The sequence below is a fragment of the Equus przewalskii genome, chromosome 17 (assembly GCF_037783145.1).
Source record: "Equus przewalskii isolate Varuska chromosome 17, EquPr2, whole genome shotgun sequence".
NCBI lineage: Eukaryota > Metazoa > Chordata > Mammalia > Perissodactyla > Equidae > Equus > Equus przewalskii.
In genome coordinates, this window is record NC_091847.1 from 4,127,693 (window position 1) to 4,271,092 (window position 143,400).

Here is a 143,400-nt window from a genome sequence, read left to right on the forward strand (position 1 = left end):
GATCCTCTTTAACTCCTCCTCTTAGGGGAGATATCCTAAAATCTCCTCTTAGGAAGACAATTCCTGCCAGAGGCCACAGGGGAAAGCTTGTTGGATCTGGTTAGTTTGATCTAGTGCAATAAGGCAAGAAAATGAAATAAATGGCATCTAGATTGGAAAGGAAGAAGTAAAACTACTTTATTTGAAGATAACATCATCCATCTTTAGAAAATCCTGTAGAAACTGTGAGGGAACACTAGAATAATGATAAATGAGTTTAGCAAGTTTTCAGGAGACAAGCTCAATATACAAAAATTGTCTTTTTACATACTGGCAATGAACAATCAGAAGTTGAAATAAAAATATCTTTGAATAACAAAAAACTAAATACTCTGACATAAATTTGACCAAAAAACCCTGCTAGACCTGTATCCTGAAACTAGAAGACATTGCTAAGGGAAATTAAAGAAAATCTAAATAAATGGAGTGATAAATGTTGTGCATGGGTTAGAAGACAATAATACTATGTTGATTCTCTTCAAACCGGTCTATAGATTCAATAAATCTCTATCAAAATTCCAGCAGCTTAGTCATCCATTTCTTCATTTACTTGTTTTGTATTATTTTGTAGAAATTAACATACTATTGTCTGGGGCTCATGGGGGTTAAATTACTAAAGTAGAGAGTGACAGAGCTAGGATTTATAACAGCAGACAAGCAGAGTCAAGGAATTTGAGAACCAGAAGGGACCTTTTCAAGGAGCTAATTTAACTTCCACAGAGTAGAAATGAGAAAAGCAAGGTCAGGAGAGAGGAAGCAGCTTCCCAGGGGCTTGCTGCAAGTTAATTTGCTGACCTCCAGACCCCAGATGAGTGGTCTTTCCAGATCAGAGCAGAAGCTGGTCAGGCTGCCCTGGCCACTGAATAACCATCCTTCCGGTGCTGGTCTTGTATAAAAAAGATTTACTCCTCAAAACAGATGTCCCTCATTATTTTTCCGTAGGTGGGGAATTGAGACAATATCAGAAAATGATATTCCTCTTTTCCCTCTCCAAACTCAAAGTGTGACTGTGCTAGATGGGTTGTCACTCAAGCTGAGTTGGCAGCATTAAGCTGTTGTATGGAACCGTGTTAAAATACTTGATTTTGAAAGAGGAAATGGTGTCTTAAGGCTGTGCAAATCCCAAGGCCATACGCAAAAATGCAAAGTCGGGCAATTTGTGAAAAATTGTGGCAGCATCAAATGAGCAGGCACCAACTGGGTGGTAAATCACAGATCTTTTAAAGTTCCTGGAGACCCTCTCAGCAGGAGATCCATCTGGCCTTTTGTGGTGAGAGAGACGGTGGCCAGGCCATCTCTCTGAGTTGCTCACCTGCCGCCAAGGACATGGGTCCTGAAAGCTTGGAAGAGGGAATTTTTTCAAATGAAACTTTTAATTTTAAGATAATTGTAGACCAACATGTAGCTTAAGAAATAATGCGGAGAGACCCCATGTGCCCTTTACCCTGTTTATTCCAAGGTACCATCTTGGAAAACCATAGTACGGTGTGATAACCAGGACACTGACATTGATACACTCCACAGGGCTTATTTGGATTTCCCCACTTTACTTGTACCTATGTGTGTGTGTATGTATGAGTGTAAGTGTGTGTACACGAGCATTTAGTTCTATACAATGTTATCTCATGTGTAGGTTCATGTGGCCACCACCACGTAAACCAGGTTCCATCAGCACAAGAATCTCTCACGTTGTCCTTTAAAAAAATTGTTATTGAGCTGAAATTCACATAAAATAAAATTAACCATTTTTAAGTGGACAATTCAGTGGCATTTAATACATTCATGGTGTTGTGAAACTACCATCTCTATATTCTCCCCAAACAATTTCACCCCTCCAAAGTAAAATTGTTTGCTCATTAAGCAGTTTCTCCTAAATTACGCCTCCTCCTTAGAATCTGCTAAGTATCAATATGCCTTTTCTCTCTACGGGTTTATCTACTCTGTCTATTTTATATAAATGGAATCACACAACATGTGACCTTTTGTGTCTGGCTTGTTTCACTTACAGTAATGTTTTCAACATTCGTCAACGTTGTAGCATGTATAGATACTCCATTCATTTTTATCATTGAATAGTATTTCATAGTATGTGTGGACCACTATTTACCCATTCATCTGTTGATGACATTTGGGCTGTATCCATCTTTCAGCCATGTGAATAGTACTGCTATGAACATGCTTATATATGCACTGCTTTGAGTATCTGTTTTCAATTCTTTGAGGTATTTGCTTAAGAATGGAATTGTGGGCTCATATGGTAAGTTAATGTTTAACTTTTTCAGAAAAGGAAAAACCCATTTGCAACAATGGCTAAACCATTTTATCTTCCGCCAGCAATGTATGAGGGTTCCGATTTTTCCCAATCCTTGGCAATATTTTGGGAGACTGTTTGCATTACTGAGACAATCTCCTTACCTGTGACAGGTTGTATTAGTCTGCTAGGGCGCTGTAACAAAATACTACAAATTGGGAGGCTAAAACAACAGAAATTTATTTTCTCAGTGCTCTGGAGGCTGGAAGTCTAAGATCAAGATGGTGGCAGGGTTGGCTCCTCCTGAGGCCTCTCTCGTCAGCTGCAGACGCCGCCTCACTATGTCCTCACACGGCTTTTTCTCTGTGAGTATGATTCCTGGTTTCTCTTCTGCTTCTTGTAAGGACACCAGTTGAACTGGTTTAGGCCCCACTATTACGAGCTCATTTAACCTTAATTACCCCTTTAAAGGCCCTGTCTCCACATACAGTCGCATTGGTGGTTAGGGCTTCAACATACGAATTTTGGAGGGGGTACCATTCCGTCCATAATACTGCACCCTCTAGAGCCCCAAAACTCATGTCCTTCTCACTTGCAAAATAGGTTCACTGCCAGCCCAACAGCCCCCAAAGCCATAACCCATTCTAGCATGGACTCTAAGTCCATACTCTCATCTAAATCTCATCTAAATCAGGTTGAGTGAGACGGGAGGCAGGATTCATCAAGAGGCAAGGTTCCTCTCCAGCTGTGAACCTGTGACAGCGTGTAAGTCATGTGCTTCCAAAATATAAAGGCAGGCTAGGCACAGGATAGCTATTCTCACTCCTAAAGAGAGGAATCGGAAGGAAGAAAGGGGTGATGGATCCCAAACAAGTCCAAAACCTGGCAAGGCAAATACCATTAGATTGTGAGACTTAAGAAGAATCCTCTTGGATTTGATGCTCTGCCTTCCAGGCCCCCCGGGGTGGCAGTGTTGCCCTCTCAGTCCTGGGTAGAGGCCCAACCCCTCGACTCTGGGTGATGGCACTGCCCCTGCAAATCTGGGCAGCAGCCCCTCCCCTGAGGCACTGGGTGGCTATGATCTGGCCTCCTGAAAATGGGAGGAGATAGACTTGCCCCCCAGGCCTGTGGTGGCAGTGGCAGCCATGCCAATCTCTGAATCACCTTTGGGGTCACTGTTCCCTTTACTTGAAAGATAACATATGTTTTCAGCCAAATAGCCCTGTTGTCTCGTCCTGCAGAATCCCAGAAGTGCAAAAGTTTTCCTTCCTTTTGTCCCGTCTGTCCCCTTTAGTACAAACTGGCAGTGTCTCTGCTGGTGTAATCCCATTTCCATTGCTGATTTCTGCTGAGGTGACTGCTTAAATCCAGGAACCACACCCATGATCTCCTTATCGAGTGATTTTCCAGCCACATCCTTGGTGTTTTCCCCAGAATATGCTTTCTCCTTTTTTGCAATATGGATAGGCTGAGAGTATTTCAAATCTTCGAATTCTGGTTCCTTTTTGCTTAATGGTTCCTTTAATTTCTCTCTCTCCTCTTGCATTTTACTATAGACAGTAGGAAGAAACCAGGGTGTACCTTCCACACTTAGCTTAGAAAGCTCCTTGCCAAATATCCAAGTTGGTTACTTTTAACTTCTACTTTCCTCATAACACTAGAACACAATTCAGCCAAGTTTTTCAGCACTTTATAAGAAGGACTGCCTTTCCTCAAGTTTACAAAAACATGTCCCTCATTTCCATCTGAGATCTTTCCAGAAGCATCTTTAATGTCTGTATTCCTACCAAGAGTCTCTTCAAGGAAATCTAGACTTTTTTTAAACATGAACCTCAAAATTCTACCCATCACCCAGTTACAAAGTCACTTCCATATTTTCAGGTATTTGTCACTGCAGCACCCCACTCTTGGCACTGGAATCCATATTAATCTACCAGGGCCGCCATAACAGAATACAGAATGGGAAGCTTAATCAACAGAAACTAATTTTTCCAACAGTTCTGCAAGCTGAAAGTCCATGATCAAAGTGGTAGCAGTTTTGGTTTCTCCTGAGGCCTCTCTCCTTGGCCAGCAGACAGTGGCCTTCTTGGTACATCCTCACATGGCCTTTATGTGTGTGCTCATCCCTACGTGTCCTCTTCTTACAAGAACACCAATCATGTCGGATCAGGGCCCCACCCTTACAAGCTCATTTAACCGTAATTACTTCTTTAAAGCCTCATCTCCAAATTTAGAAATGTTGATGGTTAGGGCTTCAACACATGAATTTGGGGGGACATGATTCAGTCCATAACATAGATCTATTTAGATTTTCTATTTCTTGTTGAGTAACTTTTGGTAATTTGTGTATTTCAAGGAATTTGTCCATTTTCGTTCAAGTTATCTAACTTGGTGTGTAATTGTTTGTAGTATTTTCTTATAATTCTTTTAATTTTCAAAAGGTTGGAAATAATGTCCCTGCTTTCATTTCTGATTTTAGCTATTTGTGTCTTCTCTCTTTTTTATCTGTATGACTGTCAGGTTTAGTTCATTTATAGTCCTGTTCAGTAGCTATTTCTTTATTGATCTTCTGTCTAGATGCCATATCTATTGTCAAAAGTGGAGTACAAAGTGTTCAACTATTATTCTAAAACTGTCTATTTCTCTCTTCAGTTCTGTTAATGTTCACTTCATGTATTTTTGGGCTCTGTTGTTGGTGTGAATGTGTTTATAATTGTTGTATTTTCTTGATGAAGTATCCCTTTTATCAGTATATAATGACCTGCTTTGTCTCTTGTAACAGTATTTGACATAAAGTCTATTACTCTATTAATATAACTACCCCAGCTCTCTTTGGGTTACTATTTGCACAGAATGGATTTTTTATTCTTTCACTTGTAATGTATTTCGTCTTTGGATCTAAAGTGTGTCTCTTGTAGACAGTATGTAGTTAGATCATGTTTTTTAAAATCCATTCTGCCAATACCTGCCTTTTTATTGAAGAGTTTGATCTGTTTATATTTTAGGTAATTACTGATAGGAAAGGACTTACTTCTGCCCTTTTGCTATTGGTTTTCTGTGGGTTATAGACATTTCTTGTCCCTTATTTCCCCCCTTACTGACTTCTTTTGTGTTAAATTGATTTTTTTTTTTGTAGTGTGCTTTTTGATTTCCTTCTCATTTCCTTTTGTGTAATTTTTTAGATATTTTCTTAGTGGTCACTAGGGGAATTACAGGTAACAACATAAACTTATAACAATTTACTACAATTTTTTGTTCTTATTTATGACAATGTAACTTGAATTGATATCAACTTGGCTTTAATAGCATACAAGAATTTTGCTCCTATACAGCTTCATCCTCCCTTTATGTGGTTGTTGTTGTGAATCATATCTTTATACATAGTGTATCCATAAAATGAATTTGTAATTATATTTTACACAAAAAATTTTAAGACGTCTTTTAAATCACGTAGGAAATAAAAAGTGGATTTACAAAACCCCAAATACAGTAACATTGGCATTTGTGTTTATCTGTATAGTTACCTTTATTGGAGATCTTTATTACTTTGTACAGCTTTCAGTTACTGTCTAGTGCCCTTTTGATTCAACCTGAAGAACTCCTTTTATTATTTCTTGCAGGGTAGGTCTACTGGTAATTAAATTCCTCAGATTTTGTTTATCTGGGAATGTCTCAATTTCTCCTTCATCTTTTGAAGGATAGCTGTGCTGGATATAGAATTCTTGGTTGATTGTATTCTCTTTCAGCACTTTAAATTGTCATCCAGCTGTGTCTGGCCTCCATGGTTTCTGATGAGAAATTGGCTGTAAATCGTATTGAAGATCTCTTGTACGTGTTGAGTCACTGCTCTCTTGCTGGTCCTTGGATTCTCCCTTTGTCTATGTCTTTCAACAGTTCGAGTAGAATACATTTCATTGTGGAACTCTGAGTTTATCAGACTTGGAATTTGTTGAGCTTCTTGGATATGTATATTCATGTTTTTCATCAAATTTGAAAAGTTTTCATCTATCATTTCTTCAAATACTTTTTATGCTCTTTTCTCTCTCTTCCCTGTCTAGGTCTCCCATAAACACGTGTTGTTCTGCTTGATTGTGCCCCACAGGTCCCTCAGGCTTTGTTAACTTTTCTTTACTCTTTTTTGTCTCTGCTCCTCAAATTAGATAATACGAATTGTCGTATCTTCAAGTTTTCTGATTTTTCTTCTGCTTGCTCAAATCTGCTATTAATCTACTATAATCAAACCTGCTATTATCCCCTGTAGTGAATTTTTCATTTCAGTTAGTGTACTTTTCATCTCCAGAACTTTCATATGGTTCTTACTTATAATTCCTATCTTCAGTGACATCCTGGTTTCCTTTAGTTCTTTGTCCATTTTTCCTTTAGCTATTTGAGCATATTTAAGACATTTGATTTAAAGTATTTGTGTAGTAAACCCAACATCAGGGTTTTCTCAGGGATGGTGTCTATTAATTTATTTCAGTTCCATGAATGAACCACATGATCCTATTTCTTACGATTTTTTTTGTTGAAAATTAAATATTTGAATATTACACTCTGGTAACTTTGAAAATCATATTCTCCCCTTCTCTAAGGTTTGCTGTTTTGGATAATTGAAGACCATTTGTCCATTTGTTCAGTGACCTTATCAATTCCTTTTTTTTTTTTTTTGCAAAGAGTATATTCCTTGTTAAGTGTGGTCACTGAGGACTCTGTCCCTTTAGCTTATGTTCAGCTAGGGTTTTGAAAGCTGTTTCCTCAGATGCCAGGAGTTAAAAAAATTTAAAATGCAAACAACCCACTCCAAGAAAACCAAAACCAAAACAAACAAAAAGCCATATTAACAACAACAATAAGAACTACCTCTCCCATCTTTTCAGATTGGCTCTGTGGTGTGGCACTCCTTTATCACTTAGCCAGGCTATTTACTACCCTCCCTGAGCCTTCACTTCCTGCTTGGACTTTTGTTAGTCCTTCAGGTATCCTCCAGACCCACCAGAACAAACACAACATAAAGTCTACTCTGCTCTTTCTGAACCAGGGACCTGGGTCCCACACTGGGAATGAGGGTTGCTGTCTTTAAGACCACCACCAAGTTGGGGAGGGAGTGGGACATGGGCAAGTAAAAATGCCACAAAGTTTTCCTATCTTTTTTATTTTTGAGGAAGATTAGTCCTGAGCTAACATCTGCTGCGAATCCTCCTCTTTTTGCTGAGGAAGACTGGCCCTGAGCTAACATCCATGCCCATCTTCCTCTATTTTATATGTGGGATGCCTGCCACAGCATGGCTTGACAAGTGGTGCATAGGTCCACACCTGGGATCTGAATTGGCGAACCCTGGGCCACCCAAGAGGAACATGCTGCACCACCAGGCTTGCCCCTTCCCATGATTTTTAAGTTGCCTCTTTATTGATTCAGTGTTTGCTTGGCTATTCAGATTTCCTTAGTTTTTACCCAGTGTTCTTCTGGTGTTCCAGGATCACACCCAGGATTGCACATTACATCTAGACATCTGCCTCTTTAGCCTCCTCTTGTCTATTACAGTTTCTCTGCCTTCACTCGTTTTAGAGTCTCTTGATAATTTTGAGGCAAACTGTTTATGTACTTTGTGGAATGTCTCTCAATTTGGATTTGTCTGATGTTTTTCTCACGTTTAGACTATGGGTTAACCTAGTAGTTTAGGTTGTGGTTTTCCTGGAGGAAAGGCATAGAGGTAAAGTGCAATGTTCACACGACGTATCAAGGATGCATAACTATCACTGTGGCTTACCACTGTTGATGTTAGTATTCATCTGCATCGGATCTGAGGTAGTGTTTCTCATTTTTCCACTGTAAAAACTATTCTTCCCCGCCCCTCTCCTCCTTTATATTATGTTCCTTTTGGAAAGAAGTCCCTATGAACAGCCTACACTAAAGGATTGGAGAATTATGCCCCACCTCCTTGAGAGCTGAGTATCCACCTAAGTGATCTGCAAATCTTCATGGGAGATATCTCTTTCCTCCACCATTGACTTATTAATATATTCAATCATTTATCTATGTTAATATGGATGTTTACTTTATACTTTGGGTTATAATCTGATATGACTTAATTTTGTTGTTTAAACTGTTTTAGCTTTGTCTATTGGGAGCTCTTTCAGTTGGCTCTCGTGACCTTTTGACGACCATCATTATTGTGGGTTTTTTAAGCACATCCTCACTTTCTGGCACTACAGGACATTCTAGGCACTACAGAATGTTCCTGTTCTGACCCTAGAATCAGCCATTTATCTAAGGAGACTCGGTTCCTCTTATTGGAGAATAGTATTAGACACCATGATGTGGGCACTGGATGTGATCATTGCTACTCGGATATCCTTGCTTCTAGGCCTTCTCAGCTAACAGAGCAAGGAATACATGTGTGTATACTAACTCATGTATGTGCACACCTGGCATATTTCTATGTGTAATCCGTCTGTGTCTATCTAAGCTAAATGTGAGCCTGCACTGATTCTCCAGCTCTAATTCATTACCATATGGATCATTCCATTCTCCTTTCCTTGCATCTTTTACCTTCTACCCCGACAGGGAGAAACCTTGCTCCCACCATCTTTCGTCCTTTTACGTAATTGTTTGATTCCAGTGTGTGTATAGCAATGCCAGAATCGTTAACCAGTACCCCTGTGGTAAAAAAACAAACTCGATCAGCTAGAGTTTCTCTACAGTTTCTTTTGCCTTTAGCCTTACAGACTCCACTCATTTCCAAAGTCACTTAGATCAGTACCTTTTATCCCCTGCTCATTCAATGAGATTGTTTTCTACATTTGCAATATAGTTAGGTTCTTTTGTTGCAGTTTGTATTAGATCCTGGGATCCCCCAACCTCCTTAAATGATTATTTACAAATATTTGCATACGTTAAGATTCGCTTTTTGTGCTTGGGTTTTGACAAATGCGTGATATTATGTATCCACCATTTCAGTGTCATACAGAATATTTTACCACCCTGAAAAGTCATTTGTGCTTCACTAGTCCACTCTGTCTCCTCCCTAAACCCCGGCAACTACTAATCTTTTTGCTATCACTATAGTTTTGCCTTTCTCACAATGTCACACAATTGAAATCATATAGTGTGTAGCTTTTTCAGACTGGCTTCTTTCACTTATCAATAGTATTTAAAATTCATCTGTGTCTTTCATGGCTTGACAGCTCATTCCTTTTCATCACTGAGTAGTATTCCATTGTATAGATGTGCCACAGTTCGTTTATCCATTCACCTATTAACGATCGTCCAGGTTCCTTCCAGTTTTTGGTCATTATAAATAAAGCTGCTATAAATGTTCACCTGCAGGCTTTTATGTCATAATAAGTTTTCTGTTCAATTGGTAAATACCTAGGTGTGCAAGTTCTGTATCGTGTGGTAAGACTATGTTTATCTTTCCAAGAAACTGCCATACTGTCTTCCAAAGTGGCTCTACTATTCCTGGTTTCTGCCAGCAATGAAGGAGAATTGTCAGTTTTTTAGATTTTAGCCATTCTAACAGGTGTGAAGTGGTATCTTATTGTTGTTTTAATTCACAATTCTGTAATGATAAAATGATATCATATGCTTATTTTCCATCCATGTATCTTTGGTGAAATGTCTGTTCAGACATTTTGTGTATTTTTTGATTGGGTTTTTTGTTTCAATTGGGTTGAGTTTTAAGCATTCTTTGTATATTTTGGATACAAGTCTTTTATCTACTACGTGTTCTGCAAGTATTTTCTCCCAGACTGTGACTCGTCTTTTGATTCTCTTAACAGTGTCTTTCACTGAGTGGAAGGTTTTTATTTTGATAGAGTTCAAATCGTCACTTTTTTGTTTCACGTATCGTGCTGTTGGTGGTGTATCTGAAAACTCCTCACCAAACCCAAGGTCACCAAGATTTGAGGGCAGAGTTTTGCCATAAGAAAAATTAAATTTTTGATCTTTATTTTATTTGATTTACAAGCAGTGTTTGACAAGGTAGATTACTTCTTCTGGATATATTTTCTATACTTGATTTCCAGAACACCACACTTTTTTTTTCTCCTGCATCATTAACCACTCTCTCTCAGTCTCCCTTAATGATTTCTCCTTAGTTCTTTGATCACATAGTGTAGCAGTGCTCCAGGGCTCCGTTCTATGACCGTTTCACTTTTCTATATACAGTCCCACTCCTGGTGACTCTATCCAGTCCTCTGTATTTAAACACCACTGATGTAATATTAACTCATGAACGATTAGATCCTTCTAGGACCTCTTCTCTTTTTTTTTTTTTAAAGATTTTTTAATTTTTTTCCTTTTTCTCCCCAAAGCCCCCCGGTACACAGTTGTATATTCTTCGTTGTGGGTCCTTCCAGTTGTGGCATGCGGGACGCTGCCTCAGCGTGGTTTGATGAGCAGTGCCATGTCCGCGCCCAGGATTCGAACTGACGAAACACTGGGCCGCCTGCAGTGGAGCGCGCAAACTTAACCACTCGGCCTCGGGGCCAGCCCCAAGGACCTCTTCTCTTAATTACAGACTTATGGTCAAATTTCCACAGTGATTGCTGGGAATTAAGTGAACCTTGATACAAATTCTTCATTTCCACCCCCAAGCCTGCACCTCCTGGCGTCTTCTCATTTCAGTTATGGGCAATTGCCAAGGGGTCAGCAATTTCCTGGGTGGTGGAAATTAAAGGTGGTAGCCATTTAATGGAAACAGTCTTGGGGCTGGTATGTAGGGGAAGGAAGAAATGCCTCCTGTGGTTGCTTCGATTATTAACCATATGGCTGCCATTATTCCCTTTCCTTTCTACATGCTCTGGAGGGATTTCCTCTTATACCGACTCCTGTCTTAGACGTGTGACTTACTTTGACCAATACAATGTGGAAAAGGTGATGTTGTATAACTTCTGAGCGTAAGCCTCAAGAGGCCTCACATCTTCTGTTCTCATTCTCTTGGAATATTTCCCTTGGAGCGCCATGTGACAAAGCCTGGTCTGGTTCATGGAGGATGACACATGGAGCAGAGATGAGCCTGCCCAGTGAGAGCCCCTAAATCAACCACCTGCCGGACATGCGATTCAAGGCATCTTTGACCATCCAGCCCCAGCTGAGTCACTTACAACTGCAGTCATATATGTGACTCCAGGCAAGACAAACAGAAGAACTTCTCAGCTGAGCTAGGACCACATGGCCGACCTATAGAATTGTGAGCAAATAAAATAGCTTTTGTATAAGGCACTAAGTCTTGGGGTGTTTTGTTATGCAGCAAAAGATAAATGAAATATGGGGAATCGGAGAAAAGCTCCTTATCCTTCGCATCCCACAGGGCACAGGATAGGTTTTGGGAACCTTGGAGGATGGGTTCCCTCGGATATGCCCCCTTGGCCTGCTATGTGAGCTGAGCTGTATTTTTGCTCAAAGGAAAATTCATTTCATTATCTTGTTGTTTTCCCTTCTGATTTAGTCAAGTCTACAGAGTTCCTGCCTATACCAACTGGGTCCAACTTCCTAAATACCAGCTTGTGAAATTTCTGGGGCCAGTGTGTCAAAGAGAGTCCCCTGGGGTCAGTGTGGGAGGGTCACTGGGACCAGAGGGAGAGAATCCAGCACAGGTGAGACTGTCTGGAGGCCATTCATTCAGCTTCTTTCCTCAGAGAGTCAACCCATTAATGTCCTAAGACCTTTTCCAATGATGATGTCCTCTTCCTTCCTAGATTCCTTCGTAGCTCCCATATTCCCCTTCTAGGTGTTGGAATGATTCCTCTACTCATCTTTTATTCATTCATCAAACAGCTATTGAATTCCTCTCGAGAGTCAGTCCCTGTGGGCCAAGCATTACAGAGATAAAAGACTTAACTTCAGCCCCAAGGAGCAGACAAGGAGTAAGGTGACATTAATGTTGTCTAATAAGCAGAGTAGGAAGATGAGGGGAGTATATTGGAGACATCGAAAAGGAGTAGCTAACGAAGCCAGGGAGCAGGTAGTCAGGAAACATTCCTAAAGGCGATGGCACCTGGCGAGTCCAGAAAGAAAAGGGAAAAAGAGGGGCAGCTCCCCATCCACAGGGAGGTCCCGGGCTGGTGGGGGAAGACATAGAGTGCAAACAGGGGACAACAGGGGGAGACTGGGGTCCTGATTGCAGCCCATGGCCCAGGTCCTCTGCAGCAGACTCTGCCCACGCTCCTGCAGAGGACTGGTCTGTCGACTCACTGCCGGCACTGTCCCACTGTGGGACCATGCACAGCACATCTGGGTATGCATCCATGCTCCCGCGGACGAACATTCGGCTGTTCCAACTTGGATATTCTACAAATAGTGCTGGGATGAACACGTTTGACTACACTACGGTGCATGTATATACACATTTCTGCTGGGAATACACCTGGGAGTGGACTATGTATGTTCGGCTTTAGTAGATACTGCCGAACAGTCTTCCCAAACAAGGTTTCATGTATTTATTTTTCCTATGGTGAATCAATCCAATTTCCTCAGGTGAACCATACCTTAACTGGAATTGTGGCCAGGGCCTCGATCCTCCACTGGTCTTGGTGAAGCTTTTTACCAGCTCCAAAATCAGCCCTGCAGGCGGCGCAGGCCACATGATGTATGGGAAGGGACGTGAAAGGGCTTTGGAGGCAGAAAAGCCCGGAATTGAATCCTGCCTCTGTCACCGCCTGGCCATGGGGCCCTGAACAAGTCACATAACTGCCCCGAGGCTGCATCCTGGTGATGAGGTTGGGGTAAATGTTGCCCGACCTTATCATGCTGTTGGGGGAGCTAAATGAAGTTAGGTAAACAAAGGTCCCGCAGGGTGCCTGGCACAGGGCGAGTGTGCAGTAAATGGCCTCTGTTAATCGTGTTGTAATGCTTTTTGCAGGTAGCAACAGAGGAGGTGAGGGGGGCTTCAGGTTACAATCACAGACTTGCAGCCATCACAGCTGCTGCCAAAAGGCCATGTGCCAAACCACGGCATTGAGTTTGCAAAGGCCCGAAGTTCTCCTTTAACGCCCAGTCCTTCCTATTTTACACCGAGTCCTGAGGAGCTTCTATTTCTTTTCTCCCCAGTTCACGGCAGATTCGTAGAAGGCATGGTGATGATGGCGGTGATCATTGTGGTTTGCCACCCACTGACATTCAGATGATAGTGGGCAAAAAGGAAAAGGGCAAAAAGAAAAGAAAAGAAAAGAGAGCAGCCGCATCTATGCCTCTGCTCCCGTGAACACGCTGGAGCCGGCATGTGAGGAAGCTGCTGCAGCCCTTGGCCTCAGCACGTCCCCAGGCTGCCCAGTGCCCATCTTGGTGGCTCTCCTGTGTTTTTGCCTGTCGGACTCCATGGCATGCCCCACCTGCATCGCCCTGAATATCCTGTGTCTGTACCGAGCTCTGTGCTCACATTCCTTCCGCTCAACACTTGAAGCCCACTCTCCACAAGGAAGACCCTCCTGGCGCATCCCCGTCCAGGCTTCCCCGGGTCCCCAGGCAGGGCCAGGTCAGCAGACAGACTGCCGGCAAAGGAACTGGTCAGTCTAAGTCCCTTCAGGGGAGGGAGGGTGCCCTCTACCGCAGAAACACAGGAGCAGCACAGCACACGGTGCAACCCAGAAAGACACCCTCAGTCATAGCGAGGCACGCAGTGTGTCCAGGAGGCTAGAAGGCAGGCAGTGTGGAAATACTTCCACTGATAAAAGGAAAAGAGAAAAGAAGTTTTGAATCATAAAGAAATAATTTTGTATCATTTGGCTTCTACCCAGCCGTACTTGACCTCCCAGAAGGTAACCCGGATCAGACTCTGAGTGTGTGTGTGCGCACCCGCGTGTGTGAGATAGCTGATGACCGGGGGTCCTGGGGGAGAGGGGAGAGCCAGGAACGTGGGTGAGCCTCCCAGGCGGCCCAGCTCCCACTCTTAGGAAGCCCCGGGCCCTTGCTGCCTGCAGCCTCCCGGGCACAGTCGTGTTGCTCCACCGCTGTGACTGCTGTTTGCACGTGTACCTGCGCCAGCCCATCTCCACGGCTGAGACACCCACACCTGGAGCTGGCACACACACATGAGGGGGTGCTCGGGTGGCAGGTGGGCTCCCAGACTTTGTGATTTTTGAGAGGCCAGTGAAAAATGGATAGATTGAAAGGATTTCCAACTCTTAATTTTGCCAAGTAAGGACATTTAAAATAATCGACTATTACTAACTACAGCTAATCATTTTTCCCAAGAAAGGGCGTTTGGACACTGAGACAAAGAAGACAATATCTTAGAATAAAGGACAATCTTTTATGCTGCTTAAATAGACCAAGTTTCTGATATTTCCTTTCTGTTTTCTCATTTCTCTAAGGACTAGAGGAAAGCTCACATGGTCTGGGACAGCTAAGAGGATTTCAGGCTATCCCGGGACTCAGACCTCCCGGCCTCAGAGAAGTTACCTGTCCTTGGGCACAGTGCTTAACGCCAGGGAATGTACTAGTCAGGATCCTCCAGAGAAACACAACTAACGGGGTGCGTGTGTGTGTGTGCGCGCGCGTGTGCGTGTGTGTGTGTGTGTGCGCGCGTGCGTGCGTGTGTGTGCGCGCATGTGCATGTGTGTGTGTGTGCGTGCGCGTGTGCGTGTGCGTGCGCGTGTGCACGTGTGCGTGTGTGTGCGTGCGCGCGTGTGCGTGTGTGCGTGTGTGTGCGCGTGTGCGTGTGCGTGCGCGTGCGCGTGTGTGTGTGCGTGCGCGCGTGTGCGTGTGTGTGTGTGTGCGCGCGCGTGTGCGTGTGTGTGTACATGTATTCCAAAGGCAGCTGCTGCAGAATTCTTTCTCGCTCAGAGGACCTCAGTCTTGGCTCTGTTAAGGCTTTAACCGATTAGATGAGGCTCGCCCACCATATGAAGGGCAATCTGCTCTACTCAAAGTCCACCAGTTTAAATGCTAATCACGACCAAAAACACCTTCATGGAAACACCTATAATGATGTTTGACCAAATATCAGGCAACATGGCCCAGCCAAGCTGACACATGGCATTAACCATTATACTAAGCTCAGTTTTATTGACAAAAAATGAAAATAATAATCCTTTCCACATAGATTGGTTAAAAGGACTTCATAACATAGCACATAAAGGCTGCCTGGCCTCGGAGGCCCGGCTGCACGTACTCTCCCTCCTCCAGACTCCCTGAACCCCTGTAGACGGTGATGGACTCTAGGCCCCTGAGGGTGGGGCTGTGTGGTCTTCCTGGTGAGCCATCCCAGCAGCCTGGCCCAGGGCCTCAGCCAGGTCTGTGCCATGACCTTACCGTGCATGTCTTGGGCTGCACGATCAGCCTGTCTTCCCCTCCTGACGCCCTGCTCCTCTCTGCAGCCAGTGCCCAGCACAGAGCCCGGCACGCAGTGAGTGCGAAGTGCCTGAAGAACCGGTGAAAGAGGGGCTTGCAGGGGGAAGCTGAGGACTCCATCCACTGCTTCCCAGCAGCCCGACTCTCCCCTTACGCGGCCTCTCCCCTCCTCCTGCCCTCCCAGCTGACAGGCAGGCCTCGGCTCTGTGTGCTGAGCAATCGCACCCACCTCCCCCAGGCCCCTCCCCTGGGCCCCAGGGCAGCCTCTGTCACTTAAGACACCAGGTGTTTGTCGCTGCTGACCTGTGCAGCCACCTCAGCCTCAGGAGTCCCATGCAGGCCCACACAGCTGCTCAAGGCTGTCTGTCCACACTGCGTGCTCCCACCTCCTTGGGGCCTTATGGAGGCCCCAGCGGCTGAGTCATCTTGGGGGATCCTCCCCCTGCTCCCAGAACCTCCAGGCACCTCACCATGATCCCAGACAACTGCTGTGTGGTGGCCAATAATTGGTTTCCTGCTTTACCAGGACACCTTTTTCCAACTGGCTTCTCTCACTGGCATGTAGACCTTCTGACATCCTCAGCAACTGTCCACACCCGCTGCCCCTGCCCCACACCTCCTCACGGGGAAGCCAGAAAGCAGATGCCATCCCTCCCCTCCATCTCTCTCTCGGAACCCTGAATGTCGGTGAGTGCTCCCTGTCCTCTCCTCGTCCCTCTTTCTCAGAAGAAGCAGCCTCTTGTTCAAGGCAATTCCCACCCCCCCATCCCACCTGAGCCCTTGCAGTCTGGCTGAGCACGAAATGATGAAAAAGAGAATGTCTGTGGAGTTGGACAGAGCGAGTTCTCGGAACTTTGGGCGAATGGCTTCACCTCTTTGAACCCCTGAGTCCTCGTCTTCAACTCCTGTCACTCAGTGAAGCCACTGCTGGGAATACATGAGCTACGGGACATGGAAGTGCCTGGCACAGGGCTTGGCTCAGAGAAGACGCACAAGGAAGGTGGTTCCCAGCACTAGTCATGCCTCCCCAGTGCTCAGCACCCCATCCTGCCTCCACCCGTGTGAAAATGGACCTTGGTGCCTGGTCCAAGGGCATCTGCCCAAACACACACACACACACACACACAGACACACACACACACAGCGTGGGACCAGCCACCCTTCCTCCTCCTGCAAGCAGTGCAGGGCTGGGGTGGGAGGGCGGCCGTGCGGAGAGCAGTGACTTGTCTTTCTCTGGGTGGTGGGGTTGGGGGAAGGCAGAGGCCTCAGGGCAGGGGTGAGGGGTGGGGACCAGGGTTTCCGTGGCCTGAGAGCAGCCTGGGGTTGGCTGTGGGGCCCAGGATTCTAGACAGGGCCTGCCTGAAGCTGGCCTGGCTCCCCCACCAACACCCCTTCTGCCCACTACTGCCACCGCCCCCCCTTCTGGCTCTTCTCTGGCCCGCTGGCATGCTGCCCCTCAGGGTGAGAGTGCCCTTTGCTCCTCGCCCTGGGCAGAGGCCGCTCCTCCCACACACCTGCAGAAGCCTCCCAGGTTCCCACCCTCACACAACCCTTCACTGCGCTGGCCCGATGTCACCCTGTGACCTTCCCATCCTGTTCCTCCCAAACCAGCTCTGTGACTCCTCCCTCCCAAAACGGCCCCCTCCACGCCAGGCTCCACCCAACTGCTGAGATGCACAGTGATGGCTCCCCTGGCGGCCACCCCACTCAGACCCCACTGGGCAGCAGCAGCTGGCCACCGCTGGGCCTGGGACTGCACAGAGGACCACCGTGCTCCCACCTGCCCTGACCGCCCCTGCCATGTGCTTTTATTGAACTATGAAGACCACATTATGAAATGACAACTGGCAGAGAGAAAGCCTTGAACAGGGGGCAAAAAAGAGACTAGCCTGCAATGTAGCGACCACCTGATTTTGGTTATTTATTCAGTGGTGGGAAGAGCGTGTAATTAAGCATTCACTGGACCTCAGTGGCTCATCATTCGAGCTTCTGCTCCAAGTGGAGAGATAGCTGCAGGCTTTGGGTACGTGAACGGCACCTGCTGGGAGGGCCTAGGACACAGAGGGGAGGGGAGCCGGGACAATGGGGGACAACGGCCACCAGGCCTTCAGAGCCAACAACCCGAGTCTACCCCATTTCCACAGATGGGAAAATGGGGCCCAGAAGTGGGCAGAGAGGGGCGCCCAGGCCCCATGTCTCTGCCGTTGGGGAACCCCGCCCCATCTCTGTAGCTCGTGCAGAAGAAGTGCAGAGCATGTCACATACACCTGCCGTGATGTGTCTGCAAGCCCATGGCAGGATGACCTTGTGTCCTGGGCCCCCAGTACTGGGCCTGCCACATGCTTATAGCTGTCTTTAGGTTGACAAGACCATACTGAGATGGCTGATTCACTTGTGCATCTCCATTTCGAGGCTGGCAGCTCTTTGAGGCAAGGACTGAGTCATACTCACCCCATGGCACAGGCCTGGCACCCAATCAACTGCTCCTATTACGTCCCCACAGCTCTTCTGGGGAAAGAAAGATTGAACCCCGTGAGCCATGGGGCAGTCAACCGGCAGGTGGGAGCTGTGCTTGGGGAGGCTGGAGCAGCCGCAGTTCCCCCGGATTAAGGAGCAGACTGAGCTGCAGCTTTTCTGGCCAAGCATTTGCTGATGGTTTGCCTGTCATTCCACGTGGCAGTTCCTGTGGCTGCCTCTGGGGGTGGCTTGCAGCCCCCTGACACCTGCTAGGCTGGGATGGAGTGCTCATGGTTTAAGCCCTGGACCCCAGCATGCCACTGCCAGTGTGAGGCTCATTTGAGAACTCAGTCATGCCTTCTTCCAAATCCGGCGGCTGATGATGTCTGTGCTTTATGTGTTTTATGACATTATCTCCAGTAACCCTCTGCTGCCCTCCCTCTTGCAGAGAAGTGATCTGCCCAAAGGCAAGAGGGATTGTCAGGGCTGGACCCCAGAAACCACCCCTCAAGCCTGCTCTGGGTTCAGCCGGATACACCTTGCTCAGCCTTTCTTCTCTAGTCCAGCCACCGGGAAGGGGTGCTGAGCTGGAGTGGGTGTGCCACCTGCCCTGGCATGGCTCAGTCCTGCCATCTCTTCCCACCCGCCCAGGCCTGAGCCTGCACGTTGGGCTCCTGGGCACCCCCAGGGCGGCTGCCAAGCCTCGCTGGTTTTCCTGCTCTGGCCGTGAGCCCATCTTTATGGTGCTAGCGGGCTACAGGCAGTGGTTCTCCAGATGGAGCTGCCTCAGTTACCCAGTGGTTCTGATTCAGAAGCTCTGGGGAGGGTCACTATGCTGTGTCTTTCTAGCAAGTTCTCAGGTGCTGCTGCTGGCGGCGGGGAGAGTGGTGGAGGGGGCAGTGGGAGAATTATCAGGGTGGGGAGAAGCAGGACCTCGCTGGGTGGGTTTTGGCCCTGCTGCTCTCTAGCTATGTGACCTTGGGAGCCAGAAGCTCTCTGGGCTCACTCTCCTCCTTTCTAATGTGGGGATGTCCACACCTGTCTCACGTCATCGTTTCTAGAGGGACAGAGAATGCAGTGGTGACGGGGACTCCTCTTTGGTCCCAGGCAGGTGTGCCCTCTGTGTCCAGGTCCTCAGGTCCCCAAGGCACCCCATCCCCAGGGCAGGCGTGGATGTCTCAGCCCTCCTCACACAGCCATGCCCTCTCCAGGAAAAGGGCGAAGAAAGGAGAACTGAGGATAAGGGAGCCCTTCTACCCACAGCCTGACTTTCCTTGTGATAAAGTTGGTCACCAAACCTAAACCGGGCCAAGCACGTCAACGGTGGCTAAGGAGCCACCCCACCCGATGGGGCGGCGCTTTCTGTTATGTTCACCCACTGACCCTCACACCCTGGGACGGCTGTATACTTGTCTCCCCAGTTGCCTGGGTGCAGCGTGGAAGCCAAGGGCTCATGACAGTTCACGTGGAGCCAGGACAGGCGGGCAGACAGCCTTGTTCGGGGCTTGTTGGGGGGGCAGGGGGCACATGCCCTGTATTGCCTCCATCTGGGGCCCCTGGCTGTGCTCATGGCGCCGTCCCCTCACCCTCCTCCCCAGCTGGTCCTCCCGGAGGACATGGCCCTCTCCTCTGCCCCTGCTCACCCCTTTCCTGTGACCTCAGACATCCTGCTTGTCCCAGTGCCTCTGAACTGACGCTTCCCCCCAGGGAGCTCAGTTTTAAATTCCATTCAACCAGAGTTCCCTGGGATCCTCACTTGGTGGCATCTCCAGACTCCTTTCACTTTTCTTCTACAAAGGCCTCCCAGGAGAGGTCAGCCTGGCCTTCTTCAGGACCCAGCCTTTTCTGGAACCCTTAATGGAGGGCCCATAGGCACAGCATGAGGCAGTTCACAGGAACTCCTAGATTATAACTTCTCCTCCTCACTGAGTCTGAAACAGGGACAACAGCTAACGAGACGCTGTGCTTGTCTTCCTACAGCTAAATCTGTTATTTTACAATTAAAGAAACCCAGGCACAGAGATGCTGAAGAACTTGCACAAGGTCACACAGCTAGTCAGAGGCAGCGCTAAGAATCTGGCTTGGAAGAGCAGAGTCTTAACCAGCATCTGTCTACCTCGTGCGTGCTCATTCCTGCTGACCTGCCCGTAAGTCTCCCCTTTTTCCTGTGAGAAGGCTTGTCCTCCTCTGCTCTGGCCCCAGCCTCCTCCCCAGCCCCTCTGCCCTCTGCTCTCTGCTCCATGCTCGGTTTGTGTGTGCGTCTGCCTCCCTGGCTGGCTGAGGGTGGAGGGTGAGGACGCAGGCCTGATTGTGAAGACACTGCCACAGTCCCAGGGGCACCTGAGCAACAGTCTCCTTACTTCTTCAGGAGCCCTCGAATCCCATGTCAGCTGCCGCCCCTCCCCTGGCTTCCTGTCGACTCCTGTGGCTCTCACGGAAGGAAACCCTTTACTGGAGAAATTCCCTTTGGACTCTTGGCAGAGAAAAGACCCTCCGCCCTAATGAAACAGGGAAGGAGCGCCAGCAGCTGGGGCAAATGGTTCTTCTTAGCCATCAGCTCAGTGGGGCCTGTTTAGAATAACGCACTGGTTTTCAATAACACACTGCATTTTCCAGAGAAGGACCCCCTCCAAAAGGCAGTGCACTCTGGGCTTCTGGAACCCGTCTGCACCGCATTCACTGAGGGCCCCGCAGGTGTGGTCTGACCCAACCCAAGCCGGGTGCTCCCCCAGGCTGATCCTGGAGTGGAAACCTCTGCTCTTTCGGAGAAGAGAAGGTCAGGTGCGCAGAGCAGGTGGGAAGGGGCAGGCCAGGCTGGAGGAGCTGAGGAGAGCCAGGGCTGCTCAGCACTGGGCTCACTGAGTCCTGACAGCTCCCCATTCTGGAAGTGAGGGCAATGCGCCTCAGAGAGGTCTGGCAGCTTTTCTCAGGTGGCCCAGCCAGGGAGGGGCAGAGTCTTTCTGACCCCAGGGCAGGTGCCCAGGCCTCACACACAGGCTGTCTCCAGGTGGGCGGTCTAGTTTCTCTCCCTGGACAGTCTCCCTTTTCATCCCACTAGGATTGCAGACCCAAACGCCTCGGCCGGATGTGAATTCAAAGAATGAAGAGAGGGGCGAAGACAGAGGGTGTTTCCTTTGGAAAAGGCAGAAAACCCCGCTCGGAGTCAGCTGCCAAGAGCTGTGAGTTCTGATGGGACACTGGCCAAGATTTCCCCTCCATGGTCCCAGGACCTAGGAGATGCTCGGCGACTTTCGGTGAAAAAAGGATGAAGGAATGAATGAACTACCATCTCCATTTCTGCCACTTCTTCCTGCTCCTCAGCCTCACGACTGCTTTGGGAGCTGCTGAGGAAAGAAGCAACACCACCAGACACACAGCATGCTCCTGGCTGGACGTGGAGGATCTGGTGTTTCAGCAACAGAAGAGGAGGTACTGGGGGAGTGGGAAAGCTCGGTGGAGAGAAGCCCGGACGCTGGATCACACCAGACTCCGCTGCTCCCACAGCTCTCCTCCCGGGTCCCTAGAACGTGGGCTCCGGGAAAGAAGAGACTGCCGTTCACTGTTGCAGCCACCTGGCATTTTTTTTTAAAAAACAAATGTTTTTCAAATGACCAGGGCTTCCTGCAGGCACTATGTGGGAGAGTCAGGTCTGGGGACCAGGTGGCCTGGCCACAGGGCTCTCCTGAGAAGGGCTGGCAGAGGGCTGAGCTGCAGTCAGAGAGGCTGCCTGGAGCCCCGAAGCGCAGGGACAGACAGGACAGAATGGCGGGCATCAGGCTGGGCAGGTTGGTGCTGGGGAGGACAGACGGAATGGAGCCCGGTGTGAGGCAGGGCCCTCCTGCTGCCTCCCCCGGCTCCCTCCTGTCCCCACCCTGGCCGAATGTACCCAATGCTTGGAACCCCCTCCTCTTTCTCCTGAGCTCTTGGATTTATGGTGGAACAAGATCCCCCCATTAGAGGCAGGGAAGCCTCAGAGGTCAGCCAGTTCAGCGTCTCCAGTCCAGCTCCATTTTAGAGACACCCGCCCCCATGCCCTCCCAAATTCCTCAGCTTTACTTATTTACTGGGTTGTTTTCACGTTATAGTATGCAAACTTTTAAACGCTTGCAAAAGTAGAGAAAGTGCGATGATTCCCCACAAGCCCATCGACGATCTTTTCATGATTCTGGAACTTGCCGAGCTTGTTTCATCTACCTCCTTTCGCTTTTTTCCTGGGTCGTCGTCAGGCAGACTGGGGCATTACATCACTTCATTTGTCAACATGTGACTATGCACCTCTCACTAGTGAGGACATTTTCTTTTTAAACATAACGACTGTACCCTCGCCTCCATGTGCCCGGGGAAGCTGGACTCCGAAGCAGCCCCTGCCGGTTCCCCCCTCTCCACACGTAGGAGCCGCCTCCTCAGGAGCCCGGAGTCTGTTTCCCATCCCTTGAATCTCCACTGGCCTCGCGACTTGCGGTGTAGAATGAGGTGGAAGCGACACCACACAACTTCCAAACCCAGGCTTTAACAGGCCTTGTAGCTCCTGCTTTTTCTTTCCTGGGACCCGGCTGCCATGTGGGGAACCTTGGGCTAGAGCATGAATGCTGAGACCCCAGGGAAAGAGAGCCCCAGACAGTCCAGGGGCCTCAGCCACCCCCGCAGAAGCACCAGGCTTGTGAATGAAGTCTTCCAGAATGTTCCAGCCCATCTGGGCTCTCAGCTGAATGGAGCCACACAAATGACACCAGCCAAATATTTAGCAGCAGATCCACTCAGTAGAGCCAAGCTCAGACTGCAGAGCAAATGGTCATTTTGCCTGAAGGTCCACCATTCAGGCACGTGGCCCCAGCCCCTGGATGCATTCGTTCACAGCAGCTCATTTCTCAGTAAAGGATGGACTCCAAGCGGTGGGGAGTGAGGGGTGTGTAGGGAGCTCTTCAGCCAGGCAGGGCAGACAGTGTGGATGTGCCTCCCAGAGCCCCCAGGAGGCCTGACATGGCGGGTTGCAGAGTGGGTACAGGGTCCTCATGGCCTCACCCACCAGGGACCTTGGGCAGATCACTTAACCTTTGGGGGCAGTTGCTCATCTCCAAGGCTGCGGTGACACGCCTTGAGTCCTGGGCGGCGATGAAGATGAGATGAGAACGTACGTACGGTGGTTCCTACCCAGAGAGTGACCTTTCCAGCTGTGAAATTCCGGGGCTGCGGCCAAGAGCCCAATGCACCAGCTAAGATGAGGCTTGCACATCCTGTACTTTATGCCTTTTGAAATTAAAACAAAACTTATCTTCATCTCCTCCTCTAGCTTTTTATTGGTGCATTTCTTTTATTGAAAGGCTCTCTCTGTTCCCCGACTACTTTCATAAACTGACCTTTCCCCCGATCAGGCTGCTCAGCAGTGGCTTCCTCCCCCATCCCAGAGGCCCTCATCACAGCCGCTAAGCCTGGAGGGGCTGTGTGGTGGACGTCGCCCAGCCCCGCACCGCAGGAACCCCTCCTTGGAAGGAGGGACGGAGGGAGGAGAAGGGGCCGGAGGGGGGAGGGGGGAGTGTACACTGAGTGGGCCCCAGTCAGGAGCGGGGGTAGTCCCCACTCCCCACTCCCTGCCAGCCGGAGCTGGAGCTAGGGGCAGTTTTCTGAGCACAAGGCAGTCTCCACGTGGTGTTTACACCAAAGGCGCAGACCTGGGGTGGGGGGCGGGGGGCGATAGAAAGCCCCTCTAGTTGTGTCTCCCGTTGCCCTTTATTCCTGCGCAGACAAGATCGGCCTTCCCTGCCGAGCTCATTCCCCTTCTGGTCACTTATAGGCAATAGAAAATCCTATGGTCACTCCAGTCACAAAGTCTCTAACCTGTAATTAAAAAGCGTCTAGTCCAACACAGGACACGAGGCTTCACAATGAGAGCTAAGCCCTCCTCTGACTCCCGGCGGGCGCTCCCCGTGCTCTCTTTAAAGAGTTTCCTCATATCCCCCTTTCCTTCCAACTGTTCCCAACAAGTGGGTGAGGGGCTCCACCACCCAGTCATGGTTCTCAGAGATCTCCTCTGACAAGCTGCCGAGTGGCATCCGTCTCACCATCGCTTGGATGCTGTTTTCTATGTCTTGGCAGCTCAGACAAACTGGCCAGATAACCTCCTGCGCGCGCACACTGTTTCTGAGCACGCGCGCATGGCTGCACACTGCATTGGGGCTCCATGAGAGGATGATACCCCACCGTCTCCAGCTGGACGGGCTGCGGCAGCCTAAGGGCACACTGGGGACAGGAGTCTCAGGACTTCTCAGCCATGCGGTGAGAAGACAGAGCCATCCAAAGGGAGAGAGCAAAGTGGGAAGAGAGGAAACCAAGGAGGAAGTGAGAGGCTAACAGTGCTGCACAGGAAGTGAGAAAAGAGAGACAAACAAGAGGTGGGAGAGGAGGAAGGGAGGGCCGGCAGGGAGGAGCCGACTGAGAACAGCGAGAGGCCGCGCCCCCGCACTGCAGCCCCGCCCCTCCTTCACTGCAGCCCCGCCCCTCCTTCACTGCAGCCCCGCCCCTCCTTCACTGCAGCCCCGCCCCTCTCTCACTGCAGCCCAGCCCCTCCTCCACTTACTGCAGCCCTGCCCCTCCTCCACTTACTGCATCCCTGCCCCTCCCCTGCTCCTGTCCAGGCCGGCGGGTCCTGCTGCAGGGAGCCCTTTTTTCCTCCCTGGGTGACATGGTTTTTGTTCCCTCTTTGCTCTGGCTCTGATCACTGAGGCTACTGCATCCACAGAACCTTGGTCTTCAGAGCCAGGAGAAGTTGTAAACGTAAACAGACCCATCCCAGGGCTGTGCCCAGGGAGTTGCTTTGCTCTTGCCCGGTCAGTCAGTCCAGGAGTGGAGCCTGAACTCTGGGGAGGCCAGCTATGGGCACGGCTCTGCTCACCAGTCAGGGCCCTGGAGGGAGATGGGCAGCAGGCATTCCACACTCAGAGGCCTGGTGTGGATGGTGTCCCCTGAGGTCAGCGGCAAACACTTGCATGACAAGGTGCATCTCTGTTTTATATAGGACAGGCCTTCCATTCACAGGGTGAGCCTCCACTCTTTGGAAGCCTTGCAGGGGATTGTACAGTGGCAGATTTCCTGGCTGCTGCGCCTAGACAGTCATATCCAGGAGGAGAGTGGCCGGGAGTGGGGTTATCAGACACAACACAGGACCCTCAGTGACATTAGGATTTCAGATGCACACAAATAAGTTTTCATTTTAAAATATGTTCGAAATATTACACAGGACATACTTATATGAAAATTTTTGCTGTTTGTCTGAAATTCAAATTTAATTGAGCATCATATATTTTTATTTGCTAGGTCTGGCACTCTTATTCTGTGGAGTCCAGGAGGCAAGTGGTCCAGGGGGAAAGAGACTTAGGAGGTAAAGGTCTAAGAAATGTCCCAGCCTGAAAAGAGCTTGAACAGCCTAGGCCTCCCAATGCACCTCCACATCCAGGTCTGCATTGGTTTCTCCCCAGTGCATCCTTGACACAAGTACTTGGGGAGTACTTACATCAGTACTTACATCAGTGAACTCCAGCTGATGGATGAGAGGTCTGAACCACAGTGGGGCCTAGCAAGTGAATGAGGACAGAGAGCATCCACGCTCCTCCAGTGGGAGGTGGCAGTCTTTCTGCCCTTCTCTTTGGGATTTCAGGTCCTGGTGGGGACCAGAGTCTGCTCCAGGCTGGGTCTGCTCAGGCTGAGCTATGGTGGAGCTCAGAGTCAGGTGTGGCCCCAGGATTATTGTAATTAACACATCAGAGCGTGTAGCCCAGGGCTGGCCCACGACGAGCCCTCACTGTCAACATTGTTATTACCCTGCCTGGAGGTGCCCCCCTGTTTCTCTGAACAGGTAACTGGAAAACCAGAGTGAAAGCTGGTGATCAGCGCTGACAAGGGACCCTGCGCCCCTGCCCTGATCACGCCTCTCCCTTGTGTCCAGTCTTCAGCCTGGGTTGCCCTTTCCGGGACATGGTGACACCTAGAGGCGTCTGTCGAAGACTCGTGGGTGAGGATGGAGTTGCGGGAGCTTGCTGCTGGCTCTTCGGTCAGGACTTTCACTGCCTTGGCTGCTCTTTCCCTACCGGAGCTCCGCGGAGCTGTGGCTCCTCACGTTCAGTGGCGGGGCAGGCGCTGCCCCAGCCCTGAGCTGGGGGCGGAGTCCTTCCTGACCCTCAGAGCCCACGGGAGCTGCCTTTGCTTCCTCACCAGGCTTCCTCTGAGCAACCAGGCGATTGACTGCCCCTTGACCTCAAAGAAGAGAAAATGCAACACTCATTTTCACTAAGGTGTGAAGGTCTTGACGTGTTAATGCCTGGTTGGAAATGTCTCAAATTTCTGGAAGGGTTAGGAGACCAGTCTATTGGAGCCGCAGTGTGGGCTGGCTTGCCTTCCTTCCTTCTTCCTTCTTTCCTCCTTCCTCTCTCCTTCCCTCCATCCCTTCCTCTCTGCCTTCCTAGTTTTCTTCTCAAACCCATATAACATGCCAAGTCTACAGCAGCCCCTGTGTTGCTCTCTGGGGATTTAAAACTGAATAAAAAATACGTCCCTGTCCTTCAGGTGTGGGAGACAGACAGCCATCTGAATAAAGCCTCTGAACGACATCACAGAAAGCCCATAGCAAGAGCCGACCCTCAGTCTTCCGTGGCACACAGGAGGGAGTGAGGGGGTAAAGCTTGGGAGGGCAGGAGTGGGTGTGGGTGTCGGAGGATGAGCAGGCATTGGGTGCACGGGCCTGGAGAAGGGTGATTCCTGGCAGGAGACACAGCCACGTGAAGGCAGACTGATGGAGTGCGGCCCCGGGGCTCCTGTCTGTGGTGTCAGGCGTTTTATGGTTGACCTGGAAAACCACTGATCCTTCACTGCTCCTCTCAAGGCTGCCTTGTCCTGAGGTTCTGGTGCTTTCCCTGGAGGCCCTGGGGAGGCCCTGGGGTGCTGTGCCCACGGGAGGCCCTGGTGGAGCAAAGCTGCAGCTCCCCAGAGCCTTGACCATGTTCTGTTGGCGTCTGAGTTCCCAGTCTGCCCAGGACGCATTTCAACACGTTGTGGGGTGCTTTGTGGGGCCAGATCATGAGGGGCTTGATTAAGGAGCTCGAGTTTGGGCTTTTCCTTTTGGAAATAGTGGGCTGTCGAAGGAAGTTGAGTGGGAAAGGGGTGGGTCGGATTTTATTTCACAGTGTTCTCTTTCTTGAGGGGCACATTACCACCTGCAGCTTGGGGCCCGGATCCGGTTCTTACCTCCTGCCTGATCTAACTCTTCTGGGTCCCAAGCCATTGTGACAGGCAAGAGGGGGACAAGTGGGGGCCTGGCCTCACCCTCAGGGAGGGAGAAGCAGAGGAGAAGGCCATTCTACTGGTTCCCTTGAGCAGGGATCAGGGAACAAGGGCCAGGAGGATGGATCTGAAGACAAGCATCAAACGAACATCATTCAGGCTGCTTTGGGCTGAAAGCAAAGAAGCCCCGCCTAAAAGTGGCGCTAAGAAGAAGGACATGCATGCACCATGTGCCACGGCAGAAGCACAGTGAGCTGATCCCAGAGTCCACTGGCTCCAGAGGTCCTCGGGGACCCAGGTGCTTCCCACCCTTGCCCTCAGCCACCGCCTCCCGGCCGTGATGTCCCACAGGTGGATGAGGGGAGCCCACCACTGCTCCGGGCCACAGGAAAGAGCACTCCTTCTCAGCCACTCCTTAGGAGTAGGGAACCCTCCTTCCCCTGGAGTCTCCTGCAGAAGTCCCTTCACGTGTCGGTGGCCAAGACTGGCTCCCACGCCCAGGACTCTGTGCCATTTTCTGCCTCTGGAGCAAAGTGGGCTTTGCCTGCCAAGACCAGGGTGAGGGGCAGCTGGACAGGCCCACACACCATGCAACCCCCTCAGGGTTCATTTCTGTCATCTCCCTGTTGGGGTTCACAATGGAATTCTTACAACAACTGGAGAACATGTTTTTATAGAAATGGGGATGCTGGGGGGTCGGCATCCTGCTTCATGGCCAGGCTTGGGAGTCCCAAGGAGCACTGGGCCACTGAGTCCACTGAGGCAAAGGCAGGCTGATCCCGTGGGAGGAAGACAGGCATCTGGGGGTGCTCTCCTGGGACCCTGGGGCAATCAGGGGCTTGATTAGTCCCCAGGTGACGTTCCGAGCGGCAGTGCTGAGCCACAGGAAGAACTAATAGCCACCCAATTGTGAGAGCCACTATGTGCCAGGCCGTGTGGGGGTTCTTTGCACACATTGCCCCTCATCCCGACTTGCCATGTGGGTTTTACACCTGATTTGCTGAGAAGGGCCAGAGGTTTCGATCCATCCCGTGCTGGCCAACAGCTTCTCCCGTTTCTCTCTCTAGCCCCCACGCTCAGTCTCCTTGTGTGACTCTGAATTGGCACAAGGGCCTGAGTTCTCAGGAGGGAGGTGCGTAGTCCAGGCTCTCCCTGGTCTGGCAGCTCAGCCTGGGCCACACGAGGAGTGTCGTTTGTGGTCTTCTCATGTTTGTGATCTCACGTCGTTGGTACGCCCTGCGAGCTTTTGGGTGGTCTTCAGCAGATGGCCCAGCTCTCGTGGAAAATTGCTCCTTATGGGGTCACTGTGAGGAAGGATGGAAGGCAAGACTGTGGAGCACCCCAGGGTCTCCATGGTCACTCTGCCCAGTGCTGCCTGGTGCTGCTGAGAACCCCAGAGACCACCAGCGTCCTGCAGATCCGCCCTGGTTGCCTCCTGTCCAATCTCTGGAGCCGTGGCCTTGTCTGCTGGTCACGTTTGTTGTCCTCTGCCTGCCTTGGCCACTGCCCTGACCCTCCCCTCCTTCTCCTCCCTGAGCATGGAGCAAGGGCCCTCCTTTGTGTCCCCAAAGCATAACCATGACTGGGCACTTATGAGGCTTCTTGCAGCTCCCGGGGAGAGGCTGCGGCTCTGTAGGAAAGCGGGCTCAGCTGGGGTGGGGGCAGCGCGGCGGGCAGGCCTCGAGGGGCTGGTGCTGCACAGTCTGTTATGGGTCTGAGAGTCAAGGGCGATGACCACCAGGACAGTCCCTGGGACATTCTCCACCTGTGTGTTTCCTTTTTAGGTTTTCTCTGTTCCTTGAGGGCAGTGCTTATTTATTTATTTTATTTTTGAATAAATGATTGCAGACTCTCCTGCTCCCCCTGAGAACAGCTGAAACGTGGTCACTCACTCTTGTCTCCCTTCCCAAGCCTCTTCTCTCTTCATAAAGAGGTTGAGATTGGGGGTGACTTCATTTGATTTGATTTGATTTGACCTGCTCAATACTTACTGACTGAATCTAGCCAGCTCAGATAGCCTCTTGCAGCCCCTGCTTCACCACGTTCACCCCCACCTGTTGCTCAGCAGGTGGCCCCATTATATATCTGGGCATTTTCTGCTCTTAGGGTACTTGGGGTGACATTCTCAGGCCTGAGATTCTGCAGCCAGCTTATCAATGGCCTCTGCCTGCCTTTCCGGCCGGCTGTTGCCAGTGTTAGCTGAGCTATTTATATTTTGTTGGTGAGTTGCCTTGGAACAATGCACAGTAAGCAGTTTAATCCCTTGGCTGACTTCTCTAGACTCTGCGTGGCAGAAGGGAGCTGGAGGGGAGGTGGGGTTGAGGGAGCCCAGGCGTTGGCACCTGCGTCTGTAATGCTGCTGATTTGCCCGCACCTCACTCTCCGGAAAGTAGGTTTCCTACCTCTAAATTCTGTGTGTTCCTTGATTGACTTGATTTGGGTCCCCTGGACCAATCAACTGTAGCCACAGAGTGAGTCTCCGTGAACACGATGGCTCCTCGGTAAATCTCAGAGAAGGGTGGGAGAGGGCATGTTTCTGAAGAAGGGCTGGGTGTGGGGCAGGCTCTGGGACATTTCTGATAGGGAGAGACGGAGGAACTCACCTGTGTCATCTAAATGTTTGCGTTCACCCCAAATTCACGTGTTGAAGCCGTAACTCCCAGTGTGATGGTGTTGGAGATCGTGCCTTTGGGAGGTAAGCAGGGCTAGACGAGGTTGCAGGGGAAGAAGGATTTTCCCTCTTTCCTCCTTGGTTCAGTAGCTGAGTCTATAAAATCATCTTACACCAGGCAAATTAATAAGAGAAAGGTATACAAATGTATTAATTTTTAATATTATGTGCACAGGAGCATCTCAGGAAAACAAGTGAATGCTCAAAAGCAGCAGTGCGATTCGAGAGCTCGTGTGCCATCTCCGTGGGAAGGGGCGGGGGACGGACGCCACTGAGAGGAGGGTGGCGGATTTTCAGGAAAGGTGACTGGGCCCTGAAAAGGACAGACGGGAAGTGTCTTAGTTTGTGACAAAGTTGGTCTGGTGTGGTGGTGACCTCTAGTGCCCTCTCCTGTGACGAGGTTGATGAAACTCCCAGGGAGGGCATCTGAGGCCACCGAGTTCCTTTTGGAGGAGGGTCTGGCTTTAGATAGACAAAGGAATTCAGAGAAAGCCTCTCCCTGCATTTGCTGTTTTTCAAGTGCCTTTGGCTCGATTATTTTAATCGATACACCAAAGTGGCATGTGTGAGGGTGACAAACCCTGAACACGCTGTTGAGGTCACGAGAGTGAGGCCCGCTTGATGGGATGAGAGCCCTTCTAAGAGACCAGAGAGCTTGGCTCTCACTGGCCCTTTGTCCCTCCACTGTGTGAAGATGCAGGCCAGGCAGCGGGCGCTCTGCAGAACCTGACCGTGCCAGCTCCCTGGTCTCGGAAGGCCCCTCTCCAGAGCTGTGAGGAATAAACGCTGTTTAAGCCCCCAGTCTGCGATATTGTGTTCCAGCGGCCCAGGCTGCCTCACACAGCGCCGCGGGCCAGCCGGATTTGTTAGGAGAACCAGTCCCGTCGTTGCCTTGAGCTTGAACTGATTGCTGAGGACAGTGTCCCCCAGTGCCACTTACCAGCTCTGTCACCCTGGGCAGGCGTTTTTTGTTTGTTTTATGATTTACTCCCTGAGTCTCAGAGCTTTAATTTCTCCTGTGAGGCTGATTATGTTTATCTCCTGATGCTGTTGTGAGAATGAAATGAGATAATGCTTATCAAGCGTAGTCCTCAGCACATTAAATAATAGCTTGCTCTTGTTCCTGTCATTGTCACTGCTGCCATGGCTTTTGTTGACGTGTCCTCTGCGCTCCTCCTGCCCTGGGAGTGGCGGGGAGAGCTGGGGTTGGGTTCCCTAACCGGCAGCACCGACTGCTGTAACACACTGCTTTCGCTTGCTTTGCTTCATTCGTTGACTCAGTGCAGCCTTGCAGCAAACGTGGTATTGGTCCTCATGCTAATGGTCTCCCGGTGTTTTGGGAAGATGGACAGCGGGGGCTTCCAGGTAGGCAGGACGTGGTGGAGCCATATTTGACAGTGATGGGTGCTTTGGTTGACCCATCTCAGGAGGAGTCTTGCCCACGCACTGCTAGAGCAAAGCACAGGCTTCTTTCCATTCAGCCTCGGTGGGCTCGGGCCTATATTAACATCAGGCGGGAAGAGACCGTGTTTCCCCATCACGCTTCAGGACTGCAGCCCCTGACCCGAGCCTGAGTCCTGGTGACATGCCCCCAGCCTGCTGATGTCCCAGGGCCCTCCACCTGCCTTGAGAAGGCGAAGGCTGAAGGAGAGGGTGAGTGCCTGGAGCCGAGCTCCCACGGTGTCCGGGGAAGCACTCTGGATGGGGTGACCATTTGGCTTGTGCCTTGAAGAATGAGCAGGGTCGTGGTGGGGAGTCTGAGGAAAGGCCTGACATGAAGAACAACTTGGAGCAAAATGTGGACAGAGGCACAGACAAACAGGGAATAAACCAGAGGAAACCAAGGCCCCATGTCTCTGGGACTCTTAATCTTGTGATCGTACCAGTTTAATATCAAGCGCTTGTTTCTCAGCCCCAAACCATCCTGTCTATACTTCAGCTTGTGATGCTGAGGTCAGGACTCTGCAAACCGTCTGCGTTGCCAGCTGCTCCTTGTTAGGATCCACCAATCAGGGGCGCTGTGGGGCGACTGCGGGGCTGCAGGGGACAGAAGAGGCTCGCTCCTTGTTTCCTGTGGCCTCCCTGTCCCTGGGAGCGTCCCCCAGCAGTGCCTCTTTGCCACAGCAATGACAGTCCCCTCCCGTGGCAGCAGCCACATCCTGTTTGTGGTTTTCCACCGGTTGCAGAACCATCCTTGTCATCCGCTCGGACTCACCAGCACCCCAGAGCCGTGCCTCTCCTGTGGTCTCAGAGACACCACACCAATGACGGCGAGTAACAAGTCCAAATAAAGGGAAAGATAGATGGAATCTGTGTATTCTTTATTTTCTCAAAGGTCCAATTTTTCTCATGCAAGTGCAATGCTAGCTCTGTCGTAAACTAGGTTTCCTGTGCGGGTCTGTTTCTTGATTCTCTGTTCATCTCCATATGCCTTTTTCTCCCCTCCTGCCCCACTATCTCATTCCCTACTTACCTGAGATCTGTACGAACCCTTAGGATGGGACGGGGCAAGTCTCCTCACCTGGTTTTCTTCTTCAGGTCTCTCTTGGCCATTCCTACTCTTTGCTCTTCCAAGCAAATATTAGAAACAGCACATCCGGTTGCACAACCATAGATACAACACAACAAAACTAACGGGAGTCTCAACCACTACTGTGTTTTGATTGGAATGCAGTGAAGACGGAAATAACTGAGAGTCTTGGATGTCTTTTAATTGAATTGCTAATTTTGTCCATAGAGGTCATCTACGTCTTCTGTAAGATTTTTTTTGTGGACTTCATATTCTTGAGACAATCTTAAACGATACTTATAAAAGCAACATTTTTTTTAAACATCTATTGTTAGTATATAGAAATTCAGTTTAAAAAAACTAATCTTGTATCCAGTAATCTTATAAACTCTCTTATTAATACAATAATTCATCTGTAAATTCTCTGGGTTTTCTATAAGGACAGTTATGTTATTTGCAAATAATGATTGTTTTGGTTCTTCTTGACCAGTGACATTTTTTTTCCTTGCCTTACTAGGCCAGCTGGGACCTCCCATGTGATGTTCAAGGTAAGTGATGAGAGTGGGTCCTTTACCTATTCCTAGTCTTAAGGAAACACTTTCCACTTGTCACTCATATAAGATGTTTTCGTTATAAGGTTGAGCAAATTTCCTTCTATTTCTAGCTTGCTAAGGATTTTTATAATGAATATATGCTACATTTTATCAAATGCTTTTTCTGAATCTGATAAAGAAGCCTACGACATTTTTCCTTTGTTAATCATGACTTTCATTTATTGATTTTTTTTAAGTGTTAAATCAACTGCGCGTTACTAGAATAAACTCAGTGTGGTCATGATATCTAAGCTTTCATATCTATTGCTGGATTCAGTTTGCTAGTATATTTTTAAGGATTTCTTACATCTATATTCATGAAACACAGAGTGTCTGTAATTTTATTTCCTTACACTGTCGTGGTTGGGTTCTGGTATCGTTTATGCCCACCTCATAAGTGAGCTAGTGCCTTTTCTCTGAAAGAGTCTGAGTGAAACAGAATCGTGTATCTCGTGGATGTTTGGTATAGCTCTCTGAGGAATCCCGTGGACCTCGTGGTCTCTCTGTGGGACAGTCTTAACTCTTGATGAGCTTTCTTTAATGATTATAGGACCACTCAGAATTTCTGTTTTTCACTTTTCCTCAGTATATTGGTAAGTTATATTTTTTATGAATTTGTACATTTCATCTAAGTTTTCAACTTTATTGTTATAATGTTCCTCATAATATCCTTGTATTGCTTTTTTAATATCTGCAAGAAAGTTATGTTTTCTGTTTTACTCCTATTTATTTATGGCTTCTCTCATGTCTTTCTTGATTACTTCTGCCTCAGGTTTTAAAATTGGTCTTTTCAAATAACCAGTCTTTGGCGTTATTTTTCTCTCGATTGTATGAGCTTATTTTTCACTCATGTTTGCCTTCGTCTTTAGTACACTCTTCTTCCCATTTTCTTTAGGTGTGTTCTGTTCTTCGCAAGTCAGATGCTTAGGTCATTACGTACAGTCTCTCTTGTTCCTAATATTAATATTTAAGGCTATAAAATTGCATCTACATATAAAATTAGCATCCGATTACATTTTGATATGCAATCTTTTACTATCTTCCAGTTTTGAGTGTTTTCTAATATCCATTATGATTTCTTTTTTGACTCGGGTGTTATTCAGAAGTATGTTGTTGAATTTACATACGTATAGTAATTATCTTTGTTATTGATTTCTAACTTAATTACATTGTGGTCAGAGAATGTACTTTGTAAGATACCTGGATACCAATCCTTTAAAAGTAAATATTTTTGTAAATATCCCACGTGTACTTTTTTTAGTGACTATTCCATGTGCACTTGAACAGAATGTGCATTTTTCAACGTTGAATGCCATGAATATTAACTGGTTATCTATCTATCTACCTATCTATCTATCTATCCATCTAATCTCTGTCATATCAAGATTGATTTATTTTTCAAATCTTTCATGTCTCTGGTTTTTTGGGTATTTTTTTTTTTGCTTATTTAATTTAGCTTTTCCCCAAACAGTTGTGTCAATAACTCCTAAAATAATTCTGGATTGGTTTATTTCTCCTTGCAGCTCTGTCAGTTTTTGCTTTATGTATTTCGAGACCATATTTTTAGATGCATCTAAGTTTATAGGTGTTATCCCAGCTTTTGGGGGAATCAATATTTGCAGGATTTCTTTTTTTTTTTACTGTTTTAGTTTTATTCTTTCTGTGTCAATATGTTTTAGTTTTGTTTCTTATAAATAGCCTCTGTTTTACTTTTCTATTTTGACAATCTCTTATTTTAAATGGAGTGTAATAAATTTACATTTATTATATTTCTGATGTAATTGGATTGATTTCCAATAACCTACTTTATACTTTTTGTCTGTCTGACCTTTTCTATGTTTATTTTTCTTGGTTTATTTTGAATTGATTGAATATTTTTTCTCACTCCATTTTTGCCTCTAGTTTAGAATTTATACTTTTTTCTGTTATTTTATTTAATATGTATATTTAACTTATCAAAGCCAAAATTTAATTAATATTGTTGTCATTTTCCCAAACAAGACCCAAGAATATTTTAATTTTAACTACCCTTTCTAAATATGGTGTGGACATCCAATATTTTAGTTGTTTCACTTTTCTAAGCTCATGAGACATTATTATTATTGTTTTATAAAGTTAGCTTTTGTTTAGATTTCCTTATATATTTACCACATTTTTGTTTATTATTTTATCTTGCATCTTATACTTTCCATCTGAGATTCTTTCCTCTTTTTGAATTATTTTAGAATTTCCTTTGGTGAGAGTTTATTTGTCTGAAAATGTCTTTCTTTTTTCTTGTTCTTAAAAGATAGTTTTGATAAGTATACAATTCCAGGTTGAAGTTTTCTCTACTTTCTCTTTGCAAGTATTATTTCATTTTTTATGGTTTCCTTTTTAGTTTTGAGAAGTTATCTGTCAAAATAATTGTTGATATTTTTAAATTCAATCTATATTTTCTCTCTCATTACCTCTAATATATACTCATTGTGTTCACTGTTTCGCAATTTTACTACAATGGGCCTAGTGTGAGCTCTTTGCTTTCATCTTGGGAATCTATGAGATTTCTGTATTCTGAAGATTGGTGTCTTCTGTTAATTCTGGGAAATTCCCAGCTAGCTGTTGCCTCTTTCCATTTCTCTCTTCTTCTAGAAATCTGACTAGATGTATGTTAGATTTCCTTACTCAATCCTCTGTATACCTTTCAGCACCTGACTTCTTTTTTTTCCATCTGTCACTTCCCGGGTGATTTTCACTCACACATTCAGATAATCCATTGCCCGCTGACTTCCTTTGCTGCTGTTGAGAAGTCAACTGTTAGCCTGGCGGTTATTCCTTTGGAGACAATGTCTCTTTTCCCCACTCTTCTGTGGTTTCAATAGGGTGTGTCAAGGTGTGAACTTAATTTTGCTCATCCGTCTTCGTGCTCAGGAGGTGAGTTTTCTCTAAAATTCCTGATCTCTGAACTCTGGGTCTCCCTTCTCAGGCCTTTACTTCCTGGTCCCCAGCCAGAGCTGTTTCTGAGCCAGCAAGCCAGAGCCTCTCTGCATCTCTATTCCTTTTCTGACTCCACAGAAATGTCTTTCTCGCTTTTGAGGCTGCCTTCTCTGTTTTCTGCTTTATCTCTTATTACCAGATGTTTAGAATAGAGGTGATGCATCTAAGGAGGGCATTTACTCGTTCCGTCTTGACTGGAGCCATTACCTCTAAAAGCATATAAAAATGATGTTAATAATAAATTAAATGACCTTTCTGTGCTGCATGATCTTGGGCCTAGATTTTCTTTGTCACCTAATCTGAGAAGGGGACTGAGGCTCACGTGCTGTGGGCATTTTTGTGTTGGTGGGTGCTAACGTATAGTAGGTGAGGGTTAAGGAGTTACCCAGGGAGACAAGGAGAGACACCCAGGGAAGGTGTTCGCATGCTGTTAACTTCTTTTCTAGAGAGAATGTATTTTTCCCAGTTAGAGATTTAAAAAGTGGTGAGACTTTCCATCACTTTGGCCTGTGGAGGGGGAAGATTCTGTCTAGTCCATCTCTCATGACACTAAAAGTAATGTTTGTAAGTCATAAATCTGATTGGGCCACCCCCTGCTCAGAGTCTTCCACAGGGGCCCATTGATTACAGACCAAATGCACACTTCCTCGCTTGACTCTCAAGGCTGCTCGTGAGCATTCTCCTAGGACCCTGGGTATGCCACATCCACCTCTGCCCGTCACCCACCTCTGTCTGAAATTCCCCTTTGTTAATGCAAATAATTGATAACTCAGTAATTTCTACTTATCTTTCCAGACTGACAAGCAGAGTTCTTCCTCTAAGAAGCTTTGCTCGGCCAACCCTTCTCTTCCCTTCCATCCTTTCCCTTTTCCTTTGTTTCTCTTCCCCATCCCATTCTCTTCTGGGTCATGTGTGGAAACATCCTGTCATCCCCTCTGTCCCTTTACTTAGCAAGCTGTGTTGCATTTCGGGGTTCCTCTCTATCAGTGTCTCCGTCTCTGTGGCCTCCTTGAGAGCTGACCTTCATGCCTGCAGACCCAGTGTGCACACAGGAGCAGGCAACGGGACGTTCTCTCCACGTGCTCTGGGGCTTGGAGTGAGGGCGCATTCTCCTGCCCTGGTGTAAGGTGGTGTTCTGCCCCCTCAGGGCCCCACAAAGTTCTGCTCTACCATGGCCATGAAAAAGCTCCCTGACTCGGCTCCTGGACAACAACATCCCTCGGGTTTCCTGTTATCCTGAGAATTGAGTGTCTGCATCCAGGTAGGATCTTTCTGGAAGGCAGTCTCTTCCCTCTTCCATTACCCCATCCCATGCAGACATCCCTGCTGAAGCGGGGAAATCCTAAAGAACGGATAACTTGCTGGGTATCTCTGAGAATGTGTTTGCCTGGCCTCTGGGAGTTTGCTTGGGAAAGCATTATATCAGTTGGAATAAATACCAGCTCTCAGCAGACAGGGATGCTGGCTTGGCTGGTCAGGGCTGCAGATGCACACCCTCACCTCATGCTGGACAGGATGGCCATCTGGGCACCCTTAGAGCAGTTCTGCAGGCCCACCAACTGCAGGCTTCTAGAAATGCAGCGTAGCTCTTCTGAATCAGCAGTTTCCAAAAAATCGTGTAATGATTAAGTACACAGGATGAAACCTACATTCAAATCCTGCCTCAGCCACGTCGTGCTACACAATCTGGATGAGCTTCCTAATGTCTTTGTGTCTCAATTTCCTCATCTGTGAAATGGAGAGAAAAGAACAACACCCACCTCAAAGGATTGTTGTGAGGATTAAACGGGTTAATAGAGCGTACTGAGTACATGATAGGTGCTCAGTAAACTTAGAAATGTTAGTCATGGCTCACCTCCACTGCGTGGTGTTGCATCAGACAAGCCCTCACTCCGTCTCCCTTCAGTCTCCCGTCTGTTCAGTAGAGAGCTGGCCTGTAGAACCCCCACTGTGCCTTCCAGCAGCTGCGCCTCCTGGTGGTCTCCCATCTCACCAGCCCCACACCCAGTCAGCTTCCCAATATGGATGACATGTCTACCGAGCAGTGTGGCCGGGCCTGGGTCTCGAGCACTTTCCGTGTGCCTTTGTAGTTTGGGCAACACTCCTGTACTGTTTCTCTGTTTGGTTCCAGAGACCACCCCTCCTGGGTAGACAGCCCTCACGAGGGGAATTTGCAGAGGGGTTCACAGCCCCAGGGCTCAGCGGGGAGGATGGGCTATAGAATACTCTGCATTTACAACAGTGCCAATTCTTGGGTGAGGTGCATTTAATTTATACTGCTTTTTCTCTGATTGTATATTTTTGGCAGAATATTTGGAAAAGTACTTGATAGGAGGAAAATATCAGAAAACAATGACCCGTGGCTATTACTGTCACTGAAGAACCTCTGCTTAGGAGCTGAGGCCCTCTGGATTAAGGATTATGCAGAGAGGGAGAGGCCTGGTCTGCAGACTCTCAGGGGACTTGGGGGCCTTGCAGTGCCACCTATGGACACTTTGACAGGAGGTGGAGGGCAGGGTGAGGGAGCCCATGAAGGCACCTCATCCTGAGGGCAAGGAGGGCGGAGGCTACACTGAAGCTCCAAAGGGCCGGAGTCTCAGAAAAGCTTCCTTGATTCCGGTGGAAACGCCTCTCGATGGTCTTAGCAGCCTGAGTAGTTACATTAGTACCGGGGTGGGCTTCCCGAGCTTTTCTGAGCCTTTTTAACTTGCCTGAGTTTGCAACTGGTATATTGTGTATTTTAATGTTTTTCACTTAACATTATATCTCAAGCATTTCCCTAACCTGTTAAAAATTCCCCATAACATCATTTGATTGCTGCAGAATATCTAATTGCGAGTCTGCATCCTAATTCTCTTAACATTCACTTAATGATAAACACTTAAACAGTTCCACGTTCTCCTTACCGTAAATAGAGCTATTATGGACCTTTTCTTAAACTCAAGTCTTGGTGTGTATTTCAGGATATTTTCTCAGTATAGACTTCCAGAGGTGGAATTTCTGGATCAAAGAAAGTGGACATTTACAAGATTCTCAGCACACTGCCAAGTGCACTGCCCTCGAAGGTATGCTCATGTCCGCCCTCCCCGGCGGGTGCCCCGGGGCCCCTGGTGGCCTCAGTAAGACTCTGTTAGACGGGCTCTGCAGTCATTAGCAGGCTCAAGCGTGAGGTACGCATGCATTTTATTTTTGTGTTTCTTTGAGTAGTAATGCCGGGGCACATTTTTTCCTCTTGGAGTCACCTTTCAATGGCAGGTGATTAATAGTGGGTGGAATGAGCGAGTCAGAGAACTTCTTCCACCTCCCTGGGGGGCAGCTGCTGGTGGCTGCCAAGAATTCCAGCTCAGCTCGGCTGTTCAAACACTCCAGCCTTGTTTTCTTTTTGAAACTCAAAAATATCTGTGAGTGGGTGAGAAAACCCTTCATATAAACAAGGAAAAATAATATCTTTCTGGCGGTACATTTCAAGAGGGCATTGAAAGGAGTGGAAGAAGACCTGTGGCAGAAGGCTCCTTGTCCCTCCTGGGCAGCTCCGTGTCTCATGGCCTTGGCCCGTTCTGCAGTTTCATAAGGAAGGGAGGGCGGGCTTTTCCTCCCTTTTTATTGATGAGGAAGTCCAGGCTCAAAGAGGACAGCCTCCTGCCCTTGCCCCACGTCCTCTCCCAGGAAGCAACTGTCTCCTTCAGCTAGCGACAGCAACTGCAAGAAGCCAGCAACAGGTTCACTTCAAAGGTCAGGCCACAGCTGGGTCTGGCAGAGGCCGCCTGGAGTGGGGTGTGGGGAGGATGGTGCCGCTCAGCCTGGCAGAGTGGGAGAGCGTTATAATCGACTGGCGATGCCTGCCAGGCACACAGGCGGTGGGAGGGCGTCCACAGGCGCCCAGTGGTGAGCAGGTGCCAGCATCGCCCGGGTGCAGGTATCTACAACAAATGTGAGCCTGCCCCCTCCGGAGTCTCCAAGACCCCATGTCTTCTCCTAGGGAAATTAGAAGGTTGGACATCAGCACCCATATTGGTTTCTGTGGCCTTGTGTGGAGTTGGTTGTTTTGCCTCCTTTCTGTATCATAGTCCTATGTGGGCCAGGGTGGAGTTCCGACCTGAGAGGGGTGTCAGAGCTGAGCCTTTGTAAATCAATGAATTAAGAAACATCTACCTTTTCCGGCCTCCTGCCTCCATCCTGCCCTCCGCAAACATGCCCAGCTGTCCCACCCCAAGACTCCGGTGCCCTGAGTCCTCTGCACAGAGAAGAGGGTTGTGCAGAGCCTCGCTCTTCCCTCTGCTTCCCCCGTGCCTGGAAGGATGTGTGTGGCCGAGGGCTTTGCAATACTTCATCCTAAAGAATAAAATTTGAATTGTGGAATTTCTGGTTTACTTGAGGTTGAAAATTTAGGTGGAATGCCTTCCCTGGGCGTCTCAAATGCCCTGTCGGCAGGCTGTAAGAGGCAGCCCTTCTCAACCCGTTTGTGTTTCCCCTCTTGGATTCTAGCCAGGTATCTTTTGTCCCAGAGGAGCAGAAAATGTGTCCACAGGATGCTGAAGACCTTGCTTCAGAGGTCAGAAGACCTTGTGCAGAGTTCAGTGACAAAGGCAGATGGGCAGTCTTCATCCATGAACCCAACAGATCTATTCTGCACTTCTGTTGCAGCGGCTATGGTCTTCTGCACACACGGCCTCCCGTAACCAAGGCAGAGTCAGGTGGATTCACAGTTGTGTCAAAAGTGGGCTTTGCTTCTGTCCTAAGGGATCTGTTATAGGGTGCTTTTTTCTATTCAGGCCTCAGCAATTTCTAGACCATCTTTCTTCCAGAGTACACCTCTCACTCATCTTCAATGTTAACTGCTAACATGTTTTGCAAACCTGACCATATCTGTGCCCTGTTCACTCCTGTAAGTCCTTCCAAGGTCTCTCTCCCACTCACAAGGCAACATCCAGGCCCTAAAGAATGGCAGCCAGACCCCCCATTACCTGGTTCTTTGTGGTCTCTGGATCCAGCCTCATCCTGTTCACTTCTGCACAGGACTCACGTTCCAGGTATAACAGCACACCGGAAGTTTCTACACACACCTCTGTTTCTCTGCATTTCTCACCCCTTCATCCGGCTCACTCCTTCAGAACCAGGCTCAGAATTCCTCCTCCAAGGATCCTTCCCTGACCTCACTCAGGCCTTAAGATCTCCTTCCACTGTGGACTTTCACAGCCTGAGCAGATTGAACACGTTTTCTATTGTGGTGAGTGTCCTCCAGGGCAGTGGCTGGGCCTGGCTCGCCTCTAAATCTCTGGCACTGTGCCTGCAGTGTAGCATAAACCCAGAGAACATGTGTGGAAAGAATGATGGAATGCACGAAGGTGCATCACTGCCCGGATGCTGAGGTCCGGATGCTCACCATCATCCTGTCCTGACGTCTCCACTTGTCACCCATAGAGGACAATGTCTAATGGACAACAGCTGTGAATTCAATGCTCCTTTGCTGGAGGAAGGCACGGCCTGCCCCTGGGGGGTCCACAGAGTGCTCATGTTGAGAGCGCTTAATGTAGAACTGCTTGCTAAGTACTTTTTGACTTGGAGAGAAAAAGAATAATAATTTTAGCTATCTGAAAACTAAGAGGTGGCCAGAGTGTTTGGTTTGAAGTTAAAGACCAGGAGGACTGCTTATCTTAAGCATCTTTAAAGATCTTTAATGTTGGCCGGAAGAGATTTTTGGATCACAGGAGGACCTTAGAAATAGAGGCTGGCGAATTCTGTGCAGCCTCAGTGCCAGGGCTCCGGGGGTCTGAATTCATCCACAGAATGCGACATTCCCGCAGTGTGTGCCCTGATTTGTTATGTGATAGCAAACCAATAAAAACACCCAAGCCTGCAGCCCTCTCTCTCACGCAAAGGGATGGAGAAAAGCTTTCTGCTTGAAACTCCCTCATAGGTCTCAAGAAGTGGAAGATGCTTTCCGGCTTGCTGGTGAGAAGGCAGGGTGCTTTAAAGGGCTCTGAGCCCAGTTACTTCGCGTGTTGCCAGGGGTACACGCATGTGCACGTTTATTCAACAAGTGTCTCCTGAGCGCTCGCGGGCCAGACGCTCTGCTCTCCATGGGCTTCTCACACTTCTCATATCTTGCGAGTGAGGCACGACCTGCCCTTTGCTCTGGACTACCTTTTCAGGGATGTTTGTGTAGCAAGCAGCCTTGGAAGATGGAGGAAGGGCCTCCCCCGGAGCAGAGGGCAGGCCTGCTCGCTCCCCATTGAGAGTCTCTGCTTCGCTAGCTCAGGGCTCCTCTTCTGGAACTCAACCTGCCATGTGGGCAAGCATCCGTCTGGGACTGTCCACACTGCCATGTGGGACTGGGGGACAAGGAGAACTGATGCAACGTGCTAATGCTCATGCCCTTGTTGTGCTGAGGGTAACAAAGCTCTCCGTCTTGGACCCAGGAGCCTCGCGGCTTCTGTCAGCAGCCACGAAGTGTTACAGGCAAGCAGGTCACGTTGCGCAGCCTTCACAGTTCCTCACACGCTTATATCCTTACTGAATTTTATATTCAAAACACCCTAAAATGCAAATATTTTTATCTTCATTTTGTTGATTAGAACTGAAGCAGAGAAGTTAAGTAACTCTTCCCACGTCACAGAGCTCGTTAGTGCCAGAGGGGAGATTTTTGTTCCGCCCCCCACCCGTCTCACTCCAGAACCACACTCTTTCCATGATATGTTGACGTGTTAAAGTGCAAACACCGCAGTGCCTGTAGTTCTGTTCATGGGCTGGGCCCATTCAAATCCTGTGGGCCCTAAATCATTGCATTGCTGTGATGATAAAAGTGCTCAGGCAGAGAACGGAAAACGATTGAGCAACGTCTCTCCCCAAGGACACACACAGGACAAAACCACTGGGAGTCCCTCCCATGGAAGGCCGTTCTCTCTCATATTTACAGAGCGGTTGGCTCGGAGCCCTGACCTACTGCCCTTTCTCCTGGTGGACAGAGGGAAGGTGTCTTCCACCAGGCAGGAGGGGTCGGGTCAGGGGACATCCAGACTCGACAACTGGGCCGCTGGAGCAGTGGGCGTGCATGAGGCGTGTCTCCAGCCCTTGGGCAGGGTCCAAACCTGGATAAGCCTTTAGAAGCCCCCTTGTACATTTCCACAGTGCATTTGATCTTGTGTCCTGTTGAATTTGATCATTCCCATGTCCTTATGACAAAGACCGACCTGTTCCTTCAGCGGTTCCCTATTGCCCATGGGGCGAAGTCCTATTTCTTAGCCTGGGCCCAAGGCCCTCCGTGGTCCAGCCTCAGTTTACGGTGCCCCAACCCAAACCGCCCTCTCCTCTGCAGTCTTTTCCAACTCCGCTTGTTCCCCAGGTGGAACCTGCCCCTCCAGTTCTCCTTGGTGTTCACATTTATCTGGATCACTTCCCTCACGGCATCCGGAACACCTTAGGGCTGCCTACATTTGCATGTTTATCTTCTCCACCGAGCCATGAACCCCTTGAAGCGGGGCCTGTTATATTCAGGCGTCATCCCCACACTTACAGAGGCACCTAATGCATGTTCGTGGATTGCAGTTGTGGACTCAGACACACAAACACAATGTGCATTGATCGATTTGTCTCTGAGTCTGAAATTTCATCATTAAATACTCTTATTTTGGGGTTGAAAACTTTTTAAAAGCACGAATCATTCAAGAAGGATTAGTCTGGATGTTTTGCTGTGCTGTAATCTAGCTGACCATTTCCTCTCTGATGAGAGTGACCTGGGTGGAGAGATTCTTGGGGCTTAAGGTGTGGATGAGGTGTGGTTACCCTGAAAACCATCTTCATCTTGCTAATCATTCCGCCAAGGGCCCAGAGCCCAGGACTCCACCTTGTCACCAACTCTCACCACCCAGAGCTGACCAGGCCAGCCCACACCAGGAATGGGGTTGTTGGCCCAGGACGCCAGGTCACCGCTGGCCAGGGCCACGAGATGGCGGAGATCCCAGCACTGAGCCAGCCCTGGGAGCATTCCAGCATCCCTGAGTCCTGGTGGGCCTGCTCAGCTCCCACAAGGAGCTCCTGCTGATTCACCTCACTCCAGCCTGATGGTCAGACACACTTGCGTTCAAATGCCCCCCTGGCCGTTAGGAGCTGTGTGGCCTCCAGCAAGCCCTTCGATCTTCCTGAGTCTCAGTTTCTACGGGTCTAAAGGGAGAATGAGGCCATCCACCTGCCAGGGTTATTGAGAGGCTGGAAGGCAGAACCGCGTGCAGAGAAGCTGGGATTTCCCAGAGTGCTCTTCTCCCTCCTCTTCCAGCCCCCCTTCCTCCACCTTCCACTCTCTTCCTCTCCTCTCCACCTCCCAAGACTTGGTGTGTGCGTGTTTGCCCATCAGCATTTGTTGCAGGTATGCTGCATAATGCCTTTCTACATTGGTGGGGAGGGACCAAAGTGGCTCCCTGGCCTGAGGGAACAGCGTTTATTTGCACGCCAGTGTGTACTGGATGCATGTGTGCGCACACACATGCACATCATCTCACTGAGTTGCTCTACTTGGTGTGGTGCTCTTGCCTCTGCAGTTAGCCTGTGACAGCTCCCTCCTGAGTGGCATCTGGACTAGGCCACCGTGGATGACCCAGCTCCGCAGCTTCCATGTCACCACTGCATCTGGTTCTGGCTGGGCTGGGGACCCAGTGTGCTGGGGAGCGGGCTGTGCTTCCATACAGTTTTCCAGGACACTGGGTAGGCAAGGAGGGTGAGGACAAGGGGAGGGTGAGGGAGGGGCGGGGAGGGGCCAGGGAGTCCAGCTCCAGGGGCCAGTCTCAGAGAGCACAGTCCGGGCAGATGGCTCCCCTGGGCCAGCAGAGGGAGGGAGGCAGGAGTGACCAGCATTCCTCTTCCCCACACAGGCTCCAGCCCTCAGGGAGGCTCGGGGGCTCTGGCTCAGCCTCTCCCTGGAGTCTTTGGTAAGCAAGGCATGTCTGCTGTGAGTTCTGGGTGCCTTCTCTGTGCCCACTGGGCCATGATCTGTGCTGACAATCTTTGTCGACAAGGCCATATGCCCGCACAGTCTCAAAAACCTGAAGTGATATCACAACAGGAAGGGATTTTAGAAGTCGTTTAGTTTAGTGTTTCCCAAAAGTGTGCCCAGAAACCCTTGGCCCACAAGTTTGTAACAGGTATTCTAGGAAGAAATGGGATCTCTGGCTAAATCCATTTGGGAAATGCTGCATTACTTTCCCCACCCCCCACGCCCAGGAGTCAGCACACGCTGGAACATAAAGATGCTGGGAAGCCTTGCACTGGTTTAACTTTGCTTAGTATATAACTTTCCAATTTATCTGTACATGGAGCACTTCTTTTGTTTGGGCTGTTTACTGGCATTTTGCCAAGCTGGTGCTCCATGGATCAGAGTTTGGAACATGTGGATGGGGCCAGAACCTTTATTCGAGAAATGAGGAAGTGCAGGGCCAGTGAGCTTGGTCACCCAGGGAGAGGTCTCGCCTTTGGACCAAGTTTCTACCGTCACCACCTTCTTTTGTTCTCTCTGCTTCTCTCTCCCATGACAGCCCTATAACTTGCAGCTCCTGTGGTTGGTGGCCATTCCGGACTGACTCAGATTCCGTTATCTCCCTAGGGAGAGCGATGCGGGACTTCTTCGCTGATGCCCAGGTGTAGATGATGCAGCCTCAAGAAACCGGAGCCCTAGGGAGCTCCCGGCAGCCGGGCTGCAGTCTTTAATCTCTGGGCTGCTGATCTCTGACTGATTGCTGAACTGCTGAGAGTCTCAGAAAGAATCTTGAAAGGTGAAGGTTAGGACGTTCATTTTACATTACGGTGATTCCTCGGGAAGCGTTTGGAAGTGGTGTGGTGAGGTAATGTCAGTAACCAGTACATACATCCTATGTATCCAGCACCAGTTACTGGACATATTTGTTCCTGCCATCAACCCTGAGAGTCAGACCATAGTGTCCTGTCCACTTGAGGGATGAGGAACACAGTGGCCAGAGAGGTCATGCAAGTTGCCCAAGGTCCCAGGTCCAGGAACGGAGGAGCCAGGGCCCAAACCTAGGGAGTGGGCTCTGCAGCCTGCGCTCCAGCTACTGTTATTCCAGGAAGGATGGTTCACGCGTATTTTTCTAACAGGTCCATTTTTCCTAATACCGTGCATTAGAGAATCAATGCTTTGGCCAGTGCCCTGGCGGCTGGGGCAACCTATTTCTAGAGGAATGTTCCATCCTTACATTTGTTTCCAGAAGCTGGTGCCTGTGTGAGGAAGAGGAATGCTGGTCACTGGTCCCTCCCTCCCTCCCTCAGTGTGCCCAGGAGCACTCTGTACCGTGCTCCCTGAGAACTAGCTAGTGGAGCCAGAAGTGGGGCGTGCAGCCCCATGCACACAGGCGCACACAGACACGCCTAGGCAGAGGGCACGCCCGGGTGGTTCACCTTTCCCCAGACATTACAGTAATGCTGCTTCACTCTGAATGCCCACATACGTCTCCAATTTATTTCCAATCGTTTAGAGCTGGATCGATGGGAGGCAGAGGTGCCTTTGAGCTCCAGCACCTGCTGCTCCCCCAAATGTCAAGCCCTGACATTTGACGCCATTTCCCCCGTGAGCGTCCTGATGACTCACGGCCTCGCTTCCCAGTCCCAGGCCCACCCACCTGGCTCACACCCAGCGAGGACTTTCATACCACTCAGATGGCAAACTATGCTGCCCAGGAGGACCCAGACTTTCTCTGGCAAGGCAAATGCCAGCCTCCTGGGTGGCCGCTGCATCCCTGGGTCCCTGGGAGAGGCCTCTCCTGGCTCAATTCCTCCTCCTCCTTTTGTCCCTCCTTCCTGGGTCGGCACATTGTGTTCCCAGGCCAGGCGCAAATCTCGGGAGGAGGTGGGTGCTGTCGCGGCCTGCCTGGGGGTGCAGGTGGCGGGGTGGGGTGGCGGGGTGCATTTTCTCCCGTGGAGGTGGAGGAGGCACTGGGGGAGGTGAGGTCTGGTGCCCCTCAGATAAAGTACTCCTTTCTGCTGCTGTCACCGGCATCCTGGAGGGACGGGTCGTCCTGCAGGGCCATGTCTGCGCTCTCAGCAAACTCTGTGCCCTTGGCCTCGTTGGTGTGGTACGTGCCCCTTTGCCGGTACACGTAGCGTAGCATGATGACAAGGAGGCAGATGAGGACGACCACCACAGTGGTGATCACACCTGCAGGAGGGAAGAAGCACATGGCTCTGTCTGGGGCAGGCATCTGGGACCTGGGGCAGGGCGTCCCGACCCACAGGGGTTGTGCTGTGTGTAGTGTGCACACAGGCCACTACACCCAATGTCAACCTCAGACAGGCTGCCCGTTCTGGCCCCTCTTCCCCTGCTGGTGTGCGCTTTCATCTGTGCCCATCTAACCTTGCCCCTCCCTCCTGTCCTCTCTCCCTCCTGCCCTTCACTCAGCACCCTGCAGACTGAGGCTGGAACAGCATCCCAGAACCGTCCTTGCTCAGAGGCACTCACAGTCTGGGGAGAACAGAACTACGTGCATAATTTGCGTAATGCAACTATGTGGATTTGCCTAAAACTGAGGGTTTCACAGGACTCAGAACTTCCAGTTTTAAAACCAGGACAATCTCAACTGAGGAGTTTCCTGGGGCAGGGGACTCAAACTGGCCCAGCTGGCTGCCCTAAGCGGGCCACAGAGCGGGAAACGACAGGGGCCACCAGCGGGCCTGGGGATGGATTGGCTGCAGTGTGGTTTCACTGCTCACCCCTCCCCTGCTCCGCTGAGCTCCTGGGTGCGGGGATCTGTGATGAGCCTGGCAGGGGAACAGGGCTTGACCCAGCAAAGGACTGAAGAGGGAGGGGATCCTGGAGGCCGCCGTGCAGAGGCAGGGTGTGGGGAGCGGCCAGGCCTTCCTTTCTGTTTGGACTCAGGAGGGTCAGGGGGTGAGGCTTGAGGGCCGGGCAGGGCAGCAGGGCCGGGTGGCGCAGTGCTGTGTGCTGGTGGGCTGGGGGGGAAGACTGGTGAGTTTTCGAAGGGGTTTGAGCGTGGCAGCCTCGTAGGGGTTTTGAGTTCAGGTCTTTGCTTTGAAGCCACAGAACAAGCCCTCTGTCTTGACTTGGGAGGGTTTATTTTATTTGGGGGCCTTGGGGAGTGGCTGTTGGAGAACATGGGGAGGCTAAAACTGTTCCCGAGTCCCACCTTTGAGGAACAATGTCCTAAACTTCCTACTGCCTTCAGGGGCCCTTGTGTCTGCACGATGTTAACACTATTGTCTGAGAAAAAGAAGGGTCAGTGGTCCAGCGAGGCGCAGAGCGCGGGTTTGGTGGCCTGGAACGGGAGTCTGGGATCGCCTGCTTTTATTGATTGACGTCTGAGTGCAGCCGTTCCTGGGGCTCTGAGTGAGTTAGTGAGAAGTGTGAGCCCCAGAAGGAGACAGCAAGCTACCCCTCCTAAACGTGGTGGATCCTGAAACACAGTTTGGGGTCACAGCTGTGTCCAGCAGGGTTCGGTACAGGTCTGAAGCAAGGCCAGGGCAGGGTCAGACTCCCTTCAGGGTGGAGGGACGGGTGTGAGACCCAGGGCAGGGAATAGTGCGGGACGAGTGAGACAGAGGAGAAGTCCAGGGAGCCCTGGCTGTCCTCCCACCAGCCACCCACACCTCCCTTGCCAGAGCTGCTCTCTCTCCAGCCCCCAATCCCTGTGGACCTTGGGACCCAAGGGGGCCCTGACACGGGGACCTCTCTTGCGTCACCCTCGCCCCCTGGGACACCACGTTGGACATTTTCTTACAGGGTCAGACTATCCAATCTACACTTGGAACCACCTTCAAGGAGGGAAAGCACTGGCCACAACCACCCCTGCCCCCGTCCTCGGGTGGGTTCTCCCTGGACGTCTTCTCTGACCCTCCTGGCCGCTTGACAGGCCCCAGAACAGCTCACCTGAAATGATGGCGATGTCTGTCTGGCTCTGTGTCAAGGAAATCCAGGGGGAGTTGGGCTCTGTGGACAGAATAGAAGAGCTCGAGGTGAGACAGGAAGGCTCCCCACACCTGGGTGCCTCTCAGCGGAGCCGCAGCCTCTGCCCCATGGGAGCGGCTCTGTGAACCGGCCCACGGTGGACAGGAAGCAGCGCAGGGCAGCAACGGGCCTCTGGCTGAGGGTGCGCAGAGCTGGGCCCAGGAGAGCCCCGCATGAACCACCAAGGGTGTCAGACCCCATTCGGGCATCTCTGGGAGCGTGCAGGCGGCATGAGGGCTGGGCTCCCCACGGTATCCCCGGCTGAGAGCTGTGCCTGCACCTGCAGATGCCCAGGAGAGCCCAGTGCTGGGCAGGATGGGAGGCACTTTCCCTGTGTTTAGGGCCAGCATCACCTGCCTCCCAGGCATCAGCTTTTCTCATGATAATGGTTAAAACAGACCATTAGTGCAGTGTCTGCACATGCCGGGTGTTGGTTAAGTTGCCTTCCATCTGTCGTGCCACGTGGTCTTCACAGTAATCCCATGAGGTGCAGGATATTATCAGCCCATTTCACAGGGAGGACACTGAGGCTCAGAGCGATGTGTCCGCGGTCAGCAGCTCGTCCGCTGGTGGCCGGGACTCAGCCTGCGCTCTCGCCCCAGGCCTGCATGGCCTCTTTTCTCTCTGGAAGAAGCCCCTCCCAGCAGGGCTCCTGTCAGGAGGTTCCTGCCTGAGATCCCTCTCCAGGCTTCTGCGTGGACTCTCCTATGTGAAGACCCTGCCCGTGGTGCTATCTGGGTCACTGAGTGCTTTTCCGAAGCTCAGTGGTCTGGCTGGAGCGCCAGGACCTCAGGCAGAGCAGGAACCTGCACATGGCCTCGAGCTGCTACACAGAAGGTCTCTGTCTCCTTCGGGAGAGGAGTGAGAGGAAGGACTCATTAGACCACGGAAGTATCGGTGTTAACATGGAAATCCCATGTTCCCATTACAACGGCGATGCATATTAGAACAGAGAGGCTGCTTCATAATAGTCATTTCCGCTCAGATAACCACTTTAATTATAGCGCGATGAGGTCATTCTCCCCAGTGCAGCTGCCAGATGCAACTTTCTGATAGGAAATCGGCTGCTGGTGGGACAGAGGTGGGAGCGAAGCAGAGGCTCCAGGCTGGAGGCCTGGAGGAGCAGGGAGGCCAGGGCTCCGGGGCCAGCACTGAGCCCGGAGGTGGGGGAGACCATGACACAAGGCCTCGAGTTGGCACAGAAACAGAGCAGGCACACAGGAGGAGTTGGGGTGGGCGACGGGGGGACAGGCAGGACAGCTCAGCCTTCAAATGGCTTCACAGCACCGAGACCTCAGGAGGGGGGCGGGGGGGTTCAAGTGGATGGCCGACCCTGAGACCCGGGGGCACAAGTGCAGCCTGTGTTTCTAGCACACAGTAGGTCCTCATTAAATATTTCTGAATGCATGAGTGCAGGAATAAATGCGTGCATGCACAGATGGATGGATTCAGACCCTGGCAGGCGTTCCAGAGCTGCCTCAGTCAGTGAGCACGTCACATTCAGTAAGGACCAGGAGCGCCTGACTTCGTCGGTGAGGATGGTCACAGAAGTTCAATACCCAGAACTGCCCTGAGGAATGTGCCAGGTGGCGACAGCATTTCTTATGCCAGTTTGTCCAGCGCAGCCAGGGTTAGAAGGGACTGCGACTTCCTCTTCCTTTAAAAACCGTTAGCGATTGCTGGCCAGGCACAGGCATTGCTCTCTGCATCTGGCAGGCTTTAACTCATTTAGTCCCCCTGACAGTCCCATTGGGCAGCAGTCAGTATTACTCCCCTTTGACAGATCTGGAAGCCGAGTCCCAGAAAAGATTTCCTGTTTCCCCCGGGTCACACGGCTAACACCAGAGGCAGGCGTGAGCTGACCGCAGCGTGGAGTCAGCGCTCTTGGCCCTGCAAGGCTGGGTGAGCACCGGATGAGGTATTTGGCTTGAATCGCTTGGGGTGAATTTCTTGGGTTGTGTTTAGAGACCCTGTACCCAAATCTGTCCATTAGAGTGCGAGAAGCATGCGCACAGGCCAGGTGGGCTGGGGCAGGTGGGCCCCGGACCTTGGAGGAAGCACTGTGGAGGCTCCCAGGCCCCGTGCTCTTTGCGCACACGCCGCCCCGCCGGGGTGGGGTGGGGGTGGGGACAGGAACGCCTGCTCTCCCCCAACGCCCCTCCTGGTGTGAGGGGCTGAATTTGCTCAGGGTGCACAACGTGACTGACTGCAGAGTAGTGCAGCTTCAGCGTGGCCATAACCGCCACACAGGTCAGAGCTGGCCCAGAGGAGGGGGCTCGGACCCTCTGGGAAGGTGGGGATGGTGTAAGGTGGTGGCTCTCAAAGGGCGCTCCCTGGACGAGCAGCATTTCCTGGCGGCTGTTAGAAATGCAGATTCTCGGGACCCCCCTCAGACCTGCTGTATGGGAAACACTGAGCCGGGGGCCAGCCGCCTGTGGTGGCGGGCCTCTGGGTGGCTCTGATGTACGGGTGGGGTTGAGAACTGCTGGTGGAAGAGATGGCCTCCCAGAGGGCGCTGTTTCAGGATTGGCCCTCGAAGAATGAATGGAGTTCGCTGCACAGATGGCAGAGAGCTCGGCACCCCACCAGTGCCCACTCTCCCTGGTTCTCGGCTTTCTCCCTGAATGTCTGCTTGCCACCCAGGGCACCGAGGCGCCTGAAGCCTGGATTTTGATCTCTTGCCTCTAGAGGTGGTGGGGTGAGAGCCCTCATCGGCCGCATGACCTTGTGCTGTGTCCATTCAGCCAGCAGCAATGATACGGGATATTCGGGAAAGGCTGGCTGGAGTGAGCTCAGATCCTGCCTGGGCTGTTGATGGTTTAGCTGCGACTGGATTAGGAACCTGGAATGGAGGTCCACCCGTTGCTGGGGTTGAAGGGTAGGCATGTGGCTGGGATTAGGATCATTCTGAGCTCAGGAACTGGCGGAGAGGGCCTATGGGCAGCCTTAGGGATGCGTTTATGGCAGAGCAAGGCGTGGGTCAGAGATCAGAAACAAAGTGTCCGGCCCCGAGACGGGATGGGTGTGAGAGGCCCCAGCCCTTCTGTGGAGACCCAGAGCGCCCCCCATCTTTCCCTCCCAGCTCTCCTTAAGGTTGCAGCCCCCGCCCGAGAGGAGGCTCTGCAATCCCAGCACTGTGTTCGCCAGCTCACGGCTCCACACTGGCCAGCCTGTGGGCCTGGCACCTGGCACAGCTGCTGGACGTTTGAAAGGCTCGTCCCTTCTGGGGAACCGAGACTCCAACTGCACCCTGCACTGTCCACACCATTGTGGTGACAGCTTTTGGTTTAAATCCTGGCTTGACCAATTTAACAGAAGTGTATTCAGCAAAATGTTAACTTTGATTGGCTTTAGTTTCTGCATATGTAAAACAAAGAGAACCATACCCAGCTGTGGACGGGATTAGAAATGATATGCACACGAGATAAATATTATATATATATTACGTAGACAACAACTCCATGGTACGTGGCTCAGAATAGGTATTTACTCAGTTGGAGCCACTATTTTGATTCTGATTCTTATTAACACTCTCATTCGCACATAATTCAACGCCAGCCCCCTAAGTGACAAGCTGACAGGTGTGAGGAGTCCATGCAGAGGATGGACGCTGGCCGTGGAGTTATCCTGGCCTGGTGTTATCCTGGCGGACACTGACACAAGCCCTTGTGCTGAGTCTGTGTGTTCCCAGCATTACTGCAGGGACCCGGGGAGCTTCCCAGAAATGAAGAGTGACTCTCTGACTTCAGGGGGCTTACGGTTTCCCTGGGAGGCATGACTGTGACTGAAGACTGATTTAGGGCAGTGTTTGTCAAACAGCAAGTCCCTGCCCACTAGTGGGTCCAAACAGAGAGAGGGAGACAGATGGAGGGAGAGAGGGAGAGGGGAGGAGGGTGGGAGGAAGGAGAGAGAGATGGGGAGAGAGAGAAGAAAGAAAGAGAGAGAGACAAAGAGAGAGAGAGGAGACAGAGCCGAGAGCTCCGGAAGCATCCGGCGTTGCCTGTAGTCCGGGTTGTGGAGCTCTGATTCCATCTGCGCACACACCACAAGCACACGCATCTGAGTCACAACGTAAGGGGCGGTTCTTAGCAAGGCTCACTCACCACGATCTTTGGAAACCATGATTTAGACAACAACACTACAAGAGGGGATAAACCAAATCCTTAGTCCCATAGTGTCAGGTTCAAGGGGCATCCAACTACGACATCAAGAAAGGGTCAGGCAGGGGCCAGCTCTGTGGCCGAGTGGTTAAGTTCACGAGCTCCACTGCAGCGCCACAGGGTTTGGATCCTGGGCGTGGACATGGCACTGCTCGTCAGACCACGTTGAGGCGGCGTCCCACATCTCACAACTAGAAGGACCTGTAACTAAGTTATACAAATCTGTGTACAGGGGGGTTTGGGGAGATAAAGCAGAAAAAAAAAAAAAAAGATTGGCAACAGTTGTAAAAAAAAAAAAAAGAAAGAAAGAGTCAGGCAGATAGAGAGCAAAACACAGCTTTGTGCCCAGGAAAGCTGATGTGGGTGATGGCGGTAAAGTTGTGGACAGCTCTGGGCTTCTGAAGCCCTTCCCCCTACATGTGGCCATCCAGCTGCAGGTCTCACCTCAAGGCCAAGGCCGGGGCTATGTGGCCAAGTGTGGGGACAACAGATGCTTCCTGTGACCTTATGGATCTGGAGAGGGAGAGGAAAGGGAAGGGTGGTCCTGCTCCCAAACTCATGTTCAGGGAAGTGACGCCTCCTGGGGTGGCCGGGGGCAGGGGGGTGCAGGAGGCAGGCCAACCGCTCACAGAGACCTCTGGAAATTTCAGGTGTGGAAGAATGCTCCCCAGCGATGGAAGTGATGCCATGTGTCCTGGGGGTTCACTTGTCCTTATGAGGCAGAGGAGGTGGGGGCTGCCCCTGTGCAGTTACCAGGCATGGGCACTGGCTGAAGCTGCTGCAGGGCTCCCTCGTTTAATCCTACAGCAGCCTGCCAGAGGGAAGGGTTTCCTTTCTTTAAGTTACTGATAATGAAATGCTTGCCCAAAGAGCACAAGTAACTAACTTGTCTGAATCTCACGGCCACAAAAGGGCACAGCCTGTGCTCTGACCTGGGACGCCCCGGCCCCAACCTGTGTGCGTTCCCACAGCCGCGCCTGGGAACAGCTTTTCTCCTGCGCAATCTGCAATTTGGCTGCCGCCAAATCTCTGCTGAGTCTCCAGGTCCGCAGAGTGGCCAGCTGCCTGTTCTGCGGTCAAAGGCGGCAGTCCCTGGGAGGCCGCAGGGCACACCGGTGCTGCCCTTCTCCATGTGGGTGACATTCTCGGCTCCAGCTGGCAGCTTGGGCACAGCTAACAAGACAGGACTTTAGCGGCAGCTGGATCCTTGGGGGAGGGGAGGCGCTGGCGGTGTTTCTCAGATGTTGATGGAGAGCAGTGGTCAGGCGGGGGCCCTTCAGATGCAAGCTGACCTTCCTCTGTCGCCACCAAGAACCCCCGTCTCTGTGTTTTCAGATGAAGCTGTGCTAGGAAGTTCTCTTCTCTCCTGCAAGCTTTGTCTTCACATCCCCTGGTCCATCTCTAATGGTTTCTCCTTCTGCCTCAGGGACCGCGGGGGAAGCGCCTCACTTCCTGTTTCCCATGATCCACCTGGTCCAGCAAAAGGGGAGAATTCAGGCACAGAGAGAGTTAGTTCCTTCGAGTTGAGAGTGACGATGCTTCAGACTAGGAGGCCTAGGTGTTCTACGAAGAGGAAGATGCTTTTAGCCTTGAAATCACGAAGGGAAACGCAGGTTTGTCATGGATTCCTTGGAGGTCCCACCATGACACCCGAGCTCATGACCGCAATGGGGGGGGCGGCCACATCGATTGTCTGATGAGTTGCCAAGCTCTGGGCTCCTTATTGGGAGTGTTCTATTTCAAGGACCCTACAGATCTAGTTAGAAAAGTCACTCTACCACGTGCGCTCAGGCAGCGATGGCTTTGCGTGAGTCTGACGGGTTCAGGAGCAGGACAGCTAACAAGGGAGGGACAGGAACATTTGTGGTCACAGAAAGTTCTCCTTGGCTCGCACTGCGTCTCCTTCCTGCTCTAGATTCTGGCCTCAAAGTGCTTGCGCAAGTGAAGTAGAAATCAGTTGACAATTATTAACCGTCTTCTTTTTGGTAGGAAAATGGTCATATACAAAGAAAGAACTTTCTTTGATGGTTTGTTGTTATTGCTCCCTGAAAGGATGAAGCATTCAAGCACTGGTTTCAGAAGATAAGTGCCCCAAAGAAATAATCGAATAGCTTATTATCCACTTGTCCATCTCTCTTGCAAGCCAGCCAGTGTTGACTAGGCAGTTAGCATTTACCCAGCCCCAGGTGTAGAGTGATGTGGAGAGGATGGGGTCTGTCCCCAGGAAGCTTGTGACTTGGTTAGGGAGATGCAACCTATTTATGTGAAAATTAGACTGCCAACACTCTGTGTGATAAAGTGTCACCATGAACACACAATGCTGTGCCCAGGGGTGCTGGAGAGGGGACTCAACCATTGGACTCAGGCCCAGGTCTCCAGGATTCCACGACAGTCAGGAAGCTCAGGGTTTTGTTTGTTTATCCTGTCCTTCAGCAAACTTTTTCTAGCATCTTTTGTTTGTTTATCCTGTCCTTCAGCAAACATCTTCTAGCATCTTCTACGTTCTAGCAACGTGCTCCCTAGTCAAGGCAAGGTCCCTGCCTTCCAGGAGCTTGCTGTGTAGCAGACAGACAAATGTATCTGAGGCTAAGTTAGGAAAGGGTAGTTCTCTGACGTTCTCAGGAAAGGCTTCCTGGAGGAGGAGGTCCCCAAGGCTGGCCTGCTGAGATGGCGAGGTGGGCAGTGCCAGCAGGGAGACTGGGCAGAAGGGTGGGGGAAAGATCTCAGGGGCAGGGTCAGCAGGGCTCCTGGCGGGGCCAGAGGGCCTCAGTGAGGGCCCAGATGCTGTGGTGCCTGGTCCTCGTGTGTCAGGGGTGCGGCTCCGGTGAGCTGATGGCTCTATGCTGGGGGCTCACCCTGCCTGCACCTCCAGTACAGCCCCCTTCCTGGCGGCGCGGAAAGCACACATCCACTGACCTCAGCTGGTGGACGGCATTCCCAGGGCAAGGCGAGGCTGAGGTGAATGTGACCATGTTGGCCAGAACGCGCCTCCCAGTCTCAAGGTCAAAATTGTTGCCGTCATGGTCCGTATGTGTCACCTTATCAACAATCTCCTCAATCCAAGGGCTGCCAAAAGGCTGTGTGATGTAATTACACTGCTCTGACACCCTATAAAATGATCGGCTCACGCTCTCCTCCTAGTCGCCACGATCTGGTCTCCCCTGTTGCCCCTGCACCTGTCGCACTCTGTAAAATTGGGGCCGGCTGTCGGGCGGGTATGGGAGCCTTGCAGGCTGCAGCACACCCACCACGTCAACACACTGCGTGGCGGCAGAGCGTGGAGGCCTGCGGGGCTGGGCGGCCAGGGGCCGAGGCCTCTCTGCTCTGGAGAAGACAGCCATGCCTGGCGTCAGCAAACTGGGGAAGCCGCAGGACCTCAGCAATCAGAGGTGGACCGCGGGCAGAGGCAGGAAGGGGACCCTCTTCCAGGGGGACACCTGGAGCCTCGCTCAGGGATTCCTCACGTCTCGGCCTTTGTGTGGGGATGTGCTCAGGGGAGGGTAACAGGAAAGACAGGGGAGGGTGCCCTAACTCTCACCGCAGACTGTCTGCTCCCCGGGTTTTCTCCACCTGCATGTCCCTGAGCTTGTTTTATTCTTATTTTTTCACAGAGCTTCTTTGAACACCATGACCCATCTGCCTCAGTTGAGCTCCATGGTCTAAGTAAAAGGAAAGAATCCTTGTCTCCATTCCTGGGCCGGAGTTTAAAACAACGGAGCCGCCGTCTCCTCAGCCCAGGAGGGCGACAGCAGTGGGAGTCAGCAAGAAGCCCTCAGGGGAAGATGAGTCCCGGGAGACGAGGGTCAGCTGAGCAAGAGGGAGTCCCCTGTCCACAGGGGGATTCTCCTGTCAGACAGGGACCTTGTCGACTTTGGGTGTGTGGTTTGGGGCTTCTGAAGGAGGCAGCTGTCTGCTCCCTTTATTCAGGTGTAGAGTGGGGGAGGGTGAACCACTGCTCCCTCCCCCAACCACCAGCAGACACACCTGCTGAGGATTTCTCAGAAATTAAATTTAAAAGAGACGGGAAGGGGGAGAGACGATTCCATCAGGCTGCTGTGTCTGGCTCCCGGGAGGAGCGCGGCTGATTGGGAAGCTGCCTGGGGCTTGAAGAGGTCTGGCTACTGGGCTGGGGCAGGGGGCAGGGGGCAGGAGGGGGTGTCCAGTATCAGCATCAACCGAAGAAGCTCCAGCTTAAGACAATGCTGAGATGACCAAAAGGGAGCTTAGTAAATTTGTTCTTCCCAGAAGGCAAGTCTACACTTGAAACAGTTGGTGTGGCTTTAGCACACCGCGAGAGGAGACCCAGCTCTTTGACTTCTAATTTGCACCTGTCTCTTTGTCAAGCCACTGATCTGCACCTTGAGCGGAGACAAAGTTCAGAGGGAAGTGAAGGTGAGGAGGAGAGGCAGCAGACACGGCCTGACAGTGAGGCAGCGTCCCTGCTTTGACCACGCCAGGATCCAGGCTCAGGAGACCCTCACGCCCCACCCTGGGGGAGGGACAGACTGGACCCCTTCTATCCACGTGCGCACGTCTGTGGCCTGTGTGATGCCCGGATCTGTGGATGGTGCTGGCTGCAAGGCCCTTCCTGCTGAGGCCCAGTGTCCGAGCTGATGTCTCTCTCCTTGTCCTTCCTTTATCCAGCTGGGACAAGCAGCAACTTGGATGTGGGTTCGTCCGCATTGCCAGTTCTGCAGCTCCATCCCAGACCCCTACCAGGATCCAGCCCATTTCTAGGCCCCACAGTCTCCGGGCTCTGCGGAGCTCAGAAGTCCCTGGACATGATCCACCCCTGAGGCCCCCTGTCTTGGGCCTCCCTGCAGAGCTCTGCCCTCACTCCTCAGACTCTGTGCTCAGACACTCACTCCTCTGCCTCCCCCTGGAACTCTCCTCTCACAGCTCACCACAGGGACCACTCTCTGACCTCTGACCCCGACCCCTGATCCCCAGAGTAAAGAGATGCCCACCTCCGAGGTGGACACATGGCCACAGGACACAGAAGCAGTGTCAGTGCATGGCGTCCTCCAGGGAAAGAGCATACCCCACGTGCCTCTGTTTCTCTTTGGGGCCAAGGGGAGACTGGGGGCACGGCAGCACTGCTGGGAATTTGCTGCATTATGGGTAAAGAGGGAATGGGTTAACGGGCTCACCATCCCCTAAGCACAAAGCAAGGCCCTCAGGACGGAAGGCGTGAACCACCCTTAGGGGTGTCATCAGTCCCCTCGAATGGCCCTTCTCCCACCTTCCCATTTCCAGGTACGAGGAGCGGCTGCACCTGTGGTGTAGGGCAACATTCTCAGGCAAGTCACCTCACTTCTCGGGGCCCCTTTCCTCACCCGTAACAGGGTGACAGCCTGATGGGGTTACTGTGGGGCTGACAGCCAAGGCGCTGGCTCTCAAGTTTGAGTGAGCCTCAGAACAGCCGGCAGATTTTACACTTCAGATCGCTGTGTCCCCACCCCCGAGATCCAGAGTCAGCCGGTCCGGGAGGGGCCTAGGAATGTGCATTTCTGACGGGTTCCAGGTGCTGCTGGTCTGGGAGGGTCCGTTTGAGAACCACTGAGCTCGCACTGTGAGTGTGTGGACCATGTGCTCAGTTCGAATGCTGTTACACACCAACCCTTTCAAGGGGTGATACTAGGTGTCAGTCAACAGAACCGGGGGCTGGGACCCTCTCAGCAACGCAGATCAGAAGTCACGGTCACAGCTGCCCCGGCCACAGCCCCGAGCTTAGGGTCCTTCTTTTAGGAGCCAGCTGACACAGTTGGAGACCCGGCACAGTGGTAAACCAAAAATCTGTCACCTCTTGCGGCTCCCCTTCCTGGCCCCAGGACTGGAGCTGGGCGAGGGTCCGGGCCCTGGGCCAGGGCCTGAGGTGCACACGTCCTCTGACCGTGACTGATCACTGGGCTGCCGGCTCCCCAGCCTGTTCTCTGTGAATTCTGAAAGGGTTCTCGGCTGTCCCGGATGTCCTTTGTGTGCTGAGTGCCGGCAGCGAGGCCGTGGAAGGAAGAGCGCCCACTGCGCTTTGTGGAAGTACGCCGGGCTCTAGGGAGGCCGCAGGAAATGCGTCTCCTGGGGAAGGCAACTGCAGCACCAAAATGGCGGAGGAAGTGGATGCTCGGGGTATTTTGAGGAACCGAGTGAGGGGGAGCTGTGTACCCCAACCAGCCTTTGCTTGGTTTCCCAGCTCCAAGCTCCACCAGAACTGGCTGGCACACAGAGGCCCTGGCTACGCCTGTTTACAGCCCCGACTCCATCCAGACATGGGGGAGAGTGAGGGTGCACAGGAGGCCCCGCCTGCACACCTGTGACACCTGTGAGGGAGCACGCTGGCTGTGCAGGCCAGGCACAGAGTGGCCAGGTGAGGGCCGATCAGGGCGGCAGAGCTCCCACACCACCCGGACCATCCTGGAGAGTGCCGAGGCCTCTCCAGCTGCCGCTTCCTCAGCTGTCAAATGTGACGGCGTGTCGTGTCGGCTCCCGTGTGCTAGTGTGTGTTGAGAGGCAGTACAGTGGCCAGCGCACAGCGGCTATCTGAATATTACTTATTGTCATCGTCAACAACGTTGACATGGCCTCGGTCAGAGTGGGATTCTCAGAAAGGAGCAGCTTGGATGCTCTCCGGTACCGTTCAGCAAATGTATAACTTGAGAATCAAAAACTCCATTTCTAGTAATTTATCCTAGAGAAATAATCTGAAATGGAAACAAAAATTAATGCTCAGGAAAGTGTATTGCAACTTGGTTTCAAATGGAAAATAAAAGAGAGAGAACAATGTAAATGTTTCCATTAGAGAGCTGGGTGTGTAGATTATGATACCTCATATGACAGAATAGCACACAGTCGCAGAAGTGACGCCTGGGAATTCTTAGTGACAGGAAGAAATGCTTATGGTGTGAAGTAAGGAAAGGAACAGGATCCTGTAAATATAAATTACGTTAGGTATTAAAAAATGTCTTAGAGAAACGAATGAAAGGAAATCCCCTTGAAATGTTGAGGCAGTGGCTTTTGGGTGGTGGATAGGGGTTATGGGTGGCATTGTTTTCTTCTAATATACAGTTTTATGTACTTTCCAAACCCTCTACGATAAACATGCTACTTTTAAGGACAAGGAATGGGTGTGGATCTTCAGAACTGGCTATCGGAACTGACCTCAGATTAGACGGTCCATGAAGGTCGCTCCCCCTGGCTGCCCTGCCCCATGCCCCATGGGGTGTCTGCACCCCCTCCGCAGTGGCTCCCACAAGCCACCTTGGGCCGTCACTGGGCAGGGGGGCCATGCTGCACTCTGAATGGTCTGTCTTGTGGTCACACACCCTTTGCCTGACCAGGTAAGGAGAGGATTCGGGCAGACATATTCACTTCCAATAAAGAAACGCACGACCGGACAAAGAGCCGGTTGTTCAGTGACCACAGCTCCTCGCCCGCTTTCCCCGGGGTGCCCTTGTGCACTGAGGAATTTGAGCTGTGGCTTGCCTCCAGAAGTCTTCACCTCGACCCTGTTTTCTGCAGGTGGAAACAAAGGGAAACTCCAGCCCCTCAGGGAATGGGTCCGAGGCTGGATAGCGGTCCGAGGCTGGATAGCAGAAGTCACAGGGCTGCTAGGTGACAGGTTTTGCTTCTTTGAGCTCCCCAAGGTCATCATGGGTGTCCTGCTTGGCTGGCTTCTCCAGGGCCCCCAGATGGAGTATCTTCCTACAGACACTGGAAAGGTCCCTCTTACTTCCTGGGCTACTTAAGCATCCTCTGGCCAGGAGTCTCTGAGGGGAGGCCTTGGTTGTCCCTCTGATTTTGGTCTCAGAGGAAGGACCCTTAGAGCACAGACTCAGTTTCTCCTCTCAGCCTCCTGTTTCTCCATCTCTGCCGTCATCTTCTTTTTTCCTTATCCCTGTGGCCAGCTTCAACCTCTTCATCCTTATCCATATGTCTTGCTTCTCTTTTCAAGGAACAGTGATCGTCCATCAACGATTTTGTCCCCATACTTTTGGAGTCTGTGTCTATTTCCATATTCCTACAGAAGTTGTGGGATTTGACCTCTCAAACCAAGGATCTCTGGGTTTGCCTGCAGAAGGTGCACTAAGCCGTGCGGGTGTCAGAGAGCTCAGTCTGGGAAAATCTTCTACTCCCTGAAAGCCGATTCTCGTAGCCTCCGGATAGTTGCACCCCAAGGTCACAGAATGTCACCTCTTTCAAAATGTGCGGGGGAGAGGGATGGAGGAGTTAAGATCATCTGTTGCAGACACTGTAGTGAGCATGTGTTTATCAGTTGCTGGGATCATAGCAGCTTTGGGTTGGAAACGGCCTGGGACGCTCATCCCAGCACCCCTTGCCTGCTTCTTCCGTTGTTTCACCACCTCCTGACGGCACCCCTACACTGTGTCCACAGCTGCCCTGGACTCAGCAGCCCAGCCCCTGATGATTCCTCCTCTTTCCACCTGCGCGAGGTGGCTCCATGCCCCTGGGACCCAGCCCTCCATCTGGCCCTTACCTTAGTTACTTTATCTGTCTAGAGAGTTCCAGGAGCTGGCCTCGGGCTGCCACCATTACTTTTCACATTGTTTGGGGGAAAATGAGACCCAAATGGACTATAGCAAGGCTTTGTCAGCAAGTTTATGTTACACATTCTCTCACCAAGTTGAGCACATGGATATTCAAAGCAGCTACTCATTCACAATTTAATTCTCACTCTGGGCTCCCACTGGTATACCTGAGCAGGGAGGCACTGAGGCGGGCGGCAGGTGAAGAAGAGGCAGGGCCTTACACTGGGGGCAGCCTTTCCCCTCCCCTCTGTGCTGACAGAACACGCTCTGTGTGCTGCCCTTGGCGGGGACTGCATTGTGGGCAGCCTCTATAACTTTCCGGTCCCTTCCAGGAAAAGTCCAGTCAAAACACAAGCTGTGGGCTCACATCCATTGTAAAGCTCCTAAGTGAAATAAGCTAGTGATAGAAAGACAAACGCTGCGGGGTTCCACTGACGTGGGGAATCTGAAATAGTGGAATTCATAGATTCCCAGGGAGGAACAGTGGGCACCAGGGGCCGGAGGACGGCGAGCAGGGGCGTTGCTGGCGAGGGGCATGGAGTTCCCGTGAAGCCCGGGGAGCAGGCTCTGGAGAGCTGCTGTAGCCCAGTGCACCTACCGTCAACAATAACGGATCACTCAGACATTTGTCAAGAGGGTAGAGCTCATGTTTAGTGTTCTTGCCACAATAAAAAAACAAAAACCGAAACCCAAAGAACAAAAAGCAACTCCTCCCAAGTGCTCGGCCCGCTCAGCAGGGAAAAGGGGGCCCACCTGCTTTCTCCCCTTCCTCCCCTCCTCCGGCCCTGAGCTCGGCGCTCTCCAGAGCTGCTGTGGGAAGGGGGTGCGAGGTGAGGGAGACACGCCTTCTGCCTAACTGGTGACATGTTGTTTTGTCTGGGCGGGGACGACCTCGTCTGTGCGGGCTCTTTCCAAGGGCAGAGCGATGGGCTCTGTGAAGAACAGGGGCAGGGAGGCCCGCCCTGCCTGCTCCTTGACCCAGGTGGTTCTGGAGCTGACTGACCCTGCCTGGCCCCCTGCCCAGCCTGGACGGGGCTGCCTGGAGGGGCTGGGGGATGCTCTGAAGATGGTTCACGGCCAGCCCCTCTGGGCCCAGCCCTGCAGAGCCGGGACTGTTTTGGGTGAGCTGCCGCATCTTGATGTGCCTGGGGAGACACCACACCTCCTCCCAAGAGTTCCCACGTGGCTCTCCCTGGTGGCAGCATGCATGGACAAGCACGCACGCACCAGCGGGAGCCGGGCTCCCCTCTAGTCCCAGCCCTGCTTGCTTTGGGGACTCCCTGGGGCCTTTCTCACTTGGCTTGAGGTGGAGAGAGGCCCAAGCAGCATGGCGAGGCGGGAACCAGGTGGAGCTATCTTCTCCCACAGCTGCCCCCAGGGAAGCGCTTGGCAGCTGTCCTGCCTCCTCTGGGACGATGTCTTGTGGCAACCACGCTCGGACCAGTGTGGAGTGTACTTAGGCAGTGTCTAGTGTCTGTCTTGAATGTGAGGGTACTTATTGCTCATTTTCCTCTGCTTTGAGTCTTTCATTGAAATGCCTATATAAGATGCCTACATATATAATTTATAAAATGGGGGCTCGTTTTATAAATGCATGTATTGTTCCGGCTTCTCACAAGAATCACTGAGGTGGATGTTACAATGCCTCTTACTTTACGGTGGAGGAAACAGGCCCAGAGAGGTTGGGTATTGCCCGAGGTCACGCAACAGTTGCCAGTGGGATTAGAACTGGGTCTGTCTGTTTCCAAAGCTCATTCTAGAATCATCTATTCAACAAGTGCTCATGGAGGGCCTATTGTGTTCCCTGTTCCAGAGCCTGAGGGTCTAGCAGTGAGCAGCGCACAGCCCTGCCCTCTGTGGGAGGGGGCTTCCATTCTAGAGGGAGCAAGCAACAGCTAGTTTAAGACGTGGATCACAACATAAGGCCAGGGGGTGACAAATGCCATGAAGCATAAAGAAAGGAGATGGGGAGCGAGGGTGTGCTTTCTGAGAGAGGGCCATCCAGGAGACCTCGCAGAGGAGGTACCTTTTGGGCTGTGCTACCAACTGGATATTTTGTGTCTCCCCAAAACTGACATGTTGAAGCCTAATCCCCACAGTGATGGTAAAGGGAGAGGGGGCCCCGGGGAGGGGATTAGGTCCTGAGGGCAGTGCCCTCATAAGAGAGACCCCAGAGAGATCCCTAACCCTTTCCGTCACGTGAGGAAACGACAGGGAGACAGCCATCTGTGAACCAGGAAGTGGGGCCCCACCAGACACCACGCCTGCTGGGGCCTTGATCGCGGACTTCTCAGGTTCTAGAACTTTGAGGAAGAAATGTTTGTTGTTTAAGCCTCTCGTCTGCAGTATTCTGTTAGAGCAGCCCAAACGGACTACCACTGGTTGAAATGAGGGAGATCATGAGCCCGCGGACATCTGAAAGTGGGGTGGTCCAGGCAGTCCTGGTGAAGGCCCAGGACAGGGCAGCACAGGCGTGCTCCAGCGTGAGCCAGGAGACCGTGCAGCTGGAGCAGAGTGAGTGAGGGGCAAAGTGCTGGCAGGTGCAGTGAGAGCACAGAGGCTGGACGGGGCGGCCTCGGGCCGGAGGAAGGAGTAGGCTGTCACTCTGGGTGGGAAGGAGGCCGGGAGTACGCACATGTGTCCATCTGAGCAGCATCATTCTGGCTGCCAGGCTGAGAACAGACTCGGGGTCAGCATGGGAGAGTCCACGGCTGTGGGCCAGGCAGGTGCTTGGACTAGGACCGTGGTGGGACAGGTGATGAGGAACGGTAAGATTTTGGATCTATCTGGAATGTGGAGCCAACAGGGTTTGCTGATGGGTTAGATGTGGAGTGTGCAGAGAAGAAAAAAAGAGAGAGAGACAAGGCAAGGTTTTGGCTGGAGCAAGAAGGACGGGGTTGCTGTATGCTAAGAGGGGCGCCTGCGGAGGAGGTCTGGGGGTGCGGGTCAGTGCTGGGTGCAGGACATGTGATGCTTGGAGCCTGTGAGATGTGAGGGACAGGTGCAGTGAGGTCATCGGACACAGGGGTCCAGAGCTCAGAGGAGAGGTGAGGGCTGGAGACCTAGCTGGTGGGACTCCAGCATCTCAATGGCCCTCAGGGCCATGGGCAGGGACAAGACCCCAGAAGGTGTGAATGGAGAGGAGGAGCAAGAGCTCTGGGCCTTCCACACGTGAGGCCTGGGAGAGCAGGGCCCAGGGGAGACCGGGAAAAGGCAGGTGGTGAGCGAGGAGGAGACCAGAGAAACCGTGTCTGGGAAGCGTGCCCTGCACCCCCGCAGTGGACGGCGCCTGTCACAGCGTCCCTCTGCTGCCATCCACAGCCACCCTGTGCTCCCTGCACCTCTGCGTGTGGACTAGACCCCGTCTCTTCTCACACACTCAGACCCTGCACGCTGAGCTCTCCCCTGCATCGTCAGATGGTCCCTCCAGCAGACCACCGCTGCCACACACTGTTCTCCAAACCTACAAAACCGCCTCCCTGCCACCCTGTCTCCCTCCAACCCCTGGCTCCTTTCTCTGCTCCACCTCACAGCAAAGCTCCTCCACGGGCCTTCCACATCTGCTTCTGACGTTGCAAATGCTTCTTTTTCATTGAGCTAGGCTGGAATGAAGCCTTCCTCAGAATGTTGGTGCTCGGAGAGAAGGAATGGACCAGAGAAAGGCGGTGGTTCGCCAGACAGTGCATTGGGGGTCCTGTCAGGGCGAGTGTGTGTGAATGTGCGAGGGTGTGAGTGTGTGCGAGTGTGAGGGTGTTAGTGTGTGTGTCTGAGTGTGCGTGACTGTGTGTCTGTGTGTGCGAGTGTGTTGCATGTGCGAGAGTGTGAGTGCATGTGAGTGTGAGCTTGAGGGTGTTAGTGTGTGTGCAAGTGTGAGTGTGTGCGAGTGTGAGGTGGTGTGTGAGTGCACGTGAGTGTGAGGGTGTTAGTGTGTGTCTGCGAGTGTATGCAAGTGTGTGTGAGGGTGTTCATGTGTGTGAGTGAGTGTGCGAGTGTGAGGGTGAGTGTGTGAGTGGGTGTGTTTCTGGCCGCGGTGGGCTGTCTCGGTTCAGGCAGGCAGGCAGGCGGGGAAGAGCTGGATTCAGCCAAGCCTGGCCTGTGGGGAGCAGGTGGAAAGGTTAAGAGAGCTCATTTATTCATTCAACAGAAAGCACCTGGGACACAGCAGGAAAGGAGCCGGCTGAAGGCTCCTGTGCCCTGGAGTGCACACGCTAGGGAAGGGTGCAGACAGGGAAAAGGAGAAATGAAGACGCTGTGCAGTAGGCCAGAGAGTGCCCAGACAAAAGCAGAGCGGAAAGGAGGGCGGGGACTGTGAACGTGAGGTGCTGAGCTAAATAGCGCGGCCAGGGAAGGAGTCTGGAAGGAGGTACCATTCGACTAAGACCTGCAGAAGATGGGGGGTGATGTGGCTATCTGGGAAGGAGCGTTCCAGACAGAAGGAGCAGCAAGTTCAAATGCCCTGAGGTACGGGCAGCCCCAGAGTAGTTAAGGAACACCCAGAAGGCCAGTGTGGCCAGAGTGAAGAGCATGGGGGAAGATGTAGAAGACACAGTCTGAGAATTAAGAGGCTAGACCCTGGGGGGCCTGGAGAGCGCTGTACGAGCCTCAGCTCTCCCTGTGAGGTAGAAGGGAGCCATGGGGGGATTCTGAGCAGAGGAGTGCCATGAACTGACTGACATGTTGACAGCATGGCTCTGGCTGCTGTGCAGAGGAAGGCGACCAGCTGGCCGGCCATGGTAAAGTCCAGGGAAATGACGGCAGCTTGGACTTCAGTGAAAGTGGCGAGAAGTGGTGGATTTGGAATGTATTTTCAAGGGATTGCTGACAGGAGTTGAGGACATACGAGGGACTACAGTGGTGGACGGTGGAATCTAAGGTGCGCAGGGCAGAGGTGAGGAAGCGAAGGTGGTGGATGGTGGCAGTGGTCAGGGCACTGGATGGGAGGTGCCCATGGGCTGAGGAGTTGCCAGGGTGGAGGGGAATCAACAGGGTGTGAGCTAGACACGCTAGTGGACAACTGCAGGAGCCAGGGACTGATCCAAAGAACGGAGTTGAGATAAGTCACCTTTGTGTGCTGATGGCACAGACAGCGATGACAGAGGTGATGACGCTGAGAGAGACGGCACGGACGGCCACCTCGGGGAGGAGAGCGCCATGAGCGCTTTTTGGAAGGAGGGACATTTAGGGAGGCAGGAGGCACAGTGTCTTGGAAGAGGCCACTGTCTCCCTCTGCGTCCGGAGAGAAACGGCCACCACCCGAGACGTCAGCAGTGTCCTCACGGCTGGAGTCACTGGCGTCCAGGCCAAAGAGGTCCTGAGAAGCTGAGTTATCTGCCCTGCCCACTGCCTCAGGGTTGGGGGCACCCACGTCTGGCCCCATAGCTGTTGGTCCTTCAGCCTAAGATCTAGTCCAAGTTCCACTGCCTGACATTTCAGGCTCTCTGGACATTCACAGCCCTTATTTCAGGTACAAATGTTCTAAATTTGTCTTCTATTGTTGTTTTTTGTGTGTGGGTGGCTGGCTGGAAGGGAGCTCCTGAGAGGCGGATGTGCTGCGCTACGCGACAGAGACTCTGGGCCTTTGCAAACTCCCACTCGGTCATCGAGTTCAGGTCATGTCCCCTCCTCTGAGAAGGCTTCCTTCACTTCTGCACAGGGCTCGTGTGCTCTTTCCTCTATTCCTGCAGGGGCAGCAATCTTTCTCGCACATGTTTGAGGCTTTGCAGGCCACATGTGGTCTCTGTCGCATATTCTTCTCTGTTTATTTTATTGGTTTGTGTGTTTGTTTTCTACAATCCATTAAAAATGTAAGATGTAAAATCGTTCTTAGCTGGTTGACTGTACCGAAACAGGCCACAGGCTGGACTTAGCCACAGACTGTAGTTTGCTGAACAATTTATTCAAATCACCATTAAAAAGCTTTTCGGTTGTCTGTCTCTGCACTAATTTTTGAGCTACTAGAGGGCAAGGACTGTAAATTCTATCTCAACGTCGGACACAATGCTGGGCGAACGCGCGAGTGATGTTGCGTGGAATATCGTCTGACACATCCCTAGTGGCTCTTCCATCCTTATTTTTCTGCACACCTGTCTCTCAGATGTTAAGCGAATGACCTCCCCGAGTCCCCAGCCATTAAACAGTCACTCTGCAGAGGGACACTAAGCTTCCAGGGGCATTAGTGGCTGTCATTTACTAAGTTCCTCGTATGCTGCAGGCCATTGTCGAGTCCTGGGGTCCAGACGTGAAGCTGACATCCTGTGTGTGCGCGCATGTGTGTGCATATGTGTGTGCGTGCATGCATGCCTGAATGACACACGCACTTATGTGCTCACGCGTGTGGTTCAACTACAGCCCACTCAGCCTCTGTGCAGCCCAGGGTCACACTGTGCCCTCTGTGGTCCCAACTCACCAGCTATGTCACGTGCACTAATCCTACCACTTCTCTGCAGGACTTAATTCACTTAAAAAATCATATAATTGCATTTTCAGCATAATTAGGTACCTAATTACATGACTAAATGTCCTCAATCAGGCTGCATGTGTAAATAATGATGATTTAGTTAGCTATGCTTTGTTACTGGGTTTCCAGAAGGCTCATCAGTTGGCGAACAAGAGGCGGAAAATGTTTCCTCCCTCCCTCGGCGGGTGGACCCCCGGGCTGGGCAGAGCCCCGCAGTGGCCATCTGCGGTCGTGGGAAGGCAGGCAGACGGGAGGGCCCGGGAGGCAGGGGCTGGTGCAGCCTCAGGAGAGCGGGTCAAGGCCTCAGGGAGAGCCTGTCCACGGAGGGCGCTGCATGCTGCCTTCTAAAGACAGACGGTAGCCCTTCCCACAGGAGGAGCTAAGGGCAGACCGCCAGTTTACGGACCAAAAGGATGAAGACGCGGTGAAGGAGTCTCCAAGGAAGGAGAGCCCCAGGAGCAGGAAGCATGCTCGTCCCCCTCCGTCCCCTGGAAACGCTACCCCTGCTCCCAAGCCGGTGAGGGGCCTGCACCAATGGGGTGGCCTTCTCCCTGCTCTGGGCGGAGGGGTGCTGAGCCTCGCTGTGCTCACGCATGCACTGGGGCCACGAGACAGCCCCCCCCCCCCCCCCCCGCACCGGCGGCTGTGAGGATGACGTGAGAGGGTGCATGTGGACGGTGCTGTATGAGTTCATAAGCGATGCATGTCAGCTGATACTGGGAGTGACGCCACTGTGACTTGTTTCTTCTGCGGGAGTAGTGTTTGAGGTGCTGGAAAGAGAGGGTGCATTTTGATCTAAGTACTTGGAGTGCATTGCCTGGGGCAGTGCTGGAGAGAAGGGCACATGTGCATCAACAAACTGCTCTTTACTAAAATCGTCTTACATGCTTCAAGGGGGCATCCTGGCGCACGGCATAGGGGCATAGGGAGCGTGGGTTGTGATGCCCCAGAAAGAGACAGCATGAGTGCTGGCTTCCCCGCATCCCGGGTGCCTGAGGCCCTCTCTAACCTGCAGCTGTAAAGAAGGATGCACCTGCATGGCTCCCAGGGGGCTGATGTCCAGCACATGAAAGCTCTTCTTATCCTCGTTTATTTGAGAATAGTGCACACACACACACACACACACACACACACACACACACACGGCTCTGGATGCAGGGTCCCTGGGGGGAGGTGCCAGGGTGAGTTCCTGTGACTTGGGGGGCAGTGAGTGCTTATCCTTGGGAATGGTTGGGCTTCCTGAGCACTTCCCTGTGTGCTGGTGGCCCTCCTTTGTCCTCTGGGTGTCAGAGCAGGAAAGGGGCTTCAGGAAGTCACTAATTCACCTCCTAATTTTGCATTGGGCCACAGAGCCAGGAAGTTGGTGCCCCTGGTTCCAGCCCCAGTGCTGCCTTTGTGCGTGGGGAGGAAAAGCCATTTCTCCTCACCGCTCGTGCCCCGCCGCCCCTGCGCCCCATCCTCCCACTGCTTTCCGGGCTGATGAAGATACTCTATAAAATGCCTCAATCCATCACCCTGGAACCCTCCTGCTCTGTCCTCCTAGCACCCCCGTCAGGTCTTGTGATTTATGTTTCCTCACCATTAATCTTTTAAAAGCAAAGAAGTCATAAACACATCCATAACTCTGCCTCTTGTCAGTTGAAATCCCATGACGCAAATCAACTGTCATCTAAATTAAATGTTTCTTTCATAGAAAGTGATGAACGCCCTGGAGACTAATCAAAGAAAGCCAACACACTTAGACTTTGTCTCCCTTCGGAATTTTGTAGGTGGTGTGGTTAAATCCAACAGCTGGTTAGTGACCAGTGACAACAGCAATGGTGAGCTGGCCACTCCTCAGTGCAGCCAGCGTCAGCAGGATGCTTTGTCCACCTGTCCTTGTCAGGGATCTCAGCACTTCAAAGTGGGTTTGAAATCTAACACACAATCTTAGGGGAGAAAGGTAAGTGCAAACACAATTTACTATTCTGTCAGACTGGTCTACTAATTTCTTAAGTAAACCAAGTAATAGAGTGAAACCAGTTACCAGAAAAGACACTAGCCAGCTGTAGAGTGGGAGCTGTCTGTGCCATCAGGATTAGGCACTCCCAGACAAGCCAGGTGGTCCAAGACAAGACAGATTTCAAATAATTTTATCATTTTTAGTATGGATGATTTTATATTGAAACACGCAATTTTTTTTTACTTTACACCTTTCAAGAAACTATTTTGAATTTTGTTTCGGAAAATATAAAAGCTATGGTTTTAGGAGAAGGAAGGAAAAAACATGAATGACTAAATCCAGTACGTATGTTGAGTTGATTTTCCTCTCTTCCCTCTCCTTGTCTTATTCCTTCTTCCACCATCACTACCACATTCAACATCGTTAATAAACTTTATCATTCATCTGCTTGGTGAGTGATGGGCAATGAAGAGTCTTAAAGATCAGGTTAGGGAAGCTGGGTCTTCTCTTATAGGCAACGAGCAGGTGAGACTTTACAGAAAGAGGATGCTCTAGTCACCCTGAAGTAGTACAGGGAAGGGAAAACTCTTCCAACTTTACCCCTGAGATCCCTCGGCAGCTACCAAACAAGGATCTGCATGATGCAATGAGAGACCAACAGGGCTGAGAGCAGCAGACCTGCAGGGACAGCCAAGGGGTGAGGGGGGGGCTCCAGGAAGGCACACCTGACAAGGCTGGGGGTCTCGAGCGTTAGAGAGTTTGAGGTTCTGGCAGGAGTGTGATGAGAAGTTAATGAGGGAGACACCAGTGAGATGGGAGTGGTAGGAGGGTTAGGAATAAAGATTTATTATTTTGTACTTAAATGTATCCATTTATTGAACCACTTCCAAAGTTAGATTATTTAAGATATTAAAAATTAAGATGTTTCCGATTTTCAAATTTACATGAAAAATAAGTTTTTAACCTTTGTGGGAGGCACGCATGAGATGGATGGAAAGGATGAGTAAGAAGGGAATCTCAAAAGCTTCCCTGAGGATGCTTTTTAAGAGCAGTAATGTTCCATCTACTCAGAAGTGTTGCCACTGGGGACCTGGCCCAGGATGCGGGCGGGCGGGCTTGCTCGCAGCAGCAGGAGCCTGTTGCTCATGGCTCTCAACTCTAGCTGTCCACCAGAATCACAGAGGACCCTTTAAAAACACCCATGCTCAGCTCCCATCCTCCTACGGTTGCCAGATACAACGCAGGATGCCAGTTAAATTGGAATTTTAGATAAACAACAACACATTTCTTAGTATAAGTATGTCCCAAATCTTGTATGCCAGCTGCACAGACTGTTCAGTTCTTTGTCAAATCACCAGATACACTGGGAGTTTCCTAGTGGGGACACACGCAGGGGAAAGCAGTGGGATCTCCCTGCCTGAGCCAGAACCATAAGCACACCCAGCCTGAATTCCCATTTTCTCAGCTCACGCCTTCACATCCTGCCTGTTCCATGTGGCCCCCTGTAGCCCACATGGACTCCAATTCTATTTCACACCCTCGGGTTCTGGCTCGTGCTGTTCCCTCTGCCTGAAACGTCTACTCCATCTGGCCTACCCCTAGTGGACGTCCACACATCAGTAAACACTGGTCCAACTCCACCCACGGGGGACGTCTGTTCTGACCACCCAGGAGCAAGTGACCTCCTGTTACTGTGGACAGACTCATCAGACGTGTCAAAACGACTCCGAGGGGGTGGGGGCCGGGAAGGCTGTGGCATCTTCCTCTTGGTGTCTCGGCATTTTGCAAAGTGGTCGGCACTTAGTAGGTGATCATCAAAAGCTTACTGAGCAGCTCCTCTCAGCAGTCCGGTGAAATGCAGCATGAAAACGACCCGGACGAGTAATTAGGAAAGCACGAGTTTGCAGTGATCGCTAAACCGACCCAACTGAGCGCCTACAAGGAGCCTGGTGGTACAAACCGTCTCTGCATTTACCTCCCCACGCTACAGGAACTTGTACAGACACCAGTCCCTGGGCTCTAACGATTACCAGTGAACTTTGACTGTATCCAGGGAAGGGATACGGGGGGCCGCCTTGGTGCTCCCCGGGTCATCTGGAGGCAGGCCTCACTCCTCGGTGTCTATCCTGAGGGGCCGCTCTGAGTAGCAGCACCTTCCAGGGAAGGCTCCAGTCCTGGGCCAGGGTCCAGGCGGCCCTGCCTGCCCTGCCTGCACGGACGGCTGCTGTCTCTGGCTGTCGTGGAGGGCTCTCCGGCCTCCACCTGCATCCATGTGCACAAGAGGCTGGGGCAGAGGTGGCAGACCCCGCGGCTCTGTGGCTGCGTCTGCTCTGTGCTGGGGCTTCACTTGCTTCAACTCAGCTTGTGATGCTTCCCATTCAAAACCCGCTCTCATGGGACAGCCACAAATCACAGGCTGTTAGCTGAAATCCCCCAAAAAGCCCTGTCAGAGGCATTTCCATCTGCGCCTTCTCGCGAAAAGACGGAGGCTCAGAGGGAGTTCATCAGGTGCCAAGGACAGAGGAGGATTCAAACCCAGACCTGAGCCCTAGGGCCTACGGCTGGTCCCGCCCTCCACCGGCCCCTGGCCCTGCCTCCCAGGGTAGTGACGGGACCCTGGCTGGCGGCTGATGGCCGTGATCTGCCCTCCATCTGTGGAGTCCTGTGTGCTCCTGGCAGGGCACTGGACACAGCAGCTCTGTAAGGCAGCGACGGCCAGCCCATTTTACAGACGGAGCAACTAAGGTCAGAGAGGCCAAGTCACCTGCTCAAAGACACAGCCTACTACCCTAGCCTGTCCTACCCTAAAGACAGAAAGGGTAACAGCGGCCCAAGCTTAAAGGAAAAGGAGTGAACTTCTGAAGGCAGAGTTTCTGTCTTCAAACAGGGGGCGTGTGTATGTGGGGCGTGGTGAGCTCTGATGGCCCTCAGATCAGCTCTCCCAGGAGGGAGCAAACCTGGCTTCAAACCTGTTCAAACCACGTCAGACGAAACACCTTGACAGCTTCCCTTTCCTAGTCTCGGGGTCCCATCCATAAAACGGGAATGACAGCGCTGGCCTCACAGGGAATTCTGAGCGGACTCAAACCACACACATGTACTCTCATGTGCTCCCACTGCCATGCTCCGAGCCCGAGGGCCTCCTGGAGTCCTCTTCTCCACCACTCCTCCTTGCCAAGCCTTTGTCCCCAAAGATCCCTGTCAGGCCCTGCTGTCTGTGGCCACTAGAAGCCTGAGCTGGCATCTAGGAAAGTAAAGAAGCTTCCCGGTCACACTGCCCCACGTCTAAGCGGCGGGTCTGAGAGAGCAGTCGGTGAGCGGCTGGGCCCAGGCCGCTTTATCAGCACCAGGCCCGCCCAGCGGGCACCAGCGCCCCTGCGGCTGCCTGATAAGAGGCTCAGCCCTGCCGTCTCTCCTGCTGCAGCCTTATCAGAGGCAGCGGCCCAGGGAGCCATCTCTACTGGAGTCAATGACGGGAGGGAAAAAGGCCCCCAGAAGACGCCAAATGCTCCTGCGCTCAGACTCCGCCCCGCCCGCCGCCTGGGAGGCCAGGATCTGCGCAGCTGGTGCGGATGGAAGCGCCACGTGTCCCCGGTCAGGAGCCAGTGGGGACCCTCACACATGGGGTCTGCAGCTCGCAGAGACCTGGGCTGAAACCAGAGGCTGGTTCTTTGAGAGTGCTGCTGTTTGGGTCTCCTCCGTGTGTGTGTGTGTGTGTGTGTGTGTGTGTGTGTGCGTGTGTGTTGGGGTGGCAGCCAGGGCTGGAGCATGAAGCCAGTTGTCTATTAACACCGTAGCACAGGGCACACATGGCGTCATGGAGAGGAGGATGCTGTCTGCCTGCAGTGAGCCTGTGGAATTGAGTAACACCCTAATTCCAGGGCTGGCTCCGCCATTTGCTCCTGGGGCGGCCTGGGGACAGTTACTTCATACATTTTCCAGGACACTCAGGATGCCGAGATGTGGAGGACCCCGGGCCCTCTTCTCCTCCCCAGTGGCAGAGGGACAGCCACACTAGCACACTGCATAGGAAGAGCTCAGGAAACGCTGACCTCGCTCCCCCTCCCCGCCACTGTGCGGGCTGCGTGGGACAGCGAGACCAGAGGGGTGGACATGCTTGGTGTGCACGAGGACTCCAGGTGCAAACACGCCCTGGGGACTGGACTTTCCGCAGGGCTCTTAGGCAGAGACGTGAAGTCAGTCCCTTAAAAAGCAGCTGGATGCTCGCGCTGGGATCCTGTCACCTGAGGGCAGGAGGCCACGGAGCAGCTCCTGTGCCCGAGTCCCAGCAGCTTTGGTCCTTGACCAGCCTGCTCCCTGGCTGCTCGGCAGACTAAACAGAATGTACGACAGTAGAAAGCAGACGGAACACCTTCTCCACATCATTCCGGGACTCATGAACCCAACACTGATGGGACCTGCCTCCAGGGGCGAGGTGTCTAATTTGCAGCTCTGACAGGGGTGGGTCGGGGCAAGACTGAGGGGGTGGAATCCTGGGTTCCGACCTGCGCTGTGGGAGCCTGAGCTGGTCTCTTCACCTCTCTGATTTTGGGGAGAAGGAGGAGCCGATGTTTCTGGGCTGTGCTTTCATTCTGCCAGAGAAGACTGGGTGAGGCTGAGCAAGTGGGCGACTTCCTTCCCCAGGCAGCTGGCAGCTTGGGCCCCAAGAGCAGTGGGCCCGAGACCACCCTTGTCCACACCGTTCACAGTTCACCAGCCCCTCCTGGGCCAGACCCTCCACCCCAGGGAGAGGGTCGCTGCCCTGTGCTCTTTGCTGGGCTGGTGCCCCAGGGCTTACACCAACCGGAGCTGCCGCCGAGGGGCCGAGGCACAGCCTCTGGCCCTGTGTGGGGCTCTCTCGTGTGTGTTCAGTCATGCTCCTGGCTGCTCCCTGAGGGTCCTGTGTGCCCTGTGGACTGCAGGTGTGGGGCCGGGGGACCGCATTCGCACTCGTCCCTGCAGAGCCTGGCACCGCCCTGCAGAAAAGCTTCACCTGGAAGATGCACCTAGCAATTTCAGAGAGGCTTCTGAAAACTGGCCTCTGTGTCTATGTGTGTGAGTGTGCGCACGCAGCTAAGGCATCTCTCAGGACAGCGGGGAACAAACTGGGCCCTTGGAGAAGTCTCTCCTGTCGCCCTGCCTCCCTGCATTTCAGGCACTCCTTAGGCATTCTCTGCTATCCTCTTCCCTCCCTCCTGGCTCCCACCACATGTCATGGCTAACCCAGCGCCCCGCTCTCAGTCCCTTGCTAGAGTGTTAGCTCATCCCCAGCCACACTGGCCTCCTGGCTGTTCCTTGGTCAGGCCAGGCCTGCTGCTACCTCAGGGCCTTTGCACTTGCCATGCTCTCTGCTGTTATGTCTTCTTAGATATTCCTGTTTGGCTCCCTGGCTTCCTTAGTTCTTTCTTAAACATTACCTCCCCCAGTGAAGATCTTTTGGCCACGCTCTTTAAAATGGCACCCCTACTCACCCCTCGGCCTTCCCCATCTCCCTTCCTGGCTTGACTGTCCTTCCTAGCGCTTACTACCATCGACACACTGAGCATTCTGCCCCTGTGTCTTGTGTCCATCGTCTATCCCCACTAGAATGCAAGCTCCCTTTTGGAATTACTGCTGGTTTGTTCACTGTCACATCCCCCTGGCCTGACACATAGTCGGTGCTCAATACACGTTCATGAAATGTGACTCCTGGGCCACGAGCTTCCTGGGGCAGGTGGCAGAGGCAAAGAACAGGCCATAGACTCAGGGAGACGGCAGCTGAACTCGGGTGCCACCACTTTATAACTGGCCATGTGTGGACACACTTCCTCCCCCACGTCTCCACCTCCAACTCTGCAAAGAGGGCTAATCGCCCCCGAGATGGGGAGAGGTCTCAGTAAGGTCAGGTGCAAGGCACTTGGCCTGACGCTGGCCCCTGGAGGGTCTCTCCCCTCGCCTGGGCCCTGGCTGAGAAGCACTGTTTTCTGAAGGGGGGTGAGCTGGCTGGCCCTCCAGCTGTGGGTGCCAGGGAGGGCCTGCGGGATGTGTTGCCCTTTCTCCTGCACCTGCCTGCTTGAGGTCAGGATATTCTGCAGGGTGGCGGCAGAGCCCCAAGTGCCTGTAGTTACAGAGGGGGTGACAAGACGGCAAGAGAGACTGAGGACTACAAGAGGGACCCTCCCCATGGCAGCCTGGGCAGACCAGGTAAAGGGAACTGAGGGCTTTGTGCGTGCCCAGGTCAGCTGGGCCTGGCCTGAGCGGGCCTCCCTGGCTGCTGCCTGGTCCCTGACCTCAGCTGTAGGCCTCTCTTCTCTGGCTTCTTGTCCTTCCATGAGGCTGTGGTGTCCCCAGAGAGAGGTACAATGGGGGCCAGGTTGGCTCTAGGCCTAGAAGTTGTGCCATTAGAGATGCTCCTGTGGGTTTAAGTCAGGAGTGGGCAAACTTTCTCGATAAAGGGTCACACAGTAAATAGTTTAGGCTTTGTGGGCCATATGGTCTCTGTTATAACTCTGCCATTGTCGCACGAAAGCAGCCATGGATGCTCGTAAATGAATGGGCGCAACTGCCTTCCAATAAAACCTTATCTACACAGGCGGCCGGCCAAGCTGGATTTGGCCGAGAGCCCTAGTGTGTGGACCCCTGTTTGAGTCTGTGTCACACGGTCTCTCTCTTCCTCTCAGGCTGATGGTTACCCGGTGGGTGCCCTTGCTAGGCCTGGGCCTTCACCTGTCCTCTCACCCCAGGTGGAGACCATGGGATGGAGCCACAGAGAGGCCGAGCTGCACGTTGAGCCCAGGTCTGTCACACCTGAAGCCCGTACTTCAGCCCACGTGATGCCCAGCTCTTAAAGGCAGGCACACCGTCCATGGCCGTGGCCACCTTCCACAGACTACAGAGTCTGGTCGCAGCTGGGGCGCACGGCGTCCTGAATGTCCACCAGGCTGTGAGGACTCAGGCGGTAGGGAGGTCGCATGGAGAGACTCTGTCTCCCAAGGTCATCCTCACTGATGGACCGTAGCTGTCAGTCGCAAGGGCGGGGTAGGGTCTTTGATTTAAACCTCGTGTGGGGTGGAGGCCATCCCTCCAGGCGGGGGCTGCGGCCTGGGCCTCTCTGACTCGGCTCTGGGGACCTTCTCTGGCCGATTGCCCTGATTGGCAAGGCCCTGTCACAGGGGAACTCTCCAGGGAATCCCGAGCCCAGAACAGGACAAATGGCCTATCCAAGGGGCCACGGCTGGGGCTTGGTCCAGGGAGGCTGGAGGAGTCTGGGCAGTGTTCTGCTGCAGTACAAGGGTCCCCGACAGGAAGCTGTTGGCTCAGAAGGAGAACTCATGAACTGAAGCAGAGGAGAACGGCTGCCCTCTGCTCCTCTCTCTTTGGGGACGGCCCCCTCAGGGGAGCTCAGAGGAGAACCATCGTGACCTTGCAGGCAGCAGGCAGGGCAGTGAGAGGTCAGCCTTTTATCTGCCCAGACAGTCACACTTCTGTTCTCACAGCTCAGGGACAAGGGGGCAAGATATGGCCAGGAACTCAGATAATTGTGCCTCCAGGGCGGTGCAACCTCTGAGCCGGCTTGTCCCAAAAGCACCACCCTGGAAACAGGGAGAAAAGGACAGTGAGGAGAGTCAGGCAGAGACCAAAGCCCCAGGAAGCAGACGGCCCAGCAGCGCCCACGGGTGGGAGACACGGCCGCACAGGCGGCTCACTGGGAGGGAAGGCCAGGGATTTCATCGGCCTCTACTGCAGGGTCCTCAGAGACGATTTTGACTTTCTCTAGCATTGTTAGCTCTCAGGGAGTGACAAAGACCATTTCACTCAAATGAGTCGTTTAAAATAGCATGTTCCAGAAAGACTTTTCAGAAGCTCCATGATTCTTAAATAGAAAACGACCTAAGGGCAATTACCAAAGCCTGACGATATAAATAAATGTAGTTCATAAGCCCATTTCAACCAACTTTCTCTCACTCCTCCTGCGCAAGAAAATCTGGTTCTCCTTTGAAACTCCCCACGTCCTACACACGAATGGCGGCGGCTTGCAGGGACTAAAAGATGGCACCCGGGTTCAAATCACTGCCCTGCCTCTCACTGTCCTGTCCTGTGTCCTGAAGGTGGGGTGGCACCCACAGACCCACCTCACAGTGAGGGACGGTGACTAACGATGGACAAAGACTACAGGTTAACATGAGCTGAGCACGTGTGACACGCCAGACATCCCTGCAGAGAGCAGGTACCACGCACATTTGCACCATTTTTCCTCTTTTTCACATCCTTACAACTTGTCTGTACTTAAGTCATTCCTCAGAGTTAGAACATTCTCAACAATCAACATTGATCATTGCTACTTCCTTCAAGCAAAAATCTGAGTTCAACAAAATAGAACTAAATCTGGTTAAGCAGAAATTCACCATAATTTAATATTACCTATCCATATCAGCTAATATTCCGTATCAATTTACATTTGGGGGGCTTATACTACTTGAAGTTATTCTTTAAATATCTGGATATCTATTTAGGTATTTCAGTGAATAATCACAACAACACATAGGCAATTCGATCTGAAACCTGAATTCGTGTGATAAGAATTTCTCACTAGGAGGACTGGATATTGTCGTGATGTATATCTTGCTGCCCCAAGAAATCCAAGAACGATTTGAGGGCACAGATCTTGTCTTATACTTCTTCATCTCCTCCTTAAGCCCAGGACAGATGACATGATGGACACACCACAACCCTATGTTTTTCTATTGATGAACCAGGAATGTAGATGGTGGTTAGTGATCATTTGCGGATAAATTGCTTTCATAATAGAATTTCCCGTTCAATTTCCTTTCCAACTTTCCAGATTTTCTTCATGGACTCTGAGTGGTCACAAAGCTTGATAAGAACTTGTCTCATGGAATTGCTTGGTAAAGTGATCGGCAGGTGAGCGTACAAAGCAGTCTGGCCAGAGGCTAACGTATACCCACAGTGAGAGTATTTTATGGCTTCATGTGACAGAAACATCTAATATGGAAGGATCCTCTGAGATCCAAGCCCCGAAGTATCATCACTGACAACAAACAGTGACTGTGCATAGCCAACCGTTCCAGGAGGTACTGGGCAGGAGTCTGCAAACGCACTACGCGAAGCCTGTGTCCGGCGATCACTTGAGTGAACCACCACAAGGGCCCTGGGGTGTGGTCACCAGGCCTCTCACCCCAGCTCGGCTGCCTCAGGTGGGTTTTTATCTCTTTTATATTTCCAGATTTCATCTAAGAATTTATTTTGTAGAAATGTTATTTCTGCTGAAAATAATTGCAATGGAGATTTGTAGCTGGGACATCGTTTTTCGTGTATGCTTTCCAGACTGGGGACCCCAGTGGGAAGCCACTTCTTTTGGAGGTTCGTGGATACATGGCCTTCCTTCTGGAGGGGACCAGCAACATGAGCTGCACCCGGGCCAGGAGTGGCTGGCAGCCTGGTGGGCCAGTTGGCACTGGACGGTGTTTTGACTAGCTTTGCCCTCTCATGCTCTTCTTGGGTCACAGAGTCTGTGTCCCCTGTGTCTCCTGTGCAGAACTTTGCACACAGGATGTGCTCACTGGATTAAAAGCAAAGTGCACCCGATTCAATTGTGACGAACCAAAGGTGGAGCTCTGGACTGAATTCACTAGAAGTGGACAGAAAGCTGAAGGCTCATGGCTTGCGTCACATGCTACCCAAGCGGTCCCTGAAAACATGGGACTTTCAAAAGGACCCCAGGTCATGTAATAGGCTGGGAATGAAGAGGGGTGTGTATAAGGATCAAATCTGGAAACTGGCCCCCACTTTACCTACAGGCACATGGTTGTGCTGCACCGGTAACCTGCCAGCGGGAAGGCTGCCTTTATTAATAGACTAGTAATAGATTGTTGTCTTTGTTAATAGACTTGGGGTGGATTCAATGAGGGATGGCACGGGAGAGGCAGTGCTGAACCCAAACCCAAATAACCCAAACAACCCTGCTGAATTCTCCAAACCTGAGGGTCCCTGTCTGCCACGTGGGGTTAAAGGGATCTGGACTGAACATCATGCTGACCGTGGTGAGATCAGACAGAAAAGGCTTTGAGAAGCGGGATACACTGGCCATAGTTGAGTATACTGCAGACATGCTAGACTGAGGCAAAGAGGTGGGAACCATGTTTGAAAAATGGTGGTACAGAAAACAGTTTCAAAAGCACGTCCAAGGCCAAAGATGCTGTGGGCAGCAGTTCTCACATTTGTTTCCAGTTCTCTCTGGGAGGGAGTACGACCCATGGACTCAATGCCTGTCTGCCCTGCCCCAGGCCAACCCAGGCCAAAGAGATCCCCAAGAGAGCTCCCCTCTGCCTCGAGCCTGGGAGTGATACCTGTCACTGAGGGATGCGAGGAAGTGGTAAGGAGTGTACGTGTGTGTGTGTGTGTGTGTGTGTGTGTGTGCGTGTGTAGGGCATGGAGGAAAGGGCAAAAGATACAGGATAATTTAGGGCCAGCTTGCCTGCTTTGACAGGTAAATAAAGTGAAGCCCAGAGAAGTTAAGTAACTTGTAAGATTCCACACAGCCGGATGTAGTAGATGGGGCAAGTCTGGGCTGCAGGTGTCTGGTGCCTTTGCGAGTGCCCTGTTTGTGCCCCAGAAACCCATTTGTCGGGTTCCTAAGTCAGGGACAGGATGGAGTGACGTCAAGGGGCTGCTGCTGGGACTGCAGGGTCCTGTCAAAGAGAGACAACGTCTCTCTTGAATGAAGAAAGGAAACAGATCTGACAGCACCCAGCAAAGTATGACACGCAACACGGCGACGGCCCCAGGGCTTGTGATATTTCAACCAAAGACAAAGCTGCTGGCCCAGCGGTGCTTCTGCGGGGGCGGCCTTCCAGGAATTGGCCGGGAATTGGTGGGGGCATTATTCTCTCTGGGTGCCCTTGCAGTGACCCTGAGACAGCTGCCCACTCTTCCCCGGGGGAAGTGGGACCTGCGTGTGGGCTGGCCTCAGCTGGCAGAGCTCACATGGTCACAACCCGGCCCTTGTGCACCACTATGAGCATTTCATTAGCAGCTGCTAGGTGGCCAGGTGGGGGTGGTGGAGGAGGGCAGAGCCAGCACAAGTGGCCCGGGGTGGGGAGGATAAAGAATGGCCTTTTCTTCTGAGGCGGGAGAGTGACCTCAGGGCTGCACGGAGCTGAGCGGAAGGGCGAGGGGTCATGGGCAACCCGGCCCCCCAGCATGGCGGCTGCCACGTCCCAGAGGCGGAGGGACTCATGTGGCTCAAGGCTGGAGAGCGTCAGTGAGCACAGTGAGGCTCGGGGGAAATTACCTCTTTGAACCTCAGTCTCCATATTTCTAAACTGGAATTAGTAACATCTACACCCATGTAATGTCTTCAGGATAAAACGAGGTACCACGTAAACCTGGCCAGGGGTGGAGGAGAACAGAGCGGGTGCGCCAAGTGGGAACGCGACAAGCACTCTTCCCTGCCCCGCCCTCTGCTGTTCTGCTGGGATCCACTGTGTGCCCTCTGGCCCTGATCTGATTTAGAGCCATCAAGGCAACCCCAGCAGGCTCTTCAAGGCTCCCCTCGGGGCCCTTCCCTGGTGGCCTCTTTACTCTGAGGTCCCTTCTTTATCTCTGCCCAGATCTTCCTCTGAACTGCCTTCCAGCTGTCATCTGGCTGTCCTGTGCGGGTCTGAGAGTTACCTCTGCTCTAGAATCTCCTGACATCCTTCCTCTTGGTCTTGTATACGTACTTCAACAACAAATGTGAATTGCTTCCATAATAATAAAACATGGGAAAGGAAACATTTTTAAACTTTTAAGTGAAGAGCAGCCTAATTTCACAGTTTAAAAAGCCAAGAGAGTAAGAGAAATGAGACAGAGACAGAGACAGAGATAAAGACAGAGCTAGACACAGAGTGAGTGCTGTGCATCCTCACGCGTTTCCTTTCGGCACTATGAACCTCCCGAGGCGGGTACAGGGCAGGCACGGGCACAGCCACTGCAGCTGCCCAGCCCCGGGTTGCTGCAGTGTTGGGCAGGGTGGCCAGGGGCAGTGTGAGGATTTGAAGTGGACAGCCACACAGAGGAGGGTCAGAGCGCTGGGAGCAGGGCAGAGGTGGGCAGGGAGAACGGCAATGCGGGGACGAGTGGTCACCCAGCCCCTCGGCCTCGGATGGGCTGAGCCAGGGCCGCAGTGGGACATCCGTGGGCCTCCATGGGTCCCTTCTTCTCCAAAATATTAAAAGTTGTTTTACATAGTGACATCGTTATAAAGACAAACGTGATGTTTAGTCTTAAAAGTTCATTTTTCCCTTCTGATTTTAAAATAAACATTTTTGTGGATCTCTAAGAGCACTGTGGGCCCTAAGCTCTGTGCCTAACACGAGCCCTCCTAGAAAAGCCTGCCATAGGAGTGTGAGGGTGAGCGTGAGGATGAGCTTGAGGGCGAGCCTGAGGGTCGGTGGCTGTGGCTCCCAGTAAGTCACACGCCTGCAAGTTTCAGTATCGTCACATGCAAAAAGGAGATAAAAATACCCCCCCTGGGGCTGCTCTGGCCGCGATGAGATAACTTGTGTGCAGTTTCTATGCTCTGAGTCAGGAAGGAAGTCACCAAGAGAAGAGTGAGTCAAGATAATTTAAGGAATTTGTGGAAAAGGGAAAAAAAACGAGATGTGAAATTTAAAAAAAAAAGGGACGACTCAGGATTTCCAGCCATAGCTGAAATTAATTTCACTAAAAGGAGAACTTTGGCAGAAGCTGAAGGAGGGTGACCCAAAGGCAGCCCCTCTAGAGCATGACCAGAGGGAGCAAGGAAGGCCCAGCTTCCCTGCGGGGGCTCAGGCCTGGGGTGCAGCTAGCAGGGGGAGGCAGTCATCCCGGGAGAGAGGGAGCCCAAGCTTGAGAGCACTGGAGAGTCCCAGCTGTGACCCTGGGCCAGGGCAGCACCAAGGCAAAGAGAGAAATGGCTGGTGAGAGAAGACAGGGATAGTGGAGAGCAGGAGGGCCAGGGGAGAGGGAGGGGCTCCACACAGCCACGGGTTAGAGTGCACAGGAACGCCAGAGGCCAAGAGGTCGGGGGCTGAGCCAAGAGGAGCTCAGAGGCCACTTCGGGCCACCGAGGCATGCGGCCTCACACAGGACTGGCAGAGCATGCGAGTGACTATCAGGACACTCAGCACCCTCTGTGCAGATCAGGCTTTGTGTGCACTGGTTGGACCTACACATCCATCCATCCATCCATCCATTCACCCATTCCCTCATTCATGAGTGTTTGTCAAGAGCCTACTGTTCCCTATGGAGAACAAGACAGCTGAGACCCCCATTATTAAGAGGCTGGTGTTTAGGGGAGGTCGGGGGAGCAAGGTTGGTCCTCTTAGGGTGCCACGTAAGGAAACTGAGCTGCAGAGGGTGAACGGTTTGCTCAAGGTCACATGGCTAGTCACACAGCTAGTGTGTGAGGCCACGGGCCAGGCCCGCACCTGTGCTCCGGGATGCTGTCCACTGTACCTCCCCCGTGTTGGAGGCAGCCCTCCCAGGTCAGCAGGGAGCAGCTTCCCAGAGCTCTTGCAGGGGCGGCTCCCTGTCGGGTCTGAGGGCCTCGCCCTGGCTCTGGGCAGCTGTGCCATCTCGTCCTGGGGTACTATTTTCAATGGCAAGTGGGCAGACAGAGACAAGACTGGAATGAGGAGGGAGCTGGGCAGTGAGGAGCGAGCCGGCATGCACTGAGGACACACTCAAACACTTGGCAAGTGCCAGTGATCACCAGGTACCAGGCAAGATACTAGGAATACTATCTGTGGTAATACAGCCAATCCTCAGACAAACCCCTAAGGCAGAAAAGATTATTATCCCCATCTACCCAATCACGACTACCTGTAGAATTTGTGGGGGAGCCCTGTGCAAAATGAAAATGTGGGGACCATTGTTCAAAAATTAAGACTTTGAAGACGGCAATAGCAGAATATTAAACCACATGTGTGTGGGGCCGTCTGAGGGCGGGGCCCTGCCTGACCACACAGGGTGCAGGCCCAGGGGGCCAGCCCTGCCCTGGATGATGGACTGAGCTGCCAAGAGGCCCTCAATGTGTTCAAGGCCAAAGCCAGGTCAGAGGGGGGCACATTCACACCCAAATCCTTGAACTCTAAAGCTGGTGTTCTAACTTTGTCACTAGCAAATTGGTGCAAAGTGAGTGCGGGCTAAATAGTTTTGAAAAAGTACAGAAGGGGAACCTGAACTTGAAGGCTCTGCTTGCTCAAGGCTGTGTGCAAAGTTCCAGCAAGGGTGTTTGGTGAGCATCTCAAGAGAAAGTGGCATTTCACAGCCAGGGAACTTTGCTGCCGGGGAATACGGGCGTCACAGACGGAGGCCCCACACAAGAGGCGGGCAGGCATGATTGCTTTGTCTGGTTTTGGTCTGGAAAACCATAATTTCCCTCACTTTAAGACTCTGCTGAGAATACACGTGCCCATAGCTACTGATAAAATGTGAGGATTCTCCCTTCCAGGGTCCAAGGGGAAAATGGTAGTGCTGAGGCCCGGGGTCAGCTGGCAGCCACCTACCCGAACCCCTCACAAAAACGTGCACTGTGTGCAGGAGAAGTGGGAGCAAGGGCTTCTGGCTGTGCCCTCTGCGTGTGATGTGCCAGCTGGCAGCATCACATCTGAATGGAGATAAAACGCCTCCGTCAGGGTGTAACGGGAGCCAGGAGATGACCGGGCAGCTCCCCCGGGTCTTGCCTCACAACTGCCCAAATGAAAGCCTCCTGCCCTCAGGGACCCTGACAGGGCCTGGGCGCGTCCACAGAGCCCCCATAGTATGCCGGCCGCAAAGTTTAGGCCACAAGAGAAGGGAGGGGTGCCTTTAACCTATAGAAGGAGTTTGCTAGAGAAGCAGAGACAGAGTGAGTACAATAAAGTGTCGCCAGAGTTATCAGTCATCGTTGTTTCAAATTCCCAGTCTGATAATTCCAACATCCCTGCCGTGACTGGTTCCAATGCTTGTTCTGGGTCTTCTCTTTTGCCTTTTAGTAGGCCTTGCACATCATGCCAGACATGATGGACTGACGTCCTGGGTAGAGGGAACAACTGTGATGAGGGGGTGGGGGAGGGGAGTCACCCTACAGTCTCCGGGTTAGGTCTCTACCTTTCAGCGAGCCTGCGCTTCTGGGCGGGAACTTCACAGTGTTTCTCAGCTTTTGTCCTCTCCCTAAGTAAGTGGGACAGGATGGCTAGAGGGGGCTGAAGTGGTTCCCCTTGCCCCAGGTCAGCTCAGTTGGTGGTGGTGGTGATGCTGAGTGGATCCCGACTCCTAGTGGCCCTGTGGACAGCAGAGCAGATCCCTGACTGGTCGTCTGCGCCATGCTCTCACCTTCCGGTGCTCTATCAGACAAGGCTCCGCTGCTGTTCACAGGGTTTGTGTGGCCAATTTTTTTTCAGAAGTGAGTGGCCAGGTCCTTCTTCCTAGTCTGTCCTAGTCTGTCAGTTCTGCTGAAACCTGTTCACCATGGCTGACCCTGCTGGTATTAGAAATACAGGTAGCACAGCTTTCAGCATCATAGCAACAGGCAGACACCACAGTCTGACAACCAACAGACAGGTGGTGTCATTCCCTGACCGGGAAAGGAACCTGGGCTCTGGCGAGAGTGCTGAACCTTAACCACTAGGCCACCAAGGCTGGCTCCCAGTCACTCAGACTCTGATAGTATGCCAGCAGGTCGGGCTCTGGTTAACTAGTTTCCCCTGAGGACAGATCTGGTAAGGACAGGTGCTGTGGTGTATTTCAAAATGCTTCCTTTTCCTCTCCCCCTGCTGGAAGCTCCGGGAGGTAAATCGCACAATATTGTGACCCCTCCATGGCTGGGTCCCCCTGGAGTTTTCAACTTTCAGAGTTGTCCACACTGAGCCTCCAGTAATTAGTCAACTGTAAAGAGTCATTAATAAGAGGAGGTGAAGTCATCGGGCCAGGAGGAAGGGCAGGGCCTGGGAGCCAGGTGGGTGGGCAGCAAGTCGTGCTCTGCTGCTGTCCACGGGCAAGGCAGGCCGTCTACGCAGCCCAGCGGCTCGTCTGCGCCATGGTGATAACCACACAGGCTCTCCAGTGGCTGCGAGGGCGGGCGAGGGGGAGTCGTGCAAGGCTGCTGCTGAGCTCCGCCTGCCTAGGATGGAATCCAGGGTCTCGGGCTGGGGCTCTGGCTGGCATGAGAGGAGACCAGCGCTCACCAACATGTGCCACTGGCTAAGATTTTGCACACTCACATTCGTTATGGAAGAATGTACAAAAATTAAAATTTATAACAACTAAGGGCAGGAGCCAGCATTCCCTCAGAAGTTCAGATTGCATAATGATCTTAAGAAAACTCTCGGCAAAGATGGGGGGAGGGGGTGGGAGAGAGGAGGGCAGAGGGAGGAAACTCGAATCAGCGCTGGACGTGGAAGGAGAGCTAGGTGGTGATTGCTGGGGCCCGTCAGTGGTGTTCTTAGAATTTGTTCTGTTTGGACCTTCTGTCCATTTCAGTTATTATTTGCTGCCTCCATGCATACACCAAGTTCTTATCTTGGAGCTACTGAGCGCATAATTTGTAAAGGGCGTTCGGAGTGGACACAGGCCTGGGAGCGCAGACGTTTGGGTCATCTGTGCAGTCATGGATTCATGTCCCAGTCACTTGCTGAGCACCTCTCTGCGCCAGACCCCCAGTGGGGGCAGTTGGGGTCGTGGAGTCCCTTGGGAGGTCTGAACTCCTGGAAAGGGATGGACTCAGGAATCTGTCAGGGTTTCAAAATGTCCCCAGGGCCACGGCAGGTGGTTTTCTAGTGTTCAGGGAGGGCCCAGGGAGGCGGGAGTGCATCAACCCGGCCTTAACTGTCAAGCAGGTGGCTGCCAGGCCGACAGTGTGTGTGCATGTGTGTGCGCGTGTGCGTGTGTGTGGTGGGGGGAGGGCACCCAGAGAGCCCAGGGGCCTGAAGCGGGCACTTGTGAGAGTGAAGCTGCAGAATCAGGGCGGCCCGGGCAGCAGGATGGCCCTGAGAGAGGGCTCCAGGGAACGGCCTGAGCTGGTGGGGAAGGCAGGGCAGAGGTCAGCAGCAGGCCCAGCGTGGGTCAGGCATGACCACAGAAAAGGGAGAGACGATGTGCGTCGGTGCGCTGAGGTTGGCCCACAGGCCGGCTGAAGAGCTGTGGGATGGTGGGCAGGTTCTGAGCGTCCGCCGCACGCAGTGCTGCCGTGTGCAAAGTTAGAGCGGTGATGTCCCAGGCCCAGCTCCCAAGGTGGGTGGGCGGCGGAACTCCCCGCCTGGCCCCAGGCAGCAGACCACATGCACCCTAACGGCCCCCTCGGTTGGCCTCTGCTGGCTCTGGGGTTGGACAGCCTGTGCCCACAGCCTGGCTGTGTCCTCAGTCAGTGTGTCCTCAGACAATGTCCCCAGGAGCCTCCAGTGTTTCATTTGGAAACAGGTAAGAAAGTGCCTCTGAGAGCAAGCTGCAGAGAGGTGACCCAAGCAGGGCGGGACACGGCTCGGCACATAGGTACTGACGTCATCGTTGTTGTTACGTTATCAAAAGCAAAAACAGCAGCTGTCTGCCAGGAGACTCAGGAGATTACCAGCTGCCACAGGCCAGGTTTACTTTGATAACTTCTGTTAACAACAGCACAGATACCGCTATCATCGCTGGGCACGGGCCAAGCCCTTCTTCTCTCCTTTATCGAACGATTCCTGTGAAGTAGCTGTTATTACTCCCACTTACAGGCGAGAAAACCGAGGCTCTGAGGTATTTTGTACCTCCTCGTAGCCAATAAGTGTTGGAGACGAGATCAAACTCGGCTCTGACTGCACAGCAGTGGCTCTGCGGTCCCTGCTCTGCCTCCAGCCGCTGGGGAGGGAGGACCCGTCAGGAACTCCTGGGGCAGGGGTCCTCATGGGGGCCGGGGAACCTGACAGGAAACGGGCAAAGGGCAAAACAGGTGGTTCCCAGGAAAAGAAATACAATGTCGTACGGAGGTAGGAAACCCTGTGCAGCCTCACAGCCAAAAGTGACAATGTGTTTCACTCATCAGATTGGCCAAGATAAGAACTACACCGTGTGAGAGAGGATGTGGGGAAACAGCCACTTTCATTGGCTACTGGTGAAGTTAGAAATTCATGTGACTTTTTGGAGGACAATTTTCAGTATCTACTAACATTTTAAGTGTACTCACTCTCTGCCCCCAGAAATTAAATTCTAGGGGGCAATTTATCCTAAAGGTATGCAAATATACACATGTAAAACCCTACTTACAAAGGTTGTCATGGTGGCACTGTATCTGGTTAAAAAAAAAATCAAATAAAGACTACACAACCTAAATGTCCATTTGTGGAGGAATTGATTAAATAAAATAACCAATTCATTCATATATTAACACAGTTCATGCTATGCAGTCCCAAGAAGCATGAGTCAGTCTATACATGGTGTTAAGGTATAATTAACTATTATTAACTCTTCGTTCATTGTTCAGATTCCTTTGCTTGGTTCTTGGCATGTTGGGCCTGTTGTGCTGGCTCAATCTCTGGAGGGTGTTTGGCTGGGGCCTCAGAAGGGCTTTGGTATATCTATCTGCCACCCAAAGAGGCACACTGACTTGGCTTGCCAACTCCCGCCGTTGCTGAGGGTCCTCTTCCTGCTCACTGTAGTGGGCTCATGTGCTCCCACTGCAGATGCAGAATCCCCCCGCCCCACACTCCTCTGTTTCCCAAGGCACACTGCAAGTCCCCAGAAATAAGTGCCCACCCATGGGCACCCTTGGAAAGGTCCAGCCGCTGACTGTGCCAATGCCGCGTGACTCCTGACACCACTGATATCTGGAGGGGTTGAGCAATGGCTGAGATAAAATTTCATTGGCATTTAATGCAATCCCTTCTGTTTCTGCTAGAGGTGGCGAATTCTATAGAAAGCTGCCAGACCTGGCCAGCTCACTGAGCGTTGACCCCTTCCATCCAAGGGCAAGGCAATGGATGTCTGCAGATGACTCATTCGCAATAACTGTGGCATTCGGGCTACGGGACTTGGCTGAGCCCAGCTGGGTAGGGCAGGCCTGGCAGGGCGGGCGGGAGCAGCGAGTCCTCTCCATTCTAACCTCTGGCTCAGAGGAGCAGTGATGTAAACTGAGACAGGATATAGACACATCCTGCCTGAGTTAGCAGCAAGGAATAGGGCCCCACGGTTCTCCCACAGCAGAGATCCTGCCATAAATCAAGTCCTAGGGGGAATGTGGAATGGTATGCGCGTTCGGGCTGCGTCCCATCAGTTCCGGAGGGGAATGCCCATAGTCATTGGTCAAGGTTTGAAACTTGAATCCTAGAGAACCACTGGGTGGGGTTGGGAGGCAGGGACAAGGCTGGGGGCCAGCAAGCCCGTCCTCTCCAAACAGGGGAATGGTTGCAGGCCTGCACTTCCTCAGTGCCTGAAGTGGAAGGATTACAGCAGCTTCGGCCCCTCGACTCTGGCACGATACACACACACACACGCAGGAGCTCACTAGTGTCTGATTCACACACGCTCACTTACAGACACACACATATAAACACTGATGCCCACAAGCCCAAGGATCCACAGTCTCACGTGAAATGAAAATAAAGACGCCTGACATTTATCGAGCGCTTAGTATGAGTCAGTTTCTGTGCTGAGCCGTTTATACGCACTTGATTTCACAACCCAAAGAGCAATATCTTATCATTCCCGTTTTGTGGATGATGAAACCGGAGCTAAAAGGAGCTGGCTCACCTCAGGTCCTTGGCTAATAACTGGCACACTTGATCCCAATGCAGGCAGCGAGTCCCTCACTCCCAGGACTCCAGGCTGTGCACACCCAGACGGAGGTGAGCACCCTCACGTGCACACATGTGGCTGTGTACACACAGAGGCACATCGTGCACAAATACAGCCCTCGCCACACTTATTCCTGCTCAAGTTCACTGAGTAAAGCCCCACAGCCACCTGGATTTTAAAGACGTATAAACCACTGGGTGTCTCCGATACCCAGATCATTATCATATTAATTACTTAACAGGATTACATGATAGGCTCAGAATGTCTCCTCTCTGACAGTTTCTAATGATCAGACCTAGCCAGAGTGCGGCTAAGAAGGATAAACATTCCTTTCTGTTAAAAGAAAATTTTAGTTTTTCATTGCAAAAGCCCAATGGCAGAGGAAGTCGGGGGAGGCCCAGCAATGTTTCCGAAAATCTCACAAAGAATCTCAGGGTATACGATTTCCTGTCAGCAAGAAAACGTGCTGTTGTAAAAAGAAAAAAAACGGGCCGTGAGCAGCTACAAACCCCAAAAGGTCAGGAGAGCAGATGCCTCCAACGTCTGTGTGTCTCTCGGCCGGCCGGGACGAGGCCAGCCAGCGGGGCCGGGAGAGTCCCCGAGTTTGCTCAGCGTCGCCTCCAAGTTCCCTGCCTGCCGGCCAGCCGGGAAACAACTGGTGGCGATGTGCTCGCCAGCCTGCTTCCAGCTCGGCCTCTCCCTCCCAGCAGGTCCTTTTCTTACTCTCTTCAGGGGGGAAAAGTTTTAGCCACCGACGCGTCCCGACCAGCACACAAAGAGACGCGCAGGGGCGGCCGGGGCGCAGAGCCCGCGCGCCAGGGGCCACCCGAGGCCGGCTGGTCGCCGCCAGGCCCTGCGCCCCGGGGCCCGCGCCGGCCGACCCCCCACGCGGGTACTCACCGCGGCCGGGCGGCGACGTGTCGTTGAGGCTGTTCATCGCCGGGGGTGCTGGGCGCGGCCCGGGCGGCCGAGGGGCGCGCGGAGGGTGGCGAGGGTCGCGCTGGGCCGCTCCGAGCCTGGGCGGCGGGAGGAAGCGGCACCTGTGTCACACTGCTCCCGCGCGGCCCGAGGGGAGGGGCCCCGGCCCCAGATAGGCAGGCTGCGTGTATTTTTTTCTGCAGACTTGGCTGGTGGGGTTTCCACCCTTTCTGTTTCTCTTTTTTTTTTTTAAGCACACACCCGCCCACTTGTGAACTCGTCTGTTCCAAATTTCCTGCGCAAGAATCACATTTTTCTAACTCTGTTTCTGTTTCTGTCTGCAACTACCAGACACAGAGGTTGTGGTTGAGAAACCCCTCCTCTGTGGACTGAAAACTCCCAGATGTGACACAGTGGCCTGCCCCAGCACTGTCGGAGACGGTGACCAAATAGGGACAGACCTGCCTTTGAATCTTGGCTGGCAGATCGGCTCTGCGGCTCAGAGCTGTGTGCCTCTCAGAGCCGCGAGGCATTTGTGGCCTGGGAAGAGCTCCCGCCTTGATGGCCCTTCAGGGGTGCTGTCCCAACCCATGGGCTAAGTTTGGGAAAGATTCTCAGAAAAAAGGATTGCTGGACGTGTGATTTATTTGGATCCCCTTTGTCTGAGGATTCCAGACATGGTGGAGTTTGTGGCGACTTCGCTTTACTTAGACAATTAAAAACTGACAGTGACTTAGACACTCTGGTTAGTTAAATAGAGCCTACCCCCACCACCCACAAAGAATGTTGTTATAGATGTGGCCCCCTCCCCCCAAGAAAGGCAGAGAGCTTGAGACCATGTCACCCTTATTTGAAATCCCGGCCCCAGGAGTCACGCTGTTATTCTCATGTCTGATGTCTGCTCCTCCTGTGGGGGCTCTGCGTTGTTGTTTACTTGACAGCCCTCGGTGCCTGCTGCGGCCCCCTCCCCACCTGCTCCTGCTCCGGTCACTCTGCTGCAGTCCCGGACACCATTTTCCAGCTGTCTGCACATGTGAGCCCTTAGGAGTACCACCCGCGCTGAACAGACTTGAGGCTGCCCCCTGGAGGTGTGCGGTGCAGGCGCCTGCTCAGTTCTCCGTGGGAGGGACCCACTTCAGGAGTGATGGTTAGGGCTGCCTGTTTGACACAGTGGGACGCTGTTCATAATTCTCTTTAGTTAGGTAACGAAGAAGTCCACATTGCCTGTAGATCCTTAGTCAAACCTCCGTGCCCAACATGCACGTGTTGCCTTGAAGTGAACTGTTCACAGAAGGCCTTTGGCCAGGTGTGGAGACTTTCGAGTCTCAGTTTCCTCAGCTAGAAAATGGAGACAAGAATGCTTACATTCCCGAGTTCCACTGAGGCAATGTCTGTAAAATAACAGTGGGACCGAAAAGGCCTTACTAGAAGCTGGCAATGATACCGTAACATTTGGTGTTGCAATACCATAGGCAGGTAATAGCCCCTGTGTTCAGAGTTCGTGAATAAAACAACTTCCGTGATGTGAAATGCAGCTGGAGAGCTGGAAGGAAGCCGAGGGACCTGCCAGGTAACCAAGAACGGGTCCCCAGGTCACTGTGCCTCACTTCAGGGAGGCTGCCTGGAGGCTCACTTCCAGCTGACTGGCCTTAGACATCATCATAAGAGCCTTGCTTATTTAGTTTCTCAGGGTAGGACAGAATAAGAGCTTCAAAACGTGACAAGAACTCCTTACAGAAAGAAAGCCAAAAAACCAGCTAACTGAACAACTAAACGACGAAGGTGGAAAGCCCAACACACTGCAGAGGTCAGAAACGAGAACAAGGTAGCACTCGTCACACACCTAGAGCATCTGGGCTCCAGCCGTCAGCAGCAGGGGGCCCGCCGTGGGCTATCAGGAGCCGACGGTTTGGGACTCCATCTGGGTTTGAGTCCTTACTGCCTTCTAGCTGGGTAAGCTTCAGCATTTTATTTAGCTTCTCGGAGCCTGAAATTTTTGTCTGTGAAATTGGAGCAAACTGCAAAGTTAGGCTGCTGTGAGCACTACATTAGAGAATTAATGGCATAATTGCAATGTCTTACTTAGCACAGAGGAGTTAAACATAACGGTCCCTCTCCCCCTCACGGGCACTCCTGCTTTATAATAAGGACCCCGGAGCATTCTGAAAAGAAGGTAGAGAGAATTTAATACTGAGTAGTAGTTTGGCTAGCAGGGAAACATTGGGTATATTTTTGAAAATTTAACCATGGACGTGTCTAATTTTAAAGAAATGAGTGCTATTTTAGGAAGGTAAATAATTATACGAAAAATTAGAGTGCATGGTCAGAGTCTGCCGCTAAGTCACAGAAATGCATTACTAATGTGTCTTCATGTGTTGGATCTTTGTTAATGGAGTAGAAAGAACTCAGTTATGTCGTGTAACAATAAAGCAGTTCTTATTTCATTTAATTCCCATAAATGCTCTCAAAGACAGGATTGCCCATGGCCCGTCTCAAAGGTGAGAGAGCCGAGGTTGGCAGCAGTGACAAGAGCTTGTCCAGGGCAGTGGGCAGGAGGGGACTTGACCTTCGCAGCTCTGTGATGCGTGTCCGACTTGGCTAGTATAACCCGCAGAGCCCTCTGAAGGGTGTGGGGGTGGATGGTGTCCCAGAGGGGAATTTTCTCTTCCGTCCTTGCACTGTACAGGACAGGAGCTGCCCATGGGAGGGGAACCTCTGCTCGCCTTATGCCCACCCCAAAGTAACACACACTCAGTGCTGGCCCCTTCCAGAAGGGGCTGGGAGACCCTGCTGCAGTCGCTGTCCTCTGGGGGTGGGTTCTTACAGGCGGAGATGGGCAGATTCTCCATGCGTCCTTTAAAATTTCTAATTAAGAGTTTTGCCCTTCATCAAAGTAATAGATGCTTTTTGTGTAAAAAAATTAAATGAAGAGAAAAAAACCCCGAAACCCTAACTACTGCTCATCATCTCTAGCACATTAAAATCTATTTATTTCTAGTTGTTTTTATGCATTTGTGGACATTTGCTTTATACTACTGAGATACTACTGAATATGTGATCTTGAGTGCTGAGTTTTCACCAGCAAACATTATGTCACAGCCACTTTCCCATATAAAAGTATAAAAGCTCTTTAATTCCTTTTAATTACTAGGTTGTTTGATTTCCTTGCAGTTAAGTAGTGCTCTGATAAACCATATGAACATAAATACATGCAGTTCACGTTTTTTTGTTTAGTTTGTATTCTAACAAATGGAACTACTGGATCGAAGGTTAGGAATGTGCTTAAAGTTTTCATACATTCCTGAGTTGTGGCTGTAACAATTTGTATTCTCCCAAATCAAGATGACCAGCTCTCGTCTCAGAGCCCCCTGTCAGACTTAAGGGTTAGATTTTAAATCATTGATAATTCTGTAGGTGAGAAACATACGTAGTTATCTGAGTTTGCATTTTCTTGATTACTAATGAGGTTGAATATATTGTTATATGCTCATTTACAAATTGCATGTTCTTTTACGTGAATATTTTGTTCATGCTGTTTCCTCATTCAGAAAAGTGGTTAATGCTTTTCTTATTGTTTTATTTGAACTCTTTATACAGAAAAGACAATCACACCTTTTTGTGTGTATTGAAAATATTTTCTCCTTGGGGCTTTTTCTGGTTCTTTCCCATTAGCACGGAAAGATAATTTGACTTACTTGATTGGCAACTTGGCAGCTTTTAAGAAAACCAGACTGTGGCTATGCATATGTTAAGAGGAGTGGAGAGAAGAAACAGGGGTTTGGTTCGTTAACGCTGTCACAAGCTGTGAGTAATGAGAAGCATGAGGGGGGAGTGGGGAGTGGGGAGGGTGAACCCAGAGCACAGAGAGATCAGTGGTGGCGGCTCTGCAGCCCAGGCCAGGAGCCTCTCCCCTTCCAGGCAGCACACGGGACTTTGTGTGAGGAGAGTCCCCAGGTGAGGAGGTTTGCTGCCGAGAGGGAGGAGGCCTCATGTTGACTGTGTTGCAAGGCCCTCTTGGTCTAGACTTTGCTAAGGCCAGCTCTGGGCAGGCCAGGCAGAGAGGAGGCGCCCAGAGCTCCAGCCTGCGCCCCTAGCTGACAGTGGCGCCTCATCGAGGGTAGATCTTCAAGCCTCCAGAACAGCCTGCTTCTGGAAGCTTCCAAACCATATCTCTAAGAGATGAGGAACAGCATAGAAACCCAGCAGGAGCACCAGGTGGTCCAGGATGGTTTGAAGTGACCATAGGCAAAATCTCATGCACTGGTGACAGCTCTGAAGCCAACTTGTAGTGGACTGGGGTTGAGAAAAGGGACGAGGAGACTTCAGAATGGGGAAAAAAAGAGCACAGAGAAACATCAGGGGTGGGTTGGCTTGCATCTCGGGCAGAGAAGAGGAGTCAGTGAAAAGGACACAGCGCACAGGTCAGCCTGGGTTGGTCCCACACGTCAGCAGGTGTGTGATTTTCCATGAAACATCTCAGCAGGCATAGGATTCAACAGATGGTGGCCATGTCTTGAGCACCAGAATGCCGGACCTGGGGCTATGCCAGGCTCTCCTTCATGCGGTTATTGCTCACATCACAGCGTCTTTACAGAGGAGGTGCCTTGTGGTTATTTGTTTTTCTTTTTCCCTCTTCCTCATTTTACAGAAAAGGAAACTGAGGACCAGAGAGGTGAAGTAACTGCTCGTGCTCACACAGCTCCTCAGTGACAGCTGGAATCTGAACCAGGTCTGTCCAACCCTGACGCTCTGCTGTGGAGGAAGTGCTCCCAGCTCACTCTCCTTGGCACCCCTCCTGCCCACCCGGTGTCCCTGGGGGACCCCCTGGTATTACTGCTCAGCTTGATGGGGCTTTTCATGCTGGAGGCCCTGAGACACAAGGACAGCAAGCAGGGAGCTGCTGAAGGAGTTTCCCATGGTTCCTATCAGAACATTTGGAAATGGAAACCTAGCAATTACAGAGAAAATTATTAACTTTCAGGGAGCCTTGTTTGGGTCATAGCCCTTTCCTTTGGGCGTAAGTTGTTGGTGTGAAACTGAACTGAAAACTTGCATCTCCAGCTGCCCCAGCTGAGCCCTTAGACCTTTGTTGTGGCTTTTATTCTCTTGGGCAAGAGGAGGGAGGAATTCGGGGTATGTGGCCCCATGACTGAGAAGGAGGAGCAGGAATGGTACTTACATTTGTCAAACTTTTCCTATGTGTTTTCCATATTTTGTCTCGTTTAATCCTCAGAACAATCTCATGAGCAAGGAAAGAATGGCATTTGGAACGTGGCAGACGTGGCTTCTCATTCCTAGTTCACCACTCGCCACTGTGCTAAGTGACTTTGCCTCCAAATTTTCTCCTGTGCAGCATGGGGTTACTGCTGCCTCCATCCGAGGTGCTCTGAAGGGGTCGGTGCAGGGACCCCTGGGGGCTTGCACGTTCATCAAATGATAAAGACATGTGGAAAAAATTGAAAATATCATGTGAAATACGCACACACACAGACATAAGTGTGTCATGACCACAGCTGGATATAACTGTGTCCACCTACAGATGGGAGCGATCTTGCCAAGGCCACAGGGACATGCTGACTATTTATCTATTTCTCTCATTTATATACTCCTTCAAGTGTATGGCTCGAGACAACAGACTTAGGATACTTTGTACTTTCTGCCTTTCGACAGCCCATTACAATTATATTAAAAGAAAAATAAAAGAAATAAGCTCACAAAGTGAAGAGGCTCTGTGGGGATCCTTCAGCATGTGTGCGATTTCAAGAATTCCGGGAAGATGGGTGGGATGTAGAGCATGTTGAGGGGAGGAAATGGAGAGATGGAGGTTTCCGTCCAGAGAAGACCACGGAGGGGCTGCAGGGTGGCTGTGATGGGGGTGGGGGTGGGGGGGACTGAGCCGGTCAGAGCCACAGGGGTCTGGGCTCAGAGATGGCAGGTTGGAGGGTGAGGTTGGAAGTGGGGACGAAGGCAAGAGGATTGGCTGAAGATCAACCTGGGGTGAGGCAACTCCTCCTCACTTCCTCACCTTTGCCTACAAAATGTCAGGCTGGCTGCAGAAGTTTGCCCTTATGGAGAAAATGTACGGATATGTCTCTGAGAAATCAAGAAACTATAAGTGAACCAAGGCTGCTAGCGTGGGAAGGAGCCTCTTTCAGCATACCTCCCCTTTCTGGAACCTGGGGGCCGGCAGCCTGTCAGGAAGCTCCTCTTTCACACACCCTAAAGCACAGACCATATAATCCGGAAACAGATCTCCCAGCCAGACTTTTTCCCCCAGAAGAAGGGCTGGGCAGGAAACGGATGGATTCGGACAATGGAAGAGGAAGCCCTTCACAGCTTTTAGAATAATCAGTCTGGTCTTTCGTTTTTAAACGTGAGAAACAACTATATATGACAACCAAGTCATATACAAGAACTAGAACATGCAGTTTTTGATGACACTGACATTTGTAATTCCAGGTAACTTTGGTGACAGAGGTGGAAGGGAAAGAGCTGAAATGTGGTGGGAAGGGGGAGAAGGCTGATGTTCCCATTTCACACAGAGGGCGTGGAGATGTGGATGGCAACCAGCTTGTGTGCCCTCAGCATCTTGTTCAAGCTCCAAAGACAGTCAGCCCAGAGAAGCACCAAATCTAGTAAGACAACTACTTGACATTTGGAGAGAGAGGAAAGGAAGAAGGGAGTGTGCCAGAGTGGTGACGACCATCAGACCATCATTCTCACGCAGGGTGGATCAGTCAGCATCCAGGAGTGACAATGAGGACACACTCAAGGGGGATGAGGCACAGGGTTTTGAGGAGTGGGCCCGGTTAAAGGCCTCACATCTGAGGATGAGCACCAGACCCAGGTCTCAAAGGGCAGGGGAGGAACAGTGTCATGAGAGCTGGGCGGGGCAGAGGCCTTGTGTGGGGGGCTCCCCGCAGCTGTTGCTTCAGAGGACCAGAGCCCTGCAGAGCCACGGAGACAGGGAGGCCGCAGGGCGGGCGGTGGGCGGTGGATTGATGATGGCCCGCTTCTCTCTCCACCTGCCTCAGGCTGGGCCTTCTTTGGCCTGACCTAATTGGATGCTCTGCTGAAGCAGCCCTTACATCAGTCTCTGTCCCCTGGGCGCCAGTAGGGGGAGAACGGATCTGGGATGGGATAAGGAAGAGCAACCGGCACAAGAACTCAATACACATTGTCTGAAGTTCGCGAGTCAAAAACGAGGATAATGAACATATTAGGTAGAAAAATGAAGCAACCACCTGGAGACCTGCTATTGGAGATGGTGAAAAGAGCCTTGGGAGCGCGGGCCTGTGGGTGGGGGAGTATGTGGTGGGAGAGAGCTGCTCTTAAAACAAAAGCCCTCTGTACCATGTGAATTTTTTTTTTAATTTTTGAAAAACACTTGTAAACCACAGGGAAAACCTAAACTAACGAAAAAAAACCTCAGTTGGCTGAGAAAATGGGCTTGACTTAGCAAGATGAAACTCAGCAGCAATTAATTAAAGTCTCTGACCTTGTTTCAAAAGAATGTACATGGACAGTACCAAGGAGACATAACTTGGCTCAGTTTCCCAGCCTCAGCTCTGCCCGCAGCGTGACTTAAGGTGTGGCCGAGGGAGGCATCTCAGTCTCTGTGATCTCCCTGAACGACTGGCCCTGAGCTCCCCACCCCCAACCAATCCCAGCTGAGGCCTTAAGTGGAAATGATAACCCGCCTTCTCCCAATTTCCCGTCCAGATTAATACCGTTGTGCATTCCTGATTACTTGAGTCACCACCCAAAGTTCAAGCTTTGCAGTCTCTTCATCCCACTCAGCTCTTAAATCCTTAATGGGTGTCTATCTCTGGTTCCCTCGTGTTCTCCAAACCCTTCCCACTGGGGCTGTGAAACTCACAGTCCGACAAGTGAATTTCTCTGTGTTCTGTAACTTTTTGTTAAATGTTACCTTCATGTTTTCACTCTTTCGGGAGCCTGGTTTTCCCTAAAGACATTTCTTCCTCTTTTGTCCTCTCAAGCGGAGATTGTTTCTTTTTTTAAATTGTTTGTTTTATATATCTGTGTCTATGTCTATATCTATAATCTACGTCGACATTGACATCAGCATCCATATCTATATACTGAGGAGGAGTGAACTTGCTGGGTTATATTAGAGTATGCATTTGACTCTGTTAGATAATGTCAAATTGTTTTCCAAAGCGCCAATTTCCACTGCCACCAGCAGGATATAGAAATATTCTACATCTTCCAAACACTTGGTATTTCTGAGTCTTTTAAATTTAGTTATTCTGTTTGGCGTGTAGGAGTGTGTCATTGTGTCTTAATTTGCATCAATCAATCAATCAGATAAGATGACCAGTGAGGCGGAGCACCCAAGAAACCGGAGGGAGGTCATGGGAATTAGGTGGCTGCCAGAATTGGGCTTGGCAAGTGTCTGTGGCATGGACTTAGTGGGCATGGACTTAGTGACCCTGGACTACATACTTTCTCTTTGATCTGTAGCTTTCTCATATGTAATGTGGGCATGACAACTCTTACCTTATAGATTCGTGGTGAGAGTTAAAAATAATATATATAAAGTGGCTGGGGCAAGGTAGGTAAACTCAGTAAACGGTCACTCTTTTCCTTATATCTTTACTCCTTGGGTGGTAGAAGCCACCAAAGCATAAGAAGCAGGCAGAGCTCCCGGGGACCGCAAGGAAGCAGCAGGAGTCTTGGGAGTTTGCTTTTGAGTGACCCTTGTGCTAGCTTGTATTATTATCCAACAAATATTTACTCTTCCCTTCCCCAGCATGAGCCCAGTGTACTGCTCTGCTCCGTGGTATTGGAACAGGCCATGGAATGTTCATGGACATGACCTAAGCCACATCCCAGCAGAGGCTTGGAATGTGCTTGCATGGTTTGTCTTGGCCGCTTGGCCTCGTGTCCTCCAGCCCTCCACCATGGGAAGAGCCTGCCCCGGGTAGCCGCTGCTTCTTCAGCCGGAGCATGCTTCTGGAAGCCTCTGGCTCTTATTATTCCACCACGATGACTTGATTCAGCTGTGTATGACCGTTAAGAATCACTAGCAGTGATGACAGTCTGAAACATATCAGCATTTCATTGTGTGTGGCAACAATAAAAGATAATAAACATGAAATAGATTTCCTTTGCAGATAAGAGTTAATATGACAGTGGACAGATGCTCTGATATTCATCCCTGAAGCTGTTAATATCTGTTTTCTCAGAAGCATGAAACAATAACTACAAAAGATCTGTCTGCTTTGAAAGAGAAAAAGCAGCTAAAGGACACAGTACCATTTTAATTATAGTTTTCTCTCTACTGGTGAAGCTTCAAGGGTGGAAATAACTCCACAAAACTGGAATCTTGAAGGTTAGGCATAAGCTAGATCAGAATATAGGAATGTTTGCAGAACGGTAAACCCTAGACAACATCTAGTGCAACCCTCTCATCCACATATAATAAGGAGAGCATTAATACTAGATGTGAGGTATTCATTTGCCCTCCCATCCACCCACCTACTTGTCTGTTCATCTATCCATCCATGGATCTAACTGTTCATTTATTCAACAGCTATTCACTAATTGTCCATTGTGTGTTAGACACTGGACTAGGTATGGAAGATACAGAGATTAATCAGACATAGAATTGCCATCAAAAAGAACAGAGACAGGCAGTGGAGATAAACGCTTGAGAGAAAATCCCTGCATAGTGCTGTAGATGCTGCCTAGATGTCTGAGCAGGGCTCCTTCTCTGGGAGGCTGGAGCAGAGCACACAGTGTCCCCACGGTGATGTCTAGACCCTCAGAGACAGAGACTGTCTTGTAGTTCTCCCCTAAGCCCATAGTGGTTGGCACAGTGGAGCAGGCACGGATAGCAGGTAATGGAAAATACTTGGTGTTGGGGTAGCGAAATCTTCTCCCATGGTTATCAGATTTTGGGGACCTGCCTAGCCCAGCCCTGTGACTTTATCCATTTGGTTCCATGTCACAGCCCCTTGACACACCTGGGCAACACTTTCTGATCTATGCCTGGTCTTCTCCATTCAGCCATTTAACAAAAGATTTTTGCCTTGTCTACCTAGTGTTTGAGGCAAAGGCAGATACTATTTTCGCTTTAGTTTCCTACTTCACCTATCATTCAGACTGAGATATATCTATTGCTTCTGTGTCATTTTGGGAATTATATGAGTTAATACACATAAAGAACTAAGAACACTATCTGGCAAATAGTGAGCTCTAAGCAAATGTTGATATTATTAACAGCTAATATATCTTTGTGTGCTTTTATGAAAATTTCTGAATGACAGAGTCTTAACAATGGGTCCCTGAATCAAATGTAGGTAAATTTGAAACAGGAGACATACCCGTCAAGTAATGGTTTCCATTCCACGTCCATAGTACATGAAAGTCCCACTTTCACCACCGTACATCAATGATGCATTGTATACATTTGTAACTTTTAATGCAGTGTATGAAAAATAGCATCTTATTTTGCTATTTTAATTTTCATTTTCTTTATGAAGAGTGAGCCTAAACATCTATCAGATGTTCTCTTTGTGAATTGCCTGTTTAGATTCTTTCTCCATTTTTCCTTTGTATTGATTCCCTCAATTCTTATTGATGTTTTAGAACTTTATGTATTGTTAATAGCTATTATATCTTGATCTGATGGGAGTTATATGAATGTATACATATGTAAACACACATACAGTTGTACAATTAAGATTTGTGCACTTTACTGAAAGTTATAATCCGGTTAAACATTTTTTAAATAGAAAAACAGACAATAGAAACAGACCTAGAGAAAATCCAGGTGTTGGATTTATTATATGTGTACTCTATAATAATTTATCTGAGGAATTAGCTAACAAAATGGAGAGTTTTATCAGGAAACTATAAAAAAGATTATATGAAAATTCTAGAAACAATAATATAATAACCTATATTGAGAACTGAATAGCTGAGTTTCACAGTAGATTGGACAAACTTACAGCAGAATTAGCAAGCTGGAAATTGGGTCAACAGAAAAAAATCCACACATGATGCTCCCTGATTTCAAATTATATTACAAAGCTATAGTAATTAAAACAGTATGGTATTGGCAAGGACCAGACATATAGATCAATGAAACAGAATGCACAGCCCAGAAATAAACCCACAGATATACAGTCAATCAATTTACAACAAAGAAGCCAAGAAAATACACTGGGGAAACGACAGTCTCTTCAATAAATGGTGTTGGGAAAACTGGACAGCCACATGCAAAAGAATGAAACTGGACCACTATCTTACACCATACACAAAAATTAACTTCAAATGGATTAAAAACTTGTATGGAAGACCTGAAACCACAAAACTCCTAGAAGAAAACAGGTGGTAAACTCCTTGACAGAGGTCTTGGCGGTGACTTTTTGAATCTGACTCCAAAAGCAAAAGCAACAAAAGCAAAAATAAATAAGTGGCTACGTTAAACTAAAAAGGCTCTGCATGGCAAAGGGAACCATTGACAAAATGAAAAGGGAACCTACTGAATGGGAGAAAATATTTGCAAATCATATGTCTGATAAGGGGCTAATATCCAAAATATATAAAGAACTTGTACAACTCAATAGCAAAAAAAAATCTGATTAAAAAGTGGGCAGAAGATCTGAATAGGCCTTCTTCTAAAGACGTACAGATGGCCAACAGGTACTTGAAAAGATGCTCAACATCATTATCATCAGGGAAACACAAATCCAATCCGCAATGAGCTATCACCTCACACCTGTTAGAATGAATGTCCTCAAAAAGACAAGAAATAACAAGTGTTAGTGAGGCTGTGGAAGAATGGGAACCTTTGTGTGCTATTGGTGGGAATGTAAGTTGGTGCAGCCACTACAGAAAACAGTGTGGAGGCTCCTCAAAAAATCAAAAATAGAACTACCACATGACCCAGCAATTCCACTTCTGGGTATTTATCTGAGAAAACAAAACACTAACTAGAAAAGATATATGCACCCTATATTCATTGCAGCATTATTTACAATAGCCAAGATGTGGAAGCAACCTGAGTGTTCACTGGTGGGTGAATGGATAAAGAAGATACAGCATATAGATGTACAATGGAGTACTATTCAACCGTAAAAAGAATGAAATCTTGCCATTTGCGACAACAGGGATGGACCTTGTGTGCATTATGCTAGGTGAAATAAGTCAGACAGAGAAAGACAAATACCATATGATCTCACTTATATGTGGAATCTGAAAACAAACAAACAAAAAACAAGCCCATGGATACAGAGAACAGCTTGGTGGTTGCCAGAGGCAGGGGGTTTAGGGCTGGGAGAAATTAGTGAAGGAGGTCAAAAGGTAAAAATTAAAAAAAATGAATTAAGAAAAAGTAATGGGGAATGCAGAATAACCTTTTATGGTCTGTGCTTTATTAAATCCTTGATTATTTAACAAAACAAAGATTTCTCACTTAAGAAACAGCTAAGATTTTTTACTTCCTATATTTACTTTAAAAAATATTTTATTGTCACTTTGGTTTAAATAGATACTCAAGTATTTTTTCTGAGTAACCCACAATCCTACCTTAATCAAGTGTTCAAATCTCCCGACAACTTTTGATTCCCCAAAATGAATCTTAATTGATGTCTTTTACACACACCATTATCTTCCTATGGGCTCCTAGAAAATCACAAAGGATTTGTTCTTTCATCTTGTATAAAGGTGCTCAAAATAATTAGGTTTATTTGATTAGATTATTTGATTATGGATTGAGTGATGAATTTCATGGGAAGCATTGTCAAAAAAACGCTCAACATCATTAGTCATAAGGGAAATGCAAATTAAACTCAACAGGAGATTTTATTACACACCTATCAGAATGGCTAAAATAAAAAATCATGACAACATCCAACACTGCTGAGAATTTGGAGAAACTCAATCACTCAATATACTGCTGATGGGAATGCAAAATGGCACAGCCACTCTGGAAAACAGTTTGGCATCTTCTTAAAAAAAATGCTACTATATGACCCAGAAAATTGTACTCTTGGGGCTTTTATTCCAGAGAAATGAACATTTATTTTCACACAGAAACCTATCCATGATATAGCCTTATTCATTAGAGCCAAAAATTGAAAACAAAACAAAACGAAACCCAGATGTCCTTCAGTGGGTGAATGGTTAAACAATCTATGGTACATCCGTACCCTGGAATCCTCTCAGCAGTAACAAGGAAAGACCTATTGATACACAGAACAGCCTGGATGAATCTCCAGAGAATCGTGTGGAGTGAAAAAAGCTAATCCCAAAAGATTATTTAAAAAAAGAGAGAGAAGAAATAAAATGAATAGACTGAAGCATGAAAGACAAACGATGCAAAATACAGAAAAAGAGTGTGAGACATATGAAGCACAGTGAAAATATGTGAGTTATAATTGGAGTTCCAGAAGAAGAAGAGAATTAAATGAGGTTGAAGATATATTTGAAAAAATCAAGGCTGATAATTTTCCCCAAATGACAAAAGATCTCAAGTCCCAGTTTCAAGAAGTGCTGTAAACCTTAAGCAAAGTAAATGCTAGAAATAAACCTACATCTAAACACATCACAGGAAAACTGGTAAGAACAAAAGACAGAGAGGATCCTAAAGGCGGCTAGAGAAAGAAGCAACGATTAGACTCAAATTTGACTTTCTTTTCACAGTGAGAATAAACTTGATTTTCTTTTTATCTGTATACGTTTTAAACAATAAGCAGGGAAATGATATAAAGCTATTTCCATTTAGGGAAAGATCCAGATGTAGAGGCTACACGCACATTCCAGTGAGGTGGCCCTTCTTTGAAATGATTTTCCATCTCGTCTCAACGTTGCAAATTGTCTGTAGGTTTAGTTTGTACGCTGCTTAAGCATCGCACGCCTCTTTCTCTTTTTAAAAAACCAAATCTACCTCATCAGCCATGCAGTTTGTCCGCTTTGGTTCAGAAAAACTGGCAGCTCTTCTCTAAAGTCAGCGCCTCCCAGGAGATGTGCCAGTGCCGGGAGGCGCAAAAGGACGCCCTGTGGGTCCCACAGCGGCTCCTGTGAGCCGAGCTAGAACGTGAGCTCACATGACTGGTTGTGTGAGCATAAATAAAATGGGAAGTGTCAAGCTTCAAAGGCAACTATTTTGAAGGAAAAACAAAAGACTTACTTGGACATATATATTATAAGATGCGAGATGAGAAAAGCGATTTTTAAAAAACTAATAAACTTTATTTTTTTGAGCAGTTATAGATTTACAGAAAAATTGAGCTGATAGTGCAGAGTTCTAAATACACTTTCCCCTACACACAGTTTCCCCTAATATTAACGTCTTGGGTTAGCGTGGTACATTTGTCACAAGCAATGAACTGATATTGATACATTATTACTAACCAAAGTGCAGAGTTTACATAAACGTTCACTCTTTGTGTTGTACAGTTCCACTGGTTTTGACAAATGAATAGTGATGTATCCACCACTGATTATCATACAGAATAGTTCCACTGCCCTGAAAATCCCCCTGTGGTCCACCTATTCATCATCCCTGAACGTGTAACAACCACTGATCTTTTTTGTCTCTGTGGTTTTGCCTTTTCCAGAACATCATGTAGTTGGAATCATACATGTAGCCTTTTCAGGTGGACTTCTTTCACTTAACAATGTGCATTTAAGCTTCCAATGCCTTTTTGTGGCTTGATAGCTCATTCCTTCTTATTTCTGAATAATATTCCATTGTATGGATGTACCAGAATTTGTTTATCCATTCACCTACTGAAGAATATCTTAGTTACTTCTAGTTTTTGGCAATTATGAATAAAGCTGCTATAAACACTTGTGGACATGTTTTGTGTGGATATGAGTTATTCAACTCAAATGGTAAATACCTAGGAGAGCTGGATTATATGGTAAGACTAGGTTTAGTTTCATAAGAAACTGTCAAACTGTCTCCCAAACTGGCTGTACAATTTTGCATTCCCAACAGCAATGAATGAGAGCTCCTATGCTCCATATTTTTGCCAGTAGTTGGTACTGTCAGTTTTTTGGACTTTAACAATCCTAATAGGTATATAGCGGTATTTCTCTGTTGTTTTAACTTACAATTCACTAATGATATATGATGTTGGGCATCTTTTCATGTTCATATTTACTATCGGTATATCTTCTTTGGTGAGATGTCTGTCCAGATTGCCCAGTTTTAACTGGGTTGTTTGTTTATTATTTTTGAGTTTTAAGAGTTCTTTGTATTTTGCATAGAAGTCCTTTGTCAGACACGTTTTGCAAAGATTTTCTCCCAGTCTCTGGGTTATCTTTTCGTTCTTTTAACAGTGTCTTTCACAGAACAGAAGTTTTTAATTTTAATAGACTCCAACTGATCAATGTTTTCTTTCATGAGTCATGACTTTGGTGCTGTGTCTAAAAACTCATCACCCAACCAAGGGCACTTTGAATTTCTCCTACATTAAATTCTACAAGTTTTCTGGTTTTTCATTTTAAATTAAGCATATGACCCATTTTGAATTAATTTTTGTGAAAGGTATAAAGTCTGAATCTAGATTTATTTTTTTTTGCAAATGGATGTATGATTTTTCCAGCACCATTTATTGAATGGACTATCCTTTCTCTATTGAATTGTCTTTGTTCCTTTGTCCAAAATCAGTTGACTATATTTGTGTGCCTCTATTACTGGGCTCCTCGTTCTGTTGTTGATCTTTTTGTAAATTTTTTACCATTCCACACTGTCTTGCTTACCGTAGTTTTATAGTAAGTCTTGAAGTTGGGTGGTGTCATATCTCCAACTTTGTTCTTCTCTTTCAGTATTTTGTTTGCTATTTTGGATCTTTTGTCTCTCCATGTAAACTTTAGAATCACTTGTCGGGCTGGATTTTTATTGAGTATGCATTGAATTTATAGATTAGGTTGGGAATAATTAGCATCCTAACAGTACTAAGTCTTCTTATCCATGAATGTGGACTATCTCTCCATTTATGTAGATTTTCTTTGATTTCTTTCATCAAAGTTTCATAGGTTTCCTCACATAGACTATGTAATTTTTAAAATGTTTATACCTAAATATTTCATTTTTATGGGCTACTATAAGTTGTATTGTGTTTTTAATTTCAAATTCTGGTTGTTCAATGCTTATATATTGGAAAGCAATTGAGTTTTGTATATTAACCATGGATCCTGCAAACTTGCTATACTTATTTATTAGTTTCAACAATTTAGGGTTGATTTCTACATAGATGATCATGCCACCTGAAAATGAAAACAGTTTTATTTCTTCCTTCTCAATCTGTATACCTTTTATTTTGTTTTCTGGTCTTATTGCATTAGCTTCCAGTACAATATTTAATAGGAGTGGTGATAAGGGATATCCTTGTCTTGTTCCCAGTCTTAGGAGGAAAGCATCTAGTTTTTCTACATGAAGTATGATGGTATGAGTGGGTTATTTGTAGATTTCCTTATCAGGTTGGAGAAGTTCCCTCTATTCTTAGTATGCTGAGGTTTTTTTTAATCCTGAAAGGGTGTTGGGTTTTCAAAAATGATTTCTCTGTCCCTTTGGATAGGATCATATTATTTTTCTTTAACCTATTGATATGATAGATTACACTAATTGATTTTTTTGAATGTTAAGCCATCCTTCCATACATAGAAGAAATCCCGCTTGGTTGTGGTGTATAATTTTGTTTATACATTGTTAAATTTGATTTACTAATATTTTGTTGAGGATTTTTTTTGCAGCTATGTTCATGAGAGATATAGCCTGTAGTTTTCCTTTCTTATAAAGTCGCTATCTGGTTTCAGCATTAGGGTAAGATGGCCTCATAGTTCTATTTTCTGGAAGATATTGTAGAGAATTTGTATCACTTCTTTCTTAAATGTTTGATAGAATTCACCAGTGAAGCCATCTGAGTCTACTACTTTCTTTTTTGGAAGTTTATTAATCATTGATTCAATTTCTTTAATAGACATAGGTTTATTTAGATTATATATTTTTTCTTAATTGAGTAGGGGTAGGTTGCATCTTTTGAAGAATTTCATTCAAGTTATCAAATTTGTGGGCATAGAGTTGTTCATAATATTCCTTTATTACTCTTTAATGTCCATGGGATGAGTAGTGATAGACCCTTTTTCATATTAGTAATTTGTCTGTTTTCTCTCCTTTTTTTAGCCTGGTTAGGGGTTTATCAATTTTATTGAAAAATCAGATTTTTTATATCTTTGTTATTGTCTATTATTTCTTGTTTTCAATTTCATTGATTTCTACTCTAATTTTATTATTTATTTTCTTCTGCTTCCTTTAGGTTTATATTGTTATTTTTCCTCTAGTTTCCTAATGTGGAAGATTAGATTATTGATTTTAAGTATTTCTTCTTTTCTAATATATGAATTAAATGGTATAAACTTCCATCTAAGCACTGCTTTCCATAAATTTTGATAAGCTCTCTTTTCATTTAGTTCAAAATGTATTTTTATTTCTTTTGAGACTTATTTAAGGCATGTGTTATTTAGAGGTGTGTTTAATCTGTAAGCATTTTGAGATTTTCAAGCTACCTATTCTGTTATTTATTTCTATTTGGATTCCATTATGGTATGAGAGCAGACACTGCACAATTTCTGTTTTTTTAAATTTAAGATGTATTTTATACCCACAAATGTGATCTGTCTTGGTGAATGTTTTATTTGAGCTTTAGAAGAATGTATATCCTGCTGTTATTGGATAAACTCTTGCATAAATGTCGATTAGATTCAGTAGATGGATGGTGTTGTTCAGTTGACTGAGTTCTTACTAATTTTCTGCCTGCTGGATCTTTCAATTAATGATGGAGGTATGTTGAGGTCTTTAACTATAATATTGGATTTTTCTTTTTCTCTTTACAGTTATATCAGTTTTTGCCTCTTATATTTTGATTCTCTGTTGTCAGGTGTATACCTGTTAGTGACTGCTATGTATTCTGGTAAATTAACCTTTTTATCATTATCTGATGCTTCTCTTTATCTGAGATAAAGGCTGCTTTGTCCGACATTAATATAACTACTCTAGTATTCTTTTGATTAGTGTAAGATTTGTATATCAGTCTCCATCCCTTCACTTTTAATCTATCTATGTCTTTATATTAAAAATGTGGTTTTTGTAGACAACATATAGTTGAGTTTGAAAAAGTTCTCTCTAGAAGTATGTCTTTTAATTTGTGTATTTATGCCATTCATATTTATTGATATTGTTGGATTAATATCTACCATGTTTGTAACTGTTTTCCATTTCTTGCCCTTGTTTTTTGTTTCCTTTTTTGTCTTCCACTATTTTTTCACCTGCCTGGTTTTAATTGAGCATATTATATTATTCCATTTCTTTCTTTTCTTGGTATAGCAATTATACTTAAAAATTTTTTAGTCATTTCCCTAAGGTTTGTAGTTAGATTTACTAGTAATCTAAGGCTACCTTTAAATAACATTATTAGCTTCATTGGTAGTACAGGAACCACGTAACAGAATATTCTCAATTTCTCCCTCTCTTCCCTTATAACAGAGCTGTTATTCATTTCACTTATCCATAAGCTGTAATCGCCCAATATATTATTTTTAACAAACAGTTATCTATTAGATCAATTAAGAATAAGAAAAGAAAGATTTTATTTTTATCTAACCTCTTTTATTCCTTTTCTAACATTCTTTTCTCTATATATAGATCCACATTTCTGACCTATTTCATTTTCCTTCTCTCTGAAGAACTTCTTTTAACATTTCTTGCAAGGCAGGACTACCAGCGACATATCTTCTCAGTTTTTGTTTTTTTGAGGGAATGTTTATTTCTTCTTCACTTCTGAGGGATAGTTTCAGTGGATTCAGAATTCCAGGCTGGTAAGTCTTTTCCTCCAATACTTTAAATATTTCGCTTCATTCTCTTCTTGCTTGTATGGTTTCTGAAAAGAAGTCTGATGTAATTCTTATTCTTGGTTCTGTAAACGTAATGTGTTTGCCCCCACCTGTCCCACCTCTGGCTTCTTTCAAGATTTTCTCTTTGTCTTGGTTTGCTGCAATTGTAATATGATGGCCTAGGTATGGTTTTTTTTGTTTGCTTGTTTTTGGAATCCATTCTGCTTGGTGTTCTCTGAGCTTCCTGGATCTGTCATTAATTTTGGAAAACTCTCTGCCAGTATTACTTTAAACATTTCTAATTTTTTACTGTTAATTTTAGAACATCAAATTATTTTTGTGTATGGCCTTTTATCCCACAGCCTTGCCAAATTCATTTATTAGGTATGTGAATTCGCTATGGTTTTTATTTTGTGATATCATTAGGGATTTCTACATAAATGACCACTTTGTCTGTGAATAAGGACAGTTTTACTTTTTCCTTTCTAATTATGTGACTTTTATTTCTTTTTATTGCCTTAGTGCACTGGCTAGGATCTCCAGTGAAATGTTAAATGATGTGATGAGGACTAACATCTTTGCTTTGTTCCTGATGTTAGACAGAAAGCCTTGAGTCTTTCACTAATGAGTAAGATGTTAGCTGTGGGTTTTTAGAGGGCTTTAATTAGGTTCAGAAGTTCTTTTCTATTCATAGTTTTTTTGAGTTTTCTCAGCAATGGAAGAGAGTTTGATCAATTCTTTTCTTTCATCTATTGAAACAGTCAAATGGATTTCCCCCCTTTATTCCACCATTCTCATCCTCATGGCAATCTGTCTCAGGTGCCTCCAGGTTCCTGCTCACAAGAAGGGGAATCAGTGCAGGGGAGGGTGCTTGCAACGAAATGGCAAACATCCACTTTGTATTGGTGAACCCTTAATCATATGCCCACACCCAGCTGTAAGGAGGCCTGGGAAAAGTGGTCCCTTGCTAGATGGCCATATGCCCAGCTACAACTCAATCAGTATACAAGAAGGGAGAGCAGATTCTCCTAGACAAGAGCCAAGAACCCATCGAATTTCTGTTTGAAACTCTCCAGTGATGGGACACTTACTAATGACTAAAACAGCCAACTTCTTCCTTACAAAATTCTGAAAATAAAGTTGGCCCTTTAGGTAGCCAAAGTCTATCTGCTTATGGCCTCCCCCAATTCTTCTGAATTTTACACCACAGGCAGAAGAGGGCTTATGTGATTTATATCAAATAGGTTCTAACGAGTTTCACTCTAAGATAAGTGATGATGTCAGTCCACCACTCACAAGACCTCGAGGCTTCTATTGCCTATTTAAGCTAGCCCAAACTCTTTGCCTTGTATCAGTGGTCTCCGTATTGGAAGAAGGAGAGTCCACAGAGCTAGATGCTATGTGACATTGTTTTCCCAGGAGCAGGTGCAGAGATCTCTCAAGGCAGCAGAGAGCTTGGCTACTGACCAAGGTATTAGTCCTGAGATGATCTCTCTTTTGCCATTTTGCTGTGTTTCCTGAAATGCCACCATTTACCTTTCATTCCTTTGGGTCAAGGCATGGCTTCCTCCTAATGTGCAAATCAAAATTTAGATTGGACTAGCAACTCTTCACATTGATTAATTCACTGGAGGAATTGCAGAAAAGCATGGCAATATTAGGTAATTCTCAGTAATTATAACCTCAGTGTGATTCATTTTCTTTAAATGAGAAAAGTAAGGTTTAGAGAAGTTAAGTGATTTGACTAATGCCACTTGGCAATTTGGTAACAGAGCTGTGCAATCAGCACTTCTGAACTTTAAATACTGCATGTGTATGTGTGTATTGGTTCATTTGTGTTTTCCTTAAGGTGTGTGGTTAATTTCACAGCGTGAGAAAGTGCTAAGAACAGGCCATGCAAACATCTTTATGTTGGATGCAGAGAATTCCCCGTGGCTAAAACAGCGACCTCATAAAGTTGGCTATGGAGCTGCGAGGTCAGATCGACCTCAAGTTGAAAGCTGCTTCCTTCACTTACCGATGTCTGGGGAGGGATTTAGTCTCTGTGAGCCTCGGTTTCCCCATCTGGACAATGAGGATACTTCATCAGCCGGGTTTTCTCAATCTTGACAGTGTTGACATTTTGGACTGGATAACTCTTTGTTGTGGGAGGGGGGCTGCCCCGTACTACACATCCAGTGTAGAATGTTTAGCAGCATCCCTGGTCTCTACCCATTAGATGCCAGTAGCACCTTCCCTCCTAAAACTGTGACCACCAACAATGTCTCTGGTCCTTGTCAAATGTCCCTGGGACGTAAAATCGCCCCAGCTGAGAAGCACTGTAGTGAACGTTAACTTACGTGTTCAGAGCCTTCACGAAGCGCCTGGTGCAGTCAACGTTCAACCGTGTCAGTGTTGTTACCTCTCCCCAACCCCACACCCTTCACCCCGGGACTGCTTCCATCTACCGTCCCTCCTTCATTTTGAGGAGACCCTCTGTGCTTATGTCTGTAGGAGGAGAGATTTGCTGGATTTGGAACAAATGATGGATCAGGTCTGCGTCTTAGTCACCCAGATGGGTTTAAATTGGAAAGCAAACCTGATGGCATAATTTTCAAAGCTGCCTCAAACACTCCATTCCCCTTCACATTTTCAGTGGACTCCTTCCCAAATTGCATCAGCTAAAAAATAACATGTATTATGCTTGATAGCTGTCATTTTGTTTGTGGGGGAAGGTGTAGAATTTTTTTTGTAGCCCACAAGAAAATGTATGTTTAGAACGTTGGTTTGGGGTGCAACCAGCAGATTTGGGATATATTGCAGAGAAAATTGAGCCCATATGGAGTCACTGATTGCTGGGTGTGGAAAAAAGAGCCCAGTGCAGAAGAATTTCAGAGCTCCCGATTAAAATGCAACCCCCATCAAGCAGGGAAAGTGAAAGATAAATGTCTACGCGCAGGCACTGGTCGTGGCTTTGAATAGTGGTGGTGCAGGAAACACCCACGCTCAGGAGGGACGGAGTGGAAGGCGCCTGGGAAATGAATGGCGTGTGGCCAGAGCTACCGTGGTTCAGAGGGAGGCTCCCAGGGCTTGGAAAAGCCAGGCCAGCCTGCCTGGAGAATGAATTCAGGGCCAGGGGGTGCCTCTGGCTCTGGCCATCTGAGCAGAGGTATGGTCAGGGCTCATCCACTACCTGCCACCCAGGCAGGGGTAGAAATCACAGTGATGATGTTAAAACTAGAAGCCATGTGGGAGGAAGAGCTCCATGCAGTAGGGGCCTGGCTCTAGTGTGGGCATCTGTCATGTAGTAATAATAATAATAATAATAATGATAATAATAAACTGCCCCAGAGACTGATGAGGGCTCCTTCTAGCTCCATGTGAATCTGGGAAGCATCATTAGCTTGGGAGGGTGGTGTATTGAACACATACTTGGTGCTGGATTCAGCCAGCAGACACTTTTGATGACAACTACATCATCAGGCTTCAAATATGCAATTCCAGCCGTAACATGCCTAGGAAGTAGATATTCTTGTACTAATATTACAGATAAGAGAACTGAGTCTCAAAAAGGCCAATGGTGATAAACTACAGATAGTGGATTCAAACTTACTTCTGTTTGACTCCAAAATCTATGCTTTTTTCCCTCTGGGATGCAAAGGCTGCGATAAGCCTGTCTGGTTAAGTGAGGAAGTCTGGTTATATTAGATTTCACGGCAGGAGCAGCCTGTTCCCTGAGGGTAACAGAAGTGGGACACAGTCACGCCCACACCCCCAGTGCCTCTGCCTCCTGAGTCTGTGAGTCCACTTGGAGGTTCCCCAAGGCCTCTGCTCACACTTTCAGCATCAGCCATGCCAAATTCCTGTGATGCCCAAAGCTCAGGCATGGCTGGCTGCACACACATTCCCCAGGGCCTGTTAAGCAGAGTACAGGTCCCTGCCTTGGGGCTTCTGACAGTGGGCACGCGGACAGGGCACTCCAGACAACTGTACCTATGAAAAGCTCCCAGACGGTTGGTTCCGCTAAGCTGCCAGCTCCCACTCGTGTCCTTTGCCCTCTGTCTGGGATACCTCCTGCCGCCCCCTGACCCCAGCTGACTCCTCCTCATCCTCAGGCCAGTGCTCATGGCTCCACCTCACTGGTTCCATCTGAGTAGGTGATAAACTGGACATTGAAATCATCTGCAGTCTTGTCTGTCTCCGCTTCTTTCTAGGACCCTGGTTCTCCAGTGGGGGTGATCCTGCCCCCCAACGGCCATGTGACAATGTCTGGAGACATTTTTGGTTATCATAGCTGGGAGAGGGGTGCTGCTGGCATCCCATAGGTAAAGGCTGGGCATGCTGCTAAACGTCCTATAACACATAGGAAAGCCCCAGGGCAAAGGATGGTCCGGCCCAGTGTCAGTAGTGCCACAGTGGACAGGCTCTGAGATCACATCCCTTCTCTCTGTTTATTGGCTGTGCAGCCAGCACGTTTCTCACCTTCTCTGTGGCTGGTGTCTTCGTCTGTAACATGGGTTCCCTGAGAGCACTTGCTGTGCAGCTGCCGAGAGGACGAAATGAGTTAATAAGTGCAATGTGCCTACAACCTACCTGTAGGCAGGGGCTCCGTTACTGTTCGCTGGACCCCCAGCACCGTTCCCGGGTGGAGTGTAGGGCCTGTAGGGAGCCACGGGCCTCTGACCACACCGCAGGCAGCTGGCCCCCTGGTCGCTGGCCTGGGCTCTGCTCCAGTGCGAGGATCCTCTTTCCTCTGGCTACGTTTGCGTTGCCATCCCCCGGCCAGTCGGAGCTAGCCGTCTGTGGGTTCCACCTTGACCCTCTTGCTAGCCCCCTTTCAGGAAGCGTGCCGACAGGTCAGTCCTTGACCATGTCAGAGCCTCAGTGGGGCTGGGTTATTTAGGGGAAGATAAAAGAGAAGGGCCTTTCCCATTCAGGTCCTCCTTCCCACTCCAGGCCTGCATGGAGGCAGGTGTCCTGTGACTCCAGGTGGCCTGAGGCCTGGCTGCTCAGGGATTCGCTTTATCCTGGAGACATGAGGCAAAATAAGACGTACTCAACGTTTGCCCGCAGGAAACTTGGACAAGCTGGACACATGGGACAGGGGTCAATGCTCACAACGAGGGACACCTCAGCTGATCAAGCTGCTAGAATCTGGGCCTGAGATTCTGGGGCTGTAGGTCTGGCTGGACAAGAGTATGCAAGCTCACATTCACTGCACACCAGCGACCTGCTACACGAATATTACACAAGGACCCTGCTGATGGTCCCTGCCCTCCCTCTGGCCTGGGAAGCTAAGGCTCAGGAAGTTACGTCAGTTGCCTGAGGGAGTGGGGCCCAGGGGTGCCTGCCGCTTTCCACGCTTGGCAGTAATGTCACGCTCATCTCACGGCCCCACCCCTTCCTGCTCTCGGGCTTGCCCATCACGAGGCCCTCCCAGGGAGGAAGTGGTCCGTGGTCCCTTCCAGATCCCGCCTGTCCTTCTCTGTGCCCTGTGATGACCTGTGAGCTGCCCATATGCCTGTCCGCAGGAGCACGCCGCTGGCCCCCACCCCACGGCCCCCACCACAGCGCCTGGTCGTCTTGCTCGGAAGGACTCGTCTCCAGAAGTAAATCGATTCCCTCCCCAACCCACGCTGTTGATCGGGCTGCTTTATACGCTGCTCCCAACCTTGCAAATCATTGCCCGGCCTTGTCCTCAGAGCTGTCAAACCTGCTTATCTGACCGGGAAGGCTGGAGGAGCCAGGCCATAAAATTAAATGAAATTACTGTGGAAACGAGGGTGTTAGTGACAATGAGGTGGAATTATAGCTTGGAGAATGGAAGGGAGGTTTATGATGCCCCAATACCTGTCTGCAAAGCCGTTATTCCAAAGCTCCTGTCCCCTGCTGTCCAGGCTTAAACACCGTCCTTCACCGGCTTTGGGATGGCCCACAGCCTGTCCACACTGTTCTTCAGGTTAACAGAATAGGGAACATCAGAAGGCTCTCGGGTTCAGCTGGTGCACCCCTCACTCACAGAAGCGGCAGCTGAGGTCCCAGGAGGTGTCGGGGCCTCCTTGCTGCCACAGAATGTGTGAGTGACAGAGCCAAAACTCACCCTCAGACCCCTCGGCTCATAGTGTAGTGCCACTTTTGCTGTCATTTTGGAACACTTTTTAATAAAAAAAAAAATTGTATCCACACACCACTGTGAATTAGCATTTAAAAACAAACAAGGCTAGGTGACAGGAGTGAGACCGAGAGAGACCGGGGCTCCAAGAGGAGGGTTTAACCATCTCACTGGGTCCCATCCCCTCCCTCTGCGAGGAACTCCCAGCCTGAGCCAGACCGGAAACCCGCTCGCACGATCCAAGTCCCACGCCACCACGTGCTTTGTCTTCTGGCACCAGCTTTTTGCTGGATCTTAGGAGAACACAGGAAGCATATGTCACAGTGCCTGCTCTCAGTGAGTTCAGTCTCTTGGGGAAACAGGCAAGTAAGCAAATTATCTCTCAAACAGAAGCCATGTTCAAAGACAAAAATGTGCCTAGAACCAGGAAGCAGAAATGCTCACAAGAGTGGTCATCTGTGGCAATGAAGGAAGGCTTCCTGGAAGAGGTGCTGCCCGACCAGGAGAGGGTTCTAGCCTGGGGTGACATGGACGGCTCATTGCCTTGAAGTGTGGCTTCTCTCCTTGGTGTACCTGCCCGGGCCTTGAGGAGCACATGTTTAGGTTTTCATCAGTGTCCCAGATGGATTGATGGACCGATTGACTGTGCATCAATCAGGTGGAACAGGAGTTAGAGCTTCGGTCTCATCATAGGTGACATGGAGATGACCATGCTTACTTTGAAGGGTCATTAGGAATTTAAACTGTGTGCAGTCCCTAGAATAGTCCTTGGCATAAAGCAGCTCCGCGTTTCGTGTGCTATTCCATACAGCTCTGCAGCAAGGGTGACCAGTTAACGGCAGCAGGCATTCTGTTAGTTATTGTGCACCAATTCTGTGTTTCCTGACTGCGTTGCTGAAGCAATGCTTCTATTTTTCTTGCAAGAAAGAGCAAGTCTGGTGCCGTTCTTACTGTCCTGGACTAATGGGAAGAGCATGGCCTGCAGCTGCCCTGTAGGATGTCACTGTCACTGTGGGTGCTCAGCACAGCGGAGGTGGAAGAGCAGCTTCTGTCTTCTGATGCGGTGACATCCTGCTTGTGGGGCCAGGTGCAGTTAATCCCCATCGGGCTTTCTGGCTTTGGGGATATAAGGGGAGTCTGCAATTCGGCGAACTCTTAACCTCGCTGGAATTTACAGAAAATGCTGCACATGAGCTTTATTTCACGATGGCTCTGAACAGCTCTGCCCACATTGACGCCTGTGTTCGTAGATGTGTGGACAGCCCGGAGCACGTGTGGACTCCAGCTCCTTCCCGCCAGCTCCTGCTGTCCAGGAGGGTGCAAACACAAGCCAACGCCCCAGGCTTTGCTGGGCTATGTAGTGGAAGCTATTTGTGAGTGACAGGGAATGTCCAGGTAACATTGCAGCTGTGCTGAGAATGGGTAGGCCATTCCACTGCAAGAAACAAGAAGAAAACTACAAGCCCAAACATAAAAGCCTCATCACCTTCCTGATTTCGAGGGCACCTTTGCCTCCGGGGCCCGGGAGGGACGATTCCTCACCCTCACCCGCTCTCTTCCGAGTGCAGGAACCCCGTTAGTGACTGTCCGTTTTTTCCAGACTCTCATCGTTCCTTGAAGATGCCTTCCGGGGTTTTATGGTGTCGAGAACGGGACAGACAAGTGTGATAGGAGCTGTGACAGAAAGTGGCACGGGGTCAGTGGAACCTCTACGCTCCCTCCTGTGATCACACTTCAGGCCCAGCAGCACTGAAATAACTGGAGAATTACTAAAACATTCATTTGAGCACCTTGCACATGCCTTTGGGTGACATTCCGACCCAGTTTTTCAGGCAAAAAATAGTACCGCCGACAGGCAGGGACCGTGTGAACGAGGATAGACCGTATGTCCCGCATGCAGCAGCTGTGTGTCCTCAAGGCCCAGGCGGCGGGTGCCCGGTCTCACAGGTTGGTCTTCTACAGGAGGCTTTTTCAGATTTCAGGTGCTCATGGCTGCGTTGTCACTATGAATAACTTAAAAAAAACCTTTCAGGAGAGAGAGAAAGAAAATGAGCGGTCAGCAGGTTTCTTAAGGACGGCTGTGCGCTGGGGCGGGACTCATTCTTATCTGAGGATGAGGTTGCGCCGGCGGCCGTCTGGGTTCTGCCTCCTGCCAGCTGGGAAAACAGGGCGTCTTCGAACGTTTCTGGGTTCACGCTCCACCAAGGACGTTTCTCACTTAGCCGCGTATCAGGGATTTTCCTACGTCAATACATTCTTCACCTTATTCATTTTAATGACTAGGTAACGCATTTCCAAGTATTGATGTACTGTAATTTATTTAACAATCTCATATTGATGGTTGTTTCTCATTTTTTTTTTTTCATCCAAAACGATGCTGCAAGGAACTAGCTTGCCTATAAATCTATGTAAAGTTCGGAGAGCATTTTCCTGGAATAGAGTCAAAGTAATTGAATTGCTGGTTAAATGACAGGAACCTTTAAAATTTTAATAGTTTCGACAAGTTGTCCACCAAAAATGCTGTGTCTAGTTTACACTTCCTCTGTCCGTAGAGTTCAGCTCCCCACAGCATTGCAAATTATACATTGCTATGTCCATTTTAAAGACGAGGAGCGAGAGTCAGAGAGGTTAAGTAAGTTTCCCAACGTCACACAGGTATTAAATTATCCAACGGGGATTAGGCCAAGGTCAGTTTGTGTTTGTTTCACTGTCCGTGCCACATGGCTTCTCTCCTGGTCCATCTGTTTCCATGACCTGTGGACGTTAAGGGTTCGTTTGTGATGGAATGAGACGTCGGCAGAGATCCTGCAGAAAACACGGTAGGACTGGAAGGGTAACATCGTGGGCTACAAGTAAGGCCACACCTAGACAAGCGGGTTCTTTTTCTTTTATTAAATGTTAGATACAAAATAATATTTATGAAATATGTATGAGAAGTATAAAGTATTAATGCAATAAACGCCAATATCCCCCCACAGTTTCAGAAACAGAACATTACCACGATCTTTGAAGCCCAGGGGTACCTCTCCTGAATCCCATTTTCTTCCCTTCCCCAGAGGTAACCGCTATGCTGAATCTGCGTTTATCGTTTTCTTGTGTTTCTTCCTAGTTTTAATGACTATGGCTGCATCTAGAACAGGGTCAGTATATAAGCTTCAGACGATACGTGCTGTACACTGGCAGGCTCACCTGCTGATGTAGGGCAGCACCGGGCCAGCACAGCTCTGCCTTGCAGCCCCAAAAAGAGTACAGTGCTTCGGTTGCAAATTGTAAACTTTGTTTAAACTGAATCGTACCATATGTACTCCTCTGCAACTTGCTTTATGCTGCTCAGCATCCTCTCCTGAGGATGAGTCACCATATGCTCCCGGCTGCGGTTCATTTATTTTCATGCTGTTCAGTATTGCATGGTCCCACGTCCCAGTCAGTGTGCATTCCCCTCCCTGTCTTTGCGTGTTTGGCTTGTTCTGAGGCTTTGCTATTATAGCATGTGCTGCTATGAACATTTTGCAGATATTCCCTGGAGCACAGTGTGCAAGTGTCTCCATGCAGCCCTAGCAAAGGAATGCCTGTGCCTTGGGGACACACAACCTCATTTTTACCAGCTAATGCCAGGTTGTCACTCACAGCAATAGACGGGGTTTTCTCAACATTCTTGCCAAAACTTGATTTTGTCAGACTTCAAAAATTCTGCCAATCTGATGGGTGGAAAATGGCATCTAATTTTGGTTTTAATTTGAATTTTCCTGGTTAACAATGAGTTGAACATCTTTCATATTTTGATTAGCCGTTGGCATTTCTTCGTGGCACATTCCTTCAAGTCTTTTGTGTGTTTCTCTTTTGCATAATCTTTCGGAAAACTGATTACGAAACCGGCTTACAGTAGTTCTTTGAGTATTTTGTATTCTCATTCTTTGTCAGTTATGCATGTTGCAAATATGTTTCCCCAATTTGTGGCATATGCTCATTTTTACAATGGTTTCTTATGACAAAGAGATGTTCTTAGTTTGAATATACTTACATTAATTTTTTTAATGATTTGCCTTTTTTGGATCTCAAGAAATCCATTCCTATCATGCAGTCATAAAGATCTTTTTCCATATGGTATTCTAAAATGTCTATATTTTATGTTACATATTTAAATCTTTAAAGCATCTGGAACTTTGCATGTATGGTGTGAGGTAACACTCCGGTTTCTTTCTGTTTTTCCTCCTCAGGTGGATAACTGGTCGTCTCAGGATGGATTACTGAACAGCTCCTGCTTTCCCTTTGTTACCCCTCATGCTTCTCATATGCAAAGCTGTGTGTGTGGACTCTTTTCCTCTCAGTCGGTCGACTAGCACATCCCTGCACTGGTGCACACTTTCTTAGTGACTATGGTTTTTCACTAAGTCAGGTGACGTAGGACTCCCTACCCGGTGTCTTCTTCAGGGGGGTCTTTGAAAATCTTGCTCCTTAGATCTTCCATTTGCATTTTAGAAACTGCTTGTCAAGTGCCGCAAAATAGCTTTGAGGATTCGGGTTGGATTTGCACTGAAATGTATATGATTTTGGAAATAAGTGACATCTCTAAGCCGTTTAGTCCCTGATCCGTGAAAAGGATATATTCCTTCATTTATTGGGATCTTCCTTTATATCTTTTAGCATAGTTTTATAATTTTCTTTAAAAAAGTTTATCTTATGCTGCTAATTTATTCCTAGATACTTTATAATTTCAAAGTACTTAAATAGTATCTTTGTTCAATCATAGCTTTAAAATGTTTGCTGCTGTTGTATATAAATGATTTTTAAATCAAATACTTTGCTAAATATATTTTTTAATTCCAATAATTTATCTGTATACTTTAGTAATCACTTTATCTATATGAGTTTCCTCCCTTCCTCCCTCCGTTTTTTCCTTCCTCCTCTCCTTCCTTCCATCCTTCCCTCCCATCCTTCCTCCCTTCCTTTCTTGTTGTTTTACTTCTTATTTCTTATCTTGTCTTATTGCATAGTAAATCATTGTAAATGTTGACTAGAAAGGGTGATAACAGGCACCCTTCCTCTTCCTGTTCAGAAAGGAAATGCTGTCAACATTTTTCTACTTAGTATGATGTTTGCTTTAAGGTATTTGTAGATACATTTTACAAGTTTAAGAAAATTTGTCTCTACTTTTAGTTTACTAAGAATTAATTTTTAAAATATGAATGGAATTCTCTTTTCATCAAACAAAAATTCTTTGTTCTCTTTTAAACTGTTAATATAGGACTTATATAAACTGACGTCTAATATTAAATTATCCCTCTTGACATGGCGTATTATCTTTCCCATACATTTTGGATTAGGTTTGCTAAGATTTATGTGAATTTTTTGGATTTAAGTTCGTGAGTGGGATGGGCCTATACATTTGTTTTCTCATGAAATGAGTTGTAGAGCATTTCCACTATTTTATCTGCTGTAATATTTGTTTAAGATTAGACTTATTTGTCCCTTGACAGCTAGAACTCATAAGGAAAACCATCTGAGAATTATATTTTCTCTGTAGAAAGATTTCTAACTTCTGATTTAATTTATTGAATATTTATAGGATTCTTTACATTTTCTATTTTTTTCTAGTGTTGATTGCTTGTTTTAAGCAATTTGTCCATTTGATATAAATTTTCAAATTTATTGGTATAAAGTTATTCATTAAATGTTTTTACTTTATGCAGCATCTGCAGTTATATACATTTATTATTCCTAATACTGATTATTTTCTTCCATTAGTCTTACAAAGGATTTGTCAGTTTTTATTGGATTACTCTCTGCTCTCTATTTCCTTCCTTCCATTTATGTTGTGACCTCTCAAATTGGATTCTTTGTTCATTAAACACTATCTGTTTAGCTTTGTAACATAAATTATTAGGTTACACATTTCTCTCTACTGCGTTAGCTCAATTCTGCAATTTGTTAAGCTACAGTTTCATTAGTGCTCAACTCTAAGTATTTTTAGCATAGTTATGACTTATTTGATCCATAAATCATTTAAACTATATTTTAATAGTAATTCTTATCTTTTTGTTATTGATTTCGAATTTATAGGACTATAAGAATATATCAGAGGGGCCAGCCAGTGGTGTAGTGGTTAAGTTCGTGCACTCTGCTTTCGAAGCCTGGGGTTCGTGGGTTTGGATCCCTGGCATGGACTTACACACTGCTCATCAAGCCATGCTGTGGCAGTGTCCCACGTATAAAATAGAAGAAGATTGGCAGCAGATGTTATCTCAGGGCCAATCTTCCTCACAAAATAAAAAAAGAATATATGGGAAATTCTAATTTCTAAGAATATCAAGAATTTTTAAATTTATCTTTTTGTTACTGAGATCTAACTAATTGCATTAATTTTGATGTTTAAATTTTGGCCTTGTTGATCAGTTTTTATCAAATGTTACATATGTGCCTAATAAAGATGTGTATTCTTTACTGGTTGGGTTAATGTGCTAGCTATATGTGTTTAAGTTTGCAAGTTGCATTGCTCAAATTTTGTATATGAATATTGACCATTTTTCCTGATATACCTACCACGTACTGTGAAAATTGTGTTAAAATCTCCCACTATGCTGTTGTTGATGATGATCACGATGGTGATTTTTTCCTTCTAGTCCTTTCAATTTCTGCTTACTGTGTTTTAGGCTATGTTGTTGTGTGCATACAACTACAATTATTGTATCTTCCTCGAGAATTAAACCTTCAGTTGTTTAATAGTGATTCTCTGTTAATGCTTTAAGCCTTGAAGTCTGTTTTATCCATTATTAACATAGCTACATATTTGTTTCGATTAGGACTTGCTGGGTACAATTTTCTACATTCTTATTCTATTACTGTTTCTGATACTTATGACTTAGAAATGTTTCTTCCAAATAGTGTAAGGTTAGCTTTTGTTTATTTGTCTAGTCTGACAATTTTTGTCTTTGAATTCTTAAATTTAGTTCTTTTACATTTATTCTAATTATTATTATAATTACATTTCTTTCTATCTTCTTTTTGTATATTTGTGTTTTTTGTGTATTGTACATTTTCTATCCTTCTCTCCTATTTCCTCTTCTTTTTGATCGCACATATTTTCTCATTGCACCTTTCCTCTCTCCTATTTTGTAACTGATTAATTCTAGTTTTTGTTCTGTTAATGGTTACCTTAGAAAATTTAAGATGCTTACTATCTTTATCTTTCTCCTGAACAATACAAGAATTACTTAATAAATAACTGTAATCTCACTCCTTCCTTCTGATATGTATTGTGGGTAGGTGTTTTAGATCTATTTTGTTTCCTCCCCAAGTCTTTGTGAACAATATTATTATTGTCTTATATAGTCAATATTTGAATGGATTTACTTTCATATTTACCATTTTCTTTCTTGTGATTTATTCTTACATCTCGGACCCTCCATCTGACTGCTTTCAATTTGCCTACAGGATAATGATCTTGCCTTTACAACATCATTAAGTGAAACTCTTTTGGGTACAGTGTTCACTTTTTGTTAGTCAGTATGTTTTTCTTTTTTCTTTCCTCTTTTTTTATTTCATCTCCTTTCAGAAAAATATTTTCGCTGGGGAAACAGTTATTTTCTCTGAGCACATTCAAGATATTATTCCACTGTCTTCTGACTTCCGTTTGCTATTTGTCCTTCCTTTATTGATTATCTGTCTTTTCTCTCTGAAGATTTTTCAGTCTTTTTCCCTTCAGTATTGTTCATTTTCACATTGATGTTTCTAAGTGTGGATTTTATTTTGTTTTTATCCTGCTTGAGATTCACTTGCTTTTATAAGTAGTAATGTCTTTTATCAGTTCCCTAGTTTTTCATTCATTATTTCTTCAAATATTATCTCTCACTTCACTCTTTCTGGGCCTCCAATTAGACAAATATTAGACTTTGTTCTTTCCTCCATGTCTTCCTAACCCTCCTTTGTTATTTCCTGACTTGTGATTTGTGCAACATAATAAAGGAAATCCCATTGAAAATGAGATCAGGAGGTCAGAAGAGGGAGCCCTCACACACTACTACTCATGTCAGGTTCAGATCCCAAATAGGAAGAATTATTAATTACTACCCATTAGGAGGAAGGAAGATTTTCTTCTTGCCCAGCAACTCAGCCTATGAGAAATCATCACCTTCTGAGCTCTCACTTCCACCAAAGGATGTTCATTCAAAACAACCCCTACCAACTTCTTCCTTTTTCTCTACAATGTTCCTCCCCTTTGTTTGTTGGACTTGCCTATGGCTTTTGCTATAAATTGCTTGTCTCAAATTGTAATTCCTCTGCTATTACTGAACAAGCGCATTTTGCTGATAAAATAGTTGGCTGATTTATTTGTTTAGATCAATAGATTCTACACTTCGTAATAGAAAATATCTCTGGATTTAGCTTTTGTTTTATCAAATATCTCTTCAGCTTTAAAAAATTTTCTGTTAAAATCATCCATTGGGCTTTTTATAAAAATTGTTATACTTTTTTTGGCACTTTCTTTTCAAATGGTTTGTACGTTTTAGTAGCCTCTCATTATTTGTTCATCCTATCAATACCCTGTTTTTTCTTTAAACCCATTAAATATACATATTTTATATTCTGGCTGGTAATTCTGAATATGGAGGTGGTGTGAATGTATTGCCTTCTGTTGTTACTGCTAATTCTCACTCAGGATGCCTGTTTTCCTTGTGTAGTTTTTTGATTTTTCACTGTGAAATCAGAATCTTCGGAAGTTCATCTGTGGAGATTCCGTGGAACCTGTGTTGAATATTTGCTTCCTCTGGTTATCTGAGACTGATATTTTAAATTGAGCTTTCAGCTTGGGTTTTTCCAGACCTCCCAGGAATGTGGCCTCATGCTGCGGCTTGAGTGAGGACAGGATTTTCTTACCAATTCCCTGCCTAGGTTTTTTCCCTTCCCTCAGGGTCACGATTCACGTCAGGTGTCTTCCATTGTTCTCCCCCAGTGGGTGTGGGTGTGTGTAAGTGGGAGTAAGTGTGGAATGTACGTTTATTTCTTGTCTACTCTTTCTTTAAAAAATTATTTTATTGAGGTCATAATAATTTAAAACATTGTGAAATTTCCAGTGTAATTATTATTTGCCAGTCACCTTACATATGTGCCCCTTTACCCTTTATACCCATCCCCCATCCCCCTTGCCCTCTGGAAACCACTAAGCTGTTCTCCTCGCCCATGTGTTTGTCCACCTTCCTCTTGTTCACCCTGCACTGCAGCTGGAGCGCTGCAGGGTCCTGCTCTGTGGAGTCCACCTTCTCACCCTGTCAGCCCCTGGCTTTGCCTCGTATCCCTGAGACCTGCAGTGTCACAAATGGATGCTCAGTGTCCTCAAGGAGAAAAGATGCTTCTGTGTTTGACTTAACTCTCTAGGTGCCACATTTTATTTGGCGTTTTGCATTTGAAGTATTCTTACTTCTGTGTCAGATCGCGAACATATTAAAAAATGAACATTCGCTATCTTGTCCAGCATTTTACTGGCTTTTTCTCTCTCCATTTGGAGGGGTGGTCAGTGCTTCTACTCTGTCACAGTGCCTGAAATGCAAGTCTACAAGTAGGTCTTAGTTGAGCACTTACTATGTGCAAGACGCTATAGAAATCCCGCTGAGTGCATCTGATACTGGACCTCAGCGAGCGTGCAGTCTAGCTGATAAGCAATAGGAAACACACCTGAAGCAGTTGACGAACAGCATGAGACACGTTGAAATTAGTTTCCGAGGTCTGCACAGTGAATGTGAGCACTATGAGGGTTTGGAGGAGAGACAGGAGGATCCTTTAGAGACTAAACTGGAGGAAATGAGCTTGGAGCATGAGAAGTATCTCTAGAGGCAGAATGTCAAGAAGAGAGAGAATATTCCTTGTTCGGGCAAAGACAATATGGAAGGCATTAGGAGAGAAAATTCATGGGACAGCCTGGCCCTGGTAGCGGTTTGTTCAGCAGCAGATGCTGAATGTAGTTGCTGATGAACATAAGCCTGGATGTAAGTCCAGAGTGGGCTCGTGGGTACAGCTGATGTCCAGGCTGAAGAGTCCTGGGTCTGTCTTGCAGGCTGCCGGAAGGAGTTCTGGAGTGGGAAAGCCGCACGAAGGATGGACCAGAGCTGCCAGCACGCTCCAGTGGCCCAGGAGTCAAACAGACCTCGCAGGCGTCCTGCAAGTTTTGGACCACAGACTGCTTAAAATGTTTGATTACTTGTCCATTTAATAATCAGCAGCTTTCACATTAAAAATCCAGATGCTGTCTTCTCGTGAGTCGTTGGACCCAGGCGTGCAGTTTGTGGCAGTGCCGGGCCGGTGGAGCAGCACCCCCTTGACCGGGGCAGGTGTTCCTCCAGTCTTCCCAGTCCTTATTATTGAGCACGTGTTAGTTTCCAGGCATTTCCGTGCTCTTGTTCTTATAATAAATTTGGAATTGCAAAATATTTCTTATTTGCACATCTCTATATAAAGTGTGAAGATGAAAGACATACAGAGAGCCGAGTGCTTCAAGAAAATGGGGAGAGAATGTCTCCTTACCCAAGTGCAGACTATTCTTGCTCATTGAACACACCAAAAAGTACTCGGTCTAAAGAGGATGTCTTAAATACGGTTCCAGAAATAATCTGCGTAATTGTTCACACGCACTGCTTTGCGTTGGCTCCTCCTGAATGAGAAGATGAGGAACTAGAAACAGTGGGGCAAAAAGGGTTGAGTCCGTCCCTCAGGCGAGGCCTGTCAGACCCATGTGAGAGCAGTGTCTGTCCTTGAAGACAAGACAGGACTAGTGGCTGGTGAACACAAGTGCCCATTCCCAGCTGGACGGGATGAAATTGTCCTTGTAGGGACCTGCACCTCCCAGTGGCCATCAGCAGTGAGTGCTCACCTCCCGGGGCTCAGGCTGGGGGCCTGCGTGGGGCCCAGCCCTCCACCCCCACACCTCCCTCTACCTCACACCCCTGCTCTTCTTGGGCAGCTAATTAGAGGAAAGGATGGTCCACATTTGGAGGGGGGGTCCCGGGTAGGGGGATTCTGGAAACTGTTGTGTGGATGGTTTCCTGAAAGGTAAAACAGCACACAATTGCTTGTCTCCGGAAGATATCACAAGGCTAGATATGGGACTCATTTTAGGAAACTGGGTTTCAGGTAAAGTTTTTCCTCCACTTTGCAAACTTTGTGTAAGATTATTTTGAAGTTAAACATTCACAGAGAGGCTTCCCTTAATCCCAACGGGAATGACAGACCGGATCACCGTCTGCGAGAAGAAGGTGTTTCTAAAGCAGAGGAGAGAAAGGGAGCACACGTTCCCTGAGCACCACCTGTTCCATTTAATCTGTCCCACCACCCTGGGGGTGGCTGCTTCTGTTATCCATTGGACAGACAAGGGGTCTGAAAACTGGCGGGACTTTGCATGCCCAGCACGTCTAGATGGGACCTCTCTGACCCCAAACTCTTCCTCTGTCCCCTTCCCCACCCTGCCTCCCATGGGAACTGCAGACCAAAATCAGGGTTGAAAAACTGTTAGACACACTGGCTTGCTTGTGATGAAGCATGATCTAGTCAATTTTGTTTTAATGTGGGAGAACTGCCCTCAACTATTAAAAAATTGCCCTTTCCTCTCGTTTTCCAGGTGCAGTTTTCTTCAAGTTATGTGGGCAAACATTGAAAATGGTTGTTTAACTTTCAGAGCATGGTCCTTGGAGGAGAGGCGAGAGGGAGAGTGAAAAGCATGACTGAAAGTGAATTATATTAACAGAGAACTAATCACTGTCCTTGGCCTTTTTTATCTGGAGACTCTTCTGATTTATGAATGTGTTGTTCGGGAGCTGAAAAAGTCTCAGGACTGGGCTACTGCACGCTCATGGGACACCGTTCACAAGGAACCGGTGTCTTTAGCTGCGGGTGTGCACGTTAAGGAGTTTGTGCTAAGCTGTTTGCAATAACCACGCTCTGACTTAGTGACAGTCTCAGAGAAGGGAAGCAAGTGAGGTGTCCATCTCCATGTTGTTGGTTTATTATTTTGTGGAATGAGAGATGAACCCCAAAGGGAGATTTCTTCCTCCAGAGGCTGAGAGGACTTGGGAAGCTAATACATCTCCAGTTTGTTTGTTTTCAGTTTCTAATGTCATGCTCTTCTTGGACTCTGTGCTCTCATATAGAACGGGAGCTCACCAGCCCCTCCCCCTCCTGGGGTGACAGGTTGGCCGGAGAAGCTCTCAGCCGCTCCAGGAAGGAATGGCAGGAAGAAGCGCTTGTGCATTTCTTGGGCACTTACTGATTGCTTGTCACTGCCCGGAGCTCTGTACAAAGTCACTCTCTTTTAATGTTTACAATAATCTTGTTAAAAGTCTGAAGCTTCTGAAAGTATTGATAAGAATTTAGTGTTGCCAACCTTTAATTTTTGCTATTTTTCTTGGTGTCTCCTTGTGCTTTTAATTTGCATTTCCTTGATGACTAATGATATGTGCTTATTGGATATTGAGATATCTTATTTTCTTAAGCATCTGTTCAATCTTTTGCTTGTTTTTATAGGGCTGTTTCTCTTTCTGTTATTGAGTGTTAAGAGTCTTTACATATTCTACATACAAGGCTGTTGTCAATTATGTGTTTTACTTATACTTTCTCCCAATTTGTGACTTGCCTTTTCATTTTATTTATTATGTCATTTGCATAATAGAATTTTTGGCTTTGACGAAGTTGAATATATCTGAATTTTTTCTTTTATGACTTTTGTTTTTGTGTCCTCTCTAAAAATTCCTTGTTTACTCCAAGGTCATTAGATGTTCTCCTATATATGTTTTCCAGAAGCTTCAGACTATTTCGTTTTTTTTTAAAGATTGGCACCTGAGATGTTAACATCTGTTGCTAATGTTGCTAATCTTTTTTTTCCTTCTTTCTCTTCTTCCTCTCCCCAAGCCCCCCAGTACATAGTTGTATATTCTAGTTGTAGGTCTTTCTGGCTCTGCAATGTGGGACGCCACCTCAGCATGGCCTGATGAGCAGTGCCATGTCTGCACCTAGGATCCAAACCAGTGAAACCCTGGGCCGCTGAAGCAGAGCATGTGAACTTAACCACTCGGCCACGGGGCCAGGCCCCCCAGACTTTTAACATTTGCATTCAGGTCTATGATCCTTCTTGAATAAATTTTTGTGTATAGCATGAGATAGGGGTCAAGATTAATTTTCTTTATATAAAGTTGTTCTAGTATCTTGAAACCTTTGTTGGAAATTGATTAATCATAGGTGCGGTTTTATTCCCGTACTGTCTTCTATTCCATTGATGATATTGGCTACCCTTGTATCAATACCACACTGTCATATTATTACATCTTTAAAGGAAGTCTTGAATACAAGTAGTGTATGTTCTCCCACTTTGTCATTTTTTTCAAGACTCTTTTGTCTTTTATAGGCCTTTTAGCTTTCCTCATAGATTTTGGAGTCAGCTTTTCAATTTCTATGGAATAGCCTATATGGATTTCAATTGGGATTACATAAAATCTATATCAATTTGTGGGGAATTGACATTTCAATCTTCTAATCCATGGCCATGTCACACCTCTCCATTTATTTAGGTCTTCTTTAATATCCCTTATCAACATTGTGTGTTTTGCAGGGGAGATCTCTTGTACTTCTTTTACTAAATTTATTCCTAAATATCTTGTGTTTTTGATGCAAGGATAAATGGTATATATTAAAATTTCACTTTTCGTCACGTAACAGTTTGTAACAGCTGGGATTCAGTCAGAGGAGCAGTCACCATATAGAAAGTGATGCGGAATGAGGGGTTGATTACAGTTCTTGGCGCTTCTGCAGGCACAGGAAGTCGTTAAGCCGTCTGTAGAGCTGTTACCTCTGTGTCTGGTGCAGGGCATTGGGTACACGGGGCTGGTGATTGAGAAAGGAAGATGCGCACGGAGCTGGAGAGACTGAGGACAAACCCGAACCTGTAATAACAAAATGGAACCATCTGTGTCTCACCACGTCTGCTATGGACTGAATTGTGTCTCCTCAAAATGCCTAAGTTGAAACCTGAACCTTCAATGTGACTATAATTGTAGATAGCGCTTTTCAGGATAATTAAGGATAATGAGGTCATAAATGTGGTCTCCTAATCTGACAGGATAGTGGCCTTATAAAAAGCGGAAGACAGAGAGATCTCTCTTTCTGCCACATGAGGATGCAATGAGAAGGTGTCCACCTGCAAACCAGGAAGAGAGCTTCTCCTCAAGAACAGACCGTGCTGGCACCCAAATCCTGGGCTTTCTAGCCTCTGGAAGTGTGAAAAACAAATTTCTGTTAGGTAAATCACCAGTCTTTGGTATTCTCTTATCGGATCCCAAGCAAACCAGGACACCCTCCAATCTTTACGATGCAAGTGGCTTGCAGGATAAACTGATGTCCTTCGTCATGCAATTGCTCATCCAATCGGCCCAGGATTTGTAGAAGCTTAATGAAGATATTGGGCAAGAGCTGGGGAAGTTGTAGGTCTACCTGCTGCTCCCTCCAAGGAGGTAGGCCAGTAGGTAAGCAGCAATGTGTGTGAGCTGTAACAGCCCCTGCCTGACGTTATCCTTCCGGGTGAAAAGTAATACTCTTTCATTCCATCTTCAAAATATCGTATAAAATTCTCTTATGGTCACTCTAATCAGCTTAGCTAATTTGACATATTACAAAGCCAACACATATCGTTTGCTGCTAGTAGGTAGAAATACTATTTAGGTTTTTATATTGATCCTTTATCCTGTGACTTTGTAAATTGACTTACTTGACTTACTTGAATTCTCAGATTTTGTTTATTCTTTGGGCTTTTATAAACATAACCATCTTGTCTGTTAATAAGGAAAGTTTCACTTCTTTTTACTAAGAATGCCCTTATTTATTTATTTTGTCGTATTGCACTAGGTAGGACCCCCAGTACAATGTTGAATAGAAGGGATGAGAACAGATATCCTTGTTCCTGAATGTCTAGGGACATTATTTGGTGTTTTACCATCAAGTGTAATGTTAGCTGTAGGTTTTGCATCGATGTCCTTTATCAGATTAAGAAAGTTCCCTTCCATTTTTACTTTGCTGATAGATTTTATCATGAAAAACTGTTGAATTTTATCAAATAATTTTTTCCATTTATTAAAATAATTATGTATTTTTGTTTATTCTGTTAATGTAAGGAAAAGCATTGATTAATTTTAGAATGTTAAATCAACCTTCCCTTCTAGAATAACCCTAAATTAATCATATCGCAGTATCCTTCTTATGTATTGTTGGATTTTGTTTGCTAGTACTTTATTAAAGATTTTTGTACTCACCTATGTGAAGGTCATTGGTCATCATTTTTTATCCCTGCTGCTGGTGGTGTAACCTGTGTCAGGTACTGCGGGTTTCTGCTGCCCTCAGAGATCTGGGAAGCGCTCGTTCCTCCTTTGCTTTCTGAAAGTGTCTGTGCAAAATATCTATTCTTTCTTCCTTAAATGTTCGATCACCAAAGAAATAATCTGGGCCTGGACATTTTGATTATGAATTTAATTTATTAATATATATGTCTATTTATATTTTAATAAATGTTATATGTCTGTATATAAATATGACATATCTGTCTACATATGTCTACGTGCATGAATATAGGTTATATATGTCAATAAATATATCTATTTAAATATATCATTTCTGCTTTTGTCAGGCAAGTTGTGTTTTTCAAAAAATGTCAAATTTATTGAAATAGAGTTAACCATAATATTCCTTAATTATGTTTTTAAAGTATTTGGGATATGTGTGATATTCCCTCTTTCATTCTCAAAATTTATAATTTGTACTTTTTCTCTTATTTCTTTATGGATAATTCTTTTGAGGGTTTTATCAGTTTGAGCGATTATTTTTAAAAGTTACATTGACTTTTGAAAGTTACATTGGTTTTCTATCAGTCTATTTTCTATTCGATTGATTGATTTTTGTCCTTTTTTCAATATTTATTTTGACAAACAAAAACTGGATATATTTAATGTGTACAGTGATGTTTTGATACACGTATACATTGTAAAATGATTGCCACAATCAAACTGCTGAGCGCGCCCATCATGTCACAGAGTTGTGCGTGTGGTGAGAACCCCTGAGAGCTCCTCTCGGCAGATTCGCGTGTACGTTACTGTGAACTATAGCCGGCGTGCTGTGCATTAGGTCACCGGAATCCATTCATCTTATAGCTGGACTTTGTATCCTGTGATCAATATCTCTCCTTTTCTCTCAATACCCAGCTTCTGGGAGCCACTATTCTACTCTCTGTTACTGTAAGTTTGACTTTTAAAAAAGTTTTATTTTTTAGATTCCACGTGTAAGTAGATCACACGATATTTGTCTTTCTGTGCCTGGCTTGTTTCACTTACTGTGAGGTCCTCCAGGTTCGTCCATGTTGTCACAAATGACAGGGTTTCTTTCGTTTTTAAGGTTGGATAATCTTCCATCACACACATATATACATTTATATATGTCACATTTTCTTTATTCATTCATTTGTTGAAAGACACTTAGGTTGGTTGTGTCTATATCTTGGCTGCTGTGAATAATGCTGCAAAGAACACGGGAGTACAGACAACTCTTTGAGACATGATTTTATTTCCTTTGGCTAGATACCCAGAAGTGGGATTGCTGTATCATACGATAGTTCTATTTCTATGTTTTTGAGGAACTGCCATACAACACTATCAACTTACATTTCTACCAACAGTACACAAGGGTTCTCCTTTCTTCACCTCCTCAAAAACACTTATCTTTTGACTTTTTGGTAGTAGCCATCTAACAGATAAAAGGTTATATCTTATTGTGAGTTTGATTTGCGTTTCCCAGATAATTAGTGATGCTGAGCATCTTTTCAAGTACCTTTTGGCCATTCATACGTCTTGGATAAACATCTCTCTAGATCTTTTGCCCATATTTTAATCAAGTTATTTATTTATTTATTTTTGCTATTGAGTTGTATGAGTTACTTATATATTTTGGATATTAACCCCTTATGAGACATGGTTTGCAAATATTTTCTCCCTTTCCATAGGTTGCCTTTTGATTTTATTGATGGTTTCCTTTGCTGTGCAGAAACTTCTTACTTTAATGTAATCCTACGTATTTATTTTTGCTTTAGTTGCCTGCTTTTGGTGTCATATCCAGAAAATGTAAAAATGATTGCCCAGACTAATGTCAAGCAGCTTTTGTCCAATGTTTTCTTCTAGAAGTTTTATGGCTTCAGGTCTTACACTGAAGTCGCGAATCCTTTTTCTGTTGATTTTTATGTATGGTGTAAGATAGGGGTCCAGTTTCATTATTTTGCATGTGGATATTCAGTTTACCCAACATGATTTATTGAAGAGACTATCCTTTCCTTGTCGTATATTCTTAGCACCTTATTCAAAATTAGTTGACCATATATGCACGGGTTTATTTCTGGGCTCTTTATTCTGGTCCATTGATCTATGTGTGTGTTTTTATGCCAGTACCATACTGTTTTGATTACTATCGCTTTGTAATATAGTTATAGTTTGAAGTCAGATAGTGTGATGCCTCTAGCTTTCTTCTTCTTTGTCAGGATTGCTCTAGCCATTCAGGGTGTTTTGTGGTTCCACACAAATTTTAGGACTGTTTTGTCTACTTCTGTGAAAACTCCCTTTGGAATCTTGATGGGAATTTCATTGAATCTGTATATCACTTTGGGTAGAATGGACATTTTAACAATACTAATTCTTCCAATCCACAAAATAAGATATGTTTTATTTATTGTGTCTTCTTGGATTTCTTTCATCCGTATTTTATAGTTTTCAGTGTACAGATTTTCCACTGCCTTGGTTAACTTTATTCCTAAGTATTTTATTCCTTTTGGTGCTATTTGTAAACAGCACTGTTTTCTTAATGTCTTTTTTGGATAGTTCATTGTTAGTGTTTAGAAATACAATTGCATATTAATTTGGTATCCGGCAACTTTACTGAATTCATTTATTAGTTTTCATAGTTTTTTGGTGGTCTTTACGATTTTCTATCTCTAATACCATGTCATCTGCAAGCAGAGACAATTTTACTTCTTGCCTTCCAATTTGGATGCATTTTTATTTTATTTTTCTTGCTTAATTCCTCTGGTTGAATAAAAGAGGTGAGAGTGGGCACTCTTGTCTTATTCCTGATCTTCCAGGAAAACTTTCCGGTTTTTACTATTGAGTATGTAGTTGTAGGCTTGCCATGTATGGCTTTTATTTTATTTATTATATAATGAAAGGATGCTAAATTTTGTCAAGTGCTTTTTCTGCATCTATTGAGAGGATCATATGATTTTTATCCTTCATTTTGTTAACGTGATATATCATATTTATTGATTTGCATATGTTGAAACATCCTTACATCCCAGGGATAAACCACACATGATCATAGGCTGTAACCCTTTCAATGTGCTGTTAAATTTGCTTTGCTAGTATTTTATTGAGTATTTTTACATCTATGTTCATCAGGGATATTGGTCTGTAGTTTTCTGTCCTTTTAATATTCTTGTCTGATTTTGGTATCAGGGTAGAGCTGGCCTCATAAAATGTTTGGAAGTCTTCCCTCCTCTTCAATTTTTTGGGAGAATTTCAGAAAGATTGGTGTTAATTCTTTAAACGTTTGATAGAACTTACCAATGAAACAATCTGGTCTAGACTTTTCTGTACTGAGGAGTTTTTGATTACTGATTCAATCTCCTAACTCATATTGGTCTATTCAAAATTTCTAGTTTTTCATGATTCAGTCTTGGAAGGTTGTATGTTTCTTCAATTTTATCCATTTCTTCTAAGTTATCCAATTTGTTGGCATGTAATTTTTCATAATATTCTCCTATGATCCTTGGTACTTCTGTGATATCAATTGTAACGTCTCCTCTTTCTTTTCTGATTTTATTTGTCTTCTCTTTTTTTCTTTGTCTAGCTAAAGGTTTGTTAACTTTATCTTTCCCTTCAAAAAACCAATTCTTAGCTTCATCGATCATATTTTAGGCCAAAAAACAAGTATAAACAAATTTAGGATGATTGAGATCATATGCGATATCTTTTCTGACCACAATGGCATGAAACTAGAAATCAATAACAGGAGGAAGGCTGGAGAATGTTCTGGGTGCACTTGAGAATGTGTATTCTACTACTGTTGGATGGAATGTTCTCTATACGTCTGTTTGGTCCATTTGGTCTAAAGTTAGCTTCAGTGTTTCCTAGTTGATTTTTTGTTTAGAGCTGTTGTTGTGCAAACCTGCGGCTGCAGGGGATAGTCATGTGTGTGTGCATGGTTGTGGTGGCCAGCTGTGTGTGCTTGTGCAGTTGTGGGGGCCTGGGGTGGCAGTGGGTGCAGTGGCTGCACTGAATCCTGGGGTTCAGGGTGTCCATATCATTGGTTGCTGGGGTGGTTCTGGTAAGTGAGGGAGACTTGGGCTGCTGGAGTCTGTGAATGCAAAAACCTGCATGTGATCCACAGCTATGCTGGCTGTTGGTTTCCTCAGCAGCAAATGCTGTTGAGATCCTCTGTTGAGCAGTCTGCTGGGGTCCTCAGTTTTGAGAGCTGTGGAGGTTCTGCACCATCGCCTCTTGGGCTGTTGAGGTCCTCAGTGGCAACGCTGTTGGAGTCCTCTGCAGAGCAGGCCACTGGCAACCATGGTTGCTCCTGCTGCATGGCTGGTATTGGTAGCCTTTGCCTTTCTTCTTTGTTCCTAGCTGTGTGCAGACATCTCAGCTGTTCCAGTCTCCCTAGCGATTTGGGTGGAGTGAAACTGAAGTGGTTCCTTTGTGCAGTGCCCTGAAAAGTTGGGGAAACTAGTCACCCCCGCTGCTCTCCTCTTCCCAGTGAGGGGCACTCTTGGACTGTGGAGTTTCCTCTTGGCTCTGAGCAGCACTGGCCCGGGGGATGGGAGGATGCAGGGAAAGTGAAATTGTTCTTCCTACCTTTCTGTGAAGATATTGTCAGGTTTCTTGCTCTACCGTGTTGCTGAAACTTCTTAAGCGGACTCCTGAGCTCTCTCAGAGTTATTTTTATTCATGGATTGCAGTCTGATTGTTCCAGTGGAGGCAGGAAGGCTGAGATCTCCTGCTCCACCATCTTGCTCTGTCGCCACCCCTATTTCATTGATTGCTGATTTTACCTTTGTTATTTCCTTCCTACTACTTAATTTGGGTATAATTTACTGTTTTTCTAGTAGCTTGTAATGTGAAAATTTATATTATTGACAACAAATCTCTGTTCTTTTTTTAATGAAATAATTTAAAGATGTAATGTTCTCTTTCTGCATTGCCTAACCTGCAACCCACAAAGTTTGCTATGTTCTTTAACGGTCAGTGTGGGATACCTTCTAGTTTTCCTTCGATTCAAGAATTGTTTATTATTGTTATTGCTTATTTTTAAATATTTACTCATTTCTTAGATACAAATTTTTATTTATCGTAATATATTGTAATTATTTTCTGATTAGAGAACATATTCTGCAAGATTTGAACCTTTTGAATCTCACTAAGGCTGTTATATGAGCTGTCATCGGGTTTATCTGGCGAAATCCTTCATGTTCACTTGAAAAATCCTGTCACTGCTGCAGCTGGGAGGTGCAGCTTTCTAACAGTCAAGTTGGTTCTCGCCGTGTTTCAGTCTTCCACATCCTTTTTGATTTTTTGTCTACTTGTTCTATCAGTTTTTTGAGAGAAGAGTACTCAAATCTCTAATTTATAATTGTGGATATATCTGTTTCTCCATTCAGGTCTGTCAATTTCTGCCTCATGTATTTTGAAATTCTGCAATTAGACATGTACAGATTACGTGTTTTTATTTTACCTTTGGAATTAACCCTTTTTATTATCATTGGCCGGGATGTCACTCAAGTGTCTTCTGTCATCTCTCTTTCAGGCATTATCTGATTTCTGCCTCAGTGGAAGCGCAATTGTAAGCTCTTTAACACAGACTCTAATACACATTTTTCTTTTTCTCCAATAGTGATAATAATATAGCCATGCCAGCTTTCTTATGCTTATTATTTGCCTGACATGTCTTTTTTTCCCATCCTTTTACTCTCGGTCCATCCATGTGAACTTTAAAGTTGATTTCTTGTGGATAATACCTAGTTTGTCTTGCTTTAAATGCAGTCTGCCAGCCTCTATCTCTTAATTGTCTTTTTTAGTCTATGCATATTTATGTGATTATTTACTTAGTTGGATTTAAGTTCACTTTCTTGCAATTTCTTTTCCTTTGCTACATATATTTTTTGTTCTTCTCTTCCTTTGAGTTAATTATATTTATTTTATATTTATATTATATTTTCTTTAAATATTCAAATATTTCTAATGTTTTTTCTCATAGTCAAAATTTTCAAGTATAAATTTCAAGTATGATTTTTATTATATTTTTCACTTATAATGACTTTTCAGCTATAATTTTTTGTATTATTATTGACTGGTTATTCTAGGAATTACAGTATAAATCCTAATCTTATCAAGATTTTCCTAGATTTAATGTTATACTTTTTTCTTAAGTATTAAGAGCCTTATAAGTATTAAGAGCCTTTCATTCCATTTACCACCTCTCATATTTTGCATTTTATTGTTGTATATTTAATTTATACATACACTCTCAACCTAGAAATGAAGTGTTATTATTTTTGCTTTAAACTATCATATTTTCTATTTATAACAATAAAATTTATCTTGTCAATATGTTTATTATTTCTAGTTCTCTTCATTTTTCCCACAGATCTAAATTTTCTATCTTCTATAATTTTTCTTTAGCTTGATAAAGTTCTTTTATTATTTCTCGTTCATATCCACTTATGACAAATTCTACCACTTATTAAGTGAGAATGTCTTTGTTTTTGCTAGATATGGAATTAAAGAATATTTTTCTTGGGTATGGAATTCTTTGCTGATAGTTTTTCTTTTAGCACTTTATAAATGTCATTTCATTGTCTTGGTGTCCATTTTTTTTTCCTGAGAAGCAGTCAATAATAATTTCTACCATTGTCTGTTTGTAAATTTTTTTGAGTTGTTTTTAAGATTTGCTCTTTATCTTTAGTTTTCAGCACGTTGACTCTGATCTAGGTAAGTGTGGATTTATTGGCAATCATCATGTTTGGCATTTGCTGCATGTCTGAGATCTATAAGTTGATGTGTTTCACCAAATTTGGGACTTTATTTAAAGAACATTATTTCGTCAATTTAATTTTCTCTTAATCTCTCTTCTCACCTTTCAGAACTCCAGTTATGTGTATATCAGACTACTTGTTGCTGTGCCAGAGTCTTTGTTCTTTTTTGTTCAATTGTTGTTTCTGTCTTTTTAAAATATGAAATAATTTCCATCTGCTGGTTGTTGTTCACTTTTCTTTTCTTCTGTTTCTTCCAATATGCTGTTAAGCCCAACCAAGAGGTTTTTCCTTCACATATTGTTCATTTTAGTTTTAGAATTTCCGTTTGGTTTGGTTTCATAGTTTCCATTTCTTTGCTGATATTCCACATCTGTTTAGTTATTGTGTCTGATTCTTTTTTAAAATCTTTGAACAAATTTAAATTAGCTTGCCTAAAATCCTTTTCTACTAATTTTAACATCTTTCTCATCTTTGTTTCAGTTTTTGTTGGCTACATTTTTTCCCTTGAGCTTGGCTCATATTTTTTATTATCTAAATTTGTAGTATTTCTTTACTGTATGATGAAATTTATAGATTATGCATTGTATGGAGTCTAGATTATATTGTTCTTTTCCCCCAGTGGTTTTTCTTAATATATATTTCACACAAAGTAAAATTAACTTGGTTTTTTTTTTCTGCTTTATTTCCCCCCCCCCCCATACATAGTTGTATATCTTAGTTGCAGGTCCTTCTAGTTGTGGGGTGTGGGATGCTGCCTCAACGTGGCCTGATGAGTGGTGCCATGTCTGCGCCCAGGATCCGAACCCTGGGCCGCCGCAGCGGAGCACGTGAACTTAACCACTCGGCCACGGGGCCGGCCTCTAACTTGTTTTTAAGTGTATAATTCTGTGAGGATTGACAAAGCCATGCAGCTGCATGACCACCATGACAATAATACTGCAGAATGAACACCACCCTCAGGATTCCCGGTGCCTTTTTGTAGACAACTCTCATCCTCACCATCACCCTCTGGCAGCCACTGATCTATTTTTCTCTTCCATAGTTTTACATTTACCAGAAAAGTCATATAAACAGAGTTATATGATATCTTGCCTTTTGAATCTGGCTTTTTTCACCTAATATGGTGAATATGAGATTCTTCTACATTGTTGTGTATCAGCAATTTGTTCCATTTAACTGTGGAGCAGTATTCCACTGAATGGATGTACCACATTTTACTTACTTAGGGGAAATTTGGGTCTTAAAACATTTGGGAGGTTACAAATAAAGCCACTGTAAACATGATTGTACAAATTTTTGTACAAATATAAGTTTCCTTTTCAATAAGATAAATACCAAGTTGTAGAATTGCTGGGCCATGTAGTAATCTATGTTTAGCATGGTAAAATACTGCCAAATTATTTCCCCAAATGTCTCTATCATTTTGTATCCCAACCAACAAAGTATAAGTGCTATAGTGATTGTACATCATTATCAGAACTTAGAACTGTAGGATTTTTTATTATAATTATTTTATAAATTCTAAAGATGTATAGCTGTATCTCATTGTGATTCTAGTGTGCTTTCCTCTAATAACTAATAATGTTGAGCATCTTTTAATGTAACTATTTACCCATCTATCTATGTATATTTTTTTTGATGAAGTTTCTATTCATATCTGACACCCATTTTAAAAACTTGGGTTATTTGTTTTTATACTTTTGAGTTTTGAGAGCTCTTTTCGTATTGTGTATACAAATACTTTACTAGATATGTGACTTGCAAATATTTTCTCCCAGCCTGTGGTTTGTATTTTTATTTTTCAAAGTGCAAATGAAGTGCAATTTATCAATTTGTATGTGGTTTGCAGAAAGGATTGATATTAGTTTTTTTCTGCATATGATATTTGATTATTCTAGCACCATTTGCAAAAAAGTATTTCTGGACATCTACAACACGGCAGAGCGAGCTCTTCCCTTTATCTATCCCCCTTCAGACTACAATTAAATGGACATTTATTGACCAACAGAGGATACCCACACAATATAAAAGGATGCCTGAGAGACCCACACAGCTATACATCTGAAGATGGAGAGACTGGGTCCCCAGGGAAATAGTGGAGATAGGTGTGCGATCCGTTAACATTCCCTGGCAGCCCTGTGCTTTCCCAGCTGGTGAGGGTGCCCATAGTGCAGCTTCTGTCACAAAAGTGAGAATGTGCCTCTGCATGACTGAAAGAAGAGGTGCTGGCAGCCCTGCACCCATGCATGAACAATTTCCCTGCCAGCAGGAGAGCCTACTGTGCTGCTGTGGTCCCAAAGAGTGGCCAAGACCTGTGAAGAAGCCCTGCCTGCTAGGCATAGCAGCTGGCATGACCCTAAGAAGAGGTGGTGGCAGATCTACATGCACATGCAAATGCTTTCTCAGCTGGTGGGAGCACCCATAGTACAGCTGTGGCCCCACAAGTGGGAATGTGACTTGATGCAACTATAAGAAGAGGTGGCGGCAGCCCTGAGTCTCCCCACAAACGCTTGCTTGGCTGGTGGAAGCAACCACCATACTCCCACAACTTCCAGCAGATGGGTGGGATCAGACACACAGCTCCTGCTTCCCCCCAGGGATAGAAGGTGGAATCTGTGACCTGATACTACCACAAATGTGCCAGCAAAGGATCATGTCATCAAACACAGTGAGAAACTACAGGGACAGTTCAGAGCAGAAGGAAAATGACAAATCACCAGAAACCAACCCTGAAGTCACAGAAATTTACAATCTAAATTACAGAGAACTCAAAATAGTTTTCATAAGGAAGCTCAATGAGTTATAAGAAAACTGAGAAAGACAGTTCAATGAGCTCAGTAATAAAATTGATGAGAAGAAGGAATACTTTCCTAAAGAGATTCAAACTATAAAAAAAAGTAGAAATTCTGGATATGAAGAACACAATTAATGACATAAAAAAATAATCTAGAATCTTTTTTTTCCCTAGGAAGATTGTTCCTCAGCTAACATCTGTTGCCAATCTTCCTCTTTTATTGTTTTTCTCACCGAAGCCCAGACATAGTTGTATATCTTATTTCTCAGTCATTCTAGCTCTTCTATGTGGGATGCCACCACAGTGTGGCTTAGTCAGTGGTGTGTAGGTCAATGCTGTGGATCCAAACTGGTGAACCCCAGGCCAATGAAGCAGAGAACACAAACATAACCACTTGGGCATGGGGCCCGCCACTAAGCTATAATCTTTTTAAAATAGAGCTGATGTTACGGAGGAAAGAATTAGTGATTTAGAGGATATAAATATAGAAATGTGTCAGGTGGAGGAGGCTAGAGAACTAAGATTTTAAAAAATGAAGGAATTCTTTGAGAAATATCCCACTCAATTAGGGAAAGCAACAGGATTATAGGTATTCCAAAGGGAGAAAAGTATGCAAAAAAGGAGCAGAGGGCTTGTTCAAACAAATAATAGCTGAGAACTTCCAAAACCTGGGGAAGGAACTAGATTTACAGGTATATGAAACCTACAGAACTCTTAATTACATCAATGCAAAAAGACTGTCCCCAAGGCATATATTAGTAAAACTGGCAAAAGTCAATGACAAAGAAAAAATATTAAGGGCTGCAAGGCAGAACATAATAACCTAAAAAGGAATCCCTATCAGGCTTTCAGTGGATTTCTCAGCAGAAGCCTTATAGACTAGGAGAGAATGGAATGATATATTCAATCTTTCAGCCAAGAATACTCTATTCATTGAAACTATACTGCAGATACAATGGAGAAATAAAAGCTTTCCCAGATAAATAAAAGCTGAGGGAGTTCATTGCCACTAGACCTCCCTTACAAGAAATGATAAAGGAAGCTCTCCTACCTGAAACAAAAAGACAAATGTTTACAAAGCTTTGAGCAAGGAGATAAATAGACAAAATAGGAAAATTGCAGCTATCAGAACAGGTTAGCAAACAATTATAACATAACAGATGAAAGGAAGGAAAGCATCAAAGATAACTATAAATACTTCAATTTAGTCACAAACTTGCAACACAAACTGGAATAGTTTGTGACAACAGTAACTCAGAAAGGGAAGAGAAAAGGGATGGAACCTGCTTAAGCTAATAGAGATGAGGCTATCAGAAAATTGAATATCTCATCTACAAGATCTTTTCTACAAACCTCATGATAACCACTCAACAAAAAATCAGAGCAGAGCCACAAATCATAAATAAAAAGAAAACTAAGGAAACCTTCACAGAAAACCACCAAACTGAAATGGCAGTCAGAAATACAAGGGAAGAGAAACAATGGAAATAGAGAGCAAATGGAAAGCAAGAGGTGAAATGGGAGGATTAAGCCCTCTTATATCAATAACCACTCTAACTGTAAATGGATTGAATTCTCCAATCAAAAGACACAGAGTGGCTGGATGGATTGAAAAACAAGAACAAATAATATGCTGCCTCCAGGAAATATATCTCAGCTCTAAAGACAAACACAGCCTCAGAGTGAAGGGATGGAAGATGACACTCTGAAGAAATGGCAAACCAAAGAAAGTAGGTGTTGCCATACTTATATCAGACAAAGCGAACTTCAAGGTAAAAAAGACAAAGGGAGACAATGAGGAGCAGTATACAATGATAAAAGACAAAGGGAGACAATGAGGAGCAGTATACAATGATAAAAGACAAAGGGAGACAATGAGGAGCAGTATACAATGATAAAAGGGAGATTCCACCAAAAGGACATAACACTTATGAATATATATTCACCAAACACAGGAGCACCAAAGTACATACAGCAACTATTAACAGACCTAAAGGGAGAAATTAACAGCAACACAATAATAGTAGGGGACCTTAACGCCTCACTTACATCAATGGGTAGATCATCCAGACAGAAAGTCAACAAGGAAATAGTGGATTTAAGTGAAACTCTAGATCACATGGACTTAATAGATATATAGAGAGCATTCCATCCAAAAACAGCAGAATACACATTCTTCTCAAGTGCACAGGAAACATTCTCAAAGATAGATCATATATTGGAAACAAGGCAAGCCTCAATAAATTTAAGAAGATTGAAATCATATCAAGCATCTTTTCTAACCACACTACTATGAAACTAGAAATCAACTATAAGAAAAAAGCTTGGAAAGTCACAAATATGTGGAGAATAAATAATATGTTACCAAACAACCATTGGATCAATGAAGAAATCAAAAGACAAATTAAAAAATACCTGGAGACAAATGAAAATGAAAATACAACATACCAACTATTATGGGATGCAGCAAAAGTGATCATAAGAGGGAAATTCATAGAAATACAGGCCCACCTCCACAAACAAGAAAAGTCTCAAATAAGTAATCGTAAACTACACCTAACAGAATGAGAAGAAGAAGAACAAACAGAGCCCAAAGTCAGCAGAAGGAGGGAAATGATAACAATCAGAGCAGAAATAAATGAAATAGAGACTAAAAAAACAGTAGAAAGGATGAATGAAACTAAGAGCTGGTTCTTTAAGAAGATAAACAAAACAGACAAACCTTTAGCCAGACTCACTAAGAACAAAAGAGAGAA

At 47.8% G+C, this 143,400-nt stretch overlaps 1 protein-coding gene and 2 long non-coding RNA genes across 4 annotated transcripts; 2 read left to right on the top strand and 1 right to left on the bottom strand.

Moving 5' to 3' along the window:
* The first annotated feature begins 29,568 nt into the window (after positions 1 to 29,568).
* Positions 29,569 to 43,694, top strand: LOC103561163 (uncharacterized). The gene is made up of 5 exons (XR_547366.2): positions 29,569 to 29,697; positions 33,006 to 33,036; positions 37,202 to 37,315; positions 39,018 to 39,119; positions 40,540 to 43,694. It is a non-coding gene; the product is annotated as an uncharacterized lncRNA (long non-coding RNA).
* Positions 43,695 to 46,494: 2,800 nt separating this feature from the next.
* GYPC (glycophorin C (Gerbich blood group)) lies at positions 46,495 to 91,314 on the bottom strand. Its single transcript, XM_070581023.1, has 3 exons — positions 90,785 to 91,314; positions 48,938 to 48,997; positions 46,495 to 47,212 (listed from the first exon to the last, which is right to left on the bottom strand). Exons 1-3 carry the CDS (start codon positions 90,819 to 90,821, stop codon positions 47,016 to 47,018), a joined length of 294 nt encoding a protein of 97 aa, XP_070437124.1. The 5' UTR covers positions 90,822 to 91,314; the 3' UTR covers positions 46,495 to 47,015.
* On the top strand, positions 90,384 to 96,525 carry LOC139076738 (uncharacterized). Of its 2 annotated transcripts, XR_011528642.1 has the most exons (4): positions 90,384 to 90,594; positions 91,744 to 92,755; positions 95,451 to 95,531; positions 96,036 to 96,525. It is a non-coding gene; the product is annotated as an uncharacterized lncRNA (long non-coding RNA). The 2 variants fall into 2 exon arrangements; XR_011528641.1 differs by lacking the exon at positions 91,744 to 92,755 and having other exon boundaries at positions 90,454 to 90,594.
* The last annotated feature ends 46,875 nt before the right edge of the window (positions 96,526 to 143,400 follow it).

Coding starts and splice junctions, on each gene's coding strand:
- GYPC (XM_070581023.1), bottom strand. CDS start 90,821: ATGAACAGCCTCAACGACACGTCGCCGCCCGGCCGCG. Junction 48,998..90,784: donor CACGTCGCCGCCCGGCCGCG/GTGAGTACCCGC, acceptor TTCTGTCCACAG/AGCCCAACTCCCCCTGGATT. Junction 47,213..48,937: donor AGACATCGCCATCATTTCAG/GTGAGCTGTTCT, acceptor TCCCTCCTGCAG/GTGTGATCACCACTGTGGTG.